The sequence below is a fragment of the Coregonus clupeaformis genome, chromosome 19 (genome assembly GCF_020615455.1).
Source record: "Coregonus clupeaformis isolate EN_2021a chromosome 19, ASM2061545v1, whole genome shotgun sequence".
Classification (NCBI taxonomy): Eukaryota; Metazoa; Chordata; class Actinopteri; order Salmoniformes; family Salmonidae; genus Coregonus; species Coregonus clupeaformis.
The window spans coordinates 4,462,088-4,606,266 of NC_059210.1; the positions used below are offsets into that span (position 1 = coordinate 4,462,088).

Sequence of the window (144,179 nt, forward strand, 5' to 3'; positions counted from 1 at the left end):
ACAACTGTAGCTACATTTCATGTTTCCACATATCAGTTTGTAACATTTTGTTTTAAAGGATCAGATTGTAAGCAGTTGAATTGGATCTTTAGATGGAGTCTGCATATCGGAACAAGCACCCTGGAGGCCTTATCTAGATAATAATACCCAACTTCCCTCAGACCCTACCAGCTTCCCTCCCATACAGAACTGGAATGTATTGGTGTTGCGTACTACTCGACTATTACTACACAACAAAATGTAAGAATACAAATACAATAATTATTGTTTATAATATGACCAGTGGCGACCCGTAATTCGGGGCAGGTGGGGCAGAGCCACATTTTTAGCAAAAAATTATAATAATTGGCCAGCAGAAAATAGGAGCGTTGCGTTGTGATTGGCTCAGTGTTCTGTCACTCATGGGGAGACTACGTCACCGCCAAGTCTAAGTCCTTAGTAAGGGTAGACATAAAAAATTGAAGCCCTTTGGGTCCTGCCATAGAGTTACATTAGAAGTGACCTTCCAAGAAGGCTCAAGGGCATTGGCCACAGATAAAATGACGTCAAATCACGTTATATGTACAGTAGCTTTGATTGGACTGATCATGTCAACATTTTACTTTCAAAATCTTAGCTAGCAGTCATCATCATGAATCAAGTCGACAATCTACTGGCAAATCATGTTTAATCCTTGTCATATGAAGAGAAATAATGAAGAGAAATTATAGATAAAACGTATCGGTGCTCATCGGCCATTGTACATAAACATTACACAAATTCAACAATGAGTGGTTTGGAAGGAATCGGTGACAGTGGCTAACTGCAAGCATTGCAACTGGACGTCGGGAATAAACGAGCTCTGACTGGGAAAATACATTTTGAACGGTCATGCAACTCGGAATTGTAAATCCGGCCTCTTTCTCTTTCTTTGATGACAAAATTTGCCCACGAAGGACCGCCGCACCACCTTCCTGTTCAAGTGAGCACATCACAACAAGATGAGTCCAAAAATGTCTTATATGGTGCTGCATAAATGATGTAACATGCCAGGGAGACATGTATACTGTAGCTAAGAAAGTAATACTAAGTGTATGTTGTGTAGTAAGCTGTTAGTAGCCCATGTGCCTCACCCTAATAATTTGATCTATTTTCACCTCTTAATTTCGCCCACTATTCTGACTCGGTGGTGCACATGTAGCCTATAACCTGCTTTTGAGAAATGTAATCATCAAATATTTAATTGTAAGAGCTTTCATTGTCTGCTTATATACCCCCTTTATTTATCCTACGGTTCTGACTTAGTGTACAGGGAGAACACTGTAAGAACGGCTCCCATGTTCTGAATTCTGTCGCTGTACATTTCAAAAGTGCTGAAAAAAACTGTTATATTGACTACGTCCGTCCTGGCTTGCTCATTAATGTCTTAATCGAAATTATGGATTGACTCTTATCCGCTTGTCGTCCCCTTATGCCATAGTTTGTACATCTCAATTGTCAGTAGAAACCACATTTGTTTAAGCAAGTCGGCTATATCAGATACACTACCTGTCAATAGTTTAGAACACCTACTAATTCAAGGGTTTTTCTTTATTTTTACTATTTTCTACATTGTAGAACGATAGTGAAGACATCAAAACTATGACATAACACATATGGAGTCATATAGTAACAAAAAAAGTGTTAAACAAATCAAAATACATGTTATATTTGAGATTCAAATAGCCACCCTTTGCCGTGATGACAGCTTTGCATTCTCTCAACCAACTTCACCTGGAATGCTTTTCCAACAGAAGGAGTTCCCACATATGCTGAGCATTTGTTGGTTGCTTTTCCTTCACTCTGCGGTCCGACTCATCCCAAACCATCTCAATTTGGTTGAGGTCGGGGGATTGTGGAGGCCAGGTCATCTGATGCAGCACTCCATCACTCTCCTACTTGGTAAAATAGCCCTTACACAGCCTGAAGGTGTGTTGGGTCATTGTCCTGTTGAAAAACGAATGATAGTCCCACTAAGCCCAAACCAGATGGAATGGTGTATCGCTGCAGAATGCTGTGGTAGCTATGCTGGTTAAGTGTGCCTTGAATTCTAAATAAATCATAGACAGTGTCACCAGCAAAGCACCCCAAAACCATCACACCTCCTCCTCCAAGCTTTACGGTGGGAAATACACATGAAGAGATCATCCGTTCACCCACACCGCGTCTCACAAATTGGAACCAAAAATCTCCAATCTGGACTCCAGACCAAAGGACACATTGCCACCGGTCTAATGTCCATTGCTCATGTTTCTTGGCCCAAGTAAGTCTCTTCTTCTTATTGGTGTCCTTTAGTAGTGGTTTCTTTGCAGCAATTAGACCATGAAGGCCTGATTCACACAGTCTCTTCTGAACAGTTGATGTTGAGATGGGTTTGTTACTTGAACTCTGTGAAGCATTTATTTGGGCTGCAATTTCTGAGGCTGGTAACTGTAATTAACTTAACCTCTGCAGCAGAGGTAACTCTGGGTCTTCCATTCCTGTGGCGGTCCTCATGAAAGTCAGTTTCATCATAGCGCTTGATGGTTTTTGCAATTGCACTTGAAGAAACTTTCAAAGTTCTTGACATTTTCCATGTTGACTGACCTTCACATTTCTCTTTGCTTATTTGAGCTGTTCTTGCCATAATATGGACTTGGAATTTTACCAAATAGGACTATCTTCTGCATACACCCCCACCCTGTCACAACACAACTGATTGGCTCAAACGCATTAAGAAGGAAAGAAATTCCACAAATTAACTTTTAAGAAGGCACACCTGTTAATTGAAATGCATTCCAGGTGACTACCTCATGAAGCTGAGAGAATGCCAAGAGTTTGCAAAGCTGTCATCAAGGCAAAGGGTGGCTATTTGAAGAATCACAAATATAAAATATATTTTAATTTGTTTAACACTTTTTTGGTTACTACATGATTCCATATGTGTTATTTCATAGTTTTGATATCTTCACTATTATTCTACTATGTAGAAAACAGTAAAAATAAAGAAAAACCCTTGAATGAGTAGGTGTTCTAAAACTTTTGACCGGTAGTGTGTTTTTTGAAAGTTAGTAAATGAGGCTGAATGAACTGTTTCGCTGCCAGACAAGGCTCCGCTGATAGCCAGGTGTAGCATTGGTAAGGCGTTGGGACTGCTGTTGGGACTCTGCTGTTGGACAGCTTTATGTAGGCCCTAACAGTTTGTGGGCACTGTTTGTCACCGTTATAGTGCAATTAATGTATTGTTTAGTGTTGTGTTGTGTAGTGGCTTTTGCTGGCATGCATCCCACTTTTTTTTTTGGCCCCACCAAGATTTACATGCTAAAATCGCCACTGAATATGACATATGAGAAATACAATTCATCTTCCTTTAACACAAGGATAACATCTTGCAAAGGTACTAAGTGCTACATCCTATGAGGAGGAACCAGGGTAAAATGATGCTTTCTATTTCTTCATCACTTCTATACAGGCATGACATTTTCAATGTGCCATTCTTTCCATTCATCAATCTACACACAATACCCCATAATGACAAAGAAAAAACAGGTTTTTAGAATGTATTGATGAATGCCTTATTTACATAAGTATTCAGACCCTTTGCTATGAGACTCGAAATTGAGCTCAGGTGCATCCTGTTTCCATTGATCATCCTTGAGATGCTTCTACAACTTGATTGGACTCCACCTGTGGTAAATTCAATTGATTGGACATGATTTGGAAAGTGACTAGTCAGAATCGAGGGAAAGATGAACAGAGCAAAGTACAGAGAGATTCTTGATGAAAACCTGCTCCAGAGCACTCAGGACCTCAGACTGGGGCAAAGGTTCAACTTCCAACAGGACAACGACCCTAAGCACACAGCCAAGACAAAGCAGGAGTGGCTTCGGGACAAGTCTCTGAATGTCCTAGACTTGCCCAGCTAGAGCTTGAACCCGATCTAACATCTCTGGAGAGACCTGAAAATAGCTGTGCAGCAACACTCCCCATCCAACCTGAAAGAGCTTGAGATGATCTGCAGAGAAAAATGTGAGGAACTCCCATAATACAGGTGTGCCAAGCTTGTAGTGTCATACCCAAGAAGGCTCGTGGCTGTAATCGCTGCCAAAGGTGCTTCAACAAAGTACTGAGTAAAGGGTCTGAATACTTATGTAAAGTGATATTTCCGTTTTTATACATTTGCAAAACTGTATAAAACCTGTTTTTGCTTTGTCATTATGGGGTATTGTGTGTAGATTGATGAGGGAAAAAATATATGTAATTTTTTAGAATAAGGCTGTAACGTAACAAAATATGAAAAAAGTCAAGAGGTCTGAACACTTTCCGAATGCACTGTACTATTTGACACACATGACTACATGTCCTTACCTGGGATTTGAACTCAGATCTTGGTTCACAGCATTCCTAGCTTCCTGCTACACTACCATGTCTGTGTCAGTAAGTGATTTCACCTGTATTCATACTTTGGACTTCAAAGTACATTTTCACCTTTGTTGAAAATACACTCAAGAAAAACTATTATATGTATCATAGTGATTCAGGAGTAACATTAAAACAGAATAATATGCTCCACCAACATTAGATAACTATGCAGAAAACTGCTGAAATAAGTAAATGAAATCTATGATCAGAGAATAGTAAAATAACTGATAACTAAAATAGCAATGCAAATGGAACTCTTTTGCTAAGTGCAGAGATGCAAGCCCAAACCAGATGGGATGGCGTATCGTAATGCTGTGGTAGCCATGCTTGTTAAGTGTGCCTTGAATTCTAAATAAATCACAGAGTGTCACCAGCAAAGCACCATCACACCTCCTCCTCCATGCTTCACAGTGGGAACCACACATGCAGAGATAATCCGTTCACCTACTCTGCGTCTAAAAAAGACACGGCGGTTGGAACCAAAAATCTCAAATTTGGACTCATCAGACCAAAGGACGGATTTCCACCGGTATAATGTCTATAGCTCGTGTTTCTTGGCCCAAGCAAGTCTCTTCTTATTATTGGTGTCCTTTAGTAGTCGTTTCTTTGCAGTAATTCGACCATGAAGGCCTGATTCACGCGGTCTCCTCTGAACATTTGATGCTGAGATGTCTGTTACTTGAATTCCGTGAAGCATTTATTAATATTTCTGAGGCTGGTAACTTTAATGAACTTATCCTCTGGAGCAGAGGTAACTCTGGGTCTTCCTTTCCTGTGGCAGTCCTCATCAGAGCCAGTTTCATCATAGCGCTTGATGGTTTTTGCGACTGCACTTGAAGAAACGTTCAAAGTTCTTAATTTTCCGTATTGACTGACCTTCATGTCTTAAAGTAATGATGGACTGTCGTTTCTCTTTGAGCTGTTCTTGCCATAATATGGACTTGGTCTTTTACCAAATAGGGCTATCTTCTGTATACATCACAACTGATTGGCTCAAACGCATTAAGGAGGAAAGATATTCCACAAATTAACTGTTAAGAAGGCACACCTGTGGGTAACCTGGTTTGTGTCCTTCTAGCTGCCCTGGGTGCCTCTGCTGATCCTGCAGCTGTTGTGTGCAGTGATCATGTGCCTAGGAACCAGATTTATACTGTTAGCACTGAGCCATTGTGCCCGAGGACGCAGTCCACTGTGTGCAGCTAACCCTGCACTAACATAAAGAACATGAGCACATATACTGCTGCTAAGCTTCCCAGTAAAGCAATAAAAACAAGTAAGCATCCCAAAAGTGCTCAAAATAGCCCACGTTAACATATGTTGCTTAAGAAACAAGGTTCATGACATCAATAATTTGCTAGTAACAGATGACATTCATATTCTGACTATCTCTGAAACTCACTTAGATAATACCTTTGATGATAGAGTGGTAGCAATACAAGGTTATAACATTTACAGAAAAGATAGAAATGCCAGTGGTGGAGGTGTTGCTATTTATATTCAAAACCACATTCCTGTGAAGATTAGAGAGGATCTCATGTTAAATACTGTTGAAGTAATATGGCTACAGGTTCATCTGCCTCACGTAAAGCCAATTCTGGTGGGAAGCTGCTATAGACCACCAAGTGCTAACAGTCAGTACCTGGATAACATGTGTGAAATGCTTGATAATGTATGTGATATCAATAGAGAGGTATACTTTCTGGGTGGTTTAAATATTGACTGGCTTTCATCAAGCTGCCCACTCAAGAGAAAGATTCAAACTGTAACCAGTGCCTGCAACCTGGTTCAGGTTATTAGTCAACCTACCAGGGTGGTTAAAAACAGTACAGGAATGAAATCATCAACATGTATTACATTTACATTTACATTTTAGTCATTTAGCAGACTCTCTTATCCAGAGCGATTTACAGTTAGATTTGATATATTTTGTGTATTGGTCATACCTTTACTAATGCTGCAGAGATTTGTTTGAAAGCAGTATCCAAATCCATTGGCTGTAGTGATCACAATATAGTAGCCATATCTAGGAAAACTAAAGTTCCAAAGGCTGGGCCTAATATTGTGTATAAGAGGTCATACAATACGTTTTGTAGTGATTCCTATGTTGTTGATGTAAAGAATATATGTTGGTCCGTGGTGTGTAATGAGGAGCAAACAGACACTGCACTTAACATTTATGAAATTGCTAATTCCAGTTACTAATAAGCATGCACCCATTAAGAAAATAACTGTAAAAACGGTTAAATCCCTGTGGATTGATGAGGAATTGAAAAATTATATGGTTGAGGGGGATGAGGCAAAGGGAATGGCAAATAAGTCTGGCTGCACAACCGATTGGCAAATGTATTGCAAATTGAGAAATCATGTGACTCAACTGAATAAAAAGAAGAAGAAACAACACTATGAAACAAGGATAAATGACATAAAGAATGATAGTAAAAAGCTTTGGAGCACCTTAAATGAAATGTTGGGAAAAAAGGCAAACTCAGCTCCATCTTTCATTGATTCAGATGGCTCATTCATCACAAAACCAACTGATATTGCCAACTACTTTAATAATTTTTGTTCATTGGCAAGATTAGCAAACGTAGGCATGATATGCCAGCAACAATTGCTGGCACTACACATCCAAGTATATCTGACCAAATTTTGAAAGACAAGCATTGTAATTTTGAATTCCGTAAAGTGAGTTTGGAAGAGGTGAACAAATTATTGTTGTCTATTAACAGTGACAAGCCACCGGGGTCTGACAACTTGGATGGAAAATTGCTGAGGATAATAGCGGACGATATTGCCACTCCTATTTGCCATATTTTCTATTTAAGCCTACTAGAATGTGTGTGCCCCCAGGATTGGAGGGAAGCAAAAGTCATTCCGCTACCTAAGAATAGTAAAGCCCCCTTTACTGGCTCAAACAGCCAACCAATTAGCCTGTTAGCAACCCTTACTAAACTATTGGAAAGAATAGTATTTGACCAGATACATTGCAATTTTACTGTAAACAAATTGACAACAAACTTTCAGCATGCTTATGGAGAACGACATTCAACAAGCACTTACACAAATGACTGATGATTGGCTGAGAGAAATTGACGATGAAAAGATTGTGGGGGCTGTTTTGTTAGACTTCAGTGTGGCTTTTGACATTATCAATCATAGTCTGCTGCTGGAAAAACGTATGTGTTATGGCTTTACACCCCCTGCTATAATGTGGATAAAGAGTTACCTATCTAACAGAACACAGAGGGTGTTCTTTAATGGAAGCCTCTCAAACATAATCCAGGTAGAATCTGGAATTTCCCAGGGCAGCTGTCTAGGCCCTTGCTTTTTTCCATCTTTACTAATGACATGCCAAAGCCAGTGTGTCTATGTATGCGGATGACTCAACACTATACACGTCAGCTACTACAGCAACTGAAATAACTGCAACACTTAACAAAGAGTTGCAGTTAGATTTGGAATGGGTGGCAAGGAATAAGTTAGTCCTGAATATTTCCTAAACTAAAAGCATTGTATTTGGGTCAAATCATTCACTAAACCCTAAACTTCAACTACATCTCAAAATGAATAATGTGGAAATTGAGCAAGTTGAGGTGACTAAACTGCTTGGAGTAACCCTGGATTGTAGACTGTCATGGTCAAAGCATATTGATACAACAGTAGCTAAGACGGGGAGAAGTATGTCTATAATTAAGCGCTGCTCTGCCTTCTTAACAACACTATCAACAAGGCAGGTCCTACAGGCCCTAGTTTTGTCGCACCTAGACTACTGTTCAGTAGTGTGGTCAGGTGCCACAAAGAGGGACTTGGGAAAATTGCTCAGAACAGGGCAGCACAGCTGGCCCTTAAAAGTCCACGGAGAGCTAACATTAATGACATGCATGTCAGTCTCTCCTGGCTCAGAGTGGAAGAGAGATTGACTTCATCACTGCTTGTTTTTGTAAGAGGTGTCGACAAGCTGAATGTACCGAGCTGTCTGTTTGGAATACTGGCACACAACTCGGACACCCATGCATACCCCACAAGACAAGCCACCAGAGGTCTCTTCACAGTCCCCAAGTCCAGAACAGACTATGGGAGGCGCACAGTACTACATAGAGCCATGACTACATGGAACTCTATTCCACATCAGGTAACTGATGCAAGCAGTAGAATCAGATTTTTTAAAAACTGGTAAAAATACACCTTATGGAACAGCAGGGACTGTGAAGCAACACAAACATAGACACATGCATACAAACACACGATAACATACGCACTATACACGCATGTACACATGGATTTTGTGTTATAGATATGTGGTAGTAGAGTAGAGGCCTGAGGGCATACACTTAATGTTGTGAAATATGTTATGAATGTATTGTAATGTTTTTAAAATGTATAACTGCCTTATTTTGCTGGACCCCAGAAAGAGTAGCTGCTGCCTTGGCAGCAGCTAATGGGGATCCATAATAAATACAAATGTAATAATGGTACAAGTACAGCCGCGTAACCATACCTTTGGAGGTCTGTCACTTTAAAGAGTACGGCAAGCTGTATAGTGTGTAAGGCTGATTGATATTTACTGGGTCGATTGGCAAGGACCCAGTATACTGATGATAGTTTGTGCATTTTTCTGGACGTGCCAAGTGGGTTAGCAATTTCTAAATAATCAATATACAACTGCATTAAAAAAATAAAGCTACATTTTGTTTCAGCTGATTCCTCAATTTACCAGTGTCAATGTTTGAAGCATCATCTGTTTCTGTGCTCTGGCTGGGACAGAATGTCATCACGAAAATCTGACCTAACACTCACTTGGTGTGTCCTACTCTTCTGTGAATTAAATGACGAGTACACATTTGTGCGGTAATCACAACTCTTAAATAGGCATGCCACCATCTCATGTTTCTTTAAAGAGTACAGATTCAAAGACAGGTTGCTTGAATGTACACAGAGGTCAGTCAATAGATGCATGCTCCTGACCTGCCCTATTCCTGACCTCTGCAGTGTGGTATTGCGATAGATGAGTTTTAAGTTCATTGAGCGACTGAAATGTGCAAACACAATCTTCATAGAGACATGGCAGTGGACTCACTCTTGATTAATGACTGTGCTTTAGACGATAGTGTTTTAGTAAATGTGTTCTAGAGTGAAATGGGGTTGCACACAACTGACATTTCCAAGCCATTCTATTATCATCAGCAACCTGGAAGCAGAAGAAATGGTGTTCACTAATTTGTTATGACTAATTGGCTACATAAACAGAATAATCCAAATTGTTGTTCTTGAAGTCATAGGTAAAACTCTGGGGGCCTATAATTTTTTAAACTAAGAACATTTAGTAAGTTTGTCTTAGAAAAATACTGTTGTACTAACAATATTTAATCATGTTTCTATTTCAAGAAGTCACAAAATGCTATTATGATGTCCATCTCAGGTAATTTCAACCTAAGCTTACCTTTAACTACTAGCCTTCTGTCTTGTCTTCTGCACCAACATCCTTCAGTCAGGCCTGTAGACAGAAAGTATCAATAAATAATTAGTATCACAATTTGTAGTGTTAACATTCATAAGGTTGGAAACTAGTCTTTATGTCAAAGTATGTAGGCCTACTACTGTTCATTCAGAGAATTACAGAAAATGATATTCATAACTTTAGATTTATGTTTCACACCCAAGCCAAATATCAATGTCAGAAAATAAGCATATGTCATTTGAATAGTACATAACTACTGTAATTCAGAATTCATTTTAACTTTCAACAATCAAAGTACTGCATTGTAATTAGGCAGCATGCCATTGAATCAAGCTTAGGCTGCGCCATGTTGTGCACCTGTCACGTTGCTCTCAGCAATTGCAGACATGCGCCAAATGAGGTAGCTAGCTAGCTACCTCAGCTAGCAAGCTAGACAAGTAGCGTAGCTAACAAGCCAAGATAGTTGCACATAACCAGGAAACATGGCATAGCTAATAAACACATTTTATAAAATATGTTTCAGAAAAAAAAACGAATGACACCAAAATCCTTATGTTTAAGCAACTACGTTAGCTAGTTAACGTTATCCATCAACGCTTGTTTACAGTGCGTGGGTGAGTTAGCTAGCTAGCTAATGTGTTTGGCGCGTTGTACTATTCGGATAGGGATAGAGATCTTGACAATGGATATATTCTCCAAAGAAACACAAATAATTTCCAAACTTTTAAATGTATAGCTACTGCTATCTATCGAAGCAAAGTCATTAACTTACCGCGTGAACGCTCAGGCGACAGTGCGCATTTGTATTCGTTTGTAGCTCGTGTATTCATTTGTAGCTGGTGAAGTCCACTCCAGCAGAGACAAATCTGACTCCAGTCAACTTCATACGTCACGCGCGCTCCCAGAGCTTGGCTTGCCTGCATTTAATTTCCAGCTTTCATTAATTACTTTAAACTGATTATGTATCATCAACGCTACCTAACGTTACTTCCCCTTCACCGGCATTTTCAAATCATACTATCTAGCTCTAGCCAGCTAACCTACCTGGCGCATAGCTAACTAGCTAACGTTAGCCCTGCCTGGCACTTGCCAGTTATTATTATTATTATTATTACTTGCCAGTTAACCAGATTGCTAGCTTGACTGATATCCATTTGAAGTTCGACAAATCAGACACACACGACACAGTTAATAATCTTTCATACATTTTTACCATTAAGAAAGTATCCACTGTCGAGGGGACCGTCCGCCATGTTGGAAAGATTTTGAAATGTCACATGCGTTCCTTTGAACATCGACGTATATGATGTCAGACGTAATAAAGGTCAAACTTGACAGATATGTGTACCTATCAATCTATCATCAGAAGTCCTGTTTACATAAACTCACTGATACATTTCATCTGAATAAAAAAAAAACTGTCTCACGAAATCAAAGTGATGTGCATGTTATGGGAACCTAAATTGTTATGTTACTACAACGTTTTCACATATATTATGTTTACAGAAATTAATCCAATTATTGAATAGGACTGTTCGGCTTTACAGTGCATGTAGGCTACTTTACAGCATAAATGGAAACCTGGTTAATGTCAAACCATTTGAGGATGCTGGAATTATATTTTTGATTAATGTGCAAATGCCTACAAGAGACTTTTGAAGTAGCCTAATCAGATTAAAACATTGTGACTGGTTGTGTTTATGCCACATATAAAAGGTAATACTTTTAAAAAGTTAAATGATAAATATTTAGGCTATATTGAAGCGTTAGGGTCTAGGTGTGCGAGGAATAGCCACTCGAATTGGAGCGGAGGCAGAGCGCATGTTAACTTTCCTGAATAACTGGGCCTGCCTGGAGGCAGCATATGTGGCCACATCATTATAGGATGACTTGGAAGAATGATGATCTGAAGCAGACAGCGCATTCAGTATCAAATCTAATCTAATCTAATTGTATTGGTCGCATACACATATTTAGCAGATGTTATTGCGGGTGTAGCGAAATGCTTGTGTTCCTAGCGACAACAGTGCAGTAATATAGTGCAGTAATATCTAACAATATGCACAAATCTAAAATTAAAAGAATGTAATTAAGAAATATATAAATATTAGGAAGAGCAATGTATATACAGTAAGAGACCACTGCAAAATTATTAGTTTCTCTGGTTGTACTATTTATAGGTATGTGTTTGGGTAAAAATTACATTTTTGTTTTATTCTATAAACTACTGACAACATTTCTCCCAAATTCCAAATAAAAATATTGTCATTTAGAGCATTTATTTGCAGAAAATGACAACTGGTCAAAAAGAACAAAAAATATGCAGTGTTGTCAGACCTCGAATAATGCAAAGAATATAAGTTCATGTTCATTTTTAAACAACACAATACTAATGTTTTAACTTAGGAAGAGTTCAGAAATCAATATTTGGTGGAATAACCCTGATTTTCAATCACAGCTTTCATGCAACTTGGCATGCTCTCCACCAGTCTTTCACATTGATGTTGGGTGACTTTATGCCTCTCCTGGCACAAAAATTCAAGCAGCTCAGCTTTGTTTGATGGCTTGTGACCATCCATCTTCCTCTTGATCACATTCCAGAAGTTTTCAATGGGGTTCAGGTCTGGAGATTGGGCTGGCCATGACAGGGTCTTGATCTTGTTGTCCTCTATCCACACCTTGATTGACCTGGCTGTGTGGCATGGCACATTGTCCTGCTGGAAAAACCAATCCTCAGAGTTGGGGAACAATACAAGTTTTCTTCCAGGACAACCTTGTACGTGGCTTGATTCATGCGTCCTTCACAAAGACAAATCTGCCCGATTCCAGCCTTGCTGAAGCACCCCTAGATCATCACCGATCCTCCACCAAATTTCACAGTGGGTGCGAGACACATTTACATTTTAGTCATTTAGCAGACGCTCTTATCCAGAGCGACTTACAGTTTTTTAGTAAGTGCATACATTTTCATACTGGCCCCCTGTGGGAATCGAACCCACAACCCTGGTGTTGCAAACGCCATGCTCTACCAGGTGTTGGGCAAAGCTGAAAATTGGACTCATCAGAGAAGATTACCTTACTCCAGACCTCTACGGTCCAATCCTTATGGTCTTTTGCAAACCTCAGCCTGGCTCTTCTTTGCTTCTCATTGATGAAGGGCTTTTTTCTAGCTTTGCACGACTTCAACCCTGCCCCTAAGAGCCTGTTTCGAACCGTCCTCGCCGTGCACTTCACCACAGCTGACGTTTGCCATTATTTTTGTAGGTCACTTGATGTCATCCTACAGTTGTTGAGTGACATTCGAATGAGTTGGCGGTCATCCCGGTCAGTAGAGAGTCTTTTTCGCCCTCTGCCGGTCTGTAGCTTTGTTGTCCCCAATGTCTGCTGCTTGACCTTGTTCTTATGAACCGCCGTCTTTGACATTTTAAGGATGGAAGCAACCTGACGCTCACTGTATCCCTCTGCCAGTAAAGCCAGAATTGAACCCTTCTTTTCCTCACTCAAAACTTACCTCAACTCTTTTGGCATGGTCAATAGTTATTTTTTGATTAATATTACTTTTGAGGTACTATTAGCACTGTTTTTGCCATCCAGCTGATCCTATTGCAAGAGGATAGTGATGACCACAGCAGTGGTTTTTATACTTTTCCTCGTTAAATAAGATTTGGTTCAGGTGATCACCTAATCAGTACCTAATTCAGTAGAATGAGGTGTGCCTGTGTTGTAATTCTTAATTTTCTCTTAATTTTTTCCACAGCTGTATATATATATATATATATATACAGTGCCTTGCAAAAGTATTCATCCCCCTTGGCGTTTTTCCTATTTTGTTGCATTACAACCTGTAATTAAATGGATTTTTATTTGGATTTCATGTAATGGACATACACAAAATAGTTCAAATTGGTGAAGTGAAATGAAAAAAATAACTTGTTTAAAAAAATTCTAAAAAATAAATATCGGAAAAGTGGTGCATGAATATGTATTCACCCCCTTTGCTATGAAGCCCCTAAATAAGATCTGGTGCAACCAATTACCTTCAGAAGTCACATAATTAGTTAAATAAAGTCCACCTGTGTGCAATCTAAGTGTCACATGATCTGTCACATGATCTCAGTATATATACACCTGTTCTGAAAGGCCCCAGAGTCTGCAACACTGTGACACTCTGGCTCTATGGACTTTTATTTTGAGCCAGGGTTGTTATTTTTCACTTGGGTGTATTTCTATGTTGGTTAGTCTAGGTATTTGTTTTCTATGTTTGGTCATTGACTCCCAATCGGAGGTAACGAGTGTCAGCTGTCGGCTCGTTATCTCTGATTGGGAGCCATATTTATACTGTGTGTTTTCACCTTGGGGTTGTGGGTTTTTGTTCCATGTTTCTGTCAGTGTTACAGAGGACTTCACTATCGTCATTTGTTGTTTTTTCGTGGTTGCTTTATTAAATAAAGTCATTATGTTCACTCCACGCGCTGCGTATTGGTCCGCTTCTTCAGACGATCGTGACAGAAAAACCCACCATAGAAGGACCAAGCAGCGTGTCCAGGAGCAAGACAGCTGGACATGGGAGGAAGCGCCTGGTAAGGAGATCGAGAGGCTGGCGATGGCCCAGGTGGGCAAATCGTGGTCCTGGGAGGACATGCTCGGGGGCAAGGGACCTTGGGGGAAGATCAAGGCCCTGGCGAGAGAGGAGCAACGGCGTCAGCAGGGCCATCATCGTTGGAAGGACGAGAGGCAACCCCAAAAAGTTTTTTGGGGGGGCACATGGCTTGGGCGGCTGGGCAGCAGGAGGCTGCCACAGGGAGACGTGGAGAGAAGGCTATCGGATTACGGGAGCCATTGGCGAGTAGAGGAAGGGAAGTTGTTGCGGCACGGCGTGAGAGACTGATGTGTGTTACCAGTCCGGTCCGGCCCGTTCCTGATCCCCAGTTAAAGCCAGTGGTGTGTGTTCCCAGTACGGACCGGCCTGTTCCTACTCACGCATCAAGCCCACGGTGTGCGTCGCCAGCCCAGCCCGGCCTGTTCCTGCTCCACGCACAGAGGATACGGTGTGCGTCGACAGCCCTGCCCGGCCTGTTCCTGCTCCACGCACCAAGGATACGGTGTGCGTCGACAGCCCTGCCCGGCCTGTTCCTGCTCCACGCACCAAGGATACGGTGTGCGTCGACAGCCCTGCCCGGCCTGTTCCTGCTCCACGCACCAAGGATACGGTGTGCGTCGACAGCCCGGCCCGGCCTGTTCCGGCCACTCGCACCAGGGATACGGTGCGCGTCGCCAGCCCGGTCCGGCCTGTTCCTGCCACCCGCACCAAGTCTACGGTGCGCGTCGCCAGCCCGACCCGGCCTGTTCCTGCCACCCGCACCAAGTCTACGGTGCGCGTCGCCAGCCCGACCTGTTCCTGCCACTCGCACCAAACTGACGGTGCGCGTCGCCAGCCCGGTCCGGCCTGTTCCTGCCACCCGCACCAAGTCTACGGTGCGCGTCGCCAGCCCGGTCCGGCCTGTTCCTGCTCCCCGCACTAGCCCTGAGATGCGTGTCCTCAGCCTGGGACCACCAGTTCCGGCACCACGCATCAGGCCTACGGTGCGTCCCCAGGGCCCAGCATGCCCTGTTCCTTCTCCCCGCACTAGCCCTGAGATGCGTGTCCTCAGCCCGGTACCTCCAGTTCCGGCACCACGCACCAGGCCTACGGTGCGCCTCAGACGGCCAGAATCTGCCGTCTGCCCAACGGGCCTGAACTGCCCGTCTGCCCAACGGGCGCCTGAACTGCCCGTCTGCCCAACGGCGCCTGAACTGCCCGTCTGCCCAACGGCGCTTGAACTACCCGTCTGCCCTACGGCGCTAAAGCCGCCCGTCTGTACTGAGCCGGCAAAGCCGCCCGTCTGCCATGAGCCTTCAGAGCCGTCCGCCAGATCGGAGCCGCTAGAGCCTTCCGCCAGACAGGAGCCGCTAGAGCCTTCCGCCAGACAGGAGCCAGAGCCGTCCGCCAGACAGGATCAGCCAGAGCCTTCCGCCAGACAGGATCAGCCAGAGCCTTCCGCCAGACAGGATCAGCCAGAGCCTTCCGCCAGACAGGATCAGCCAGATCCGTCAGCCAGCCATGAGCAGCCAGATCCTTCAGCCAGCCATGAGCAGCCAGATCCGTCAGCCAGCCATGAGCAGCCAGATCCGTCAGACAGCCATGAGCCGTCCAGCCAGAATCCGCCAGAGCCGTCCAGCCAGGATCCGCCAGAGCCGTCCAGCCAGGATCCGCCAGCCAGCCAGGATCCGCCAGAGCCAGCCAGCCAGGATCCGCCATTTATCCTGGTGCTGTCCCTTATCCTGTTGCTGCCCCTTATCCTGGTGCTGTCCCTTAGTCCGGTGCTGCCCCTTAGTCCGGTGCTGCCCCTTAGTCCGGTGCTGCCCCTTAGTCCGGTGCTGCCCCTGAGTCCGGTGCTGCCCCTTAGGCCGGTGCTGCCCCTTAGCCCGGTACTGCCCCTTAGCCCGGTGCTGCCCCTTAGTCCGGTGCTGCCCCTGAGTCCGGTGCTGCCCCTTAGCCCGGTGCTGCCCCGTAGTCCGGTGCTGCCCCTTAGTCCGGTGCTGCCCCTGAGTCCGGTGCTGCCTCTTAGTCCAGTGCTGCCCCTTAATCCTGTGGGGTTTAGTTGGGGGGTGGTCATGTGGAGGAGGTTACTAAAGCGGGTAGTGACTATGGTGGGGTGGGGACCACGACCAGTGCCTGAGCCGCCACCATGGACAGACGCCCACCCAGACCCTCCCCTAGACTGTATGCTGGTGCGCCCGGAGTTCGCACCTTTAGGGGGGGGTACTGTGACACTCTGGCTCTATGGACTTTTATTTTGAGCCAGGGTTGTTATTTTTCACTTGGGTGTATTTCTATGTTGGTTAGTCTAGGTATTTGTTTTCTATGTTTGGTCATTGACTCCCAATCGGAGGTAACGAGTGTCAGCTGTCGGCTCGTTATCTCTGATTGGGAGCCATATTTATACTGTGTGTTTTCACCTTGGGGTTGTGGGTTTTTGTTCCATGTTTCTGTCAGTGTTACAGAGGACTTCACTATCGTCATTTGTTGTTTTTTCGTGGTTGCTTTATTAAATAAAGTCATTATGTTCACTCCACGCGCTGCGTATTGGTCCGCTTCTTCAGACGATCGTGACAAACACCACCAAGCAAGCGGCACCATGAAGACCAAGGAGCTCTCCAATCAGGTCAGGGACAAAGTTGTGGAGAAGTACAGATCAGGGTTGGGTTATAAAAAAATATCAGAAACTTTGAACATCCCATGGAGCACCATTAAATCCATTATTAAAAAATTTAAAGAATATGGCACCACAAAAAAGATACCAAGAGAGGGCCGCCCACCAAAAATTCACGGACCAGGCAAGGAGGTCATTAATCAGAGAGGCAACAAAGAGCCGTTTTCCGGTGCCCCCGCACATTGACTCTGTACCGGTACCCCCTGTATATACAGTGGGGGAAAAAAGTATTTAGTCAGCCACCAATTGTGCAAGTTCTCCCACTTAAAAAGATGAGAGAGGCCTGTAATGTTCGTCATAGGTACACGTCAACTATGACAGACAAAATCCAGAAAATCACATTGTAGGATTTTTAATGAATTTATTTGCAAATTATGGTGGAAAATAAGTATTTGGTCAATAACAAAAGTTTCTCAATACTTTGTTATATACCCTTTGTTGGCAATGACACAGGTCAAACGTTTTCTGTAAGTCTTCACAAGGTTTTCACACACTGTTGCTGGTATTTTGGCCCATTCCTCCATGCAGATCTCCTCTAGAGCAGTGATGTTTTGGGTCTGTCGCTGGGCAACACGGACTTTCAACTCCCTCCAAAGATTTTCTATGGGGTTGAGATCTGGAGACTGGCTAGGCCACTCCAGGACCTTGAAATGCTTCTTACGAAGCCACTCCTTCGTTGCCCGGGCGGTGTGTTTGGGATCATTGTCATGCTGAAAGACCCAGCCACGTTTCATCTTCAATGCCCTTGCTGATGGAAGGAGGTTTTCACTCAAAATCTCACGATACATGGCCCCATTCATTCTTTCCTTTACACGGATCAGTCGTCCTGGTCCTTTTGCAGAAAAACAGCCCCAAAGCATGATGTTTCCACCCCCATGCTTCACAGTAGGTATGGTGTTCTTTGGATGCAACTCAGCATTCTTTGTCCTCCAAACACGACGAGTTGAGTTTTTACCAAAAAGTTCTATTTTGGTTTCATCTGACCATATGACATTCTCCCAATCCTCTTCTGGATCATCCAAATGCACTCTGGCAAACTTCAGACGGGCCTGGACATGTACTGGCTTAAGCAGGGGGGACACGTCTTGCACTGCAGGATTTGAGTCCCTGGCGGCGTAGTGTGTTACTGATGGTAGGCTTTGTTACTTTGGTCCCAGCTCTCTGCAGGTCATTCACTAGGTCCCCCGTGTGGTTCTGGGATTTTTGCTCACCGTTCTTGTGATCATTTTGACCCCACGGGGTGAGATCTTGCGTGGAGCCCCAGATCGAAGGAGATTATCAGTGGTCTTGTATGTCTTCCATTTCCTAATAATTGCTCCCACAGTTGATTTCTTCAAACCAAGCTGCTTACCTATTGCAGATTCAGTCTTCCCAGCCTGGTGCAGGTCTACAATTTTGTTTCTGGTGTCCTTTGACAGCTCTTTGGTCTTGGCCATAGTGGAGTTTGGAGTGTGACTGTTTGAGGTTGTGGACAGGTGTCTTTTATACTGATAACAAGTTCAAACAGGTGCCCTTACTACAGGTAACGAGTGGAGGACAGAGGAGCCTATTAAAGAAGAAGTTACAGGTCTGTGAGAGCCAGAAATCTTGCTTGTTTGTAGGTGACTAAATACTTATTTTCCACCATAATTTGCAAATAAATTCATTAAAAATCCTACAATGTGATTTTCTGGATTTTTTTTCTCAATTTGTCTGTCATAGTTGACGTGTACCTATGATGAAAATTACAGGCCTCTCTCATCTTTTTAAGTGGGAGAACTTGCACAATTGGTGGCTGACTAAATACTTTTTTTCCCCACTGTATACAGCAACAGCTGAATAGGATGGCATTGACTAGAATACAGTATATTCATATGAAATTAGTAAAACAGTATGTAAACATTATTAAAGTGACCAATTTTACATTATTAAAGTGACGAGTGATTCTGTGTCTATGTACATAGGGCAGCAGCCTCTGAGGTGCAGGGTTGTGTAACTGGGTGGTAGCCGACTAGTGACAGTGACTAAGTTCAGGGCAGGGTACGCTGTGGAGGCTGGCTAGTGATGGCTATTTAACAGTCTGATGGCCTTGAGATAGAAGCTGGTTTTCAGTCTCTCGGTCCCAGCTTTGATTCACCTGAACTGACCTCGCCTTCTGGATGGTAGCGAGGTGCACAGGCCGTGGCTCGTGTGGTTGATGTCCTTGATGATCTTTTTGGCCTTCCTGTGATATCGGGTGCTGTAAAAATACAGCCAGACTGGCCAGCTACTGTGCCTTTCTAGACCTTATAAACTAGACCCACAACAGAGTAGACCCACAATGGATCCACATTGAATTAAACATTCAAATCACAGGGCTTTTGAGCTGTTATTCAAATTCATTTTCACTGCAGCCTAGAGTAGAATTTTGTACTCAGTTGAAAATAATAACGCAATTATTCATTGCATTGTGGTGTTGTAGGCTATTATAGTCTAGGTAGGATAATTTTGTTGTAACTAAACAAGACCAATAGGGGAGATTTCTGATTCATGTCTTCACTGTTATTTCATGCACAATGATGCACCTGGCCTGTCCGCTGCCCATCAGCTATTCCTATTTGTTCTTGTTGATTCATATTGAAGATTTATACTGCTTTGAATGCTTTTATATGTGGTATGTGTTAGCCTATTGCAGATCTGGACGAACTATCCACCTACCACTATTGTCACTATGAATGGTGGATAGAGGACAAGATAGACTGTTAGACTGGTAGTCTAAACTGACCTGTTAGCACATGGAAAAGCGTAGTGCATAAGGGGAGGCGCATGCAAGCAGATGAGGAAATTTGGCTAGGATGGAAGAAATGATATACTTCAACCTGCAAAAGAGCAAATGTTAACCAGGAACAAAATGCACTACCCTCCCCTGTGCCTAATAAAGAACCACACAACCCTCCCCAAAGCAAAAACTTTGACAACCCTCCCCGGTTTTGGACCACCCCTCCCACAATAAATTGCAATCTGGCCCTAAGATAATATCATGTTACCATTGGTGTATTAAAATGTGAGTTAAGATGATGTCATGTCCCCTTAATAATGAATCCAAGTGTTTGACATGGGGGAGGGGACCTGTAACTTTATGATCAAACTTTATATACAGTGCCTTCAGAAAGTATTCAGACCCCTTGACTTTTTCCACATTTTCTTATGTTACAGCCTTATTCTAAAATTGATTAAATATTTAATACCCCATAATGACAAAGTGAAACAGGTTAAAAAAAAACAGAAACCTTATTTACATAAGTATTCAGACCCTTTGCTATGAGACTCGAAATTGAGCTCAGGTGCATCCTGTTTCCATTGATCATTCTTGAGATGTTTCTACAACTTGATTGGAGTCCACCTGTGGAAAATTCAATTGATTGGACATGATTTGAAAAGGCGCACCCCTGTCTATATAAGGTTGCACAGTTGACAGTGCATGTCAGAGAAAAAACCCAGCCATTAGGTTGAAGGAATTTTCCATAGAGCTCCAAGACAGGATTGTGTCGAGGCACAGATCTGGGGAAGGGTACCAAAAACTTTCTGCAGCATTGAAGGTCCCTAAGAACACAGCGGCCTTCAATGGAAGAAGTTTGGAACCACCAAGACTCTTCCTAGAGCTGGCCTCATGGCCAAACTGAGCAATTGGGGGAGAAGGGCCTTGGTCAGGGAGGTGACCAAGAACACGATGGTCACTCTGACAGAGTTCTAGAGTTCCTCTGTGGAGATGGGAAAACCTTCCAGAAGGACAACCATCTCTGCAGCACTCCACCAATCAGGCCTTTATGGTAGAGTGGCAGATGGAAGCCACTCCTCAGTAAAAGGCACATGACAGCCCACTTGGAGTTTGCCAAAAGGCACCTAAAGACTCTCAGACCATGAGAAACAAGATTCTCTGGTCTGGTGAAAACAAGATTGAACTCTTTGGCCTGAATGCCAAGCGTCACATCTGGAGGAAACCTGGCACCATCCCTACGGTGAAGCATGATGTGGCAGCATCATGCTGTGGGGATGTTTTCAGCGGCAGGGACTGGGAGACTAGTCAGGATCGAGGCAAAGATGAATGGGGCACAGTACAGAGAGATCCTTGAAAAAAACCTGCTCCAAAGCACTCAGGACCTCAGACTGGGACAAATGTTCATGTTCTAACAGGACAACGACCCTAAGCGCACAGCCAAGACAATGCAGGAGTGGCTTTGGGATAAGTCTCTGAATGTCCTTGAGTGGCCCAGCCAGAGCCCGGACTTGAACCCGATCGAACATCTCTGGAGAGACCTGAAAATATCTGTGCAGCGACGCTCCCGATCCAACCTGACAGATCTTGAGAGGATCTGCAGAGAGCAATGGGAGAAACTCCCCGAATGCAGGTGTGCCAAGCTTGTTGCATTATACCCAAGAATACTTGAGGCTGTAATCTCTTCCAAAGGTGATTCAACAAAGTACTGATTAAAGGGTCTGAATACTTATGTAAATGTGATATTTCAGTTTTGTATTTTTAATACATTTACAAAAAATTCTAAAAAAACGTTTTTTGCTTTGTCATTATAGGGTATTGTCTGTAGATTGATGAGGGAAAAAAACAATTTAATCAATTTTAGAATGAGGTTGTAACGTATCAAAATGTGTAAAAAGTCAAGGGGTCTGAATACTTTCCAAATGCACTGTATGTAGAAACAACAGTCATTTTTCATACTTTGGTAATCATACTTTGATCTGGTATCCTTCAAATATCATCCAATTTCATGATAAACATGATTTTGACTGTTCGTGACCCTTAAATCCTTCACCATAGCAGTGCAGGATGTGGGTGATAAATTATTCAAATTCTTGGATATCCTCCCTCTGGCTGGATTCCAATAGGAATTACTAATCAATTTAGCTGGACCCCAGGAAGAGTAGCTGCTGAGTAGCAAACCAGAATAATGTGACTTGCAGATCTTATATGGCCCATGAGCCAGGATTTTCAAACCACACTGTTGAGACTAACTAGGCCATAACTAAATGCCTTATGAAATGTATAATATGTGGTCATAAAGGGTTTACTTTTAATTGAAACACAATCACTTAGGCAGTCAATTGGTGAAGGCTTCAGGAATATAAATTATTGAATGCAACAACCATGTCTTTGTCACTAACACACACAGTCATGTGTGGGAATCTCTCACGTTCACTCGAAAGGCATGCTGGGAAATATGCAAATACAGCTGTACACCCTACAGCGTTAAAACAACATCCCCAGTGTTTAGTGTGTAAAACCTAAACACCTTGTGCTTAATAAATGTTTAAAAAGTGTTACAGTGAAGAAACATGTTCTGGTGTTCACAATCTAAAGACTGTGACGCGTTTTCATTGAAATTGTAAATGCCTTGACATGCAGAAAAGTGTTTAGTTATGTGTTCAGATCCTAAACACTTGGTTTTACAGTGTATGATGAGAAACATTTGAGTGAAACACTTTTAGTCATTTTTCATATCGTGATAACCTTTGTATTTTGCTGTAGAAAATGCCAGAGAATCAGGAGACCATGAAGACACCAATAAATCTGTCCATTATGATTTATGATTTGTGTCCAAGCAGAGCCCCTGCTACAAGAGCCCCGCTGAGTTTGTCTCAGACATCCGACAAATCTTCAGGAACTGTGCAGCGTTCAATCAGCTAGCAATACAGCACTAACTTGCCCCAGAAGAGTCCTCTTGCCTAAGGTTACACAAACATGTAAATTGCTCTGTTATTGTGAGTGGACTAACTGTTTTACAGTGTTTCTGTCATTTACATTTTAGTTTTAGCAGACGCTCTTATCCAGAGATAAGTGTCCTCTCCTCTCTCCCATGTCAGGCTGACACTGAGGTTGCCACTGCAGGGAGAAACCTGGAGAGGTTCTTTGAGGAGCAGCTAAAGAGCCTATACCCTAAATGAATGTTTCCAGAGGTCAAGTCTGAGGTCATCAGTCCTGTGACCCTTCCCATCTCTCCTCCCCCTCCCACAGCCCATGATGAGGAATGCTCCCAGAATGCAAAGTGTTAGAGCAGGTGCTTCGAGACCCAGGATGTGTATACTCCTACTCCTGCTCCGCTAAACTCACCAAAGGGTCAGTCAATAACACTCCCAGTACTAGCCTATACTAGTAATTAATCTCATCCTATGAGAAAGTCAGATTTTCTTAGATGTGCCAAAATACTCTGTCCATATTCTGTGATTGAATCGTTTTCCACAAAAGAACTGTGAAGCAGGGTACGAAAACAATTTCCTCCTACTATACCCGGACGCTACTGGACTAGACTGGTTTACCCGGACGCTACTGGACTAGACTGGTTTACATTAATTATGTAGTAATACACTGTAGCTTTGACTAAAGATCCCGAGTATCAAATGAAAACAGAGAAACAGAAAGTGTTAGAAAATCCAGCAGCCTGTGTGGGAATGCAACTCAATATTAAAAAGGTGTCCTGAATGTTTTGTACACTCAGTGCATATCATAAGGCCTTTCTTTGAGGGCCTGGTTATACCCTAACACGGTGGTGTTAGGAAACTCCTGGTTTACAGGCCACATTAGGACTGCAAGTCACATTATGCTGGCTTGCAAAGTGAGGTGTAATTCCAATTGGAATCCAGCCAGAGTGAGAATATCCAACAATTGGAACTTTTAATCAACCGCAACCTGCATTCAAAATGACTGCCGTGGTAGGGAAGATTGATTAGTGAGACTACCTAAATCATCTAAACTGGAACAATCATCTCAGTAACGAGTGAAATAAGTCCAACTACTAACAGATTTGATTAGTTTTGAAAAATATATGTTATTTATCTTTGTGTAGCATAACATTTAGCAACCAATCAATGTACATGCAAAAACACATATTGAAATTTTAAACAATTCTGAAAATCAACATGCAATAGAGCATGCTGGGGATATGATAATGATGGGCGTGGTTTTGAGTGTTTTACTCTACACAGAGTAAAAATAACACAATCACAGTCAACTCTACTGAGGTTCTTTTACACCACTGAGTGTTAATTAATGTAACTCCTGAATCAACATTATAAATATTACACTGAAAAATCAACACTAGGTAAAACTGGCCAATTTGCTGTGTCCCATAAAATACACTGCTGATTCACTCATACTCTCTTCTACTATTTGATTTGATTTGACATACTCTCTGCTCAATAAAATCACAGAAAATACTCATTTGAAAGAGAGAAATTGTCACATTTGTTGAATGACGGGACAGACCAAGGCGCAGCGTGATATACGTACATGTTTATTAAACTTTAAACACACGACAAAACAACAACAGAAACGTGAAGTCCAAGGTAGACCACACAACATACCTTACAAGGAACAAGATCCCACAACTAGACAGTGCCAATAGGCTGCCTAAGTATGGTCCCCAATCAGAGACAACGAGCGACAGCTGCCTCTGATTGGGAACCACACCGGCCAACATAGAACTATACATACTAGACAAGCCACATAGAAAAAGCACAACAAGGAATATACACACCCTGACTCAACATATAAGCGTCCCCTGAGTCGGGGCGTGACAGAAATCATGGCAAAGATATCGACTATGCCAGTACTATATATATAAAATGATTAAGGGAATAGGGGAAAGGGGAAAGGGGGATATGAATACCAGATAAATGCACAAATATTCCCATATAGATACAGTTTTAAACATTCTCACACTTTTTAAACTCATCAGATAACTCAAACTCCTGATGTTAATTTGTCAATGAGCCATTCAATGTCATTTATTTATTTATATTTTACATTGTCGTAGTGATTTTTATGCAGTATATATAAATACTTACGATTATCATATATATTGATCATTTATGTGTGTCACACCCTGGCTCTGGGACTCTATTTGTTGAGCCAGGGTGTGTTCATTCTATGTGGTTATTTCTATGTTGGGGGTTCTAGTTTGTTGTTTTCTATGTTTGCCTGAGTGACTCCCAATCAGAGGCAACAAGTGTCAGCTGTTGGCTGGTTGTCTCTGATTGGGAGCCATATTTAAACTGTCTGTTTTTCACTTTGTGTTTGTGGGTTTTTGTTCCGTGTTCGGTCATTGTCACCGTGGACGTTACGAGTCGTTTGTTGTTTTGTTCGTGCTTTAATTTAATAAAGTAAACATGTTCATTCATCACGCTGCGCATTGGTCTCTCCCTGACGATCGTGACAATGTGACCTAATTTAAGCCAGACATATCAAGATTCAACAATATGTGTTTTGTTTCTCATGAATTCCCAAATGACCTCTCATTTGCTGTTTTCTTATGACTTCATACTATAGCTACTTCTGAAAACCAAAATATTGTATTCATAAGAAATACTTGCAAGTAAGTTGACTTGCAGCTGTTTACAGGGTGTATGCGTGTGTGTGTGTGTGTGTTTTGTGTGTGTGTGTGAAAATGGTGTGGATAGTTTGGGGAAAGGGTAGCCCTCAGATCTTCCTGGGGCTTAGGTTTGAGTCTGTTCCTCATCACAGAGCATCCTCTGGGGCCTTATAAGGCTGTAGCTGTACACTGGTCCTGCGTTCCCAACCCCCCCTTCCACATTAAACCAGAGAGGAGATAAGACAAGGATAAATACCAGCAGTAAAACTGTGGCCTTTTGGTTGTTCTCTAAAGATGAAGTGAGTTTGTGCTCTCCTTTCCTTTGATGCCACAGCCAAGTGATGTGAATGATGAGGTGGTCTGTGGAAACGTGATAGACTCTTATTGTGTAACAGTAAACTTGCCTCTATATTTTGACACTAATGTTTCTAAGATAATTATTTAGATGTAATTGTTTTACAAGGTGAATACAGAACTGGTTTCTTTTTCACTAAACAGTTGCTAGGACACTTGGTTGAAACTTGTAATGCCGCTCTCCTACCTTCAGGAAGGGTACAGAGCATCTTTATTGTAACTAGCTGTAGCAGTAGAGTAGAGTCCCATACAGTAGAGCGGTTTGCTAGTATTAGCCATGCATGGCTATTTGAAGATGTTTCTAGAGGAGCTGTGTGATGTGGTGTGGTTGTGGTGGTCCGTGGTCGGGGGAGGGGTGAGGGGGACACACACATGGCTCTGATTAGATTATCGTTTACTTTTGGCTCTGTCACCATGCATGTCCAAAGCCAGAGGACTGATTGAGTTTGCAGAGGGCCTTTGTTTGCTATAAAAGGTTTATAATGCCATATAGCTATTATTTATCTCCTTGCCAATCTTGGCACATGGCAGAGAGAGTGTAGGGCCTGTGTGTGTGTCTGTGTGTGTACGGTGTGTGTGTGTGTGTAGCTTTCAAAAGGATGTCTGATTGTGCCCTAAACAGTTTGAGAAACCTGATGAGTGGTTAATAAAGTGCCCACTCCGATTCGCGGCAGTACTTTGGGTATGGAAGGGAATGTGGAGAATGGAGTTCACAAGTGCCCGATGAAGCCCTGAACAAGCTGCAGGAAACCTTTCCAGTTGAAAGAGAGCCCAGTGCCCTGAGGAGAGAAATAAAGAGATAAGCACACTAGGCTACATAAAGCGATGCCCAAGAGACAATATTATTTCCCCCTCCCCACAATACAATCGAGACTCTATTGTCCCCAAGTAACTGTTCTTCTCTAGGAAGTAACGATAGAATTAGCCGATGCCAATGAGATACAGTGGCTTGTGAAAGTATTCATCCCCCATGGCATTTTTCCTATTTTGTTGCCTTACAACCTGGAATTAAAATTGATTTTGTGGGGGTTTGTATCATTTGATTTACACAACATGCCTGCCACTTTGAAGATGCAAAATAAAAAAATGTCTGAAACAAACATGAAATAAGACCAAAAAAAACAGAAAACTTGAGCGTGCATAACTATTAGCCACCTTTTGCAGCAATTACAGCTGCAAGTCTCTTGGGGTATGTCTCTATAAGCTTGGCACATCTAGCCACTGGGATTTTTGCCCATTCTTCAAGGCAAAACTGCTCCAGCTCCTTCAAGTTGGATGGGTTCCGCTGGTGTACAGCAATCTTTAAGTCATACCACAGATTCTCAATTGGATTGAGGTCTGGGCTTTGACTAGGCCATTCCAAGACATTTAAATGTTTCCCCTTAAACCACTCGAGTGTTGCTTTAACAGTACGCTTAGGGCCATTGTCCTGCTGGAAGGTGAACCTCCGTCCCAGTCTCAAATCTCTGGAGGACTGAAACAGGTTTCCCTCAAGAATTTCCCTGTATTTAGCGCCATCCATCATTCCTTCAATTCTGACCAGTTTCCCAGTCCCTGCCGATGAAAAAACAAACATCCCCAGAGCATGATGCTGCCACCACCATGCTTATTGGTGGTTATTGGTGAGAATGGAGAGGGGCTATATCCAGGGGATGGGGATGGGGTGACTGGTAGGGCATCACAGACTTCTCTGAGGTGTGCGTGGGGCCTCCACTCATCCCATTTTAGTCTCTTGGAGGACCCACTCACCCCAAGTAGACCCCCATCAGCCACTATACTTCAATTGATAAGGTAATACAAACCAACCACAGTATTTAAGTAGCAGTCTTTCTTCAAAGGTATGTACAATGTATGTATCCACATTGGCTTTTTTGGTACATTAGGAGAGGAGTCGGAGCTAAAAAGCCCTAAAAAGGCATAGCGCCCCAAGTATAAAGACATACTTTGCTTGATGTTTTTAAAATGTTTTTCGTGTGTTTTTTGTTTAATGTCTGCCCAGCCCATATGCCCTCAATCTCTATATATGTAATGTATACAATAACTATGTACAGTATTTATACTATGATCCTCCCATTCTATGAAATGCCTACCGCCCTCATACTGTATGTCATGTCTGCTTAAATGTTTTACCTGGTTCTTCAATAACAGACAGATTCTATACAAGTAACGACCAACAAAATCAAACTTATCACATGGAATGTCCACGGGCTCCATGATGGGACGAAAAAGCATATGGTTCTCGAACACCTAAAGAGATTGTCAGCAGATGTGTTTTTTATGCAAGTTAAATTGAATTTGAAATTGAACATTAAAAGAGGAGCTGGGTTGGAGAGGCCTATGCTGCCACCTACTGTAGTAACAGCAGAGGTGTAGGCATCCTTATGAATAAGAATACACAATTTCCCCTTATATCCCAGCATATGGACCAAGAAGGTTGTTTTGAATGTTGAATTGTACCTTACATAGTGAAAAATACACATTGATTTAATTGTATATCCCACCAAGGGCAAATCCTGTGTTTTTAGATATAATTGAAGCTATATTAGATCAAATCCAGACTGGGGGAATATATTTCTCCCATGGGCAAAGAAAATCAAAAGTGATGATATTAATTAACAATAATTTGGATCCGAATGTGAAAACTGTTCAAGCAGATCGGCAAGGAAGGTGGATCCTTTTAAATATGCTATTGGACCATAAACAGATTTGGCTCATTAATCTACACTACCAGTCAAAAGTTTTAGGACGCCTAATCATTCAAGGGTTTTTCTTTATTTTTACTATTTTCTACATTGTAGAATAATAGTGAAGACATCAAAACTATGAAATAACACATATGGAAACATGTAGTAAACAAAAAAGTGTTAATCAAATCAAATTATATTTAATTTTTGAGATTCTTCAAATCGCCACCCTTTGCCGTGATGACAGCTTTGCACACTCTTGACATTCTCTCAACCAGCTTCACCTGGAATGCTTTTCCATCATTCTTGAATGAGTTCCCACCTATGCTGAGCACTTGTTGGCTGCTTTTCCTTCACTCTGCAGTCCGACTCATCCCAAACCATCTCAATTGGGTTGAGGTCGGGGGATTGTGGACGCCAGGTCATCTGATGCAGCACTCCATCACTCTCCTTCTTGGTAAAATAGCTTACACAGTGTGTTGGGTCATTGTCCTGTTGAAAAAACGAATGATAGTCCCACTAAGCCCAAACCAGATGGGATGGCGTATCGCAGCAGAACGCTGTGGTAGCCATGCTGGTTAAGTGTGCCTTGAATTCTAAATAAATCACAGACAGTGTCACCAGCAAAGCACCCCCACACCTCCTCCATGCTTCACGGTGGGAAATATACATGCAGAGATCATCCGTTCACCCACACCACGTCTCACAAAGACACGGCGGTCGGAACCAAAAATCTCCAATTTGGACTCCAGACCAAAGGACAAATATCCACCAGTCTAATGTCCATTGCTCATGTTTCTTGGCCCATGCAAGTCTCTTCTTATTATTGGTGTCCTTTAGTAGTGGTTTCTTTGCAGCAATTAGACCATGAAGGCCTGATTCACACAGTCTCCTCTAAACAGTTGATGTTGAGATGTGTCTGTTACTTGAACTCTGTGAAGCATTTATTTGGGCTGCAATTTCTGAGGCTGGTAACTCTAATGAACTTATCGTCTGCAGCAGAGGTAACTCTGGGTCTTCCATTCCTGTGGTGGTCCTCATGAGAGCCAGTTTCATCATAGCGCTTGATGGTTTTTGTGACTGCACTTGAAGAAACGTTCAAAGTTCTTGAAATGTTCCGCATTGACTGACCTTGTCTTAAAGTAATGATGGACTGTCGTTTCTCTTTGCTTATTTCAGCTGTTCTTGCCATAATATGGACTTTGTCTTTTACCAAATAGGGCTATCTTCTGTATACCACCCCCCCCCAGGGGATGTAGCTCATGATCTACATCAATCCTTTAAGTGGACCACACAAAATATTAAATACTTAGGATGCTTAATAAGTGACAACAAACAACAAATAAATAATGATAACTATTCCATTAGTCAACAATATGAAAGCAGATCTAATTAAATTCAATAATCTTCCCATAAAATTAAAGGTAGAATAAACCTCTTTAAAATGTCATGGCTGCCAAAGTTTTTGTGTTTATTTTCGGTAATACCAATTACTCACCCTTGACATTAGTTTAAAAAGTATCCTCGGTGTCACGGAATCTGCCGAGGCTGCTGCTCCTCCTTGCTCGGGCAGGTTTCGGCGGTCGTCGTCCCCGGAGTACTAGCTACCACCGTTGTATGTTTCTATGTTCGTTTGCTTTTGTCTGATTGTTGTACACCTGTGGTTAGTTAGCGTTGATTATGTGTCCTATAAGTTCTCGTTTTGTTAGTCATGTGTTGTGTGTTATTGAGCTTCCTGTCTTCGTGTCTGTTTTGGTTTTCCCTCCTTGTGTTTTAGGAGAGGTTTTCGCACTTGTTGTGCGCGTTAGTATTTTTCCTGTTCGTTTACGCCTGTGTGCGTATCGCTCGTCTCCGGGCACTTTTGCTCGTATTGATTCACTAAAGACTGTTGAACGAAGCTTCTGTGTCCTGCGCCTGATTCCCCGCACCTTCCACATACAGCACTCCTGACAGAATAACACACCAAGATGGAATCAGCAGGAGCAGCACTAGCATCCGAGTCCCTGGAGGAGCGCGTCCGCGAGCAGAACGACCAGATCAACCGCATCGGGACCGCCCTTCAGGACGTAATAAACACTCTGCACCGATGGGAGAACAGAGGGGCACCCACATCTCCCCCTACCTTGCCATCACCATCGGCCAGTCCGCCCATCCAAGCTCCGGAACCCAGAGGGATTCGGCTCTCGCTCCCGAGGGCGTATGATGGTACCGCTGCCGGGTGTTAGGGGTTCCTCCTGCAGGTGTAACTATACCTGGCCACCGTACACACGGCGCCCTCATCTCCTGTCTCACCGGCAAGGCATTGGAGTGGGCCAACGCCGAATGGAGGAGGATAGACGCCGCCACGATCACATACGCGGAGTTCTCCCGCCGCTTCAGGGCTGTGTTCGACCATCCACCTGAGGGGAAAGCGGCGGGGGAGCGTCTATTCTACCTCCGGCAGGGGAGGAGGAGCGCCCAGGAATTTGCACTGGAGTTCCGGACTCTAGCGGCTGACGCAGGGTGGAATGAGCGGGCCCTCATCGATCATTATCGTTGTCCCTGGTTGAGTACCCATGATCCTTCTATTTCGTGGCAAGAGAGGGCTCTTAAGGAGTGGTCTGCCCAGTGTGAGAGGAGATGTTTGGGTGTTTCCGTGGGGGCGACCTCGGTGGAGAGTCCAAACCAGGTGTCCTCACTGCGCATTCCCACTGAGTATGAGGATTTGGCACTTGTGTTTAGTAAATCGAGGGCGACGCGTTTGCCTCCTCATAGACAGGGGGATTGTGCGATAGACCTCCAGGCAGGAGCAGCGCTTCCGCGGAGCCATGTGTATCCTCTGTCCCAAGAGGAGAAGAGGGCTATGGAAACTTACATAGCCGAATCTCTAAGACAAGGATACATACGGCCCTCCACTTCTCCTGCGTCCTCGAGCTTCTTTTTTGTGAAGAAAAAGGATGGAGGGTTGCGCCCGTGCATAGATTACCGTAGTCTCAATCAGATCACTGTGAAGTACAGTTATCCACTCCCTCTGATTGAGACTATGACTGAGTCTTTGCACGGAGCCCGTTTCTTCACGAAACTGGATCTCAGGAGCGCATATAACTTGGTGCGCATTAGGGAGGGCGATGAATGGAAAACGGCATTTAGTACCACCTCGGGTCATTATGAGTATCTCGTCATGCCATACGGGTTGATGAATGCTCCTTCAGTCTTCCAATCCTTCGTGGATGAGATTTTCAGGGACATGCAGGGTGTGGTCGTGTACATAGATGACATCCTGGTTTACTCGCCTACCCGAGACGAGCATGTAGCCCTGGTGCGTCGTGTGTTGGGTAGGCTGTTGGAGCACGACCTGTATGTCAAGGCAGAGAAATGTCTGTTTTCCAGGAGTCGGTCTCCTTTCTGGGTTATCAGTTATCCTCGTCAGGGGTGAAGATGGAGGTTGACCGGGTGTCAGCCGTGCGTAATTGGCAAACCCCAACCACCGTGAAAGAGGTGCAGCAGTTCTTGGGTTTTGCGAATTACTACCGGAGGTTTATCCGGGGTTTTGGACAGGTGGCAGCTCCCATAACGTCTCTTCTGAAGGGGGGTCCGGTGCGATTGCAGTGGTCAGCGGAGGCGGACGGGGCATTTGGGAGACTAAAGGCCCTGTTTACCTCGGCTCCAGTGCTTGTGCATCCGGATCTCGCCTCACCATTTCAGGTAGAGGTGGATGCGTCTGAGGCCGGTATAGGGGCCGTGCTATCACAACGGTCCGGCACGCCACCTAAACTCCGCCCTTGTGCTTTCTACTCTAAAAAGCTCAGCCCGGCGGAGCGTAATTATGACGTAGGAGACAGGGAGCTGTTAGCCGTGGTTCAAGCCCTAAAGGTGTGGAGACATTGGCTTGAGGGGGCTCAACACCCTTTTCTCATTTTGACTGACCACCGTAACCTGGAGTACATTCGGGCAGCTAGGAGACTGAACCCTCGCCAGGCTCGGTGGAACATGTTTCTAACCCGGTTTGTATTTAAAATCACGTACATCCCTGGGTCCCAGAACGGTAAGGCAGACGCCCTGTCCCGGCGGTATGACACAGAGGAGAGGTCCGTTGAGCCCACTTTCATACTGCCGGAGTCTTGTCTAGTGGCACCGGTAGTGTGGGAGGTCGATGCTGAAATCGAGCAGGCGTTGCGTACCGACCCTAGCCCTCCACAGTGTCCGGTGGGTCGGACGTACGTTCCGCTCGAGGTTCGGGATCGACTTATTTATTGGGCTCACACGTCACCCTCCTCTGGACATCCAGGTATTGGCCGGACTGTGCACTGCCTTAGCGCTAAGTACTGGTGGCCAACGTTAGCCAGGGATGTGAGGGTTTATGTCTCCTCCTGTTCGGTGTGCGCCCAGTGTAAGGCGCCCAGACATCTGCCCAGGGGTAAGTTACAACCCCTGCCCGTTCCACAACGACCCTGGTCTCACCTCTCGGTGGACTTTGTTACAGACCTTCCCCCCTCTCAAGGGAATACCACTATACTGGTCGTTGTGGATCGGTTCTCTAAAGCCTGTCGTCTTCTCCCAATGCCAGGTCTTCCCACTGCCTTGCAGACCACTGAGGCACTATTCACCCATGTCTTCCGGCATTACGGGGTACCCGAGGGTATAGTGTCTGATCGAGGTCCCCAGTTCACCTCCCGAGTCTGGAGAGCGTTCATGGAGCGCCTGGGGGTCTCGGTGAGCCTTACCTCGGGGTACCACCCGGAGAGTAATGGGCAGGTAGAACGTGTGAACCAGGATGTGGGTAGGTTTCTGCGGTCGTATTGCCAGGGCCGGCCGGAGGAGTGGGCGAGGTATATTCCCTGGGCAGAGATGGCCCAGAATTCTCTTCGCCACTCCTCCACCAACCTAACCCCTTTCCAATGTGTGTTAGGTTACCAGCCGGTTCTGGCACCGTGGCATCAGAGCCAGATCGAGGCCCCTGCGGTGGATGAGTGGGTAGGGTGCTCGGAGGAGACGTGGAACGCTGCACACGTCCATCTGCAGCGGGCCATCCGTCGACAAAAAGCGAGCGCCGATCTCCACCGCAGTGAGGGGCCGGTGTACGCACCTGGAGATCGAGTCTGGCTCTCGACCAGAAACCTACCCCTCCGCCTGCCCTGCCGGAAGCTGGGTCGGCGGTTTGTAGGGCCCTTTAAAGTCCTGAGGAGATTGAACGAGGTGTGTTACAGGTTACTACTACCTATTGAGTGTTAGAATATTAACCCCTCATTCCATGTGTCTCTTCTCAGGCCGGTGGTAGCTGGTCCACTCCAGGAAGGTGAGATAGCAGAGACTCCTCCGCCCCCATTGGACATCGAGGGGGCTCCGGCGTACACAGTTCAGTCCATCTTGGATTCGAGATGTCGGATGGGGGGTCTCCAATATCTTGTGGAGTGTGAGGGGTACGGCCCGGAGGAGCGGTGCTGGGTGCCGAGGAGGGACATTCTAGACCTGTCTCTCCTGACTGAGTTCCACCGTAGTCACCCTACACGCCCTGCACCGCGTCCTCCTGGTCGTCCCCGAGGCCGGGGTCGGCGCACGGCTGGGGCCGCGCATCAAGGGGGGGGTACTGTCACGGAATCTGCCGAGGCTGCTCCTCCTCCTTGCTCGGGCAGGTTTCGGCGGTCGTCGTCCCCGGAGTACTAGCTACCACCGTTGTATGTTTCTATGTTCGTTTGCTTTTGTCTGATTGTTGTACACCTGTGGTTAGTTAGCGTTGATTATGTGTCCTATAAGTTCTCGTTTTGTTAATCATGTGTTGTGTGTTATTGAGCTTCCTGTCTTCGTGTCTGTTTTGGTTTTCCCTCCTTGTGTTTTAGGAGAGGTTTTCGCACTTGTTGTGCGCGTTAGTATTTTTCCTGTTCGTTTACGCCTGTGTGCGTATCGCTCGTCTCCGGGCACTTTTGCTCGTATTGATTCACTAAAGACTGTTGAACGAAGCTTCTGTGTCCTGCGCCTGATTCCCGCACCTTCCACATACAGCACTCCTGACAGAATAACACACCAAGATGGAATCAGCAGGAGCAGCACTAGCATCCGAGTCCCTGGAGGAGCGCGTCCGCGAGCAGAACGACCAGATCAACCGCATCGGGACCGCCCTTCAGGACGTAATAAACAATCTGCACCGATGGGAGAACAGAGGGGCACCCACATCTCCCCCTACCTTGCCATCACCATCGGCCAGTCCGCCCATCCAAGCTCCGGAACCCAGAGGGATTCGGCTCTCGCTCCCGAGGGCGTATGATGGTACCGCTGCCGGGTGTCAGGGGTTCCTCCTGCAGGTGGAACTATACCTGGCCACCGTACACCCGGCGCCCTCGGGACACGAGAGCGTTTCCGCCCTCATCTCCTGTCTCACCGGCAAGGCGTTGGAGTGGGCCAACACCGAATGGAGGAGGATAGACGCCGCCACGATCACATACGCGGAGTTCTCCCGCCGCTTCAAGGCTGTGTTCGACCATCCACCTGAGGGGAAAGCGGCGGGGGAGCGTCTATTCTACCTCCGGCATGGGAGGAGGAGCGCCCATGAATTTGCACTGGAGTTCTGGACTCTAGCGGCTGACGCAGGGTGGAATGAGCGGTCCCTCATCGATCATTATCGTTGTAGTCTTCGGGAGGACGTCCGTCGAGAGCTGGCCTGCAGGGATACCAGTCTCACGTTCGACCAGTTGGTGGACATGTCCATCCGGCTGGACACCCTGCTGGCCACCCGCGGACGTTCCGAGTGGGGTTCGTCCATTCCACCCTCCAGCACCTCCGAGCCGAGCCCTATGGATCTCGGGGGTGCTGGCGCTAGAGAGAAGAGGGGAAGGAGCACGAGGGGGGCCATCACCTGCACCAACTGTGGCCGTGGAGGACACACCGCGGCCAGGTGTTGGGGAGGGTCTCCTAGGGGAGAGGACGGCAGGCCCTGCACTGGGGAGTCCTTCCAGGTGAGTAGGCGTCCCACTTACCCAGAGCTCTCTGTTGTGCACTTCTGTATGCCTGTGCGATTTCCACAGGTTGCACCTCATTCCCAGCATAAGGCGCTAGTAGATTCAGGCGCAGCTGGGAATTTTGTTGATGGTAAATTTTGTTTAGAATTAGGGATTCCCCTACTTCCTGTTGACATCCCGTTTCCTGTTCATGCCCTAGATAGCCGTCCGTTGGGATCGGGGTTGATCAGGGAAGTCACAGCGCCACTTAGGATGTGTACGCATGGGGGTCATGAGGAGACTATCCAGCTATATCTTATCGACTCTCCTGCGTATCCGGTGGTGCTGGGAATTCCCTGGTTGAGTACCCATGATCCTTCTATTTCGTGGCAAGAGAGGGCTCTTAAGGAGTGGTCTGCCCAGTGTGAGAGGAGATGTTTGGGTGTTTCCGTGGGGGCGACCTCGGTGGAGAGTCCAAACCAGGTGTCCTCACTGCGCATTCCCACTGAGTATGAGGATTTGGCACTTGTGTTTAGTAAATCGAGGGCGACGCGTTTGCCTCCTCATAGACAGGGGGATTGTGCGATAGACCTCCAGGCAGGAGCAGCGCTTCCGCGGAGCCATGTGTATCCTCTGTCCCAAGAGGAGAAGAGGGCTATGGAAACTTACATAGCCGAATCTCTAAGACAAGGATACATATGGCCCTCCACTTCTCCTGCGTCCTCAAGCTTATTTTTTGTGAAGAAAAAGGATGGAGGGTTGCGCCCGTGCATAGATTACCGTAGTCTCAATCAGATCACTGTGAAGTACAGTTATCCACTCCCTCTGATTGAGACTATGACTGAGTCTTTGCACGGAGCCCGTTTCTTCACGAAACTGGATCTCAGGAGCGCATATAACTTGGTGCGCATTAGGGAGGGCGATGAATGGAAAACGGCATTTAGTACCACCTCGGGTCATTACGAGTTTCTCGTCATGCCATACGGGTTGATGAATGCTCCTTCAGTCTTCCAATCCTTCGTGGATGAGATTTTCAGGGACATGCAGGGGCAGGGTGTGGTCGTGTACATAGATTACATCCTGGTTTACTCGCCTACCCGAGACGAGCATGTAGCCCTGGTGCGTCGTGTGTTGGGTAGGCTGTTGGAGCACGACCTGTATGTCAAGGCAGAGAAATGTCTGTTTTTCCAGGAGTCGGTCTCCTTTCTGGGTTATCAGTTATCCGCGTCAGGGGTGAAGATGGAGGTTGACCGGGTGTCAGCCGTGCGTAATTGGCAAACCCCAACCACCGTGAAAGAGGTGCAGCAGTTCTTGGGTTTTGCGAATTACTACCGGAGGTTTATCCGGGGTTTTGGACAGGTGGCAGCTCCCATAACGTCTCTTCTGAAGGGGGGTCCGGTGCGATTGCAGTGGTCAGCGGAGGCGGACGGGGCATTTGGGAGACTGAAGGCCCTGTTTACCTCGGCTCCAGTGCTTGCGCATCCGGATCCCGCCTCACCATTTCAGGTAGAGGTGGACGCGTCTGAGGCCGGTATAGGGGCCGTGCTATCACAACGGTCCGGCACGCCACCTAAACTCCGCCCCTGTGCTTTCTACTCTAAAAAGCTCAGCCCGGCGGAGCGTAATTATGACGTAGGAGACAGGGAGCTGTTAGCCGTGGTTCAAGCCCTAAAGGTGTGGAGACATTGGCTTGAGGGGGCTCAACACCCTTTTCTCATTTTGACTGACCACCGTAACCTGGAGTACATTCGGGCAGCTAGGAGACTGAACCCTCGCCAGGCTCGGTGGAACATGTTTCTAACCCGGTTTGTATTTAAAATCACGTACATCCCTGTGTCCCAGAACGGTAAGGCAGACGCCCTGTCCCGGCGGTATGACACAGAGGAGAGGTCCGTTGAGCCCACTTCCATACTGCCGGAGTCTTGTCTAGTGGCACCGGTAGTGTGGGAGGTCGATGCTGAAATCGAGCGGGCGTTGCGTACCGACCCTAGCCCTCCACAGTGTCCGGTGGGTCGGACGTACGTTCCGCTCGAGGTTCGGGATCGACTTATTTATTGGGCTCACACGTCACCCTCCTCTGGACATCCAGGTATTGGCCGGACTGTGCACTGCCTTAGCGCTAAGTACTGGTGGCCAACCCCTGCCCGTTCCACAATGACCCTGGTCTCACCTCTCGGTGGACTTTGTTACAGACCTTCCCCCCTCTCAGGGGAATACCACTATACTGGTCGTTGTGGATCGGTTCTCTAAAGCCTGTCGTCTTCTCCCAATGCCAGGTCTTCCCACTGCCTTGCAGACCGCTGAGGCACTATTCACCCACGTCTTCCAGCATTACGGGGTACCCGAGGGTATAGTGTCTGATCGAGGTCCCCAGTTCACCTCCCGAGTCTGGAGAGCGTTCATGGAGCGCCTGGGGGTCTCGGTGAGCCTTACCTCGGGGTACCACCCGGAGAGTAATGGGCAGGTAGAACGTGTGAACCAGGATGTGGGTAGGTTTCTGAGGTCGTATTGCCAGGGCCGGCCGGAGGAGTGGGCGAGGTATATTCCCTGGGCAGAGATGGCCCAGAATTCTCTTCGCCACTCCTCCACCAATCTAACCCCTTTCCAATGTGTGTTAGGTTACCAGCCGGTTCTGGCACCGTGGCATCAGAGCCAGATCGAGGCCCCTGCGGTGGATGAGTGGGTAGGGTGCTCGGAGGAGACGTGGAACGCTGCACACGTCCATCTGCAGCGGGCCATCCGTCGACAAAAAGCGAGCGCCGATCTCCACCACAGTGAGGGGCCGGTGTACGCACCTGGAGATCGAGTCTGGCTCTCGACCAGAAACCTACCCCTCCGCCTGCCCTGCCGGAAGCTGGGTCGGCGGTTTGTAGGGCCCTTTAAAGTCCTGAGGAGATTGAACGAGGTGTGTTACAGGTTACTACTACCTATTGAGTGTAAGAATATTAACCCCTCGTTCCATGTGTCTCTTCTCAGGCCGGTGGTAGCTGGTCCACTCCAGGAAGGTGACATAGCAGAGACTCCTCCGCCCCCATTGGACATCGAGGGGGCTCCGGCGTACACAGTTCGGTCCATCTTGGATTCGAGACCTCGGATGGGGGGTCTCCAATATCTTGTGGAGTGGGAGGGGTACGGCCCGGAGGAGCGGTGCGGGGTGCCGAGGAGGGACATCCTAGACCCGTCTCTCCTGACTGAGTTCCACCGTAGTCACCCTACGCGCCCTGCACCGCGTCCTCCTGGTTGTCCCCGAGGCCGGGGTCGGCGCAAGGCTGGAGCCGCGCGTCAAGGGGGGGGGTACTGTCACGGAATCTGCCGAGGCTGCTCCTCCTCCTTGCTCGGGCAGGTTTCGGCGGTCGTCGTCCCCAGAGTACTAGCTACCACCGTTGTATGTTTCTATGTTCGTTTGCTTTTGTCTGATTGTTGTACACCTGTGGTTAGTTAGCGTTGATTATGTGTCCTATACGTTCTTGTTTTGTTAGGCATGTGTTGTGTGTTATTGAGCTTCCTGTCTTCGTGTCTGTTTTGGTTTTCCCTCCTTGTGTTTTAGGAGAGGTTTTCGCACTTGTTGTGCGCGTTAGTATTTTTCCTGTTCGTTTACGCCTGTGTGCGTATCGCTCGTCTCCGGGCACTTTTGCTCGTATTGATTCACTAAAGCCTGTTGAACGAAGCTTCTGTGTCCTGCGCCTGATTCCCGCACCTTCCACATACAGCACTCCTGACACTCAGTTATAACAGACATTCTATGGGCAAATAAAATTCACATAAAAAAGGAACGTTTTACATCCTCCTATGTCTGTGGGTGGTTTTAACCTTCCAGACTTGGAATTGTATCAACTCTCTAACCAGGGCTTTTACTTGCGACATATAGTTAAACGCACTCAAGAAGAACAATGGGTACATATTGAAGATGGGAATGCTCATCCCCAGAATCTTTTTATGGGTTTATTTTCAAAGGATAAAGCTAAGAACATTAACAACTTCATAGTTAAGAAAAAAATTAAACGTATTCTACAAGAACCAATATCACTCCCTAAAAACACAACCTTATGGAACAATCCTTGGATTGCTTTTCAGAAATTGTTCCACATGGAGAACTAAAGGCATAGAAACCGTAAATGACTTGGTAACAGGAAATAAATGTATTTCCATGACAGAATTAAAAAGTTATTTAGACTGACCAATATAGATAGTTTCAAATACACCATTTCGATTTGGACATCAGGGAAGATACACCAAACCTTGCAGAGAGCATATTCAACTAACAATTTCTTAGAAAAAAAAACAAAAAACAATTGGGAGCAAGAACTGATGTTGGCACAAGATGGAGGGAAAGTTGGAGCATAACTAACAAAATTACAGTTAACGAAAATGCATGCTTAATCCAGTATAAACTAATGTATAGAATGTATTACATAAGAAACAAAATTCACTAATTACATAGCATAACGGCAGAGTCATGTCTCAATTGTAAAACTAATAATGACTCAATAATCCATGCTTTCTGGGAACGCTGTAAAATCCAGAAGTTGTGGGCAGAGCTAGAAAGTTGGTTGTCAGAAGTATTACACTGTAAAATACTTTTAATCCGCCTGTCTGCATATTTCAAGACATGGAATATGGGAGTGTAGTGAGATACCCAATGGGCTGGACGATTCTCTTCTCATCACTCATCTTGAAAAAACGTATACTAAAAACTTGGAAGTCAATCCGCCAACATTGACACAATGGAAAATCTAATGATTTATTATATACATCTCGACAAACCATTTCTGTATGGACCTTGCTTTGTGCAGGGGGCATTGTCATGCTGAAACAGGAAAGGACCTTCCCCAAACTGTTGCCACAATGTTGGAAGCACAGAATCGTCTAGAATGTCATTGTATGCTGTAGGTTAAGATTTCCCTTCACTGGAACTAAGGGGCCTAGCACGAACCATGAAAAACAGCCCCAGACCATTATTGCTCCTCCAACAAAACGTACAGTTGGCACTATGCATTGGGGCAGGTAGCGTTCTCCTGGCATCCGCCAAACCCAGATTCGTCCATCGGACTGCCAGATGGTGAAGCGTGATTCATCACTGCAGAGAACGCATTTCCACTGCTCCAGAGTCCAATGGGGCCGAGCTTTACACCACTCCATGCGACGCTTAGAATTGCCTATGGTGATCTTAGGCTTGTTTGCGACTGTTGGGCCATGGAAACCCATTTCACGAAGCTCCCGACTACCCGACGAACAGTTATTGTGCTGACGTTGCTTCCAGAGGCAGTTTGGAACTCGGTAGTGAGTGTTGCAACCAATGGTACAATTTCAGGCTATGTGGCAAAAGTGATGGGTCGCTAGAGAAGGGGGTGTGTGCTAGTGGGTCTGGGCAGGTGTGATGTAGTTAATGTTTGTATGATGTTTTCCTTTGTATGTGTATGTTTTGTATTGTTTATAAAAGGTAAAATAAAATAGTTATTTTTTTTAAATACAGTGCCCATGGCAAGCTGTCCACAGGCATTTTGGGGTAAATGAAATAATTCTTAATCCATATACGTGTGATGAACACAGCTTCTATCGCTTTTAAATTGTATGATCTTTAGCTTGCAAACTAATCAACCAACCCTTTAAAACGCATGATTTACCCAATAAGCCAATTGGCAACCTATGCTGTTGAGGTAACCACTTTTACACAACACCTGGCTGTTATCGAACAGCACCTTGATCAGACCGACAGCGTCATTGTGTTTTGATACACCAGAAGTACCTTCATTTCCAATTGATCATTGGGTTTGCCTTGCTGCATTGCATTGCAGAGGTAGTTGCAGTGCGTTCTGTGTGTTGCAGAGGCAGTTGCAGTGCGTTCTGTGTAATGCATACATCGAATATAATCAACATATGCATCAAATTGTATCATATATCAGACAGACAGCGTCATTGCATCAATGCTATGTAATAAATTCTGCAGTCAAACCTTTTTCATTATGCAATCCAAATTTTTTTGTGGATAGGGTGAGTATTGGTTAAGTGGGACACCTAGCAAAGTGGGACACTTAAGCTTTGTAATGGATATCTTTAAATGTGTACAATAACATAACCAACAATAAATGCCTGTGTGTTAGAGAGGAAGTATGTGACGATGAAAAATGCGTTCAATTGGTATGACGTCATCATTGTGGACGTGGCATCCCCTGTAATGACATGTGTCTCTAGAGTCATAATGGTAAGTAAAATGATATAGCCTTCTGAGGTAAATAATGTTAAGGTTATAAAAAACTAAGAAAGGATATATAGTGTTTCATTACAACATATTTTGTAATGGGATGTAATTGTAAATCAAAATGACTGTAAATGGTTTTCTTACTACTCTCACCTTTTTAGAATATTGCCGTTTTGACAAGTGTCCTAGCATGCCAATCGCCTACTGTCAAACTGGGACACCCTGATACTGTCAAACTGGGACACTCCTCTAGGCCATTTTAATGCAGAAAAATATTTATGGGGATTATAGGGCATTTATAGGTCCCGTGTAGCTCAGTTGGTAGAGCATGGAGCTTGCAACGCCAGGGTTGTGTGTTTGATTCCCACGGGGGGGCAGTATGAAAATGTATGCACTCACTAACTGTAAGTCGCTCTGGATAAGAGCGTCTGCTAAATTACTAAAATGTAAAATTATGAAATACATATTTTCTTAACAGAAATCTATTTTCTAAATAGGACCAAATGTTCATTACATTTTCCTCAAATCCATTATCAGCTAGCTTGCTAGCAAAAGCTAGCATGGCTGCATTTTACTTACTCACCAACATAAAATATCCTTGCTAGCTATATTCATAACCATACAGGTATATGGTAGCAACTAAATACAATATCATTTTAGCCAGCTACATTAGTTCGCAGCGACGCCGTTTTAAAAAAGTCAACACCGCAGCCATTGCTAGCTAGCCAACACCACCAGCTAGCAGTACTGTAGCAACTAAATACAATATCAAAGCTACACTTTCTGAACATTCAAGATGTGTAGTCCACTTGTGTAGCTAGCATGACTGACTTTGTGCTAGCTAATGTTTAATTATTTATGCGTTATGAAAAGAACTAGACACGGACACAAATTATCTGTTTAGTGTGTTAACACACTATTGGTAATTTGTTGTAACCAAGTATTGGTGCTAAACCGTGTGTTATTGGATGCTAGCATGCTAGTTAGCTATGGCGTCATAGGATACGGTGCTCAGGGCGGTTTTCACAGAATAATATTGTACCAAGTTAGCTAGCTGAATAAACTAAGTTAGAGTCTATTCCTAGAAAACATTGAACCGCTGTAGTTTACAACAATTATAATTTCTAAAGTGGAAGTTGAGAGAGTTATATTTGAGTGTTTCAGTGAAAGGTAAGTGAGGGAGGCCCCGCTCTCTCGCTTCCCCAGATGTTTAGTTCATTTTATTCTGATCTCTTTTGCATTATTGTAGCCTTTTCTGTAGCCTGTCAACTATGTGTCTGTCTATCCCTGTTCTCTCCTCTCTGCACAGGCCATACAAACGCTTCACACCGCGTGGCTGCTGCCACTCTAATCTGGTGGTCCCTGCGCGCACGACCCACGTGGAGTTCCAGGTCTCCGGAAGCCTCTGGAACTGCCGTTCTGCGGCCAACAAGGCAGAGTTCATCTCAGCCTATGCTACCCTCCAGTCCCTCGACTTCTTGGCGCTGACGGAAACATGGATTACCACAGAAAACACTGCTACTCCTACTGCTCTTTCCTCGTCTGATCATGTGTTCTCACATTCCCAGAGAGCATCTGGTCAGCGCGGCGGTGGCACAGGAGTCCTCATCTCTCCCAAGTGGACATTCTCTATTTTCCCCCTGACCCATCTATCTATCTCCTCATTTGAATTCCATGCTGTCACAGTCACTAGCCCATTCAAGCTTAACATCATTATAATTTATATTTATTTATTTGGCCGGCTCGGTCCTCCCCTCCTGCTCCGTGGCTTGACGACTCATTGCGAGCTCACAGAACAGGGCTCCGGGCAGCCGAGCGGAAATGGAGGAAAACTAGACTCCCTGCGGACCTGTCATTTTTTCACTCCCTCTTCTCTACATTTTCTTCCTCTGCTTCTGCTGCTAAAGCCACTTTCTACCACTCAAAATGTCAAGCCTCTGCCTCTAACCCTAGGAAGCTCTTTGCCACTTTCTCCTCCCTGCTGAATCCTCCTCCTCCTCCTCCTTCCTCCTCCCTCTCTGTGGATGACTTCGTCAACCATTTTGAAAAGAAGGTTGACGACATCTGATCCTCATTTATTAAGTCAAATGACACAGCTGGTCCTGCTCACACTGCCCTACCCTATGCTTTGACTTCTTTCTCCCCTCTCTCTCCAGATGAAATCTTGCGTCTCGTGACGGCCGGCCGCCCAACAACCTGCCCGCTTGACCCTATCCCCTCCTCTCTTCTCCAGACCATTTCCGGAGACCTTCTCCCTTACCTCACCTCGCTCATCAACTCATCCTTGACCGCTGACTATGTCCCTTCCTTCTTCAAGAGAGCGAGAGTTGCACCCCTCCTCAAAAACCCTACACTCGATCCCTCCGATGTCAACAACTACAGACCAGTATCCCTTCTTTCTTTTCTTTCCAAAACTCTTGAGCGTGCCGTCTCTAGCCAGCTCTCCTGCTATTTCTCTCAGAATGACCTTCTTGATCCAAACCAGTCAGGTTTCAAGACTGGTCATTCAACTGAGACTGCTCACATCTACTACAAAACCATGGTGCTTGCCTATAGAGCTGTGAGGGGAACGGCACCTCCTTACCTTCAGGCTCTGATCATCAGACCCTACACCCAAACGAGGGCACTACGTTCATCCACCTCTGGCCTGCTAGCCCCCCTACCTCTACGGAAGCACAGTTCCCGCTCAGCCTAGTCAAAGCTATTCGCTGCTCTGGCACCCCAATGGTGGAACAAGCTCCCCCACGACGCCAGGACAGCGGAGTCACTGACCACCTTCCGGAGACACTTGAAACCCTACCTCTTTAAGGAATACCTGTAATAGTATAACAGTAATCCTTCTACCCCCCTCCCCCACCCCCCATTTAAAAAAAAGGGGGGGGGGAAGCGTGGTTGTCCCACTGGCTATCCTAAGTTGAATGCACCAATTTGTAAGTCGCTCTGGATAAGAGCATCTGCTAAATGACTTAAATGTTAAATGATGACTTAAAACGTTTATTTAGCTCTATTTCACAATAAAACAGTCATTTAAATTGTTGAGGGGTGAGGTCTTTCTGGTTTCATTCTACAAAATGTCCACTAGAGTATAGTGTTGAGAATCACTCCAAGATGGCGTAGCAGTGCGGTCGTGTTCTTGGTTGTGTGTCCATGTAAATAGCCTGTTTTTTGTATTTTTGTGTATTTTTCGTACTTATTTCCTTATCACACTTTTCATCCTTCTACAAAATATACTTTCCTGCAGCCCGCCTCACTCAATGTGGAACGGATTCTATTACTGACTTACCTTTTATCTAGAATCTCTAGTTGAAACTAGCTAGCCAGCTAGCCAGCTAACTAGCTACTTACTATTAGCTACCGTTAGCGGTTTTCACCCAGAACATCGGATTTTCTGCCGGAATAACTGAATCACTGGACATTAACACCGGATCGCAACTAGCTAGCCGCAACCGGATGGATGTTGCTGTAGGCTAATCACCACTGCCCCTGAAGCTAGCACCAGTTAGCCTTGAGCTAGCCTCGAGCCAGGCCCATATCCCGGCTATCTACCTCTCTGTCTACCGGACAGGAGTAGCCAGCTAATTAGCTACTTGCTATTAGCCACAGTTAGCGGTTTTTCACCATTATCCGTTGCCTGCACTACCTACCAGCCAGCTCTAGCCTGGACTATTATCGGCCAGTCTGCACTGTCTGGAATCACTGAATCACTGGACCTTTAATACCGGATCATCTCAACTAGCTAGCTGCAACCAAATGGATGTAGTTGTTGGCTAATCAGCCCTGAGCTAGCATTGAGCCAGGCCCATCTCCCGGCTATCTACCTCTCTGTCAACCGGACGGGACCTCCTATTGTTGACACGGAGCCCCGCCGATCCAACACGACTGGTCTGCCGACGTAATCGTCTGATGTGGTTTCAACAGGCTTCCCGTTACAACGTCGACCACGAAGATCCATCTGCTAGCCCCGGCCCGCTAGCACACGCAAGCCGTGGCCTCTTGCTCGCCAGTGCTGTAGGAGCCCCCGAACTACCTCCGAACTCTCCTATTGCTGTTCACCGGATCTTATGATAACTCAGCTATACAGCTGATGCCTGCTGGACTGTTCCTTTATACGGTACCGCATCCTGTTTATGTTTAGCCTCAGCCCAAACTTTGTCGCCATTACCAGCTGTTGTCTTAGCTCTCTCGAATAACACCTGTGATTGCTTTATGCCTCTCTCCCATGTCAATATGCTTTGCTTATTGCTGTTTCGGTTATTTCTTATTGTACTATTTCACTGTAGATCCCCCAGCCCAGCTCAACCTGCCTTAGATAGCTCCTTTGTCCCACCCCCCATACACGCGGAGACCGACTCAATCGGTGCCTCCGGTGATGCTACCTCTTTCATCGTTACCCAACGCTTAGGTTTACCTTCACTGTACTCATATCCTTCCATATCCTTGTCTGTACATAATGCCCTGAATCTATTCTATAACGCCCGGAAATCTGCCACTTTTTTTCTCTGTATCCAACGCACTAGAAGACCGGTACTTAAAGCCTTTAGCCGTATCCTTATTCTACTCCTCCTTTGTTCCTCTGGTGATGTAGAGGTTAACCCAGGCCCTGTAGCCCCCTGTATAACTCCTACTCCCCAGGCGTTATCATTTGTTGACTTCTGTAATCGTAACAGCCTTGGTTTCTTACACGTTAACATCCGAAGCCTCCTCTCTAAGTTTGAGTTATTCACTGCGTTAGCACACTCCGCCAACCCTGATGTTCTTGCAGTGTCTGAATCCTGGCTTAGGAAGGCCACCAAAAATTCCGAAATGTCCATCCCCAACTACAACATTTTCCGTCTCGATAGAACTGCCAAAAGGGGTGGGGTTGCAATTTACTGTAGAGATAGCCTGCAGAGCTCTATCGTACTATCCAGGTCTGTGCCCAAACAGTTTGAACTTCTACTTCTAAAAATCCACCTTTCAAAAAATAAGTATCTCACTGTTGCCGCTTGCTACAGACCCCCCTCAGCCCCGAGCTGTGCCCTGGACACCATATGTGAACTGATTGCCCCCCATCTATCCTCAGAGTTCGTACTGCTTCGTGACCTAAACTGGGATATGCTTAACACCCCGGCCAACCTACAATCTAAACTAGATGCCCTCAATCTCACACAAATTATCAACGAACCTACCAGGTACAACCCTAAATCTGTAAACATGGGCACCCTCATAGATATCATCCTGACAAATGTACCCTCTAAATACACCTCCGCTGTCTTCAACCAGGATCTCAGCGACCACTGCCTTATTGCCTGCGTCCGTAATGGGTCCGCAGACAAACGACCACCCCTCATCACTGTCAAACGCTCCCTAAAACACTTTAGCGAGCAGGCCTTTCTAATTGACCTGGCCCGGGTATCCTGAATGGATATTGACCTCATTCCGTCAGTAGAGGATGTCTGGTTGTTCTTTAAAAGTGCTTTCCTCTCAATCTTAAATAAGCATGCCCCATTCAAAAAAAACAGAATTAAGAACAGATATAGCCCCTGGTTCTCCTCAGACTTGACTGCCCTTGACCAGCACAAAAACATCCTATGGCGTACTGCATTAGCATCGAACAGCCCCCACGATATGCTTTTCAGGGAAGTCAGGAACCAATATACACAATCAGCTAGGAAAGCAAAGGCTATCTTTTTCCAACAGAAATGTGTATCCTGTAGCACTAACTCCAAAAAGTTTTGGGACACTGTAAAGTCCATGGAAAATAAGAGCACCTCCTCCCACCTGCCCACTGCACTGAGGCTATGAAACACTGTCACCACCGATAAATCTACAATAATCGAGAATTTCAACAAGCATTTTGCTACGGCTGGCCATGCTTTCCACCTGGCTACCACTACCCCGGCCACCAGCTCTGCACCCTCCGCTGCAACTTACCCATGCCCCCCCCCCGCTTCTCCTTCACACAAATTCAGACAGCTGATGTTCTGAAAGAGCTGAAAAATCTGGACCCCTACAAATTAGCTGGGCTAGACAATCTGGATCCTTTCTTTTTTAAATTAGCCGCCGAAATTGTCGCAACCCCTATTACTAGCCTGTTCAACCTCTCTTTCGTAACGACTGAGATCCCCAGAGATTGGAAAGCTGCCGCGGTCATCCCCCTCTTCAAAGTGGGTGACACTCTAGATCCAAACTGTTACAGACCTATATCCATCCTGCCCTGCCTTTCGAAAGTATTTGAAAGCCAAGTTAACAAACAGATCACCGACCATTTCAAATCCCACCGTACCTTCTCCGCTATGCAATCCGGTTTCTGAGCTGGTCATGGGTGCACCTCAGCCACGCTCAAGGTCCTAAACGATATTATAACCGCGATCGATAAAAGACAGTACTGCGCAGCCGTCTTCATCGACCTGGCCAAGGCTTTCGACTCTGTCAACCACTGCATTCTTATTGGCAGACTAAATAGCCTTCGTTTCTCTAATGACTGCCTAGCCTGGTTCACCAACTACTTCTCAGATAGAGTTCAATGTGGCAAATCGGAGGGCCTGTTGTCTGGACCTCTGGCCGTCTCTGTGGTGGTGCCACAGGGTTAAATTCTCGGGCCGACTCCATTCTCTGTGTATATCAATGATGTCGCTCTTGCTGCTGGTGACGCTCGGATCCACCTCTATGCGGACGACACCATTTTGTATACATCTGGCCCTTCATTGGACACGAGCTTCAACGCCATACAACACTCCTTCCGTAGTCTCCAACTGCTCTTAAACATTAGTAAAACTAAATGCATGCTCTTCAGCCGAACGCTGCTTGCACCCGCCCACCCGACTAGAATCACTACTCTCGGCGGGTCTGACCTAGAGTATGTGGACAACTACAAATACCTAGGTGTCTGGTTAGACTGTAAACTCTCCTTCCAGACTCACATTAAGCATCTCCAATCAAAAGTTAGATCTAGAATCTGCTTCCTATTTCGCAACAAAGCCTCCTTCACTCATGCTGCCAAACATGCCCTCGTAAAACTGACTATCCTACCGATCCTTGACTTTGGCGATGTCATTTACAAAATAGCCTCCAACACTCTACTCAGAAAATTGGATGTAGTCTATCACAGTGCCATCCGTTTTGTCACCAAAGCCCCATATACTACCCACCATTGTGACCTGTACGCTCTTGTTGGCTGGCCCTCACTACATATTCGTTGCCAAACCCACTGGCTCCAGGCCATCTATAAATCACTGCTAGGCAAATCCCCGTCTTATCTTAGCTCACTGGTCACCATAGCAACACCCACCCGTAGTCTGCGCTCCAGCAGGTATATCTCACTGGTCATCCCCAAAGCCAACACCTCCTTTGGCCGCCATTCCTTCCAGTTCTCTGCTGCCAATGACTGGAACGAACTGCAAAAATCTCTGAAGCTGGAGACTCTTATCTCCCTCACTAACTTTAATCATCAGTTGTCAGAGCACCTTACCGATCACTGCACCTGTACACAGCCATTCTGAAATTAGCCCACCCAACTACCTCATCCCCATATTGTTATTTATTTAGCTAATTTGCACCCCAGTATCTCTATTTGCACATCATCTTTTGCACATCTATCATTCCAGTGTTAATTACGAAATTGTAACTATTTTTGCACTATGGCCTATTTATTTATTGCCTTACCTCCATAACTTACTACATTTGCACACACTGTATATATATTTTCTGTTGTATTTTTGACTTTATGTTTTGTTTAACCCATATGTAACTCTGTGTTGTTTTTATCGCACTGCTTTGCTTTATCTTGGCCAGGTCGCAGTTGTAAATGAGAACTTGTTCTCAACTAGCTTACCTGGTTAAATAAAGGTGAAATAAAATAAGACTGGCTAGGCCACTCCAGGACCTTGAAATGCTTCTTACGAAGCCACTCCTTCGTTGCCCGGGCGGTGTGTTTGGGATCATTGTCATTCTGAAAGACCCAGCCACGTTTCATCTTCAATGCCCTTGCTGATGGAAGGAGGTTTTCACTCAAAATCTCATGATACATGGCCCCATTCATTCTTTCCTTTACATGGATCAGTCATCCTGGTCCCTTTGCAGAAAAACAGCCCCAAAGCATGATGTTTCCACCCCCATGCTTCACAGTAGGTATGGTGTTCTTTGGATGCAACTCAGCATTCTTTGTCCTCCAAACACGACGAGTTGAGTTTTTACCAAAAAGTTCTATTTTGGTTTCATCTGACCATATGACATTCTCCCAATCCTCTTCTGGATCATCCAAATGCACTCTAGCAAACTTCAGACGGGCCTGGACATGTACTGGCTTAAGCAGGGGGACACGTCTGGCACTGCAGGATTTAAGTCCCTGGCGGCGTAGTGTGTTACTGATGGTGGGCTTTGTTACTTTGGTCCCAGCTCTCTGCAGGTCATTCACTAGGTCCCCCCTGTGTGGTTCTGGGATTTTTGCTCACCGTTCTTGTGATCATTTTGACCCCACGGGGTGAGATCTTGCGTGGAGCCCCAGATCGAGGGAGATTATCAGTGGTCTTGTATGTCTTCCATTTCCTAATAATTGCTCCCACAGTTGATTTCTTCAAACCAAGCTGCTTACCTATTGCAGATTCAGTCTTCCCAGCCTGGTGCAGGTCTACAATTTTGTTTCTGGTGTCCTTTGACAGCTCTTTGGTCCTGGCCATAGTGGAGTTTGGAGTGTGACTGTTTGAGGTTGTGGACAGGTGTATTTTATACTGATAACAAGTTCAAACAGGTGCCATTAATACAGGTAACGAGTGGAGGACAGAGGAGCCTATTAAAGAAGAAGTTACAGGTCTGTGAGAGCCAGAAATCTTGCTTGTTTGTGGGTGACCAAATACTTATTTTCCACCATAATTTGCAAATAAATTCATAAAAAAATCCTACAATGTGATTTTCTGGATTTTTTTTCTCAATTTGTCTGTCATAGTTGACGTGTACCTATGATGAAAATTACAGGCCTCTCTCGTCTTTTTAAGTGGGAGAACTTGCACAATTGGTGGCTGACTAAATAATTATTTTCCCCACTGTACATTCATTCAGTAGTGGGTAGCTATGCACAGGCAGTTCGGATTGAGAGGAAATGGTCCATAGGCCTATATCTCTCCCACATCGGAATGTGCTTTGTTTTACCATTTGGTGAAAAACTCCAAGTCTGTCACAGTCTGAGAGGATGAAATAACCAGACAGACAGACCAAATAACACATGCTTCAATTAAATCAATCATTTTCCTGAAGGGCAATTTTGTCAACCTCAAATATCGTGGTGGCGAAACATTACCCAAGTCTGTCTATGGAGGAGGATGGTCGTAAATGTTGCAAAATATGGAATATGCATTACATTTTCAAACATTTGTCCTAACCGACAAATTTTAAGGATTTTATGTATTGAAGTCTGGCTATGGCCACAACAGATTTTAATAACCACATAACCCCTCCGGAGTGGAGTCGAGATGTTATTCAGTTAAAACAGTGGGATCATTCTGTCACAGACAGAGATGTCTGGATGAAAGTAATCGAAATTGGAGGACAGTGTCAATTAATGTCCTCATTACACATGATTCAGTCAAAATAATACATTTATATTTTAGGCTACTTATTTATCTGTCATAATTGGAAGTCAATTAAACGACGTGAATTAAATTAGTGTGTCCTATAAGACATTGGATGTATACTACTGTAACGTGGAAATCAAGACACTCCAGTTGGGATTTCTGGAGTTTAGATTTTTTTACAGCCCCTCGGAGCAAGCTAGAAGCTCGTTCCGAGGTTGCGTTTCGAGACAGACACGCTGACGCTGCGATTCACTAGCCCCATAACACACACACTCGTATAGGCTACTCCTGTCCAGCGTGAGCTCACAGTTTTTCTATCTTTCGCTTGAAAATCTGAGTGTCCGTGAGAAACTGTCCTGTTGGTTCACACACTTAGTGCAGAATATTACAGTTCTGACTGTTTGACACTTTTTTTTGGTGTGCAAGAATCTCTTCTTTATCCAATGGGTCCCGGGATAGTTATATTTTTCTCTCTGTTCGGAGTTCTCAACGGACAAGGTCAGTTACCTTTTTGCTTCAGGATAGTAGCCTACTGTCTCAAGATTGAATTCTTCCCATGAGAATCAATCCATGCCCATGCGTGATGTACTGCATACGGTAGACTACCCCTATAAGTGCACACAGGCATGTTAGATATTTCAAACGTATCACCTTAAGTAGGCTACTGCATTATCACTGTATGGGCAGAGATGAGGTCGGGTAGCGCTGGAGTTAACCAAAGTTCCCATAAAGTGTTACATGTGATTTCGTGAACACTTTATGCCAGTTATATTACAGTAGTAATGTGTAACCTACTGTATTACATGCTGTCAGTGTGTGTCATTAGATTTTTGGTTTGCTTTGATTTGTGAGTGTGTGTATGTGTGTCTTGTTGCCAGTAAAACATCTACCCATGATTACCAGTTTAAAGTAAGATTTCAACATTCCCAACTTGTCCTAAATTGATTTGACTGGAATGAAATGCATTTTGCGTCTTGTAAAATATGGACTAATTTCACTGGTAGAAATGTGTCAGACTACTGGAAATTATTTTCCATCTGAAACAGTAACAAGGTTTTAAAGTTTAGAGTACAGAGATGTGCTCAAAATGATTGCTGCTCAGCCAGCCAACCAGATACAGGTCAGGTCTCTCCTTAAAGCTCAAACACACCAGTAGGATTGTCAAACATTTGCCTGCCGACAGTCCTTAGCTCTTCTGAACAGAGTGTCAGCAGTCAATCTCTTTAGTGTTCACACACCAAAGGTCTTGGAAGTCGTCAACCACTCAGCCTTGTTAATATACTCCAAACCAGAAGGTGGCAGTAGCGTTGTTTGGCAATGCATATCAGTGCGTATTGCTTATGGTGTAGATTCCAAGCTATCTGCACTAATGTTGCTATTTTGTAGAAATCCCTTGTTGATACTAGCCAGATGGCCACAGCTAGATAACTACCTAGCAAAATGACAAAGAAACCATTTAATTCACTCTCCATAATCCCATACTGCCAGTGCCAGCCCATAGCCAAATGTTTAGCTAGCTAGCTAACATTATCATATTCGCTAGCTAGCTAGCTAGCTAAGGACACTGCATTTACATTTTACATTTACGTCATTTAGCAGACGCTCTTATCCAGAGCGACTTACAAATTGGTGCATTCACCTTATAGCCAGTGGGATAACCACTTTACTATATGTTTTTTTTTTTCGTTTTTTTTTCTTTGGGGTGGGGTAAGGGTGGTAGAAGGATGACTTTATCCTATCCCAGGTATTCCTTAAAGAGGTGGGGTTTCAAGTGTCTCCGGAAGGTGGTGAGTGACTCCGCTGTCCTGGCGTCGTAGGCAGGGGGGCCAGCAGGCCAGAGTTGGATGAACGCAATGCCCTCGTTTGGGTGTAGGGACTGATGAGAGCCTGAAGGTACGGAGGTGCCGTTCCCCTCACAGCTCCGTAGGCAAGCACCATGGTCTTGTAGCAGATACGAGCTTCAACTGGAAGCCAGTGGAGTGTGCGGAGGAGCGGGGTGACGTGAGAGAACTTGGGAAGGTTGAACACCAGATGGGCTGCGGCTTTCTGGATGAGTTGTAGGGGTTTAATGACACAGGCAGGGAGCCCAGCCAACAGCGAGTTGCAGTAATCCAGACGGGAGATGACAAGTGCCTGGATTAGGACCTGTGCCGCTTCCTGTGTAAGGCAGGGTCGTACTCTCCGAATGTTGTAGAGCATGAACCTACAGGATCGGGTCACCGCCTTGATGTTAGCGGAGAACGACAGGGTGTTGTCCAGGGTCACACCAAGGCTCTTTGCACTCTGGGAGGAGGACACAACAGAGTTGTCAACCGTGATGGCGAGATCATGGGATGGGCAGTCCTTCCCCGGGAGGAAGAGCAGCTCCGTCTTGCCGAGGTTCAGCTTGAGGTGGTGATCCGTCATCCACACTGATATGTCTGCCAGACATGCAGAGATGCGATTCGCCACCTGGTTATCAGAAGGGGGAAAGGAGAAGATTAGTTGTGTGTCGTCTGCGTAGCACTAACTCGGCAGCTAACACAGGCAGCTGTTTCATGGAAACTACTTCAAACTAGCTAATCCATTGTGATTTAATTATCATGTCAATACTAGCTACAGTGGTTAGCTAGCTTGGAGGCAGTATTTAGTGTTGTGTGCATTGTGTCTGTGCACTTAGCTCGCTACCTTCCCATAGCCTACATTGCATATGAAGTCTGACTGGCTCATCCGTGGATGTACGAACAAAATGCCCTCTTTTTTCCTTTTTTGTTGTTGTTGGCTCCCCCACGTGGGGGTTTATGCTCTCTGATCGGCTCAAAGTCAAGTTGTTGGCCACCGATGAGCATTGCGATTCTACAAGTAGAATAGATAGGTTCGGCACTCCGGGCCGGCACACAGCAGGTACCGCTTTTGTTCTAGCAAGAGAAGGAACGGCCTCCCACAATGATAAGTACCTATTGGAAGTGAGATTCTCGGTGTGTTTCACGCTTTACACTATGAGGGTGTATACATTGAGTCTGGAGGCGCTGAGGTAGTAACCACTGAGCGGTGGCTGGTCTGGAGGGGGAGGAGTCCTGATTTACACCTTTAAGGGCCCATCCATGGGTCACAGAGGCGTGGGACGACCTATATACCCCAGAACAGGGTCCCCTGGACACACATGGGGCCACTTTCACAGTCTGCGGGGCTCCTGTCGGTGGTGTGCTTAGGAATTCTGGCCCTAGGACAGAATTTGACATCACCCCACCTCCATTGACTTCAATGTAATTGGGCCCAAGGAAAGAATTTGACATCACCCCTCCTGCATTGAATTCAATGTTATTGGGCATGTCGCACAGGGGCCATACCCCCCCAACAACTATCAGCGCTCCTTTTTTCAGCTTCCATGCTACACGGGAGAGGGTCAAGGGTCAGGGTGAGGTATCACTCCATTAGGTATGGGTCGGGGTGGACTGACTGAAGATCTGAAGATGGTCCCATAGGATCAGGTTATAAACCGTCCATGTACATTAATCACTTATTCACACATTTGTTTCAACTCAACCTCAGTCAGCTAAATACGTACCTGCAAATCGAATGTTATAATATAGGCAACAAATGCATTGCTACAGGCTATTCAGACCGTTAGTCAAATTAGAAATAATCACATTTTTAAGCACTTACAGTATAAGGTAATTTGATGACAATAGGGTAAACTGACTGAAATGTGTTAGATAAAGGATGTGACCCATGGAAGTGGACTGTGCTGCTGCGATGTCTGGGTCTGTCTCTGAGAGGCCTTTGCTGTGGGCTGAGGGACTAGAGCTCCACTGGGCTCATTAAGCAGTGTTTACATGAGGAGTCTAGACATGGGCCAGCCATGTTCTCTCTTTCTCTCTCTCTCTCTCTCTCTCTCTCTCTCTCTCTCTCTCTCTCTCTCTCTCTCTCTCTCTCTCTCTCTCTCTCTCTCTCTCTCTCCATTAAATTCAATGGGGCTCTATTTGCATGGGAAACATATGTATACATTGCCAAAGCAATGAACAATAACAATAAGCAAAAGTGAGAAGAAATACATTTAACATCAACAAAAAACTATTAGAAATTAACAGTAAACATTTCACTCAAAAATGTTTCAAAAAGATAAAGACATTTGAAGTGTTATATTATCAGCTACAGTGCATTTGGAAAGTATTCAGAGCCCTTGACTTTTTCCACATCTTGTTACGTTACAGCCTTATTCTAAAATTGATTAAATTGTTTTTTCACTCATCAATTGACACACAATACCCCATAATGACAAAGTACAACAGGTTTTTAGAAATTTTAGCAAAGTTATTAAAAACAAAAAACGGAAATATCACATGCAGACCCTTTACTCAGTACTTTGCTAAAGCACCTTTGGCAGCAATTACAGCCTCGAGTCTTCGTGGGTATGACGCTACAAGCTTGGCACACCTGTATTTGGGGAGTTTCTCCCATTCTTCTCTGCAGATCCTCTCAAGCTGTCAGGTTGGATGGGGAGCGTCGCTGCACAGCTATTTTCAGGTCTCTCCAGAGATGTTAGATCGGGTTCAAGTCCGGGCTCTGGCTGGGCCACTCAAGGACATTCAGAGACTTGTCCCGAAGCCACTCCTGCGTTGTCTTGACTGTGTGCTTAGGGTCGTTGTCCTGTTGGAAGGTGAACCTTCGCCCCAGTCTGAGTTCCTGAGCGCTCTGGAGCAGGTTTTCATCAAGGATCTCTCTGTACTTTGCTCCGTTCATCTTTCCCTCGATCCTGACTAGTCTCCTAGTCCCTGCCGCTGAAAAACATCCCCACAGCATGATGCTGCCACCACCACGCTTCACCTTAGGGATGGTGCCAGGTTTCCTCCAGACATGATGCTTGTCATTCAGGCCAAAGAGTTCAATCTTGGTTTCATCAGACCATTGAATCTTGTTTCTCATGGTCTGAGAGTCCTTTAGGTGCCTTTTGGCAAACTCCAAGCGGGCTGTCATGTGCCTTTTACTGAGGATTGGCTTCTGTCTGGCCACTCTACCATTAAGACCTGATTGGTGGAGTGCTGCAGAGATAGTTGTTCTTCTGTAAGGTTCTCCCATCTCCACAGAGGAACTCTGGAGCTCTGACCATCGTGTTCTTGGTCACCTCCCTGACCAAGGCCCTTCTCCACCGATTGCTCAGTTTGGCCGGGCGGCCAGCTCTAGGAAGAGTTTTTGTGGTTCCAAACTTCTTCCATTTAAGAATGATGGAGGCCACTGTGTTCTTGTGGACCTTTAATGCTGCAGACATGTTTTTGGACCCTTCCCCAGATCTGTGCCTCAACACAACCCTGTCTAGAAGCTCTACGGACAATTCCTTCGACCTCATGGCTTGGTTTTGCTCTGACATGCACTGTCAACTGTGGGACCTTATATAGACAGGTGATCAATGGAAACCTGATGTACCTGAGCTCAATTTTGAGTCTCATAGCAAAGGGTCTGAATTCTAATGTAAATAAGGTATTTCTGTTTTTTATTTTTAATACATTTGCTAAAATTTCAACAAAAAAACTGTTTTCGCTTTGTCATTATGGGTTATTGTGTGTAGATTGATGAGAAAAAATACATATTTAATGTAGTACGAATAGTGAGGGAAGATAAATAAACATATATGTATTGCCGGTATTTACTGTATAATGTTGTTTGTGCACCACTGGTGATCTGTGGGAAATATGTGTTTCTAATGTGGTCATACTTTTGGCAGGAGGTTAGGAAGTGCAGCTCAGTTTCTACCTCATTTTGTGGACAGTGGGCACATATCCTGTCTTCTCTAGAGAGCCAGGTCTGCCTATGGTCAAGGAATATCTTAATTTTGGGTCAGTCACAGTGGTGAGGTATTCTGCCACTGTGTACTCTCTGTTTAGGGCCAGATAGCATTCCAATTTGCTCAGTTTTTTTGTTAATTCTGTGTGAAATCTTTTTGCTTTCTCATAATTTGGTTGGTTGTAATTGTGTTGCTGTCCTGGGGCTCTGTGGGGTCTGTTTTTGTGAACAGAGCCCCAGAACCAGCTGGCTGAGGGGACTCTTCTCTAGGTTCATCTCTCTGTAGGTGAGGGCTTCCTGGGGGAATGTGTGGGCATCGCTTCCTTTTAAGTGGTTGAAAAATTAAACACATTTTTCTGGATTTTGATAACTAGCGCGTATAGTCCTAATTCTGCTCTGCATGCATTTTTTTAGGTTTTGTGTTGTATACAAAGTATTTTTTTGCAGAATTCTGCATGCAGAATCTCAATTGGGTGTTTGTCCCATTTTGTGAATTCTTGGTTGGTGAGTGGACCCCAGACCTCACAACCATAGAGGACAATGGGTTCTATAACTGGGTTCAATCTCTCTCTCTCTCTCTCTCTCTCTCTCTCTCTCTCTCTCTCTCTCTCTCTCTCTCTCTCTCTCTCTCTCTCTCTCTCTCTCTCTCAAATCAATTCAATTCAATTTAAGGGCTTTATTGGCATGGGAAACATATGTTTACATTGCCAAAGCAAGTGAAATAGATAATAAACATAAGTGAAATTAACAATAAAAAATGTACAGTAAACATTACACTCACAAAAGTTCCAAAATAATAAAGACATTTCAAATGTCATATTATGTCTATATACAGTGTTATAACGATGTGCAAATAGTTAAAGTACAAAAAGGAAAATAAATAAACATGTAGGATGTAGGTTGTATTTACAAACTCTCTCTCTCTCTCTCTCTCTCTCTCTCTCTCTCTCTCTCTCTCTCTCTCTCTCTCTCTCTCTCTCTCTCTCTCTCTCTCTCTCTCTCTCTCTCTCTCTCTCTCTCTCTCTCTCTCTCTCTCTCTCTCCCTCTCGCTCTCTCTATGTCTCTGTCTCTCTCTCTCTGTCTCTCTGCCCAGACAGGAGTCAGGACAGCCCTCACAACCAGCAACATGTTCCAAGATGGTAAACTGTCCTTTCTGCAGACATACAATGCATCACACGGACAGGCAGGCGGGTAGACTTTTAGGTCTTCTGCTCTGCAACCGCTGCATTTGCCTCGTTTGATTAAATAACAGAGGCTAGATTTAAGACATACTGCTCTTTCAATTAGTTGGGGAAGGGGGCGGACTGCGGTGTCTGAGGAATGGTCCTGCCATGCACAATGGGTGTGGATTAGTTAGAGAGAGAGAGAGAGAGAGAGAGAGAGAGAGAGAGAGAGAGAGAGAGAGAGAGAGAGAGAGAGAGAGAGAGAGAGAGAGAGAGAGAGAGAGAGAGAGAGAGAGAGAGAGAGAGAGAGAGAGAGAGAGAGAGAGAGAGAGAGAGAGAGAGAGAGAAGAGAGAGAGAGAGAGAGAGAGAGAGAGAGAGAGAGAGAGAGAGAGAGAGAGAGAGAGAGAGAGAGAGAGAGAGAGAGAGAGAGCACACCAGAACACACCAGGGAGTGAGTCATGTGACCACCTCTTTCCGTCAGTTGAGACTGAAAGTGAGACATTGTATGACATTCTCATTCTATGCCTCCTCTGAGCTTGGAAGGGAACATTATAGAGATTTGTGCTCTGGGGGTTTGTCTGATATTTCTAAAGACATACTGAGGCTTCCAGATTCTAGGGTGTTTTGGCAAGGAGATGTCAGTTAATGGCAGTGGTAATGGTCAAGAAATAGAAAAGGCCAAAATGGCCTGGGGGGCAGCCAAGCAAGGATAATTGTTCACCACAGGAGGTGTTAACCATTCCGACCATTCCCTGCTCTTCCAGCAAATGTATTTTCTTTACTTTTTTACGTGCGTAACTGTTCTCTCTCTGAGCAACACTTTTGCCACTCTCCAAGAGCATCCTGGTGTTGGTTTCTTCCCTCAGATGAAAGCAGAGATAGACCTTATCACTGTTGAAGAGAGTGGCTCTAGTCAGACTGAGGCCCAATGAAGGGTGGTTATGGGGCCTGTTAAAATGCCCTCTCATCTCCCCCTGTTGCTAAGAGCTTTATTACTCAGTTCACGGGGGACAAGGAGTTCGACTGTTGCAGTTGTTATTCTGGCTGGCCACAACAGGCTTGTTCAGTGAGTCAGCAAAATAGTGTTTCTTGGCTTGGTAATGCATCTATTAGACAACCTATTATGTTGTTGTTTGATGATACACTCTGCTGTTGATTTGCAATCAGAATGACTTTAACTTTCAAGAAAAGTTTATCTGTTAATGTTAATTTTAATGTTCACAGTTCTATGATTTGCTTTGGATAAATTATCATATTATTTTTATATTCAGTTAATTTCTTCACACCTTTGGCCCCTGCCTACAGTTACCATATTCAAGGATATACAGTGTATTCCTGAAAGTATTCAGACCCCTTGACTTTTTCCACATTTTGTTACATTACAGCCTTATTCTAAAATTGATTAAATAATTTTTTTCCCCTCATCAATCTACACACAATAACCCACAAAGACAAAGCAAAAACTATTTTTAGATTTATTTGCTAAAACCCCCAGAAATATCAAATTTCCATAAGTATTCAGACCCTTTACTCAGTACTTTGTTTGTTGAAGCATTTTTGGCAGTGATTACAGCCTTGAGTCGTCTTGGGTATGACGCTACAAGCTTGGCACACCTGTATTTGGGGAGTTTCTCCCATTATTTTCTGCAGATCCTCAAAAGCTCTGTCAGGTTGGATGGGGAGCGACTCTAGGAAGAGTGTTGGCGGTTCCAAACTTCTATACAGTAAATAGTTCAATCTTGGTTTCATCAGACCAGAGAATCTTGTTTCTCATGCTCTGATCGTCCTTTGGGTGCCTTTTGGCAAACTCCAAGTGGGTTGTCATGTGCTTTTTACTGAGGAGTGGGTTCCGTCTGGCCACTCTACCATAAAGGCCTGATTGGTGGAGTGCTGCAGAGATGGTTGTCCTTCTGGAAGATTCTCCCATCTCCACAGAGGAACTCTGGAGCTCTGTCAGAGTGACCATCGGGTTCTTGGCCACCTCCCTGACCAAGGCCCTTCTCCCCCGATTGCTCAGTTTGGCCCAGGCGGCCAGCTCTAGGAAGAGTCTTGGTAGTTCCAAACTTCTTCCATTTAAGATTGATGGAGGCCACTGTGTTCTTGGGGACCTTCAATGCTGCAGAAATGTTTTTTACCCTTCCCCGGATCTGCCTCGACACAATCCTGTCTCGGAGCTCTACGGACAATTCCTTCGACCTCATGGCTTGGTTTTTGCTCTGCCATGCCCTGTCAACTGTGTGACCTTATATAGACAGGTGTGTGCCTTTCCAAATCATGTCCAATCAATAGAATTTACCACAGGTGGACTCCAATGAAGTTGTAGAAACATCTCAAGCATAATCCATGGAAACAGGATGCACGTGAGCTACATTTCGAGTCTCATAGCAAAGGGTCTGAAAAGTATGAATTTAATCAATTTTAGAATAAGGCTGTAATGTAACAAAATGTGGAAAAAGTAAAGGGGTCTGAATACTTTCCGAATGCACTGTAAACCAAGTTCCCTCCTCTGGCAGAAATAATTGGAACAAAAAAAAAACTTTATGGAACTATAAATTGAAGATGACACCTCCAGACACTTGTCCTAGTTTTCGACTAGGCTGAGAATCAACAACAGGGTTATTAGATGTACATATATGATTTTACTGTGAGTGTTCTATAATAATAATATATGCCATTTAGCAGACGCTTTTATCCAAAGCAACTTACAGTCACGCATGCATAAATGTTTATGTATGGGTGGTCCTGGAAAGCAGACCGAGCGCCACAGAGTTGGTCCAACTCCAGTCCTAGCCTCTTATTTCTACACAACATATCCATCATTCAGTATCGCTGGCAAAATGCTTGCAGGCATTTAGAAACATTCCAAACAGCTTTGAATGAGTTTTTCAATCACTTGGAAGACAAATTGTTAGTAGTGTGAAAGTGTGAGTGGTATTGGGTAACAACAATATACTTTTGTTTTGGTAAGATTTTGCACATTTTGTAAACATACTTTGCATAATCATTCTAAACATGTCAATCATTATGTATTATTCACCCAACAGAATAGACTCCATTGTATGCAAAACATGGCTTGAAACCTCTATTTATTTTGTTCTAACAATTTAGTTTCTAATTAATGTTAGAGTGTTTCTTATCCCTTGGCGTTGACTGTCACCTTATGTAACATAGAAGGTGGTTCTGTGCATTATGAGTAACCTGAGCCCTGAAGTCTAGCGTTAGCTCTCGGAGCTAATGCCTGGGCTTTAGCTCAGCAGGCTAACACCCTTATCATGGGAGATTTTATGCAGATGTGAACAGTTCTCATGGGTCTCTAACTGTTTTAGAGGAGGGATGTCACACTCCATTTGGGGTCTCTAGATGTCCCACACCGACACTGTAGGAATCTCTTCATTAGGCCAAGCCACAGCATAAGCATAAGTATAACACACACTGTTTGTTTGTGGTTTTGTCCATCCACAGGTGGAAAACAGATCTCAATAGATGAGTGCTGTAAGGATGGTCGGGTTCGGGGCATTGATAACCAGGACTGCACAGTCATCCCTCTCATCTCTGAGTCCACCACATGCAGGTGAGTGGGGCCTTACTACAGTACTTAATGTACTCTCTGACTGTACAGCCTTATTTCTATGGTCTTACCTCTGTGCCCATAGGGGGAACTGCTTACCTCAGTATTAGTCCCATGGGGTTAACTGTAAGCTGTATAGACTATGGGGCAATATGTGTGGTGGTAGGCCATAGTGTGTGATGACTTTACCTTACGTCCGGTCATAAATCCCCAGCCACATTCTTGACTTGACGTGAGAGCAGGAGACATTACACTAGTATTAATGACAGTGTAATAACAGCTCTGGTAGTAATAGTAGAAGGTGTCCTGCCACAGGTTCAAGGCCAATAATGAGGAGATATGTTGCTCAATCTGCTCTCTGATGGCAAATGTATTGACCTTGGCTACCCAAGTGATCCAGAATTAGGTTTTTGGTTGAGTGCGGGATTGGGTATAGGGTTTAGAGAGAGGGGGTATTGTCAAATCCAGGAAATACCACTAAGGTGAAACTATAGAGAGGACTGGAGAGGACTGGAGAGGACTGGAGAGGGGGAAGAACAGGAAATTGGATCATTTCAGACACCAAAAAAAAAGACAAGAAGAGAAAAGAAAGACAGGAGCACTGCTGTGCCCTTAAAAGGTTCTGCGGAGGTGACGTGAGTGCAGTTGTCGTGGGGAGAGATCTAGTTTAAATGGAAAGAGATAATTTCTGGTAAGAGGGTTGATAAAGACATATGCTTGTTGGTAGCGGAGTGGAGTGGAGAGGGGATCTAAGTACTGTACTGTACTCAATCTCGTAAAACAGACAATGGGTTTCACTCCCTCCCTTTAGACAGACAGACAGAAACGGGCAGACAGACAGACACAAGCACCCCTTAACTTATTGTACTTCCTCAGAGTAGCAGACCATTGGAGGTAAAGCACAGCAACCCAAGTCTCAGTTGATGATATGATAAAGCTTGACTGTGTACAGTAAAGAGGTGTACTGCCTGCTCTCACTCTCATTTTAGATCAGATTATTTACAGCAGACTCATACAGCTCTTTCTCTACCTCCGTTTTCTCCTTTGAAGTCTTACAGTACGGTAACCATTTCTGGTTTTACTGTAAAAAGATTAATGAAGCCACTCCAGCTGGAGAGACAGGTCAGGTAGGTGGATATCACTGGTCATCCAGCTGTGTCAGGAAGTTCTCTCAGGCTTCCTAAATAATCTGGTCCAGACTCAGAGAGGGATGTAATTCCAGTAATGTTGTCCAGGAAATAGGGTTACAAAATCCAAGCAGGATTTCTGGAAAACCTGGGAATTTTGGGAAGGTTAACGGAATTTTGCAACTCTATCTAGGAAGTGTTGCAGCCCTGCAGCCCTCTGTGTCCGTCAGGGGAGGGTTAAAATAGTGACTGTAAATAAGGGATTCTTAAGTTAGTTTCACTGTACCCATAACAGTTAGTTTGGTAAGCCAAATGGAGGCAGTGGTGCATTGACCCAACTCTGATAAAGTGAAGATTATAAACAAAGTTTTAATCCACCTTGAGTTTACACAGGGCCTTCCTTCTTCACTCAACCCACTTACAGCAGCTGTACCAATCAGGACTATGAGCACATCCCTATTAGGCATGCCCGTGGCTCTTTTTAATAGGAAGCACATTGAGACAGCGCTCTATTCCACTAAGGAGCCTAGTGATAGAGTTAAGAACAACTGTATTCCCTGTGTCTTTCCTGTTCCTGTCTGACAGGATAGTGCAGGAGCAGTGCTGCACGGCAGTTCTGGAGGACACTATCTGCACCAATGGCATCAACATGGCCAAAGACCAGGGGGCCTGCGACACACAGTTCACTGGAAGCACCTGCGAGACCAAGACTGCCAAGGTGTGTGTGTGTGTGTGTGTCTGTGAGATTGTGTGTGAGAGACTGTGTGTGTGTGTGCATATGTGCATACATAGCCAAATACTTGTGTTTACATGCATGTGTATGTGTGTGTATAAAAAGTGTGTCGGGAAGTAATCATTGTCTGCTTCAAGAACCTCATGCTGATCATCGTACATCACTACACTGGACGTGCAATTTCTGCAGGAGAGTGAATGAGATTGAATGTCGGTGTGTGTGTGCGTGTGTGTGTGTGCATGCGTCCGTGTGTGTGTGTGCCTGGTGAGCAGGATGAATGAAACATGTCACTCTGGGCAGGAGTGAGGAATGGAGCTTGTTGCTGTCAGGTAGATGATCAATTCACCTCAGATACTCTCTGCCAATGTGGGCTCTCTATACCTGGCTGTCCTCTTCCTCAGGATCCTACACTACACTGTATGCCCCCATCCAGCTGCACACCATGGTATCAGTCAAGGCCCTTGAAGAGCTTTGCCAAGTGAGCCACAGTACATTTGCCCAGGAGAATGAGGTCGTTGTTAGTGCAGCCAGCAACATGTCTTTACTTGATCCACCCATGAATTGCAGGTGTCGGGTGATTGCATTGAGGTGTGCTGCATTTGATGAATGGGAGAAAGGAGGTACAAAATGAGTTTAGAATGGGGGAAGAACAATAGTATACCATGGTCATTTTTAAGCTCCCCCTAAAATCTCTCAGTACACTACCAGACTCCCACTTTTTTTTTTTTTTGCGTTTAGCAGATGCTCTTATCCAGAGTGACTTACAGGAGCAATTACGGGGTTAAGTGCCTTGCCCAAGGGCACATAGACAGATTTCTTACCGAGTCAGCTTGGGGATTCGAACCAGCGACCGTTCGGTTACTGGCCCAATGCTCTTAACCGCTAGGCTAGCTGCCACAACCGCACCACTCAATACACATATTATGACATCCTCAAGGACAGAGAAGATAGACAGACCAGACAGATACACTCAAACTAGACTCCTCCCCCTAGACAAGCCCAGACGGATTCCCTTCAGATAATGGTGATTGATGATAGTGGTGAAGTGGTGGTGATGATGATGTAATTTCCCCCTCTCCGTCCGTCCGTCTGTCATTCTGGTCAAATTATGCATAGAAAAACATTGAGTAATCATATATCTCTGGTCTGACCCCTCCAGATGTGCTGTGACTGTTGTCTGCTGGGCCAGGCTGTTCAGGAGCAGGGTCTGACCTGTGACCACAGCCTGTCTCTGGGCTATCAGTGTGGCCTGGTGTCCCGGGGCTGCTGCAATGACGGAGCCCCTGATGTGGAGACCAAAAACTCCCTGGGTAAGAGAATCTACTCTAATGCGAGGGAAGGACTAATGGTGGAGGGTGAAGAGAAGGTGGAGTGATGGAGGGAAGAGAGGTGGAGAAGTAAAGTGAGTGGAGAGGTGGGAGGAGGGGAACGGTGGAGTAGAGAGGTGGAGAGAGTGGAGAGAGTGGAAGGATATATGGAACGCTATTCTTTCTAGTATACATCCAATACTACTCTGTCCTCTGGTGGCCATTAGGAGACAGGGCTCTTACTGTAGTTTCAGTAAAGACCTCCATTGTCATGATGCATTGGTTTCAACACTTTGTTTGCAAACTTAGTTTTTGCCTGTACTGGTCAATCTTCTATTTTCTTTCCCCACAGTTTCTGACAAAGACAACGAGACCCTCACTGATAAGGATAATCCCTTACCGAATAACATGTGCAGTAACGGTAACAAGCCCTCCACACATGACATTGACATGTTAGTAACAGACTGTGTCCTCACAGAGAAAGTCAGAAACATAGGTCATTTACTAGTCTATGTTTGTTTATAATGTGCACATTTTCTGTTCTCAACAGGATTAGCGAAGTGTGCACAGGAATGTGTGGGCAACTTCACCTGTGCCTGCTTCAAAGGTTACAAACTCAAACCAGATGGGAAGAACTGTGAGGGTGAGTAGACTGGAGGCACCAGCCATATCTTGTTGAAAAGTTAGTGAGCTGGAATAAAACCCTGTACATCTAGTAGCTCCCCAGGACTAAGATTTCTTACCTCTTAGATACGGCTTCGAAACTATCCTCCCCAGGACTAGGATTTCTTACCTCTTAGATACGGCTTCGAAACTATCCTCCCCAGGACTAGGATTTCTTACCTCTTAGATACGGCTTCGAAACTATCCTCCCCAGGACTAGGATTTCTTACCTCTTAGATACGGCTTCGAACCTATCCTCCCCAGGACTAGGATTTCTTACCTCTTAGATACGGCTTCGAAACTATCCTCCCCTCTTCCTCCCTTCATCTCTCAGATATAAACGAGTGCCTGCTGGGGGCCAGTAACTGCAGAGGAGGCGAGCACTGCATCAACACAGTGGGGTCATTCCGTTGCCAGAGAGAGGTCAGCTGTGGTACCGGCTACGAGCTCACGGACAGCAACAACTGCAAAGGTCAGAGGTCACAACACAATGCCTCCTACAGGGGCGAGGGAATAATGAAAGATCAATATGTCTGATTCATGATTTATACATCCATGATCAACTGGATCTATCTATCTATCGATCTATCGATCGATCGATCTGTCTGTCTGTCTGTCTGTCTGTCTGTCTGTCTGTCTGTCTGTCTCTCTGTCTCTCTGTCTCTCTGTCTCTCTCTCTCTGTCTCTCTCTCTCTCTCTCTCTCTCTCTCTCTCTCTCTCTCTCTCTCTCTCTCTCTCTCTCTCTCTCTCTCTCTCTCTCTCTCTGTCTCTCTCTCTCTCTATTCCCAAGAGCTGGTAAAATTTACAGTAAGTCTGATTTTGACTTGCAATTAAGCTATTGTTGAATATTTATAAGAATACATTTTAATCACAAACAGTTTGATTCTCTCTTACAACATGTCTTCTTTCCCTCAGACATTGACGAGTGTGAGTCGGGCACCCACAACTGCACCCCGGACTTTGAGTGTCAGAACACTCAGGGGTCGTTCCGCTGTCTGCCCAAGAACCAGTGTGGTGACGGATACATCCAGGACGCCATGGGCAGCTGCATCGGTGAGCATCAGGACCCTGACAGATGTTACCCTGGCAACCTATCACCATGGCAAAACATAACCCCATCCATCCCACATGTACCCCCAAACCCAGTATCTTCAAAGTATAGTTCCAAGTGTTCTCTGACATACATTACATATTTTAGGAACTCATCATGGTAGTGGTGGCGGGGAGGAAGGGGCACAAGGGGTTCAGTGATATGACCCTGTGGTGCCCTATGTGACCCATATCAGAGATGAAGAGGCGAAGCGAGAGGGCTGACTGGCCCCAAAATCTGCCCTCGCGAGAATAACGTGTAAAGCAGACCAAGTGGGGTCCAGTCAGCCCTCTCGCTTCGCCTCTTCATCTCTGATATGGGTCACATAGGGCACCACAGGGTCATATCACTGAACCCCTTGTGCCCCTTCCTCCCCGCCACCACTACCATGATGAGTAGTCAAATCAAATCAAATCAAATTGTATTGGCCACATGCGCCGAATACAACAGGTGCAGACATTACAGTGAAATGCTTACTTACAGCCCTTAACCAACAGTGCATTTATTTTTAATAAAAAAGTAAAATAAAACAACAACAAAAAAGTGTTGAGAAAAAAAGAGCAGAAGTAAAATAAAATAACAGTAGGGAGGCTATATATACAGGGGGGTACCGGTGCAGGGTCAATGTGCGGGGGCACCGGCTAGTTGAGGTAGTTGAAGTAATATGTACATGTGGGTAGAGTTAAAGTGACTATGCATAAATAATTAACAGAGTAGCAGCAGCGTAAAAAGATGGGGTGGGGGGCAGTGCAAATAGTCCGGGTAGCCATGATTAGCTGTTCAGGAGTCTTATGGCTTGGGGGTAGAAGCTGTTGAGAAGTCTTTTGGACCTAGACTTGGCACTCCGGTACCGCTTGCCGTGCGGTAGCAGAGAGAACAGTGTATGACTAGGGTGGCTGGAGTCTTTGACAATTTTGAGGGCCTTCCTCTGACACCGCCTGGTATAGAGGTCCTGGATGGCAGGAAGCTTGGCCCCAGTGATGTACTGGGCCGTACGCACTACCCTCTGTAGTGCCTTGCGGTCGGAGGCCAAGCAGTTGCCATACCAGGTGGTGATGCAACCAGTCAGGATGCTCTCGATGGTGCAGCTGTAGAATTTTCTGAGGACCCATGCCAAATCTTTTCAGTCTCCTGAGGGGGAATAGGCTTTGTCGTGCCCTCTTCACGACTGTCTTGGTGTGTTTGGACCATGATAGTTCGTTGGTGATGTGGACACCAAGGAACTTGAAGCTCTCAACCTGTTCCACTACAGCCCCGTCGATGAGAATGGGGGCGTGCTCAGTCCTCTTTTTTTTCCTGTAGTCCACAATCATCTCCTTTGTCTTGGTCACGTTGAGGGAGAGGTTGTTATCCTGGCACCACACGGCCAAGGTCTCTGACCTCCTCCCTATAGGCTGTCTCATCGTTGTCGGTGATCAGGCCTACCACTGTTGTGTCGTCGGCAAACTTAATGATGGTGTTGGAGTCGTGCCTGGCCATGCAGTCATGGGTGAACAGGGAGTACAGGAGGGGACTGAGCACGCATCCCTGAGGGGCCCCCGTGTTGAGGATCAGTGTGGCAGATGTGTTGTTACCTATCCTTACCACCTGGGGGCGGCCTGTCAGGAAGTCCAGGATCCAGTTGCAGAGGGAGGTGTTTAGTCCCAGGATCCTTAGCTTAGTGATGAGCTTTGAGGGCACTATGGTGTTGAATGCTGAGCTGTAGTCAATGAATAGCATTCTCACGTAGGTGTTCCTCTTGTCCAGGTGGGAAAGGGCAGTGTGGAGTGCAATCGAGATTGCATCATCTGTGGATCTGTTGGAGCGGTATGCAAATTGGAGTGGGTCTAGGGTTTCTGGGATAATGGTGTTGATGTGAGCCATGACCAGCCTTTCAAAGCACTTCATGGCTACAGACGTCAGTGCTACGAGTCGGTAGTCATTTAGGCAGGTTATCTTAGTGTCCTTGGGCACGGGGACTATGGTGGTCTGCTTGAAACATGTTGGTATTACAGACTCAGTCAGGGACATGTTGAAAATGTCAGTGAAGACACTTTCCAGTTGGTCAGCACATGCTCGGAGTACACGTCCTGGTAATCCGTCTGGCCCTGTGGCCTTGTGCATGTTGACCTGCTTAAAAGTCTTACTCACATCGGCTACGGAGAGCGTGATCACATAGTCATCTGGAACAGCTGGTGCTCTCATGCATGCTTCAGTGTTGCTTGCCTCGAAGCGTGCATAGAAGTTGTTTAGCTCGTCTGGTAGGCTTGTGTCACTGGGAAGCTCGTGAGACGAGAGAGTGTTGAATTTGGTCAACATAAAATTTAATTGAACATTTTCTATATGAGGCTTATTTTATCAAATAGAAGTTTCATAATTTTTAGGTTGTTACGAATGTACTGATATAAGTGGACTCAAGTGGCAATTTTGAAAGAACAATTTTATATCAGAGTTGGGCATGTTGTTCACATGTGTATCTGCCCTCTCCTTGTCTAGAATGTTCCCACCTACTCTGCCTCCTCCCGCCTGCCTTCCGCATTTGTGAACATTTATTCCCATTGTTAGAGCAGACAGTCCAATGTCTTGTCAATATATAGATTATATCTTTGCCCGTATGTATAACCTCTGACCTCTATCCCAGACATCAATGAGTGTCTGGCCCAGACAGAGCCGTGCCACCCTGGCCAGTCGTGTATGAACACGGTGGGCTCCTTCACCTGCCAGAGGAACTCTATCAACTGTGGCCGGGGATACCACCTCAACGACGACGGCAACCGCTGCGTGGGTACGTACAGCTGCCTCACTTGCATACTTAGGCCTCATCGTGCCAGTTGGGGATAAGGCCTCCATAAGGTCCCTCTCCTGGGTTATATTAGACACCTCTTTCCAGGGGAGCCTCAACATCCCATGTATACACTGCAGCGCTGATAGACATGGATCTCTACCACGTTCACCTCCATTGATTAACATTAGCAACCTGATACTGTAGCCTACATTTCCATGTATTTCCTGTGTCCTCACTATCCTTTGTAATGCATTCTTTTGCATAAGAATGTGCTTGTTTCTTCCTGTAATATCCTGGTGCAGATATTGATGAGTGTAAGGGTCCTGATGGAGCGTGTGCAGGCCACAGCTGTATCAACCTGGTAGGATCGTTCCGTTGTGAGTGTAAGGCTGGCTTCATCTTCAACAGCATCAGCCGCCTCTGCGAAGGTATGCACTGACTTAATCCTCCTAGTAGTTACATGACAGTGTAATGTCAGTTGACATAAGCAGGACGCCAACAGTCGTGACTGTTTATGACATTTGTTATGTCATTGTTATCACAGTGTTATGTAGGTCTTATGACAAAGGGTTCAAGTTAAATGTCACCCAAGACTGGGTGGCTGTTATACTATAATATATTTAAGCCATAAGGCACGAGGGGGTGTGGTATATGGCTAAAATACCACGGCTAAGGGATGTTCTTATTCACGATGCAACGTGGAGTGCCTGGACACAGCCCTTAGCCGTGGAATATTGGCCATATACCACAAACCCCAGATGTGCCTTATTGCTATTATAAACTAGTTACCAACGTAATTAGAGCAGTAAAAATAAATGTTGTCATACCCGTGGTATACGGTCTGATATACCACGGCTGTCAGCCAATCAGCATTCAGGGCTCGAACCACCCAGTTTATAAAATATAATAATATATGCCATTTAGCAAATGCTTATATCCAAAGCAACTGACAAACATGCGTGCATATATTTTTTAACGTATTGGTGGCCTCCGGAATCGAACCCACAATCCTGCCGTTGCAAGCGCCATACTCTACCAACTGAGTCATACAAGACCAGGATACTGGATACAGTCATCTGTGCTTGGTTCTGTAGATGTGTCATACAGGACAAGGATACTGGAAACTGCTCAAACTGTAGATGTTCAACTTAGTGTCGTTTTTTTCTGTGTCTTAGATATCAACGAGTGCAGGCACTACCCTGGGCGCCTCTGTGCCCACAAGTGTGAGAATGCCCTGGGGTCCTACAAGTGCATCTGCACCCAAGGCTTCAAGCTGGCCAGCGACGGCAGGAACTGTGACGGTAAGGCAGCCTTCCAAAGATAACAGAGGTATTTAAATATGGGCTTCTCTCATTGGCCATCTCTTGTTTTGCCTTACTGAAGTTTGTGGTCATGTCTCTCTCTCTCTCTCTCTCTCTCACTCACTCTCTCTCTCTCTCAAGATCATGTGCAGCATTTTTTATTTTATTTCTTTATTTAGCCTTTATTTTGACAGGTCTCTTTTTAAAAGATATACACATCAATACACTACGAAAAGCAGAACAAAGATACAAAACACTTTGTTAGCATATGTCAGCATTTTTTTTAATGTTTGGAAAGAAATAGCACCTCTTGTGTGCACTGCCGGTAATACCGTATACTCCAAGACAGGAACGGTATGAAGATATGGAAAGGCACCAAAACATCACAGTTTTTGAGATTATTCCACAAGTAAGGTGCAAAAAAACTAAAAGCAGATTTACCTAACTCAGTGGAAATCGAAGGGATCTCCAGAGTTAGCCATCCCTGAGACTGGGTCTGGTAGCTCGTACATCTGTAGGTTAACAATGAAGTAAGGTACGGTGGAAGTTTGTGTAAGAGGGCTTTATAAACAGAAAGAGTGCAATGCGTCAATCTACGAGACCTCAAAGAGGGCCAGCCTACTTTCTGATACAGAAAGCAGTGATGTGTACTGAACTTGTCGCCCTTAATAAAGCATAGTGCGCTATGATAAACTGTGTACAATGGCTTCAATACAGTGGCAGCTGCATTCATATAGACGATATCACCATAATCTATAACCGGTATGAATGTCGACTGAATTATTAGTTTTCTGTTATTTAACAAAAGGCATGCCATATTGCTATAAAGAAAGACCATTTTAATTCTTAACTTCTTAACTAACTCATCAATATGCTTTTTGAAAGTAAGCTTTTCGTCAATCCAGATACCCAGATATTTATAAGCGGGGACACGATCTATGTGGGCCTAGAGAAGGTTTACACTCCCTTTGCACAGTTTTCACATTTTGCTGTCTTAAAATTAAATCTAAAAATGGATTAATTTTCTACCGGTGTACACAACCTACACATTTTCAAAGTGCAAGAAAAATTATAGAACATTTTCCAAATTAATAAGAAATACAAAACAAAGATTTCTTGATTGCATACAGTGAGGGAAAAAAGTATTTGATCCCCTGCTGATTTGCAAGATCTCACCTCGTGGAGTTGCAATGATCATGAGAACGGTGAGGAATCAGCCCAGAACTACACGGGAGGATCTTGTCAATGATCTCAAGGCAGCTGGGACCATAGTCACCAAGAAAACAATTGGTAACACACTATGCCGTGAAGGACTAAAATCCTGCAGCACCCGCAAGGTCCCCCTGCTCAAGAAAGCACATATACAGGCCCGTCTGAAGTTTGCCAATGAACATCTGAATGATTCAGAGGAGAACTGGGTGAAAGTGTTGTGGTCAGATGAGACCAAAATCGAGCTCTTTGGCATCAACTCAACTCGCCGTGTTTGGAGGAGGAGGAATGCTGCCTATGACCCCAAGAACACCATCCCCACCGTCAAACATGGAGGTGGAAACATTATGCTTTGGGGGTGTTTTTCTGCTAAGGGGACAGGACAACTTCACCACATCAAAAGGGACGATGGACGGGGCCATGTACCGTGAAATCCAAATCTTGGGTGAGAACCTCCTTCCCTCAGCCAGGTCATTGAAAATGGGTAGTGGATGGGTATTCCAGCATGACAATGACCCAAAACACACGGCCAAGGCAACAAAGGAGTGGCTCAAGAAGAAGCACATTAAGGTCCTGGAGTGGCCTAGCCAGTCTCCAGACCTTAATCCCATAGGAAATCTGTGGAGGGAGCTGAAGGTTCGAGTTGCCAAACGTCAGGCTCGAAACCTTAATGACTTGGAGAAGATCTGCAAAGAGGAGTGGGACAAAATCCCTCCTGAGATGTGTGCAAACCTGGTGCCAACTACAAGAAACGTCTGACCTCTGTGATTGCCAACAAGGGTTTTGCCACCAATTACTAAGTCATGTTTTGCAGAGGGGTCAAATACTTATTTCCCTCATTAAAATGCAAATCAATTTATAACATTTTCGACATGCGTTTTTCTGGATTTTTGTTGTTGTTATTCTGTCTCACTGTTCAAATAAACCTACCATTAAAATTATAGACTGATCATATCTTTGTCAGTGGGCAAACGTACAAAATCAGTAGGGGATCAAATACTTTTTTCCCTCACTGTATATCTTTACACCCCAGAGTTAATACTCTGTGGAAACACCTTTGGCAGCCATTACAATCATTTTTAATAAGAATCTACCAATTTTGCACAACTCAAAGGGCAACGTATATCTATTGTTTTTGTCAAAATTGCTCAAACTCAATAAATTTGGTTGGGAGTCATCGATGGACAACAATATTCAAACCTTGTCTCTTGATTTTCAAGCAGATTTAAGTCAGGACAGGCTTTCCAAGAGGTATTGAGTGTTCCTGAGTGGTCCAGTCTCATTCCTGACTTAAATGTGCTTGAAAATCAGAGACAAGGTTTGAATATTGTGGTCCATCAATGACTCCCAACCAAATTTACTGAGCTTGTGCAATTTGACAAAAACAATGTATACATGTTGCCCCAAGAGTTGTGCAAAGTTGGTAGAATTGTATTCAAAATTAGTCACAACTGTAATGGCTGCCAAACATGCTTCCACCAAGTATTAAAGAAGACATACGCAATCAAGACATTTTCGTTTCTTTATTTGTAATTAATTAGGAAAATGTTCGATAATTTTTCTTTCACTTTGAAAATGTGGAGTAGGTTGTGTAGATCGGTGGGAAAATAATCCAATTAATTCCCTTTTAAGGCAGCAAATGTGAAGTCTGTGCAAGGGGTGTGTAGACTTTCACTATGACTGTCCATATGCATAAATCATCAGATACATTGTGTATAGATCACTAGTATTATCTCTAATTGAGTTATATTGTTGGGTGTAGATCTAAATGAATGTGAGAGCAGCCCCTGCAGTCAAGAGTGTTCCAACGTGTACGGCTCCTACCAGTGCTACTGTCGCCGTGGCTACCAGCTCAGTGACATAGATGGCATCAACTGTGAAGGTAGGAGATGCTAAAACGGTATCCGATGAGCCATAGCCTACTGTCAAACCTAATCAGGAGCCCCATTAGTGAGGTATTTATTGTCTTTACTTCCTGTATCCTTTACATCCTCCATGTTTGACCTCTGATCTTTAACCTCTGACCTTTCCAGACATTGATGAGTGTGCCCTGCCCACCCGGGGTCACATCTGCTCCTACCACTGCCACAACACCCCTGGGAGCTTCCACTGCATCTGCCCCGCCACCGGCTACATCCTGGCTCCCAACGGACGCAGCTGCCAGGGTAAGGCCTTGCTCCTCAGGGGGGTGCAGGGATCCACAGCATGGGGGTCATGGTCATACTTCAGATCAGAAGAAATATAGTAACAGTGATAATTCGGTGAACACACTCGCGTAACGAGTGACCTTGCCTGAGATTTGAAAACGTAAAGTGCCTTCGGAAAGTATTCAGACCCCTTGTTCTAAAATGTATTAAATACATTTTCTTCCTCATCAATCTACACACAATACCCCATAATGACAAAGCCCAAACAGATTTTTAGAAATGTTGCTACTTTATAAAAAATACAAAAACAAAAAATCACATTTACATAAGTATTCAGACCCTTTACTCAGTACTTTGTTGAAGACCTTTGGCAGCGATTACAGCATTACAGTCTTCTTGGTTATGACGCTACAAGCTTGGCACATCTGTATTTGGGGAGTTTCACCCATTCTTCTCTGCAGATCCTCTCAAGCTCTGTCAGGTTGGATGGGGAGCGTTGCTGCACAGCTATTTTCAGGTCTCTCCAGAGATGTTCGATCGGGTTCAAGTCCGGGCTCTGGCTGAGCCACTCAAGGACATTCAGAGACTTGTCCTGAAGCCACTCCTGCATTGTCTTGGCTGTGTGCTTAGGGTCGTTGTCCTGTTGGAAGGTGAACCTTCGCCCCAGTCTGAGGTCCTGATCGCTCTGGAGCAGGTGTTCATCAAGGATCTCTCTGTACTTTGATCCGTTCATCTTTGCCTCGATTCTGACTAGTCTCCCAGTCCCTGCCGCTGAAAAACATCCCCACAGCATGATGCTGCCACCCCCATGCTTCACCGTAGGGATGGTGCCAGGTTTCCTTCAGACATGACGCTTGTCATTCAGGCCAAAGAGTTCAATCTAGGTTTCATCAGACCAGAGAATCTTGTTTCTCATGCTCTGAACGTCCTTTGGGTGCCTTTTGGCAAACTCCAAGTGGGTTGTCATGTGCTTTTTACTGAGGAGTGGCTTCTGTCTGGCCACTCTACCATAAAGGCCTGATTGGTGGAGTGCTGCAGAGATGGTTGTCCTTCTGGAAGGTTCTCCCATCTCTACAGAGGAACTCTAGAGCTTTGTCAGAGTGACCATCGAGTTCTTGGTCACCTCCCTGACCAAGGCCCTTCTCCCCAGATTGCTCAGTTTGGCTGGGCGGCCAGCTTTAGGAACAGTTATGGTTGATCCAAACTTCTTCCATTTAAAAGAATGATGGAGGCCACTATGTTCTTGGGAACTTCAATGCTGCAGAAATGTTTTGGTACCCTTTGCCAGATCTGTGCCTCGACACAATCCTTTCTCTGAGCTCTACGGTTAATTCCTTCGACCTCATGGCTTGGTTTTTGCTCTGACATGCACTGTCAACTATGGGACCTTATATAGACAGGTGTGTGCCTTTCCAAATCATGTCCAATCAATTGAATTTACCACAGGTGGACTCCAATCAAGTTGTAGAAACATCTCAAGGAAGATCAATGGAAACAGGATGCACCTGAGCTCAGTTTCGAGTCTCAAATCAAAGGGTCTGAATACTTATGTACATTTGCAAACATTTCTAAAAAACTGTTTTTGCTTTGTCATTATGGGGTGTTGTGTGTAGATTGCTGAGGATTTTTAAAAATATGTAATACATTTTAGAATAAGGCTGTAACGTAACAAAATGTGGAAAAAGTCAAGGGGTCTGAATACTTTCTGAATGCACTGTATGTTAGCTCCCTGAGCTAATGCCTAGGCTTTAGATTAGCGGTCTAACACATTCTCTTGGCACGCAGGAGACTGAGGTTTGAACCCAGGTTTTATGTTTGATATAAAGGATTTTCTATTTTTATGGTTCTGAGTTCATTTGTTTCTCTTCCTGTACAGATGTTGATGAGTGTGTGACAGGGACACACACATGCTCTGAGACAGAGAGCTGCTTCAACGTGCAGGGTGGATTCAGATGCCTGTCATTCGAGTGTCCACCCAACTACCGCCAAACAGGGGAGACGTGAGTACCTACCTACCTGAGGTCACTTTCTCAAATACTGGGGGTATATATATCTGTTTTAAGTTCACATACCCATACTTGGGTCCTAAATAGTATCGAAATTCTAGTATATTTTAAATGCCCGGATGTCATACTCATTTCGGTTTTGACAACAGCTGATCAATTAGATATGGGGATGCGCTACCGAAATCAACGAATAGTGGGAAACAACGCAATCGTGCATGATGCAGGCTCAGTATGCGAAAATAGAATGAGTTATAGTATGTACATTTTTGAAAATCGAGTATGGTATAAATGCCAGGATGTTATACTAATTTCGGCTCTTCATCTAGTAGAATTCGATGCACACTTTCCCACAAGGTGGGCTGCGAGTGATAGGCCCTAGTTCTCTTCAAGTAGCCAGACAACAAAACTAGGCTACTTAATTGGGAAGATGCCGAATAGCGAAGCTTCTGCGGTGGTGTTCAAATGTAGGCAAAGTAGTTTTTGTTCTCCTTAAAATGATCACGAGTATTGCATCTTAAGTTACAGCTTTGAAAACAGAAGTAAATATATTTTTTTAACCGAAAGTGGATTTCTGTTTTCTAATTAAAAAATGTTTATTGTTCTCTTGGCCTTCATCCGAGCTTTAAAACTAAATTCTAAACCATCTTTTGTTTTCTGAATGCGTCGGCACCGGGGACTCGGGATGTGGCTGCAGTATTGATTTCATGTTAATCTTTTGATTTGAACATATGGATTGTTTTAGTTTTGTAGGCAAATGTATTATTTAATTTATGGATCAAGCCTTAGCAGTCATTCTGATCTCGTTCCCAATGATCAGTGCTTTAGTTTATTATGTTGCTGTTCAACTGTTCTGGATTTGCAATGCACCCAACTGCCCACGTTTTTCTGTCCAATAGCCTTTTGATTTGAACATCTGAAATGTTTTGGTGTGTGTACTAGACTATTTAATTGAATTTTTATACAGTACCAGTCAAAAGTTTGGACACCTACTATTTCGAGGGTGTTTCTTTATTTTGACTATTTTCTACATTGTAGAATAATAGTGAAGAAATCAAAACTATGAAATAACACATATGGAATCATGTAGTAACCAAAAGAGTGTTAAACAAATCAAAATATATTTTATATTTGAGATTCTTCTAAGTAGCCACCCTTTGCCTTGATGACAGCGGCGTCTCCAGTCACGCCTGCGACATCGCTGGAACCTCGCCTACCACCTCCAGAGAGGTATGACGGACGTCCAGAGGGCTGCAGGGAATTCCTCACCCAGTGTTCCCTGGTATTCAGCCTACAACCCTCCTCCTTCCCGACGGAGCAGGGCCGGGTGGCCTACATCATCACTCTGTTGACGGGTCGGGCCCTTTCCTGGGCTACCGCGGAGTGGGAGAGCCAAACTCTGGCATGCTCCGACTCCTACCAATTCACCCGGGAGCTACGCAAGGTGTTCGACACCTCTCGAGTGGTGTCAGGGCACGAGGCGGCTCACGGCCTGTCGGCAGGGTGACCGTTCGGTGGCGGACTACTCCGTGGAGTTCTGGACCCGGGCTCGAGAGGCAGGATGGGAGGAGGCCGCCCTGGTCGTCCTTTATGCACAGGGGCTATCGGAGAGGATGAAGGACGAACTCTCCTTCCTCGGGCACCCCTGGCTGGTCGCCCACAAACCCTGGATAGACTGGTCCACAGGGTAGCTCATCCTGGAGGGAGGCTCCGCCCCCGTCCTGTTCCGGTCTCCACCGACCACTCATCAGCCCAAACCACCGTTCCAGACCACCTACCAGTCCTCACCTCTTCCCCAGATCCCGTACTCCGAACCGCCTACCGTCCTAGCAGCGGTTGCCACCGGGAGGACGGCGGCTACAGACTCCGTCACCGGCCCAGACCTGGCAGGCATTCCCCGGGAGTATTGGGATCTGGGGGAGGTGTTTAGTAAGAGGTGTGCCAAGGGCCTACCTCCTCACTGGCCATACGACTGCGCTATCAATCTCCTGCCGGGCGCCATATCCACACGAGGGCGATTGTTTTCCTTGTCCCAGCCAGAGACGCTGGCCATGAGGGAGTACAGTGAGGAAAAAAAGTATTTAGTCAGCCACCAATTGTGCAAGTTCTCCCACTTAAAAAGATGAGAGAGGCCTGTAATTTTCATCATAGGTACACGTCAACTATGACAGACAAAATGAGGAAAAAAAATCCAGAAAATCACATTGTAGGATTTTTTATGAATTTATTTGCAAATTATGGTGGAAAATAAGTATTTGGTCAATAACAAAAGTTTCTCAATACTTTGTTATATACCCTTTGTTGGCAATGACACAGGTCAAACGTTTTCTGTAAGTCTTCACAAGGTTTTCACACACTGTTGCTAGGGTATTTTGGCCCATTCCTCCATGCAGATCTCCTCTAGAGCAGTGATGTTTTGGGGCTGTCGCTGGGCAACACAGACTTTCAACTCCCTCCAAAGATATTCTATGGGGTTGAGATCTGGAGACTGGCTAGCCCACTCCAGGACCTTGAAATGCTTCTTACGAAGCCACTCCTTCGTTGCCCGGGCGGTGTGTTTGGGATCATTGTCATGCTGAAGGACCCAGCCACGTTTCATCTTCAATGCCCTTGCTGATGGAAGGAGGTTTTCACTCAAGATCTCACGATACATGGCCCCATTCATTCTTTCCTTTACACGGATCAGTCGTCCTGGTCCCTTTGCAGAAAAACAGCCCCAAAGCATGATGTTTCCACCCCCATGCTTCACAGTAGGTATGGTGTTCTTTGGATGCAACTCAGAATTATTTATCCTCCAAACACGACGAGTTGAGTTTTTACCAAAAAGTTATATTTTGGTTTCATCTGACCATATGACATTCTCCCAATCCTCTTCTGGATCATCCAAATGCACTCTAGCAAACTTCAGACGGGCCTGGACATGTACTGGCTTAAGCAGGGGGACACGTCTGGCACTGCAGGATTTGAGTCCCTGGCGGCGTAGTGTGTTACTGATGGTAGGCTTTGTTACTTTGGTCCCAGCTCTCTGCAGGTCATTCACTAGGTCCCCCCGTGTGGTTCTGGGATTTTTGCTCACCATTCTTGTGATCATTTTGACCCCACGGGGTGAGATCTTGCGTGGAGCCCCAGATCGAGGGAGATTATCAGTGGTCTTGTATGTCTTCCATTTCCTAATAATTGCTCCCACAGTTGATTTCTTCAAACCAAGCTGCTTACCTATTGCAGATTCAGTCTTCCCAGCCTGGTGCAGGTCTACAATTTTGTTTCTGGTGTCCTTTGACAGCTCTTTGGTCTTGGCCATAGTGGAGTATGGAGTGTGACTGTTTGAGGTTGTGGACAGGTGTCTTTTATACTGATAACAAGTTCAGACAGGTGCCATTAATACAGGTAACGAGTGGAGGACAGAGGAGCCTCTTAAAGAAGAAGTTACAGGTCTGTGAGAGCCAGAAATCTTGCTTGTTTGTAGGTGACCAAATACTTATTTTCCACCATAATTTGCAAATAAATTCATTAAAAATCCTACAATGTGATTTTCTGGGTTTTTTTCTCAATTTGTCTGTCATAGTTGACGTGTACCTATGATGAAAATTACAGGCCTCTCTCATCTTTTTAAGTGGGAGAACTTGCACAATTGGTGGCTGACTAAATACTTTTTTCCCCCACTGTATATCGACGAGGCACTCGTCGAGGGTCACATCCATCCCTCTACCTCACCCGCGGGCGCAGGCTTCTTCTTTGTGGGGAAAAAGGACGGTGGGCAGCGGCCGTGCATTGATTACTGGGCGCTCAACGACATCATGGTTAAGAACCGCTACCCACTCCCCCTGATGACGACTGCATTCGAGTAGTTGCAGGGAGCCTGGGTCTTCACCAAGCTGGACTTATGCATGCCTAAAACCTGGTGTGGATTCGGGAGGGGGACGAGTGGAAGACGGCTTTTAACACACCCAGTGGGCGTTACGAGTACCAAGTCATGCCGTTCAGTCTAGCCAACATGCCTGCAGTGTTCCAGGCGTTGGTCAATGACGTGCTCCGGGACCTCCTCGACTACAGCGTCTTCGTGTATTTGGATGACATCCTAATATTTTCAAAGGACATGAGTGAACACCAGCAGCACGTTCGGCAGGTCCTCCAACGCCTTCTCTGTAACCAGCTCTACGTCAAGGTGGAGAAGTGCGTGTTCCACACAGAGACAGTCTCCTTCCTGGGGTTCATCGTCAACCAAGGGGACCTACGGATGGACCCAACCAAGGACAGCGCGGTACTGGATTGGCCTCATCCCTCAAGCATCTACAACGTTCTTTAGGGTTCACAAATTTTTATAGCCGATTTATTCGCAAGTTTAGCTTCCTAGCTGCTCCCCTGACAGCCCTCACCCAGACAAGCGTGCACTCCTTCGCCTGGACCCGGGAAGCGGGGAACGCATTTGATGCGCTTAAGCGGCGCTTTACATCGGCCCCAGTCCTAGGTCATCCTGATCCGTCCCTGCCATTCATTGTGGAGGTGGATGCGTCAGACGTTGCGGTGGGAGCAATCCTGTCCCAGCGGTTCCTCATGGATGGTAAGATTCACCCCTGTGCGTTTACTCCCGTTGGATGTCCCCGGCGGAGCAGAATTACAACGTGGGGAACAGTGAGTTGCTAGCGGTTAAGCTCGCCCTGGGGAGTGGAGGCATTGGCTAGAGGGGGCCGCCCATCCATTCGTCGTATGGACGGACCATAAGAACTTACATTCAGGGTGCCAAGAGGCTCAACTTGGGCCAGGCCAGGTGGGCGTTGTTCTTCACCAGGTTCCGGTTTACCATCTCATACCGTCCGGGGTCGAAGAACACCAAGCCTGAGTCGCTCACCTGGCAGTTCGACCCCATTGTCCCCAACGCCCTGATTGCTGCCCCAATTTCGTGGGGAATCGATAGGCTGGTCAGAGCAGCGCTACGGCGGGAGCCCAATCCGGGTGGAGGTCCATCGGGGAGGATGTACGTACCCAAGGCTGCGCGCTCGCGACTGCTTCAGTGGGCGCACACGTCCGACCTCATCAGCCATCCGGGGGGCGCCAGGACGTTGGAGTTCCTGCGTAGGAGGTTCTGGTGGCCATCTGCTGAGGGGGATACGCGCGCCTTCAGGGTCGGCCCTATAGTGTGGATAAGCCACAAGTTATTTTACAGCCACTGCTCTACAGTGTATAGACAACCCCAACCTCATCTCCAACCCCTACCTCTGTATTGAAGCTGTGCATGCCCAATGTTGATGCATACTGACTTCAGTTAGGATTCAGTTAAAGCATGTTCTGTTATATGCAGTGTTAATGCAGGCAGTTGAATGAGGAAATGTAATACTATGCTTTGATATGTTCTTGCATGACCCTACAGTGGGCAGAGTGACACATGTCGTTCCACAGAAACACATGAGGCTCTTGATTCTGATGTGACTTTGTCCCTACCCACCTAGCCCCACCCAGCTAGCAGCATGCCATGCACGGCAAATCAAACTTATACCTCTCTATTTTCTCTGTTTCTCTGTTTGTTCTATCTGTTCGTCTTTGTCTTGTCTTGTTCTGTCCTGTCTCTGGCCCCTCTCTTTCCTTACTGTCCTTGTGAACGCTTGCTTTGCAATCAGACTAGTGAATGCCTGGCCTCGCCTCTGAGAATAACCTATTACCAACTCACCTTCCCCACCAACATCCCTGTGCCAACCAACGTCTTTCGCATGGGCCCATCCAACACCGTGTCCGGAGACCATGTCCAGATTGCCATCGTCGGTGGCAACAAGGGCAGCTTCTTCAGCGCTCAAAGAGTGCCTTCTGGTAGCGTGATGGCTGTGGCGGCCCATCACTGAGCCGCAGGACTTTAAGCTGTCTCTGGAGATGAGACTGCTGCGTTACGGCACCACCAGCACCTACCTAGCCAAAGTCCTGGTGTTTGTTGTCCAGGAGCACCCTATAACACAATTCCAGAGTAGAGAGATTATGCAATCTCTATTGCACTCCACACTGCCCTTTCCCACCTGGACAAGACGAACACCTACGTGAGAATGCTATTCATTGACTACAGCTCAGCGTTCAACACCATAGTGCTCTCAAAGCTCATCACTAAGCTAAGGATCCTGGGACTAAACAACTCCCTCTGCAACTGGATCCTGGACTTCCTGACAGGCCGCCCCCAGGTGGTAAGGGTAGGTAACAACACATCTGCCACGCTGATCCTCAACACGGGGGCCCCTCAGGGATGCGTGCTCAGTCCCCTCCTGTACTCCCTGTTCACCCATGACTGCATGGCCAGGCACGACTCCAACACCATCATTAAGTTTGCCGACGACACAACAGTGGTAGGCCTGATCACCGACAACGATGAGACAGCCTATAGGGAGGAGATCAGAGACCTGGCCGTGTGGTGCCAGGATAACAACCTCTCCCTCAACGTGACCAAGACAAAGGAGATGATTGTGGACTACAGGAAAAAAAAGAGGACTGAGCACGCCCCCATTCTCATCGACGGGGCTGTAGTGGAACAGGTTGAGAGCTTCAAGTTCCTTGGTGTCCACATCACCAACGAACTATCATGGTCCAAACACACCAAGACAGTCGTGAAGAGGGCACAACAAAGCCTATTCCCTCTCAGGCGACTGAAAAGATTTGGCATGGGTCCTCAGATCCTCAAAAAGTTATACAGCTGCACCATCGAGAGCATCCTGACTGGTTGCATCACCACCTGGTATGGCAACTGCTCGGCCTCCGACCGCAAGGTACTACAGAGGGTAGTGCATACGGCCCAGTACATCACTGGGGCCAAGCTTCCTGCCATCCAGGACCTCTATACCAGGCGGTGTCAGAGGAAGGCCCTCAAAATTGTCAAAGACTCCAGCCACCCTAGTCATAGACTGTTCTCTCTGCTACCGGACGGCAAGCGGTACCGGAGCGCCAAGTCTAGGTCCAAAAGGCTTCTCAACAGCTTCTACCCCCAAGCCATAAGACTCCTGAACAGCTAATCATGGCTACCCGGACTATTTGCACTGCCCCCCCACCCCCCACCCCACCCCATTGTTTTACGCTGCTGCTACTCTGTTAGTTATTTATGCATATTCACTTTAACTCTACCCACATGTACAGTGAGGGAAAAAAGTATTTGATCCCCTGCTGATTTTGTACATTTGCCCACTGACAAAGAAATTATCAGTCTATAATTTTAATGGTAGGTTTATTTGAACAGTGAGAGACAGAATAACAACAAAAAAGTCCAGAAAAACGCATGTCAAAAATGTTATAAATTGATTTGCATTTTTATGAGGGAAATAAGTATTTGACCCCCTCTCAATCAGAAAGATTTCTGGCTGCCAGGTGTCTTTTATACAGGTAACGAGCTGAGATTAGGAGCACACTCTTAAAGGGAATGCTCCTAATCTCAGCGTGTTACCTGTATAAAAGACACCTGTCCACAGAAGCAATCAATCAATCAGATTCCAAACTCTCCACCATGGCCAAGACCAAAGAGCTCTCCAAGGATGTCAGGGGCAAGATTGTAGACGTACACAAGGCTGGAATGGGCTACAAGACCATTGCCAAGCAGCTTGGTGAGAAGGTGACAACAGTTGGTGCGATTATTCGCAAATGGAAGAAACACAAAAGACCTGTCAATCTCCCTCGGCCTGGGGCTCCATGCAAGATCTCACCTCGTGGAGTTGCAATGATCATGCGAACGGTGAGGAATCAGCCCAGAACTACAAGGGAGGATCTTGCCAATGATCTCAAGGCAGCTGGGACCATAGTCACCAAGAAAACAATTGGTAACACACTACACCGTGAAGGACTGAAATCCTGCAGCGCCCGCAAGGTCCCCCTGCTCAAGAAAGCACATATACAGGGCCGTCTGAAGTTTGCCAATGAACATCTGAATGATTCAGAGGAGAACTGGGTGAAAGTGTTGTGGTCAGATGAGACCAAAATCGAGCTCTTTGGCATCAACTCAACTCGCCGTGTTTGGAGGAGGAGGAATGCTGCCTATGACCCCAAGAACACCATCCCCACCGTCAAACATGGAGGTGGAAACATTATGCTTTGGGGGTGTTTTTCTGCTAAGGGGACAGGACAACTTCACCGCATCAAAGGGACGATGGACGGGCCATGTACCGTCAAATCTTGGGTGAGAACCTCCTTCCCTCAGCCAGGGCATTGAAAATGGGTCGTGGATGGGTATTCCAGCATGACAATGACCCAAAACACATGGCCAAGGCAACAAAGGAGTGGCTTAAGAAGAAGCACATTAAGGTCATGGAGTGGCCTAGCCAGTCTCCAGACCTTAATCCCATAGAAAATCTGTGGAGGGAGCTGAAGGTTCGAGTTGCCAAACGTCAGGCTCGAAACCTTAATGACTTGGAGAAGATCTGCAAAGAGGAGTGGGACAAAATCCCTCCTGAGTTGTGTGCAAACCTGGTGCCAACTACAAGAAACGTCTGACCTCTGTGATTGCCAACAAGGGTTTTGCCACCAATTACTAAATCATGTTTTGCAGAGGGGTCAAATACTTATTTCCCTCATTAAAATGCTAATCAATTTATAACATTTTTGACATGCGTTTTTCTGGATTTTTTTGTTGTTATTCTGTCTCTCACTGTTCAAATAAACCTACCATTACAATTATAGACTGATCATGTCTTTGTGAGTGGGCAAACGAACAAAATCAGCAGGGGATCAAATAATTTTTACCTCACTGTACATATTACCTCAACTACCTCAACTAGCCGGTGCCCCCGCACATTGACTCTGCACCGGTACCCCCCTGTATATAGCCTCCCTACTGTTATTTTATTTTACTTCTTCTCTTTTTTTCTCCACAGTTTTTTGTTTTCGTTGTTTAATTTTTTTATAAAAAAATAAATGCATTGTTAGTTAAGGGCTGTTAGTAAACATTTCACGGTAATGTCTACACCTGTTGTATTCGGCGCATGTGGCAAATAAAAATTGATTTGATTTGATTTGAGAGTAGTAGCATAGCAACAAAAATAGGTCTGTAATGACCACGATAAGCAAACACTAACATAGCTGACATAGACCTGAAGCCAAACACTAACACAGCTGACATAGACCTGAAGCCAAACACTAACACAGCTGACATAGACCTGAAGCCGGATTGTTCTGTGCCATTTGTCTCCTTGTTTTTGTTCCTATTGTGGTTTTTGTGATTACTGTAGCTATTCCATGTATTTCCCAGCAAGATAGGCCAAATGTAATGTACCCTGTTGGAGGTATGGCGTTTGAATAGCCGCTAGGTGGCACTATAGGGCAGGGTATTGAGGTAGTTGCCTGGGGATGCCTGTTGATTACTGTGTGTATTATCATTTACATGGTGTAGTCCATAGTCCTAATATCTTATGGTTGATTTGTTTAATAAATTGGTTTGTAATAAAATTGAATTAGATATTCAATCCGGATCTATTTTTTAACATACAGTATGTTTTGTGAACAGCATCAGATATCTAATTTTGAATAGGAGAATTACATAGCTGGGGGCACTATGACCTGTAAGTATGCAGTTAATGTTTGGGGTTAGAGTATGTGGTTTGTAAAACACATCTGTTTAATAGAACTGTGATATTCTAGGAGGTGATTATCAATGTTTTAAATAGCATATTGCCACTGTCAAGTCATGGTTGATTTGGTGGAAGCAGTCGTGGAAGACAAGGAAATATGCACAGCACAAAGTATAAATAGTCTGACGTGCCGTTTGGCCACCAGTCAGAGCCTGCCTGGGCTGTGGCTTAAAATAACTGTAAATTCATATGTAGATACCAGGTTCCTCCTAACTTGTCAGAGCAGTAAGGATGCACCTCTCTATTGGGGATATAAAAAACATGGCGGTCGGTGCACAGCTACAGCGCACTAGGTTTTTTTCTCTACTCTGACACTGAGTTATGGGGATCTGAGTTCTGGCCGGTGGTCTGAACAATTTGTGGCAGAGCAACATCACCGCTCGGAGAATGAATGATGCCCTGCTGTGTTTGTGTTGGGACGTTATCAATGCGCAGACTATAAATAATAATTACCCAAAAAACTTTGCAGTGCTTGACCAGAGGACTTCCATCCCATCCAACAGTCTGTTTTCCTTTCTGGTCTTAAAGTAGTGGGGTTTTTCTGTAGGGCTGGGTCTCTCCGGGCCACGTGAGCTGTAGAGAGAGATGGGAGGATGGGGACACAAGGGCCTTCCTGTGGCACACACACACACCATAATTAGCACTCCTCTCCACTTGCTGTCTTGTCTTTGATGTACCCCGCTCTGTGCGAGGGGCAGTTCACCCTGGGTCATTATAATCTCGTCAATTTACTCTGTGGCCCAGCGAAGCAGAGCGTTCGCCCCCGTCCTCCAGGGCCTGCTTTCTCCTCTCGTTGCTGCAGGCCGAAGTATTATAAACTTGGAGAACATTTTGTGGCTTTGGCCTGGACCAAAGCAAAACTTGGACCCAGCCGCTAATTGCTAATTACAAGCCCCTACCCAGTGGCGGCTTGAGTTTTTGTCAGGGGCTTCTCCCCTCTCTCCATGAAAGGAGCCGTGCAACCCGAGCCAGGTTCTGGCCTGGTGTTGAGCTGCAGCCTATAGGTCCCACGAGAAAAGACAGAGAGGCATGGATAATGAACCACTATGTAGCTATATTATATATTATACTATATTATATATTATATTATACTGGAGCAGTGGTGGACGTTCACTGGACCTATACATGTTACTCTTGGAAACCAGAGCGAAATCATGTATGCACTGGCCAGCTACTTTCAGTGTGACTTGTCTGTTGGCATTACATTGCATAACCTTCCGTTTGAAGCCCATCCACACGAGACATTATCAACAATATAAGCGGCATATAGGGTATTTTGGCTGTTTAGACTAGGCTCATGGAATTGGGAAGAGCATGGTACATCCTCACACTCCACCAAGCTGAGGAGATAACAGCTGACGTTGAGTTGTAGAATTTGTTTTGATATGTTTCGTAACCAGGACATCTCTCGTCATCCCCAGGGCATTGATGATTTAAAGACAGGGCTCTGTCCCTGGTGCTTGGTGGTGAAGAAGCAGTTCCTCTCAGATTCCAGTACAGGCTCCTGGCAGCGTAGTGGCCCTGTATATGTAGGTATGCTGGTGGGTGGCGTTTGTTTCAGCGGGGTCTCCCCTTGAGCTGCCACTGATTAGACTGTGAAATAAACAGAGTCTTAAATAATGGGATGAGAGCAGCTTGGAGCGCTCGGGAGTTGTCTAGTCATGTTCTTCACAATTTAGGAGACTTTTAGAACCCCCCTCGTCCCATAAATTCTCCTCAAGAGATTATCAGATACGAAGCCGTGGACACATGCGCAACAAATCCAAATATTTTCCTGCGAGCAGGTCGTGCATCATTCTCCCAGCTCCTCTTAGTATTTCATATTTCACTCCTCTCCACTTCTCCCCACAGAACACAACCAGTGCATCAGAAACAAAACCATCAATGGCTACCAGAGCCTCCACCAGGCAGCTACAATCTGCAATCTTTGGCAATCATTGTTTTATTATTCTTGCTAGCCACATACAGTACCATTGTTTTTGATGTCGAACACTATAACCAGCATCCCCGCAGTAGTTGGACAGATCGTGTTTGTGTAGCGGCCGTTTCACAGGCCCTGCTGAACTCTTGATTGTGCGGTGTACTTCTCCCTTTGAATAGGATGCCCTGTCATTGTGATCACCAGGGGAGGAACTGAAGGCGGATTGTGCCTAAGGCTTTTTATAGTCTCACTCTAAAGGTCAGAGGCTGTGGTGTTTTTCTTATCTTAGCAGGGCGAGGGTTGAGCGCTCAGACACTATCCGCTGTGTGAAGTCATGCCAGCCCAACAACATCAGCTGTGTCCTGGACCCCGTACACTCCGTCTCCCACACCGTCATCTCCCTGCCCACCTTCAGGGAGTTCACCAAGCCAGAAGGTAGGGGCGCCATCTCAGACACTTATTTGTATTACAGCTAACTTTTTTTCACTGCATGTTATGTAAAAAAATACTTGCAAGTATAGTCCTTTTTATGTGACCTCTTGCCCAAAATCAGCCAATGCTTAAGAGTGTTATTTATTTATTTTTGTGGGTAGATCAGCTTTAATATTGCAGATAGATTGTAACTTCCATCAATGTAATTGTCTGCATCACTTCCAATCCCCCATATGTAGTTTTTTCTATATATATATATATACACATACATACATATATACATACATACATATACAGTTGAAGTCGGAAGTTTACATACACCTTAGCCAAATACATTTAAACTCAGTTTTTCACAATTCCTGAGATTTAATCCTAGTAAAAATTCCCTGTCTTAGGTCAGTTATGATTACCACTTTATTTTAAGAATGTGAAATGTCAGAATAATAGTAGAGAGAATGATTTATTTCAGCTTTTATTTCTTTCATCACATTCCGAGTGGGTCAGAAGTTTACATGCACTCAATTAATATTTGGTAGCATTGCCTTTAAATTGTTTAACTTGGTTCAAACGTTTCGGGTAGCCTTCCACAAGCTTCCCACAATAAGTTGGGTGAATTTGGCCCATTCCTCCTGACAGAGCTGGTGTAACTGAGTCAGGTTTGTAGGCCTCCTTGCTCGCACACGCTTTTTCAGTTCTGCCCACACATTTTCTATAGGATTGAGGTCAGGGCTTTGTGATGGCCACTCCAATACCTTGACTTTGTTGTCCTTAAGCCATTTTTCCACAACTTTGGAAGTATGCTTGGGGTCATTGTCCATTTGGAAGACCCATTTGCGACCAAGCTTTAACTTCCTGACTGATGTCTTGAGATGTTGCTTCAATATATCCACATCATTTTCCTTCCTCATGATGCCATCTATTTTGTGAAGTGCACCAGGCCCTCCTGCAGCAAAGCACCCCCACAGCATGATGCTGCCACCCCTGTGCTTTTCCTCCAACCCTAACGATGGTCATTATGGCCAAACAGTTCTATTTTTGTTTAATCAGACCAGAGGACATTTCTCCAAAAAGTACGATCTTTGTCCCCATGTGCAGTTGCAAACCATAGTCTGGCTTTTTTATGACGGTTTTGGAGCAGTGGCTTCTTCGTTGCTGAGCGGCCTTTCAGGTTATGTCAATATAGGACTCGTTTTACTGTGGATATAGATACTTTTGTACCTGTTTCCTCCAGCATCTTCACAAGTTCCTTTGCTGTTGTTCTGGGATTGATTTGCACTTTTCGCACCAAAGTACGTTCATCTCTAGGAGACAGAACGCGTCTCCTGCCTGAGCGGTATGACAGCTGCGTGGTCCCATGGTGTTTATACTTGCGTACAGATGAGTGTGGTACCTTCAGGCGTTTGGAAATTGTTCCCAAGAATGAACCAGACTTGTGGAGGTCTACAATTTTTTTTCTGAGGTCTTGACTGATTTCTTTTGATTTTCCCATGATGTCAAGCAAAGAGGCACTGCGTTTGAAGGTAGGCCTTGAAATACATGCACAGGAACACCTCCAATTGACTCAAATGATGTCAATTAGCCTAACAGAAGCTTCTAAAGCCTTGACATCATTGTCTGGAATTTTCCAAGCTGTTTAAAGGCACAGTCAACTTAGGGTATGTAAACTTCTGACCACTGGAGTGGTTGAAAAACGAGTTTTAATGACTCCAACCTAAGTGTATGTAAACTTCCGACTTCAACTGTATATATATATATATATATATATATACATACACACACATACATACAGATATACATATCCTTTAAAAATATATATTTCCCTTTATTTCTTTCCAACCCCACCACCCCTTCCCTAATTGGAGGAAACTAGTGAACAACAATGATTAGGCCTCTACTTCCAGCTTATACATACTATATACATTTTATGGACAATTTTACAATAATTCTATTTTGTTTGTTTTTACTCTTGAACTTCCTCTACCCTCAACCTCTCCGATTATTTTCATGATGTCCATACGGTTTGCTTCTATATGCCATATCTTTCTAACTGCTCTTTCACAAAAGCTCTCAACCTATAACCTATATACAGTGGGGAGAACAAGTATTTGATACACTGCCGATTTTGCAGGTTTTCCTACTTACAAAGCATGTAGAGGTCTGTAATTTTTATCATAGGTACACTTAAACTGTGCGAGAATCTAAAACAAAAATCCAGAAAATCACATTGTATGATTTTTAAGTAATTAATGTGCATTCTATTGCATGAAATAAGTATTTGATACATCAGAAAAGCAGAACTTAATATTTGGTACAGAAACCTTTGTTTGCAATTACAGATATCATACGTTTCCTGTAGGTCTTGACCAGGTTTGCACACACTGCAGCAGGGATTTTGGCCCACTCCTCCATACAGACCTTCTCCAGATCCTTCAGGTTTCGGGGCTGTTGCTGGGCAATACGGACTTTCAGCTCCCTCCAAAGATGTTCTATTGGGTTCAGGTCTGGAGACTGGCTAGGCCACTCCAGGACCTTGAGATGCTTCTTACGGAGCCACTCCTTAGTTGCCCTGGCTGTGTGTTTCGGGTCGTTGTCATGCTGGAAGACCCAGCCACGACCCATCTTCAATGCTCTTACTGAGGGAAGGAGGTTGTTTGCCAAGATCTCGCGATACATGGCCCCATCCATCCTCCCCTCAATACGGTGCAGTCGTCCTGTCCCCTTTGCAGAAAAGCATCCCCAAAGAATGATGTTTCCACCTCCATGCTTCACGGTTGGGATGGTGTTCTTGGGGTTGTACTCATCCTTCTTCTTCCTCCAAACACGGCAAGTGGAGTTTAGACCAAAAAGCTCTATTTTTGTCTCATCAGACCACATGACCTTCTGTACATCATCCAGATGGTCATTGGCAAACTTCAGACGGGCCTGGACATGCGCTGGCTTGAGCAGGGGGACCTTGCGTGCGCTGCAGGATTTCAATCCATGATGGCGTAGTGTGTTACTAATGGTTTTCTTTGAGACTGTGGTCCCAGCTCTCTTCAGGTCATTGACCAGGTCCTGCCGTGTAGTTCTGGGCTGATCCCTCACCTTCCTCATGATCATTGATGCCCCATGAGGTGAGATCTTGCATGGAGCCCCAGACCGAGGGTGATTGACCGTCATCTTGAACTTCTTCCATTTTCTAATAATTGCGCCAACAGTTGTTGCCTTCTCACCAAGCTGCTTGCCTATTGTCCTATAGCCCATCCCAGCCTTGTGCGGGTCTACAATTTTATCCCTGATGTCCTTACACAGCTCTCTGGTCTTGGCCATTGTGGAGAGGTTGGAGTCTGTTTGATTGAGTGTGTGGACAGGTGTCTTTTATACAGGTAACGATTTCAAACAGGTGCAGTTAATACAGGTAATGAGTGGAGAACAGGAGGGCTTCTTAAAGAAAAACGAACAGGTCTGTGAGAGCTGGAATTCTTACTGGTTGGTAGGTGATCAAATACTTATGTCATGCAATAAAATGCAAATTAATTACTTAAAAATCATACAATGTGATTTTCTGGATTTTTGTTTTAGATTCTGTCTCTCACAGTTGAAGTGTACCTATGATAAAAAATACAGACCTCTACATGCTTTGTAAGTAGGAAAACCTGCAAAATCGTCAGTGTATCAAATACTTGTTCTCCCCACTGTACTTATTATGGACACAGTATGCTTTACATTATTAGTTATCTTGTTGTTATTAGTTGTTGTTAGTTGTTATTAGTCCCATCCTTCAACTTCATTCAACACCACCCATCTATCTCTTAATGCTTAAGAGTGTTGTTGACAGTGTCCTGGTAATGTCGTGCACCAGACAAGTCCTCTCAAACTCAGAATATATATGAGCTGTGTGCATTCAAAGCCTGGGGATGAGGTTAATATACTGGTAACACTATCAAGTATTGGCTAGTCGCTAGCCCAAAACCAATGACTAAGTGTCACTTAGGATGGATCTGACTGACTGACCACTGTAATCGCACACAGACAAACCGAGACAACCATATTCCTACATGTGGTGCACGTTTCAGACGCACTCATCCTCAACTTCATGGGAAGTTAAGTCCTTGTCGTTTCTCATGAGCTCCTTGTCGGGGTGTTTAGGAATTGCAGGCCTCCAACTGAACAACAGTACTGAACACCCATTTGCTCCGTCATAACCCCCTCTGCACACAATAAACCCAGAGCTCAACCGCCTCCCATTTAATTGTCTTCCCCCGAGGAGAAGTTGGCACGAGCCTGGCTGTTTCAATCCAAGCCTGATTATGAGGGTTTAAAGCTCTGTAAAGCTATTTTGTCTCTAATTGTTATCTTCTTCCAACAGAGATCGTTTTCCTGAGAACCATGTCGCCGGCACACTCCTCCCCCCACATCAGCTCCGACATTGTCTTTGACATCCTGGAGGGGAACGTCCAGAACTCCTTCGACATCGTCAAGCGCCAGGAGCATGGCATGATTGTGGGTGAGTGGAAAGAAAGAAGGAGGGAAGGGAAGGTGACACAGGTCGTTAGTGAGTGGAGGGTAGGAGGGTAGCTAGGCCCCGGCATGATGGAGGGTGAGTGGAGCGAAGGGACGCACCTAGCTAGGCCATACGTCGCTTGACTTGGGTATTAAGGTCTAAGTAACTCCTGAAATGACTAGGGACAAATAACAATAGCAGGAGACCACTATGGGTCCTCCCTAGTCCCGAGGATATTTAATTTACTCGAAGACAAAAGAAATAGTGGTTTTCTGACCTAATTTCGCATTACGAAAAGGCTTCTTTTTTTTTATTAACCAAACGCATATGTGTCTCCATGTGAGAGCAGAGAGGGGAGAAGAAGAAAGAGAAGCCTTGGATTGAAAAGCATGAAATTCTCCATCATAAGGATGCTCCCGTGACATAAGTACATCTGACACACACTTCTAATGCCATTTGCACTCTGGTGGCATTTGGGAGCTGTCAGCGTCTTCTGTGGCCCTTCATGTCTCCCTCCTCTAGGGAGCTGTCCTTTGGGTTGTCCTCGGAGAGCAATGAAGGACGGCTTTCTCTTCTTTCTCCACCAAACATTTGGCGTCAGTTTGTCCCACTCTTGTGGGAAAGCACCATTTAATGAACTTATTGACCGCCATGTTTTTTCCACTCCTCTTAAGCAACAAAGCCCTTCTTCTCACCTACAGATTATTGTGGCTACGATGTACAGAGATGGCTTATACTTTAGCATATCAAGCAGTCTGGATGTGCATCATATATTTCCAGGTGCGTATGTAAATGTCTATGACTAATATGAGTCTTTATACAGGCCTTGAGACAGTCATGGACACTAGCGGCAATCAAGGATCAGTCTGTTTATGTAGAACAGAGAGGAGAGGAGCCTTGATGGGTGTGACTGCATGTGGAGCCTCTGTAGTTTAGGAGCCCATCCCTCTACTGTGGCCTCCACTGGTCTGGTGAAGATCCAGCTTTGCTCACTGTCTCTGGGGGAGATGAACCGAAGCCTGGCCCCAAGAGGATGGGGGTGTACCGGTGACACATAGTTGGGCCTTCTTGGATGTTTTGACGATGGGAGGATGGAGGGATGGGGACAGTGGAAGAGAGAGTGAGAGATACACACTGTGCTGATGGATGAAGGGATGGCCTGTCACTACATACATCTGTCTCTTCCCAGAACGGAGAGGGGAAAAATTGGAGAGAGTGTGCCAAGCAGTCATCAGCTCATAGGCTATGGGCACATGCAAGGTCTCACATTGCACACATACATACAGTGGGGAAAAAAAGTATTTAGTCAGCCACCAATTGTGCAAGTTCTCCCACTTAAAATGATGAGAGAGGCCTGTAATTTTCATCATAGGTACACGTCAACTATGACAGACAAATTGAGATTTTTTTTTCCAGAAAATCACATTGTAGGATTTTTAATGAATTTATTTGCAAATTATGGTGGAAAATAAGTATTTGGTCACCTACAAACAAGCAAGATTTCTAGCTCTCACAGACCTGTAACTTCTTCTTTAAGAGGCTCCTCTGTCCTCCACTCGTTACCTGTATTAATGGCACCTGTTTGAACTTGTAATCAGTATAAAAGACACCTGTCCACAACCTCAAACAGTCACAGTCCAAACTCCACTATGGCCAAGACCAAAGAGCTGTCAAAGGACACCAGAAACAAAATTGTAGACCTGCACCAGGCTGGGAAGACTGAATCTGCAATAGGTAAGCAGCTTGGTTTGAAGAAATCAACTGTGGGAGCAATTATTAGGAAATGGAAGACATACAAGACCACTGATAATCTCCCTCGATCTGGGGCTCCACGCAAGATCTCACCCCGTGGGGTCAAAATGATCACAAGAACGGTGATAAAAAATCCCAGAACCACACGGGGGGACCTAGTGAATGACCTGCAGAGAGCTGGGACCAAAGTAACAAAGCCTACCATCAGTAACACACTACGCCGCCAGGGAGTCAAATCCTGCAGTGCCAGACGTGTCCCCCTGCTTAAGCCAGTACATGTCCAGGCCCGTCTGAAGTTTGCTAGAGTGCATTTGGATGATCCAGAAGAGGATTGGGAGAATGTCATATGGTCAGATGAAACCAAAATAGAACTTTTTGGTAAAAACTCAACTCGTCGTGTTTGGAGGACAAAGAATGCTGAGTTGCATCCAAAGAACACCATACCTACTGTGAAGCATGGGGGTGGAAGCATCATGCTTTGGGGCTGTTTTTCTGCAAAAGGACCAGGACGACTGATCCGTGAAAAGGAAAGAATGAATGGGGCCATGTATCGTGAGATTTTGAGTGAAAACCTCCTTCCATCAGCAAGGGCATTGAAGATGAAACGTGGCTGGGTCTTTCAGCATGACAATGATCCCAAACACACCGCCCGGGCAACGAAGGAGTGGCTTCGTAAGAAGCATTTCAAGGTCCTGGTGTGGCCTAGCCAGTCTCCAGATCTCAACCCCATAGAAAATCTTTGGAGGGAGTTGAAAGTCCGTGTTGCCCAGCGACAGCCCCAAAACATCACTGCTCTAGAGGAGATCTGCATGGAGGAATGGGCCAAAATACCAGCAACAGTGTGTGAAAACCTTGTGAAGACTTACAGAAAACGTTTGACCTGTGTCATTGCCAACAAAAGGTATATAACAAAGTATTGAGAAACTTTTGTTATTGACCAAATACTTATTTTCCACCATAATTTGCAAATAAATTCATTAAAAATCCTACATTGTGATTTTCTGGATTATCTTTTCTCATTTTGTCTGTCATAGTTGACGTGTACCCATGATTAAAATTACAGGCCCCTCTCATCTTTTTAAGTGGGAGAACTTGCACAATTGGTGGCTGACTAAATACTTTTTTCCCCCACTGTATGTGTAAACTCACACAGACACACAGGTGCCCACACACAAGTGTACACAAACATTACTCTAACAACCACACAATAGAGTACAGATACCATCTATTGAGTTCAGTGGTTATCGTGTCATTACTTTTGGGGGTATAAATGAACTATCCTTTGGTACTTGGGACTTACTTCACCCCTCCTCAGAAGTTAAACTGGGTGCATGTATGCGAGAGAATGTGTGTGACTTGCGAATGTGTGAGTCTGTCTGTGTATGTGCATGCGTGTTTGCAAATGTGTGCGGAAGTAATCCTAGGCCCCGTGATTCATGTGGTTAAATGTATTGTTCCATTTCCCCCACCAGCCCTCAGTGTCTCGCGGAACATTAGAGTGCTTTAACTGGCTACCACATGAAAGGCCTCGCTGCCCTGTTTGTGAGGAGCCACTTCTCTCCCAAACCCTAGGATACTTATTGGATGCCGCTCTCGCATGTTAGCCTTAGTCGGCCATTTTGAGGTGCTCCGCTGACAAGCCTTCGGTCAGTGACTGTCTGCTTTGAAGTGTGGTGTCCATGTCCGTGATCAGCTATATGGTTTGGTTTATTCAACTCAGGGGTGGTGCTCTGCTCTGGTTTGTTTGGCTGTTGACTGTGGCTTAGCTCTGTAGCTAGCTGACGAGCTGACGTGTAAATTATCTGTAAGAGTTGTGTATAAATCTACTTTGTGAACAAGAGGAAAATCCTCCTTTGTATTCACCAATAGTGATTTTAATAGACTGACCACTTTGACCAGGGTAAACCATTTAAGTTTGGTACACTGCTACTTTGGGAGAATGATTCTGAGTTGGGGCTCTGTTTCACACACTGATGCAAAATCTCACCCACTCACACACACACTGGCCATACAGTGAGCCACACACTGCGAGAGAGCCACACCACTCTTCTCCGGTCATCCATCAGTGTCATAGGAGAGGTTTTCCCAGCTCTGTCACGTCTGGGTGACAGCCTTGACAGCCAGCCTCATCTGTGCAAACACAACAACCCCCAATGCTCGGAAAACATGATCACAACCAATCAAACACTCACGGAATCCAATGTCCTGGAGCCCAGTGACTAGCCTAGCACCACGTACTGCCACGACCACACAACAGACGTCTTACGGAATCTTACGCCCCTACAGGTAGAGCTAAAGTAGATCCAGCTTGATGGTATGTAATGACTAAGACATAATCTCTGGCAGATGATGGATATTCGGAATGACAAACAGTGAAGGAAAAGGTATACATTACTCAGACTCTCTTGTACTGTCAACCGTGCACTTCTGATTTGGGCAGATTGTTTGAGGACGACGTTGGTTTGAAGGGACATGATAGGATGATTGATTCTGGCAGCCAGCAGGTGGACTGCAGAGCTACTCCCTTTAAAAACAAGGGTTCTGCGGTTCTGTGGTCTGCAACACGGGGAGCAGGTGGTGGTCCACAATCAGGGGCTTTCCTGTGCTGCAGCTTGTAGTGGTGGTAGTGGTGTGTGTGCCTATGTGTTTATATGTGTGTGTGTGGCGTGCTACAGATTGGTGGTGGTCTCGCCAATCGTCTTCCATGTTGTTGGTGGTTCCTCCTGTTTGACTTCCTCTCCCAGGCCATGCTTTCACAGTGGGACTAATATTGTCTTAACACCACTCACAGTGAACGCATGGTGTGGATGGACTGAGCTCACGGCATGCTCCTGTTAGCAGGCAGAGGTAGCTATGGCTTGGCTGGGGCTGGTACTGAGGGTGGGAATGAAGATGAGCATAGGGATGGGGCTGGGCTGGCGCAGCAACATTGGAGAAGAACGAGGGTGGGAGTAGCATCTCCAGATTCTCCACAGAAGGATTCAAAGCTTTCCTTCTGGCCACCGTGAGTGGGGAAGTGAGCAAACCATCACAGGGTAGTTCCTAAACCTCATCCTTTGGTGACGCTAGTATCTTCCGACAGTAAATCAAAACCACCAACAATGGTCCATATAAAGCAGCCCTGGACTGGCCAGAGGGCCCAGACGCCACAGCAGGATTCCAACCATTCTAGAGAGCAGGTAGAAATATGCTTGTGGTTAAATTCTTCCCAAACAATATGGAAGGCCTATTTTTGATGTAATTGGCATGGAGATGGCAGGCTGTGAAGGGAACCGCAGCGTGCCCGTTCTGTCTATGCATGAGTGGAGTAAGTAACCTGTCTGTGTCTGGCCAGGTAGCCTACTATATGTGCCCATGGCTCAGGATGTCAATGGAGTCTTCCACAGTAGCTGGTGTAATTTGGGCATGGTGTGTCAAATATTAGCAGTGTTACTGTGGAAGAGTGGGGCTTGAGGCTTAAGTCTAGGAATGAGTCTGAAATCGCACCTTATACTGTATAGTACACTAGGGTGATTACTCATGAAACTAGAACAAAAAACGACCATGATTTTCTCAATTTTCATGAAGTCCTTTGCAGGAAGGGTTGTTGACATATATTTGACATTTGTATCTTAAAGCATAATTGAGAAATAGTTTATTGAAGTGACATTTTGGCCTTGGCCATGCCTGCTTTAACACTCCATAATGTTTCATCTGTAGGTGCTTCAAAGCTGTTGGTGTCATATGATGCTTTAGCACTTGCTCTGTAATATGAGTATTATTTTTATTTCAACAACACATTTCTTACATATATTTATGGATATTGCAAAATATAGACATGAAAATAGAAAAAATACCATTTCAGATTTGGTAAATGTATCAAATATAGTGTTGAAATGAATATAATCTACATGTATATCAGAGTTCCAGAGTGGGATCTACAGTGGCTTGCGAAAATATTCACTCCCCTTGGCATTTTTCCTATTTTGTTGCCTTACGACTTGGAATTAAAATGGATTTTGGGGGGATTTGTATCATTTGATTTACACAACATGCCTACCACTTTGAAGATGCAAAATATTTTTTATTGTGAAACAAACAAGAAATAAGCTTGAGCGTACATAACTATTCACCCACCCCCAAAGTCAATACTGTAGAGCCTCCTTTTGCAGCAATTACAGCTGCAAGTCTCTTGGGGTATCTCTATAAGCTTGGCACATCTAGCCACAGGGATTTTTGCCCATATTCAAGGCAAAACTGCTCCAGCTCCTTCAAGTTGGATGGGTTCCGCTGGTGTACAGCAATCTTTAAGTCATATCACAGATTCTCAATTTGATAGAGGTCTGGGCTTTGACTAGGCCATTTAAGACATTTAAATGTTTCTCCTTAAACCACTCGAGTGTTGCTTTAGCAGTATGCTTAGGGTCAATGTCATGCTGGAAGGTGAACCTCCGTCCCAGTTTCAAATCTCTGGAAGACTGAAACAGCTTTCCCTCAAGAATTTCCCTGTATTTAGCGCCATCCATCATTCCTTCAAATCTGACCAGTTTCCCAGACCCTGCCGATGAAAAACATCCCCACAGCATGATGCTGCCACCACCATGCTTCACTGTGGGGATGGTGTTCTTGGGGTGATGAGAGGTGTTGGGTTTGCGCCAGACATAGCGTTTTCCTTGATGGCCAAAAAGCTCAATTTTAGTCTCATCTGACCAGAGTACCTTCTTCCATATGTTTGGGGAGTCTCCCACATGCATTTTGGCGAAAACCAAACGTGTTTGCTTATATTTTTCTTTAAGCAATGGCTTATTTCTCCCCACTCCTCCGTAAATCCCAGCTCTGTGGAGTGTACGGCTTAAGGTGGTCCTATGGACAGATACTCCAATCTCCGCTGTGGAACTTTGCAGCTCCTTCAGGGTTATCTTTGGTCTCTTTGTTGCCTCTCTGATTAATGCCCTCCATGCCTGGTCCGTGAGTTTTGGTGGGCGGCCCTCTCTTGGCAGGTTTGTTGTGGTGCCATATTCTTTTCCAATTTTTTATAATGGATTTAATGGTGCTCCGTGGGATGTTCCAAGTTTCTGATATTTTTTTATAACCCAACCCTGATCTGTACTTCTCCACAACTTTGTCCCTGACCTGTTTGGAAAGCTCCTTGGTCTTCATGGTGCCGCTTGCTTGGTGGTGCCCTTTGCTTAGTGGTGTTGCAGACTCTGGGGCCTTTCAGAACAGGTGTATATATACTGAGATCATGGGACACTTAGATTGCTCACAGGTGGACTTTATTTAACTAATTATATGACTTGCACCAGATCTTATTTAGGGGCTTCATAGCAAAGGGGGTGAATACATATGCATGCACCACTTTTCCACTATTTATTTTTTAGAATTTTTTGAAACAAGTAATTTTTTTCATTTCACTTCACCAATTTTGACTATTTTGTGTATGTCCATTACATGAAATCCAAAAAAAAATCTATTTAAATTACAGGTTGTAATGCAACAAAATAGGAAAAACGCCAAGGGGATGATTACTTTTGCAAGACTCTGTATGCTAGTTTTAAAGTTATGGCCCATTTTATACAGAGAAATTGGCATAGTAGGCAATGTAACCAATCACAGTGCTCCTTTTATTTGTATCATTGCACATCCATCATCGACCAATTTGAATCCATTTTCACATTCACTCTGTTGGTAATGGATCATAAAAGTACCAGAGATCCCACTCTGGAACTTTGATAGGCTCGTAGAGTATATTATGTCCAACAGTATATTAAAACATTTGCCAAATTTTCAATTTTCTATATTCATGTTTACATTTTTCAATATTCATAGATGTATGTAAGATTTTTATTATTGAAATCCAAATACTACTCATATTACAGAACAAGCATAAAAGCTTCATCTGACACTAACAATTGCTTTTTTAGCACCTACAGATGAAACATTATGGAGTGTTAAAGGAGGCCTGTGTAAGACCAAAATGTCACAAATATTCCAAAATCTATTAATTATTTCTCAATTATGCTTTAAGATACACATGTCATCAATCCTTCCTTCAAAGGACCCTTCTAAGGATACAATTCCCCCCAAAATCATGGTCTTTTTTTTGTTATTCTAGCTTCGTGAGGAATCATACTAGGCAATTTCAGGCGCAATCTAGTTTATAGCTAAGTGTTGTCTTTGCGTGGTTCGTGTGGAGCTGAGGACAGAACTGTGAAGGGTAGGGTGATAAGCAGAGAGAGAGAAAGGAGAGCAATAGAGAGAGGGAGAGAAAGAGAAAGAGAGAGTGAACGAGAGAAAAAGAGAGATAGAGGCTCTCTGTCTGTCAGGGGATGATCATGAATCATGACATGGCATCAGCAGGCCCCACCAGAGCGGGCCAAGCCCATGAAGAATCCCTGCCTGCTTGCCTGCCTGTCACTGAGGGGATTAGTACAGCTAATCAAAACAGTGTCTTCTCCACCCGACAACCTCACAGTACAGCCAAACACACAACGCCTTCTCTTCCCCGGGTTGGTCTACACTGATGCTAGATATTGTCACACACACATGCGCCCACAGAATGTATGTATGCCTGCATGTAATCTTGCACTCTTCTGCATATGCCTGCACATAGGCCTACACACACCCTCATTCTTACTGTAAGTGTATTACAATAATTTGTGCCAGACATAGCTAGCTAAGTACTTGTCTCCCTCTCCTTTGCACTCCACTTGATTTGTATTCAGTTGTTCATCATCACTCCCTACTAGTATCTCCACAGCCACGCAGCTGTTTATTTCAGCTTTATTTTGATTATTTATATTTTACTAATTTATTACCACTTTATGTACAGTACCAGTCAAAAGTTTGGACACACCTACTCATTCAAGGGTTTTTCTTTATTTTTACTATTTTCTACATTGTAGAATAATAGTGAAGACATCAAACTATGAAATAACACATATGGAATCATGTAGTAACCAAAAAAGTGTTAAACAAATCAAATTATATTTTATGTTTAAGATTCTTCAAATAGCCACCCTTCGCCTTGATGACAGCTTTGCACACTCTTGGCATTCTCGCAACCAGCTTCACCTGGAATGCTTTTCCAACAGTCTTGAAGGAGTTCCCACATATGCTGAGCACTTGTTGGCTGATTTTCCTTCACTCTGAGGTCCAACTCATCCCACGTCACTTCCTATTGAACGCGGAAAGAGGAAGAGCTCGGATTTATTGTTTTGAAAAGTTTGTTGTTTTGAAAGTGTATTGGGAAGTTCTTTGTAGCTAGCTAACTTTTTAGTTTGGATCCCACGACACAGTTGGCATCAGTTGCTGGGATTGCTATTCTCTGTCCAGTGATCCTGCCGACCAAGGACGGGTCTGAGGAGCTATTTGGCGTTGCAGCTAACCTAGCTGCTAGCTAGCAGCATTTCAAGCTAGTGGGGTTTTCTTGAGGGCTTGAATGCAGCCCGCGACTTGGTTAGCCATTGTGGCAGGGAGCGCAGATTGTCCCAGGTTTGTGGATGTCTAGATCCCTGCTGTTTGTTGTTTTCAATCTTCCCTGTGACCTGCCCCGTCTGGAACTGTGAGGAGTAACAGTGTAACCTACGTTGCTAGCTACCATGACAAAGACCAAAGCTGGCTGGAATACCGTTTTTGAGGACAGTGGTGTCTCTCTATCACACGTGAAGGATCTTTTAAACAAACAAAAATAGTTCTACAAGCAGTTGTTACAACAACAAGACAATAGCTTCAAGTGCTTTGTCCAAATACTGGTGGATTTGACTAATAAAAGAATGGACGACCTGACCAGAGAGGTCCAGGACCTAAAGAACAGTTTGCAGTTTGCATCACACGCTTTTTCAGTTCTGCCCACACATTTTCTATAGGATCAGGTCTTTGTGTTGTCCTTAAGCCATTTTGACACAAGTATGCTTGGGGTCATTGTCCATTTGGAAGACCCATTTGCGACCAAGCTTTAACTTCCTGACTGATGTCTTGAGATATTTCTTCAATATATCCACATAAAAATCTATTTTGTGAAGTGCACCAGTCCCTCCTGCAGCAAAGCACCCGCACAGCATGATGCTGCCACCCCCGTGCTTCACGGTTGGGATGGTGTTCTTCGGCTTGCAAGCGACCCCCTTTTTCCTCCAAACATAACGATGGTCATTATGGCCAAACTGTTCTATTTTTGTTTAATCAGACCAGAGGACATTTCTCCAAAAAGTACAATCTTTGTCCCCATGTGTAGTTGCAAACCGTAGCCTGGTTTTTTTATGGTGGTTTTGTAGTCCCCTGTAGCTCAGTTGGTAGAGCATGGCGCTTGTAATGCCAGGGTTGTGGGTTCGTTTCCCACGGGGGGCCAGTATGAAAATGTATGCACTCACTAACTGTAAGTCGCTCTGGATAAGAACGTCTGCTAAATGACTAAAATGTAAATGTTTTGGAGCAGTGGCTTCTTCCTTGCTGAGCGGCCTTTCAGGTTATGTCGATATAGGACTTGTTTTACTGTGGATATAGATACTTTTGTACCTGTTTCCTCCAGCATCTTCACAAGGTCCTTTGCTGTTATTCTGGGATTGATTTGCACTTTTCGCACCAAAGTACGTTCATCTCTAAGAGACAGAACGCGTCTCCTTCCTGAGCGGTATGATGGCTTTGTGCTCCCATGGTGTTTATACTTGCATACTATTGTTTGTACAGCTGAACATGGTACCTTCAGGCGTTTGGAAAATGCTCCCAAGGATGAACCAGACTTGTGGAGGTCTACAATTATTTTTCTGAGGTCTTGGCTGATTTCTTTTGATATTCCCATGATGTCAAGCAAAGAGGCACTGAGTTTGAAGGTAGGCCTTGAAATACATCCACAGGTACACCTCCAATTGACTCAAATTATGTCAATTAGCCTATCAGAACCTTCTAAAGCCATGACATCATTTTCTGGAATTTTCCAAGCTGTTTAAAGGCACAGTCAACTTAGTGTATGTAAACTTCTGACCCACTGGAATTGTGATACAGTGAATTATAAGTGAAATAATCTGTCTGTAAACAATTGTTGGAAAAATTACTTGTGTCATGCACAAAGTAGATGTCCTAACCGACTTGCCAAAACTATCGTTTGTTAACAAGAAATTTGTGGAGTGGTTGAAAAACAAGTTTTAATGACTCCAACCTAAGTGTATGTAAACTTCCGACTTCAACTGTATGTAGCCTTAGAAATAAGGTTCATGAAATCAATAACTTGCTAACATCAGATAACATTCATATATTAGCCATTTCTGAGACTCACTAAGATAATTCATTTGATGATACAGCAGTAGCAATACAAGAATATAACATCTATAGAAGAGACAGAAATGCTTATGGGGGAAGTGTTGCTGTATATATTCAGAGCCATATCCCTGTAATGCTTAGAGAAGATTTTATGTCAAGTGTTATTGAAGTGTTGTGGGTGCAGGTTCACTTGCCACATCTAAAGCCTTTTCTTTTGGGGTGTTGGTATAAGCCACCAAGTGCGAACAGTCAGTATCTAAATAATATGTGTGAAATGCTTGATAGTTTATGTGATGTAAACAGAGAGGTCTGAATATTGACTGGTTTTCATCAAGCTGTCCGCTCAAGAGGAAGCTTCTTACTGTAACCAGTGCCTGTAATCTGGTTCAGGTTATTAATCAACCTACCAGGGTGTTTACAAACACTACAGGAACAAGATCATCCACATGTATCGATCACATTTTTACTAATACTGTAGAACTTTGTTCTAAAGCTGTATCCGTACCCATTGGATGCAGTGATCACAATATAGTGGCTTTATCCAGGAAAGCCAAAGTTCGAACAGCTGGGCCTAAAATAGTGTATAAGAGATCATACAAAAGATTTTGCTGTGACTCATATGTGGATGATGTAAAAAATATTTGTTGGTCTGATGTGATTAATAAGGAGCATCCAGATGCTGCACTTGATGAATTTATGAAATTGCTTCTTCCAATTATTGATAAACATGCACCTGTTAGGAAACTGATTGTTAGAAATGTTAAGGCTCCATGGATTGATGAGGAATTGAAAAACTGTATGGTTGAAAGAGATGGGGCAAAAGGAGTGGCAATAAGTCTGGCTGCACATCTGACTGGTTGACTTACTGCAAATTGAGAAATTATGTGACTAAACTCAACAAAAAGAAGAAGAAACTGTATTATGAAGCCAAGATCAATGATAGAAAGAATGATTTTAAAAAACTTTGGAGTCTTTAAATGAAATTATGGGTAGAAAGACAAATTCAACCCAATCTTTCATCGAATCAGATGGCTTTCATCACAAAACCATTTGATGTTGCCAATTATTTTAATAATTACTTAATTGGCAAAGTGGACAAACTTAGGCAGGAAATGCCAACAATGAACAGTGAGACATCATATTCATGCATAAAAAAACAAATAATGAAAGAAAAGCATTGCAAGTTTGAATTTTGTAAAGTAAAGCGGCCTTTACTGGTTCTAACAGTAGACCTATAAGCTTGCTGCCAGCTCTTAGCAAACTGTTGGAAAAAATTGTTTGACCAAATACAATGCTATTTCTCTGTAAACAAATTAACAACAGACTTTCAACATGCTTATAGGGAAGGGCACTCAACATGTACTGCACTGACACAAATGACTGATGATTGGTTGAAAGAAATTGATAATACGAAGATTGTGGGAGCTGTACTGTTAGATTTCAGTGCAGCCTTTGACATTATTGACCATAAACTGTTGTTGAAAAAACGTATGTGTTATGGCTTTTCAACCTCTGCCATATCGGGGATTCAGAGCTATCTATCTAATAGAACTCAAAGAGTTTTCTTTAATGGAAGCTTCTCTAATGTCAAACATGTATAGTGTGGTGTACCACATGGCAGCTCTCTAGGCTCTCTACTCTTTTCTATTTTTACCCAATGACCTGCCACTGACATTAAACAAAGCATCTGTGTCCATGTATGCTGAGGATTCAACCATATACGCATTAGCAACCACAGCTAATGAAGTCACTGAAACCCTTAACAAAGAGTTGTAGTCTGTTTTGGAATGGGTGGCCACTAATTAACTGGTCCTGAACATCTCTAAAACTAAGAGCATTGTATTTGGTACAAATTATTCCCAAAGTTCTAGACCTTAGCTGAATCTGGTAATGAATGGTGTGGCTGTTGAACAAGTTGAGGAGACTCAATTACTTGGCGTTACCTTAGATTGTAAACTATCATGGTCAAAACATATAGATTCAATGGTTGTAAAGATGGGGAGAGGTCTGTCCGTAATAAAGAGATGCTCTGCTTTTTTGACACCACACTCCAAAAAGCAAGTTCTGCAGGCTCTAGTTTTGTCTAATCTTGATTATTGTCCAGTCGTGTGGTCCAGTGCTGCAAGGAAAGACCTAGTTAAGCTGCAGCTGGCCCAAAACAGAGCGGCACGTCTTGCTCTTCATTGTAATCAGAGGGCTGATATAAATACTATGCATGCCAGTCTCTCTTGGCTAAGAGTTGAGGAGAGACTGACTGCATCACTTCTTATTTTTATAAGAAACATTAATGTGTTGAAAATCCCAAATTGTTTGCATAGTCAACTTACACACAGCTCTGACACACACACTTACCCCACCAGACATGCCACCAGGGTTTTTTTCACAGTCCCCAAATCCAGAACAAATTCAAGAAAGCGTACAGTATTAAATAGAGCCATTATTGCATAGAACTCCATTCCATCTCATATTGCTCAAATAAACAGCAAACCTGGTTTCAAAAAACAGATAAAACAACACCTCACGGCACAATGCCTCTCCCCTATTTGACCTAGATAGTTTGTATGTATGTATTGATATGTAGGCTACGTGTGCCTTTTAATTTTTTTTATGTAGTTCTGTCCTTGAGCTATTCTTGTCTATTAATGTTCTGTATTATGTCATGTTTCATGTTTTGTGTGGACCCCAGGAAGAGTAGCTGCTGCTTTTGCAACAGCTAATGGGGATCCTAATAAAATACAACAATTCCAAAATAATAAACCATCTCAATTGGGTTGAGGTCGGGGGATTTTGGAGGCCAGGTCATCTGATGCAGCACTCCATCACTCTCCTTCTTGGTCAAATAGCCCTTACACAGCCTGGAGGTGTGTTGGGTCATTGTCCTGTTGAAAAACAAATGATAGTCCCACTAAGCGCAAACCAGATGGGATGGCGTATCGCTGCAGAATGCTGTGGTAGCCATGCAGGTTAAGTGTGTCTTGAATTGTAAATAAATCACAGACAGTGTCACCAGCAAAGCACCCCCACACCATCACACCTCCTCCTCCATGCTTCACGGTGGGAACTACACAATCAGATATCATCCGTTCGCCTACTCTGCGTCTCACAAAGACACAGCGGTTGGAACCAAAAATCTCAGACCAAAGGACAGATTTCTACCGGTCTAATGTCCATTGCTCTTGTTTCTTGGACCAAGCAAGTCTCTTCTTCTTATTGGTGTCCTTTAGTAGTGGTTTCTTTGCAGCAATTCGACCATGAAGGCCTGATTCATGCAGTCTCTTCTGAACAATTGATGTTGAGATGTGTCTGTAACTTGAACTCTGTGTAGCATTTATTTGGGCTGCAATTTCTGAGGCTGGTAACTGTAATGAACTAATCCTCTGCAGCAGAGGTAACTCTGGGTCTTCCATTCCTGTGGCAGTCCTCATGAGAGCCAGTTTCATCATAGCGCTTGATAAGTTTTGCGACTGCACTTTCAAAGTTCTTGAAATTTTCCGGATTGACTGACCTTCATGTCTTAAAGGCATGATGGACTGTCGTTTCTCTTGGCTTATTTGAGCTGTTCTTGCATAATATGGACTTGGTCTTTTACCAAATAGGACTGTCTGTATACTTCCCCTACCTTGTCACAACACAACTGATTGGCTCAAATGCATTAAGAAAGAAATAAATTCCACAAATTAACTTTTAACACGGTACACTTGTTAACTGAAATGCGTTCCAGGTGACTACCTCATGAAGCTGGTTGAGAGAATGCAAAGAGTGTGCAAAGGTGTCATCAAGGCAAAGGGTGGCTATTTGAAATATATTTTGATTTGTTTAACACTTTTTTGGTTACTACATGATTCCATATGTGTTATTTGATAGTTTTGATGTCTTCACTATTATTCGAAAATATAGAAAATAGTAAAAATATAGAAAAACCCTGGAATGAGTAGGTGTGTCCAAACTTTTTCCAGGAAGTCCACCAAATCCAGCATCAACTTCTGTTGTATGTTTTAATGCCATGTTTCTAGATATAGAGTGCTTTTGTCTAATCTGTCCTCTGCTCCTCAGCTGTAGTTTAGGTTACTGTATAAGGTCACTTTTACTACGATGTGAAGGTCACTGTAAGGATAATGCTACATGTTACTATATCATCAATGCTACTCATCCATTAAACAACCACTGAAAGTCCAAGAAAAGCAGCAACCTTTTCCTTCCAGCTAGCTACTTTTTCAATGATGTCACAACAGTGGAGAGCAACTGCATGCCTCCAACGGTTCATTTTATCTGTAACTATGACTCATTGCTAAATGACCATGAAATACCAAACCACACGAGCTGGCCTTTCAGACTGGGGGTGTTCAGTGCTCACGTCCCCTTTGGAGTGGTCAAGGGACTGTTTAGACAGCCTGGCTGGACTGCCCAACCATCGGTCAGTTGGTTGCGATCAGGAGCTATACCAAACACACAAGAAAGGCCAGTCAGGCCCGTGCCCTATGGTCTGGTCCCCAAGGGGTTTTATGCTAATCTTATGCATCTCTCGGAGCGGACTGGGCCTGGGCCATAGCGTGCTCTGCCTGGCCTTTGTCCAATGGTTTTACAGCACTGAGTATGCAATGCACCACGGCCAGCGTGTCATTATACAATACTGTGGTGAGGCCGACGCATACTTTTCATTTGTTTCTGGTGTTAAACCCGTTCATTTTGGATTTTGTCATACTTCATCGCCGAGTTGTAGAAACCAGAAAACCCCGAAATTGTACTGTTTACGTGTAACCCTTTAATATTGTATCCCTCGCAGCCATAGAGGATGACAAATGCCTGCTGGCATTTGCTTCACTTTGTTTTGTGGCAGTGTCTCCTCTACTACCATGCATTTAACACTGAAACTGCCGGGCCTCGCTACCCCCCTTACTATGTCAATGAGCAGCCATTTTGACTGCAACATACTAACAGTCTAATAAATACATTTCACATATGCAATCAGAAAAAAATATCCTTTGGTTGTGTTCATGAAGGTCTTGGGTAACATTAGAATTCGATATTTTTTTTTTTCAAAGAACACAATAGCATTTTTATTAGTTGATGTTACTGTATGTGATCTGCTCACATGTGGAGCGCAAAGGAACACCGGTTATTCTTGGAAAAAGTGAAATTTTGAAATAGATTTAATCTCTTTAATTTTGTTTTGGAAACCTAGGAATCTGCTCTTTCTGATACTATATAGAAATTAGAGGAGGCTGGTGGGAATGGGTATATGAGGACAGGCTCATTGTAATGGCTGCCGAGTGGCGCAGTGGTCTAAGGCACTGCATCGCAGTGCTAGCTGTGCCACTAGAGATCCTGGTTCGAGTCCAGGCTCTGTCGCAGCCGGCTGCAACCGGGAGACCTATGGGCGGCGCACAATGTCGTCCAAGGTAGGGGAGGGTTTGGCCGGCAGGGATGTGGGTTCGTTTCCCACGGGGGGCTAGTATGAAAATAAACACACACAAAAAAAAAACGTATGCATTCACTAACTGTAAGTCGCTCTGGATAAGAGCGTCTGCTAAATGACTAAAATATAAATGTAAAAAATGGAATATAAACCACATGTTTGATTCCATTCCAGCTATTACGATGAGCCCGTCCTCCTATAGCTCCTCCCACCAGGCTTCTCTGATATTAATCAAAACCTCTTACCTGCATGTGACTCTGTAGGATAATTAGAAAAAGTCACTTTTTGACAATCCAGGGAAAGAAATGACATGTCCTCTTAAAACTGCTTTTAACACAAATGTTTGTGATGTCTAAATTCTAACAACATATCTGTGTTAAATAGACTTATTTAGGAAAATTCAAGGACAGAGGGGGGCATGACTTAAAAAATTACAGAGATATTTCAATTTTAAATTCAAATGCAGTCAAAATGACTGCCTCTGCGCTTCTAGTGTTAACGCTATTTTCTACTTACAGGCTATTTTATGGTGTGGCGGAATGTTCTGGGGAACAGGGGGTTTGTGCAGCTGTGTGTTTGATGGAGGGTGGAACATGGTGGGGTCACCTCTGCACCCTGCGGCAGATATACTACCTCAGAGGAAAATAACGACGCACTCCCCCAGGGATAGCAGAGCAGAGCACTTTCAGCCATACTGTAGGCCTACAATCATATCCTGGAATGTGCTAGATACACAAAGTAGAGGAGAGACGATATCAGTGAGAGATCTGGTCTTTTCATTGTTTATGTGTAAAGGCCTACACCTCAGGTAATGACGATATGATTGCATCAAAGTAAAACCTGGTAGCTTTGAGGTAAGGCTTTCACCTCACCACAGCTCGTGACCGAGTGAAATGTTTGCAGTGATTATGTGGTTGTGGTGGTTTGGTTTCACCTCAGGTTCTTAGCTAGTATGTTGAGCTCCAGCTGTCACTGTAGATGCCTTGTCTTCATGAAGGATACAGTACTCTGTGTGCTGTGGATGTGAAACATGCTGAAGCACAGAGCCCTTATAAGGCTTCATACGAGCCTCTTCAGGTGTAAAATCTGACTGCTCTGACTGCGCAATTAAAACATGGGATGATTGCTCTGGATAAGAGCGTCTGCTAAATGACTAAAATGTAAATGTAAATGATTAAGGAACATGCACTACATCACTCTGCCACTTAGCTGTGTTGAGCCAATCAAGGGACTCAGATAGCTGCTGCACCTCACTGATCAGTGACGACATGTAAGCTGCTGACAGTAGAACTGAGCACAGTACCTGAGAATCCATGAGAGGCATACAAATGTAATATTCTGTGCAATGTCATTTAGATATTGAGGAGTTTTGACTGTGGATGTTCATGGCAACATTTACATTTAGTTCACTCCTACATTGTCTTGTGTATTTTTTATCAATTTAAAATAATGTAACATTTCGCTTGTTTGTCCCTCTGATTTTCGTTGAAATGTTTGTCCTTGAGAGACTTTGTTTGCGGCAGCGAACTTGGACCCAGCTGACCCCTGTAATGGAAAACATCTAGAGCCTCCATTGGATTCGGGTCACATTTATGATCTGAAACCATCGCTCTATTCCCAATAAAACAGGGCTATTGTGAAAGTGAAATCCATGCCGTATTGTGGTGTTCCATACTGTATTTATAATGAATGATATGTTTCATTGTGCTCGTCTCGCTCTCGCTTGTTTTGATTGGGTCTTCTGGTTCATCCAATATTGAACCCTGTGAACTGATTGACTTCAAAGTTACATGAGCAAATTTGAACTTTATGAACTCTGTTTCTTCGCATGCATTGCACGCAGTGCACATATTGCATTGGTAGTATATCTTGTTGTATGTCAACTACTTACATGCAGAGGATCAACTCCCAAACTCAGTCAACTTTATATCTACATTATCTCTCCGTATTGCGGGAATATATGGCACTCGTATAACCGAACAGCATGCCACCTCCATTCGCTAGTGATGATAATAATTGTTTCATACGCAAAGCCCCAATCTGTTTTTCCATGTCCTTAATTTTTTCGGAACATTACTGCCGCAGCACTGTCGTTGAGTTTACACAGAGGTTCCTTCTCTCTGATGACGCTGACGGTTTGGAAACAATAAAACCCCCGTCCCGCTCCCTTTAGCCCCTCAGCCCTGTGTCACTACGCAACAGAGTCCCAAAACACCAAAACAATGGGGCAACCCTGGTAAGAAGGGCCCCATTCCACACTCTTCAGGCGCTTATCGCTGGAATCTTCTGGAATCTTCTGTGTGGCCGCAGGGATCCAGACTGACTGGGAGAAGGGTGAGGGAAGATGGGACGAGAGGGGAGGCTCAGTAAGACTGACTCTGGTTGAGCTTCTCTAGCTGCTGCCTAAAGATGGATCCCTGAAGGAATGCCTGCCTGCCTTCATGGCTGTATCGCGTGACAGACCAGTCCGCTTTCCGTCGTCCAACACATGGGACTCATTTACCCTCGCGGGCCACAATGATGGTGCCACAAACATCAGGCAGGCACCCTTAGGAAGAGGAGAAGATGAGACAGGGAGAAGGCAAGAGAGGAGAAGAGAAAATAATGTTAGAGTTTTAGAGAGGGTCTAGATTCTAGCCTCACACCATGCCAGTGTCCACCCCAGAGGACATTTGCAGCAACCAGCTCACTGTTGATCTTCATCGTTTGCCCTGTGGTGAACAAAACTAAATATAAAATGTTGATATTAATTGTCAGGGGTCTTTACTAATACCTTTTAAGACTGTTTCTGTTTTCTAAGACCCCTTTTCCATCTGTTTGACCAGAAGTCAATGCCTTCGCTTATTCCAAATGTTCAGGATGGAAATGGTTGAAAAATGTATATATGCCTTAATTTCTCTAGCTTTCATTTGATGTGCTCATATGAACTTCATATGTTAGTGCTCATGGGGCTTTTAACATGGAAATGCCCATGACCAAATGTCTCTCACTGGTTTATGACAATTGTGGTACAAAGGCTTTTCATGAGTCACATTGAATGATGGCATGACATCTTGTTAATTTGATTTAAGATGATTCATCGTTCTGTACTTTTGATAGACTTTATCGCATTGAATTCAATATATTTTAGTATAATAAGACCAATACCTATTTCATCTAATACCTGTCTCTCTGTGTGAGAAACCGTTGAGAGAGAACAAGAGAGATGGATAGATAGAGAGAAAGACAACAGTGAAAGGACAGTGCAGTGATTGTGCTGCCTGGCTGCACGCTGGGCGATGGCTGTTCAAACAGGACTGAGCTGAAATGTCACCAGCCCTCCACAGAGAAAGGGCCTGCTGACAGCCTGGATAAACACTGCCGTTTTTTCGCCCTGTAATCGCATGTTCACTTAAAAAGAGCTTCCAACAAATTCCATGTGCATTCGGTCATTCTTGGGTCTCGGTCTAAAGCGGTGGTGGTGTGTTTATCCCACGTTGTTACCGTGATAGGAGAGTGTCTCTTTTGATTGTTCTCCGGGTGGTTGGCGGTTGGAGGGAGGAAGATGGGGACGGGTGGATGGATGGAGGGAGGGAGCGAGGGATGAAGGAGAGAAATAAAAGCCAGATTCACATGAATAGGTTTGACATTCCTCTCATCATATGAGGTCAGCACGTCACCAGGCTCCAGTAATAGTACTGCTGCACGTGATGAGAAGAAAACAACATCTATCCATCCCTGCTAACACTATTCATTCTAGAATGTCCCGAGATATAGAACTAGAATGGGCCTACAACTTTCATACAGTATGTTACGAGTAGGAATGCAAAAACATAGAGAAAGGTTTCCTACCCCCTGTAAGGACGACTGCTAACTAAATACAGTTTTAATAAAGCTAACCTGATGGTCAGTCATAACACCCCCCTTACACAGTATGTTTGGTACCCTTCGCTCTCTGACTATCCCTCTGTGTCTCCCTTAGGTGTGGTCCGACAGGTGAAGCCCCTGATTGGCTCGCTAAACATGGTGTTGAAGCTGGCTATGAACTATGTCACCTCTGGGGTGGTGTCTCATCGGAACATCGTCAATGTCCATATCTTCGTTTCCGAGTTCTGGTTCTGAGTTCAGGACACACACCACCACCACCACCACACATAGCCACACAGTTCTACCACAGTACTGCCAACACCGTCACATAATAGCCACAAAGTACTACCAATTACACATTACTACCACACAGTACTACCACAGTACTATAACTTTACCCTCCTAACATGAAGAGAAATGAGAATGCTGAGTGCATGGAGGAGAAAAGGAAGATTATTTAGGCGTATAACTATAAGGATGTGCATGCACACCATTGGGAGGTATAGTAAAGATAATTCCTGATAAACCCAACACAACACATTGTAACTAACTTTTGTTAACTTTCATTCCGTTCCGATTAAGATAAACAGACCACTAGCTGCTTAGTCGCTTTTTTATTGTATGAAACTAAGGCACTTCCCAGTCAGTTTACCTGTAATATAAGTTGATGTAACAAGCCAAGCCATGAGTTGATGCATGCATCTGGCCTACAGAGCTTGATGTGAAGACTCGTATACTGTATCATGCAATGGAAGCATGCTATCATACTGAAGACAATAGAATGTGATTGTGAATTGAAAGTGCATGCGTACACATGGATATGTGAAAAACAACTGAAGGATTTAACAGTTGAATGTAACACTAACCCATAGGTTAATGGTGTTTATTACATTTCCTTTTCTTACTGTATACAATGCGAAAGGTGTTGCGGTACTAAATAAACCATCTTGTTTTTACTTGTGAAGCCATTTCTTTGTGTGCGGGTGAGTGAAAGCTTCAGATTGGTTGATGAATTTAACTTGTGTACATTTGGAGGAAAAGTGGGACAGAAGTCGTTTTTGCTACAGTGGTTGAGTGGAGAAAAAGGGGGAGTCAGGGGAGAGAGGAAGGGTACATAGGCACTAGGAACCAGGAACCACAGCCCTAATTAGGTTAGTCACTGAACCAGAACGGTTCTCTCTACTCCCTCTAAGTCAGCCTAATGGACATAAGACGTTGTGAGTGGAGCAGATGTCAGTAATGGTCTAACGATGGGGCTGTAATCATCACTGTAGTTGAGGCCCAGGCAGAGCTTTCCAATGCTTCAAAGACAATGGAGGAAGGAGAGACATCCATCAGGATCCCAGCCTGTCTACACTGACAGCTCTAAAGGTACTGAGGAAGGGGGAGATACTTCCCTGGATTATGTGGTATTGTTATTTTTTTAATTTACTAGGTATTACTGCACTGTTGGCGCTAGAAACACAAGCATTTCTCTGCACCTGCGATAACATCTGCAAATCTGTGTACGAGACCAATAAACGTTGATTTGATTTGAGGAAATAGAGGCCAAGAGGTCAGACCTGTGGTCAGACGTGAAAAGGAAACTAGGAATATTTGGAGTGTTTGTGTGTGTGTATGTGTGTGTGCAAACATAAGAAAATAAATGACAATAATATGATGGTTGGCCCAGCATCTGTAAAGACATACCCACAGAGGTAAAGGCAATTAGCCAATCTGGAAGGACATTACAAACCATCTGACATGGGGATTATTTGAAGGACCATAGGACAGACACATTGGGTAGATGTGTGAGAGTAGCTAAGTATAGCTGAACATGGACAGTATGACAGCCTGTACAGACTGTACTGGGCAGAGTATAGTGTGTAGGAGGACAGGACAGATTCCAACAAGCTGAATAATATGGACAGTCAAGAAAGGCTGGGGCAGCAGTCCCTACTCCCTGCACTGCTGCACTACAAAACCACATACATGTGTGGGGACAAATGAGCAAACATCTCTTGCCAGATTCCCTCTGAAAAGCCAATACAAGCTGCTTGCCTTACACTGGGAGCTGCTATGACTAAGCAGCTAGCGTGGGCCTGATGAGTCGACATAATGGTAGAACAGAGCAGCAGAGAAGACCTGTGTGGACTGGACTGGTTTGGCCTGTTTGTTTATGTACTCTACTGTGGCACTGTGGTGGTTAGGGCTCTCTGTGTGAGTTGTCATGGTGGTGTCTGGCTATGGGGTATGGGGGCTGAGGTGACCTGATCCCCTGCCTGGAGGGCTCAGTGGAGGAGGAGAGGCTGTGGCAGGAGCCAGGACAGACACCAGGGCCCACGGAGGCACGTGCTGGGGCTGAATGCACTCGCCTGCTCCTGCTTTTTCCTGGCGGCCTACCATGGCTACCACCGCAACACATGTTATAGGATATAAGTGAGTTCTTTTAATAAATGTTGGGGTATTTTTTTTTTTTTTAAGGTTACAAACCACTGTTTCTCATTACAGAAAACACAAAAATGTTGCTGTTAGATGGATACTACTAGAATGCCAATGTCCTACCCTCATCTATATATACAAAAGTATGTGGACACCCCTTCAAATGAATGGATTCGGCTATTTCAACCACACCCGTTGCTGACAGGTGTATAAAATCAAGCACACAGCCATGCAATCTCCATAGACAAACATTGGCAGTAGAATGGCCTTACTGAAGAGCTCAGTGACTTTCAACGTGGCACCGTCGTAGGATGCCACCTTTCCAACAAATTTCGGCCCTGCTAGAGCTGCCCCGGGCAACTAAAGGTGCTGTTATTGTGAAGTGGAAACATCTTGGAGCAACAACGGCTCAGCCAAGAAGTAGTAGGCCACACAAGCTCACAGAACGGGACCACCGAGTGCTGAAGTGTGTAGCGCGTAAAAATCGTCTGTCCTCGGTTGCAACACTCACTACCGAGTTCCAAACTGCCTCTGGAAGCAACGTCGGCACAAGAACTGTTCGTCGGGACCTTCATGAAATGGATTTCCATGGCCAACCAGCCGCACACCAGCCTAAAATCACCATGCGCAATGCCAAGTGTCAGCTGGAGTGGTATAAAGCTTGCAGCCATTGGACTCTGGAGTAGTGGAAACTCTTTCTCTGGAGTGATGAATCACGCTTCACCATCTGGCAGTCCAACAGATGAATCTGGGTTTGTCGGATGCCAGGAGAACGCTACCTGCCCCAATGCATAGTGCCAACTGTAAAGTTTGGTGCAGGAGGAATAATGGTATGGGGCTGTTTTTCATGGTTCGGGCTAGGCCCCTTAGTTCCAGTGAAGGGAAATCTTAACGCTAGAGCATACAATGACATTCTAGACGATTCTGTGCTTCCAACTTTGTGGCATCAGTTTGGGGAAGGCTCTTTCTTGTTTCAGCATGACAATGCCCCCATGCACAAAGCGAGGTCCATACAGAAATGGTTTGTCGAGATCGGTGTGGAAGAAGAGTGGAGGCTGTTATAGCTGCGAAGGGGGGACCAACTCCATATTAATGCCCATGATTTTGGAATGAGATGTTTGACGAGCAGGTGTCAATAAACTTTTGGTCATGTAGTATATACAGTGGCTTGCGAAAGTATTCACCCCCCTTGGCATTTTTCCTATTTTGTTGCCTTACAACCTCAAATTAAAATGGATTTTGGGGGGGTTTGTATCATTTGATTTACACAACATGCCTACCACTTTGAAGATACAAAATATTTTTTTTTGTGAAATAAGACAAAAAAACAGAAAACTTGAGCTTGAATAACTATTCACCCTCCCCAAAGTCAATACTTTGTAGAGCCATCTTTTGTAGCAATTACAGCTGCAAGTCTCTTGGGGTATGTCTCTATAATCTTGGCACATCTAGCCACTGGAATTTTTGCCCATTCTTCAAGGCAAAACTGCTCCAGCTCCTTCAAGTTCCGCTGGTGTACAGCAATCTTTAAGTCAAACCACAGATTCTCAATTGGATTGAGGTCTGGGCATTGACTAGGCCATTCCAAGACATTTAAATGTTTCTCCTTAAATCACTCGAGTGTTGCTTTAGTAGTATGCTTAGGGTCAATGTCATGCTGGAAGGTGAACCTCCGTCCCAGTCTCAAATCTCTGGAAGACTGAAACATGTTTACCTCAAGAATTTCCCTGTATTTAGCGCCATCCATCATTCCTTCAATTCTGACCAGTTTCCCAGTCCCTGCCGCTGAAAAACATCCCCACAGCATGATGCTACCACCCCCATGCTTCACTGTGTGTTCTCGGGGTGATGAGAGGTGTTGGGTTTGCGCCAGACATAGCGTTTTCCTTGATGGCCAAAAAGCTCTTCCATATGTTGGGGAGTCTCCCACATGCATTTTGGTGAACACCAAATGTGTTTGCTTATTTTTTTCTTTAAGCAATGGCTTTTTTCTGGCCACTCTTCCGTAAAGCCCAGCTATGTGCAGTGTATGGTTTAAAGTAGTCCAATGGACAGATACTCCAATCTCCACTGTGGAACTTTGCAGCTCCTTCAGGGTTATCTTTGGTCTCTTTGTTGCCTCTCTGATTAATGCCCTTCTTGCCTGGTCCGTGAGTTTTGGTGGGCGGCCCTCTCTTGGCAGGTTTGTTGTGGTGCCATATTCTTTCCTTTTTTAAATAATGGATTTAATGGTGCTCCGTGGGATGTTCAAAGTTTCAGATATTTTTTTATATCCCAACCCTGACCTGTTTGGAGAGCTCCTTGGTCTTCATGGTGCCGCTTGCTTGGTGGTGCCCCTTGCTTAGTGGTGTTGTAGACTCTGGGGCCTTTCAGAACAGGTGTATATATACTGACATCATGTGACAGATATGTGACACTTAAATTTCACACAGGTCGACTTTATTTAACAAGATATGTGACTTCTGAAGGTAATTGGTTGCACCAGATCTTATTTAGCGCCTTCACAGCAAAGGGGGTGAATACATACAGTTGAAGTCGGAATTTTACATACACCTTAGCCAAATACATTTAAACTCAGTTTTTCACAATTCCTGACATTTAATCCTAGTAAAAATTCCCTGTCTTACGTCAGTTAGGATCACCACTTTATTTTAAGAATGTGAAATGTCAGAATAATAGAAGAGAGAATTATTTCTTTCAGCTTTTATTTCTTTCATCAGATTCCCAGTGGGTCAGAAGTTTACATACACTCAATTAGTATTTGGTATCATCTTTAAATTGTTTAACTTGGGTCAAACGTTTCGGGTAGCCTTCCACAAGCTTCCCACAATAAGTTGGGGGAATGTTGGCCCATTCTTCCTGACAGAGCTGGTGTAACTGAGTCAGGTTTGTAGGCCTCCTTGCTCGCACACGCTTTTTCAGTTCTGCCAACAGATTTTCTATAGGATTGAGGTCAGGGCTTTGTGATGGCCACTCCAATAACTTGACTTTGTTGTCCTTAAGCCATTTTGCCACAACTTTGGAAGTATGCTTGGGGTCATTGTCCATTTGGAAGACCCATTTGCGACCAAGCTTTAACTTCCTGACTGATGTCTTGAGATGTTGCTTCAATATATCCACATAATTTTTCTTCCTCATGATGCCATCTATGTTGTAAAGTGCACCAGTCCCTCCTGCAGCAAAGCACCCCCACAGCATGATGCTGCCACCCCCGTACTTCACGGTTGGGATGGTGTTCTTCGGCTTGCAAGCATTCCCCTTTTTCCTCCGAACATAACGATAGTCATTATGGCCAAACAGTTCTATTTTTGTTTAATCAGACCAGAGGACATTTATCCAAAAAGTACGATCTTTGTCCTCATGGGGAATTGCAAACCATAGTCTGGCTTTTTTATGGTGGTTTTGGAGCAGTGGCTTCTTCGTTGCTGAGCGGCCTTTCAGGTTATGTCGATATAGGACTCGTTTTACTGTGGATATAGATACTTTTGTACCTGTTTCCTCCAGCATCTTCACAAGGTCCTTTGCTGTTGTTCTGGGATTGATTTGCACTTTTCACACCAAAGTACGTTAATCTCTAGGAGACAGAATGCGTCTCCTTCCTGAGCGGTATGACTGCTGCGTGGTCCCATGGTGTTTATGCTTGTGTACTATTCTTTGTACAGATGAACTTGGTACCTTCAGGCATTTGGAAATTGCTCCCAAGGATGAACCAGACTTGTGGAGGTCTACAATTTTTTTTCTGAGGTCTTGGCTGATTTCTTTTGACTTTCCCATGATGTCAAGCAAAGAGGCACTGAGTTTGAAGGTAGGACTTGAAATGCATCCACAGGTACACCTCCAATTGACTCAAATTATGTCAATTAGCCTATCAGAACCTTCTAAAGCCATGACATCATTTTTTGGAATTTTCCAAGCTGTTTAAAGGCACAGTCAACTTAGTGTATGTAAACTTCTGACGCACTGGAATTGTGATACAGTGAGTTACAATGGGGAGAACAAGTATTTGATACACTGCCGATTGTGCAGGTTTTCCTACTTACAAAGCATGTAGAGGTCTGTAATTTTTATCATAGGTACACTTCAACTGCGAGAGAAGGAATCTAAAACAAAAATCCAGAAAATCACATTGTATAATTTTTAAGTAATTAATTTGCATTTTATTGCATGACATAAGTATTTGATACATCAGAGATGCAGAACTTAATATTTGGTACAGAAACCTTTGTTTGCAATTACAGAGATCATATGTTTCCTGTAGGTCTTGACCAGGTTTGCACACACTGCAGCAGGGATTTTGGCCCACTCCTCCATACAGACCTTCTCCAGATCCTTCAGGTTTCGGGGATGTCGCTGGGCAATACGGACTTTCAGCTCCCTCCAAAGATTTTCTATTGGGTTCAGGTCTGGAGACTGGCTAGGAAACTCCAGGACCTTGAGATGCTTCTTACGGAGCCACTCCTTAGTTGCCCTGGCTGTGTGTTTTGGGTCGTTGTCATGCTGGAAGACCCAGCCACGACCCATCTTCAATGCTCTTACTGAGGAAAGGAGGTTGTTGGCCAAGATCTCGCGATACATGGCCCCATCCATCCTCCCCTCAATACGGTGCAGTCATCCTGTCCCCTTTGCAGAAAAGCATCCCCAAAGAATGATGTTTCCACCTCCATGCTTCACGGTTGGGATGGTGTTCTTGGAGTTGTACTCATCCTTCTTCTTCCTCCAAACACAGCGAGTGGAGTTTAGACCAAAAAGCTATATTTCTGTCTCATCAGACCACATGACCTTCTCCCATTCCTCCTCTGGATCATCCAGATGGTCATTGGCAAACTTCAGATGGGCCTGGACATGCGCTGGCTTGAGCAGGGGGACCTTGCGTGCGCTGCAGGATTTTAATCCATGACGGCGTAGTGTGTTACTAATGGTTTTCTTTGAGACTGTGGTCCCAGCTCTCTTCAGGTCATTGACCAGGTCCTGCCGTGTAGTTCTGGGCTGATCCCTCACCTTCCTCATGATCATTGATGCCCCACGAGGTGAGATCTTGCATGGAGCCCCAGACCGTGTTTGATTGACCGTCATCTTGAACTTCTTCCATTTTCTAATAATTGCGCCAACAGTTGTTGCCTTCTCACCAAGATGCTTGCCTATTGTCCTGTAGCCCATCCCAGCCTTGTGCAGGTCTACAATTTTATCCCTGATGTCCTTACACAGCTCTCTGGTCTTGGCCATTGTGGAGAGGTTGGAGTCTGTTTGATTGAGTGTGTGGACAGGTGTCTTTTATACAGGTAACGAGTTCAAACAGGTGCAGTTAATACAGGTAATGAGTGGAGAACAGTAGGGCTTCTTAAAGAAAAACTAACAGGTCTGTGAGAGCCGGAATTCTTACTGGTTGTTAGGTGATCAAATACTTGCATGTCATGCAATAAAATGCAAATTAATTACTTAAAAATCATTTCACAGTTGAAATGTACCTATGATAAAAATTACAGACCTCTACATGCTTTGTAAGTAGGAAAACCTGCAAAATCGGCAGTGTATCAAATACTTGTTCTCCCCACTGTACATGACCTTACAATAGTTTTTCATCCATTCTGAAGATAACAGGTTAATTGTAACATGAAGAAATTTGGTTGACGCCTTATTGATATTTATTCCTTGCAACTTTTGTGTAGTGACTGACACCGACTGATATGATCCCCTAATTCATAATAATTGACTCAGAAATGTATGTAAACCTACAATAATGTATGTAACATACAGTAAATATAAGACCTGAGTTGATTGAGTGGAGTAAATATCATCCAACACATTTCAATTACATTCTTAACTAAACTTACATTACAGCACATGCACTACGCTCATCTTCTCATGGGTTTTCTACTTGGTGTTTCACAGTAGTCCAATAGATGGCAGACACATACAACACAACACTTCCTTTACACAACACACTGTCTACTGCGACTGCTTTAACCAGGACTGAACTGCTTCACCATGGTGGAAAACCAACCCAACACAAATTGAGCTAATTCCTTTCTTTAGGCCTTTATGGAACCTGGCCATGGCACTCCCAATATCCCTTCTTATATGATCAATGAAACTCTCTGTGGTTTTGAGGGATAGAGAGTGGACCAATTACCCAGCGGGCTCCACCTTGACCCCAAAGAACAACTCAAAACACCCGAGTTGTGACCTTCCATAACTTACTGCTCCAGACTTAACCACCCTATGACCAGTGCTGAACTCACCCTGATGCCAGAGTACACACTGGATCAATCACATTGGGGAGTAGGGAGTCGGGCCGTACTCATTCAAATTCAGAGCACAGTCTCTCTGTTGTAGCTCCTGAAAAGAACACCATACCGCCTCTCCTTATTTTGGGAGGAGAGATGCATGGTGACGTCCGCGGAGCTTAACTAGATGCATATCATATGGAGGGAAGGATGGATAGGAGATTGTCGGAGTACCTCATAGTGTTTGCGAACAACCCTAAAATAGATAGTGACATCAGGTTGTAAAGTGACCCTTTTCATATGGGATAATGGGATGAATGGCTTTAGCATGACTCTATTTATTACAGACACATATTTATTATTATTTTATTGCTCGGGGTGATATTTAAAACAAATGTGTTCTTCATAAGAATAAAAGCACATTTTTTATTAAAGAAAATAACCATGTGCCAAATGACATACTGGCTGCAAGGTTTGTAAATTGGCAATAATAGGAATTCAAAAGCGCTGTCTGGTCAAAATTATAAAAATGTGAAAGGCATTTATTTTTGGGGGGGTGGGGGTATCAACACTATGCAGGCAAGCATGCAACCTCCATTCTGAGGTTGACAGTCAAACAGGTCACATTGTATATTTGTAATAATTAATATAAATGAAATTGACTATAGATCTTTGGTTCAATTGATCTGTGACACAAAAACCATTTACAATTTGAGAACTGTAGAGTTATCACAAGTCGTAACCTTACAAGTCTGCTGAGTTAAAGGGAAGCACAGCCGCGAGCTGCCCAGTGACACAAGCCTACCAGACGAGCTAAATCACTTCTATGCTCGCTTCGAGGCAAGCAACACTGAAGCATGCATGAGAGCATCAGCTGTTCCGGATCAGCTGTTCGCGATGTGAGTAAGACTTTTAAGCAGGTCAACATTCACAAGGCCGCAGGGCCAGACAGATTACCAGGACGTGTACTCCGAGAATGCGCTGACCAACTGGCAAGTGTCTTCACTGACATTTTCAACATGTCCCTGACTGAGTCTGTAATTCCAACATATTTCAAGGAGACCACCATTGTCCCTGTGCCCAAGAACACTAAGATAACCTACCTAAATGACTAGTGCTTTGAAAGGCTGGTCATGGCTCACATCAACACCATTATCCCAGAAACCCTAGACCCACTCCAATTTGCATACCGCCCCAACAGACCCACAGAGAATGCAATCTCTATTGCACTCCACACTGCCCTTTCCCACCTGGACAAGAGGAACACCTACGTGAGAATGCTATTCATTGACTACAGCTCAGCGTTCAACACCATAGTGCCCTCAAAGCTCATCACTAAGCTAAGGACCCTGGGACTAAACACCTCCCTCTGCAACTGGATCCTGGACTTCCTGATGGGCCGCCCCCAGGTAGTAAGGGTAGGTAACAACACATCTGCCACGCTGATCCTCAACACAGGGGCCTCTCAGGGGTGCGTGCTCAGTCCCCTCCTGTACTCCCTGTTCACCCATGATTGTATGGCCAGGCACGAATCCAACACCATCATTAAGTTTGCCGATGACACAACAGTGATAGGCCTGATCACCGACAACGATGAGACAGCCTATAGGAAGTAGGTCAGAGACCTGGCCGTGTGGTGCCAGGATAACAACCTCTTCCGCAACGTGATCAAGACAAAGGAGATGATTGTGGACTACAGGAAAAAAATAACAGGACTGAGCACGCCCCCATTCTCATCGACGGGGCTGTAGTGGAACAGGTTGAGAGCTTCAAGTTCCTTGGTGTCCACATCACCAACAAACTATCATGGTCCAAACACACCAAGACAGTCGTGAAGAGGGCACGACAAAGCCTATTGCCCCTCAGGAGACTGAAAAGATTTGGCATGGGTCCTCAGATCCTCAAAAGGTTCTACAGCTGCACCATCGAGAGCATCCTGACTGGTTGCATCACCGCCTGGTATGGCAACTGCTCGGCCTCTGACCGGAAGGCACTACAGAGGGTAGTGCATACGGCCCAGTACATCACTAAGGCCAAGCTTCCTGCCATCCAGGACCTCTATACCAGGCGGTGTCAGAGGAAGGCCCTAAAAATTGTCAAAGACTCCCTAGTCATAGACTGTTCTCTCTGCTGTCGCATGGCAAGCGGGACCAGAGCGCCAAGTCTAGGTCCAAAAGGCTTCTTAACAGCTTCTATCCCCAAGCCATAAGACTCCTGAACAGCTAATCATGGCTACCCGGACTATTTGCATTATTATCTATGCATAGTCACTTTAACTCTACCCACATATTACATATTACCTCAATTACCTCAACTAACCGGTGCCCCCGCACATTGACTCTGTACCGGTACCCACTGTATATAGCCTCACTACTGTTATTTTACTGCTGCTCTTTAATAATTATTTTTAACTATTTTTTTGTTATCTATTTTTTACTTAAGACTTTTTTTTTCTTTTCTTAAAACTGCATTGTTGGTTAAGGGCTTGTAAGTAAGCATTTCACTGTAAGGTCTACACCTGTTGTATTCGGCGCATGTGGCAAATAAAATTTGATTTGATTTGATTTAATGGTCAAGGCTCAATATATTGAATAGGTCTTGATCAACTGTAATCTTTTGAGAGGAAACTACAGCATTTTTGCACTTTGCCCATTGAGTAATCTTATGGGAATAGGGTTTATAAACCCTGGCGCATTAGCGACTGTCCCACCATGCCTCTACTAAGACTCCTCTGACATCACAAACCTTTTGACCCTAAACATTTACATTTTTCTTGTAGTGAAAACAACTTGAGAGTTTGCTATGTCTGTCAGTGTGATGTTTTGTCTGCGGCTGCGTATACACACCCTACTGTCCTCCCACTGCGGACCCACTGCGCTGTCTCACATGTCCTCACACCTCAGAAAGTCTGCCACAAAGGTATGGGACCCTCGACGTCAACCTTTGACCTTGGAAACACTGGGGATGTGTCTGAAATGACACCATGTCCCCTATATAGTTCACCATAGGTCTCTGGTCAAAAGTAGTGGACAATATAGAGAGAAGGGTGCCATTTCGGACACAACCTGGGAGTCATCATGCTGTTTTGGCATCTGGTTACAAGGAAACCAGTACACTGTATGTTTTGATAAGTGGTGTCAGCTGTGTAATTGTTTTGAACTTGTACAGTTTACGGCACCTGCCCACAGAGCCTGACACTGGCAATCACCACTTTACACTGACTGACAAGAGTCACACCCAGTAATTAATTACCAAATCACTCACCAGACCTATGGTAATAATAACCTGAACTTGAACTGACGAGGGAGAACGAAATAAGAGGGAAGACTTAATATCAGCCAAGCTCCAAACTTATCCACACACTCTGCTTCTACACAAGTTCACCCAGCAGGGGTGTCATTTCAGCTAAAGTTAGGGGATGGCTGTCACGAGTTGCTAAGCCAGAACCCAGAAGCAGACCAGGACAAGGTAAGTTGAAACGAAGGTGAGTGTTTATTACAAATTCAAGAGTGATGCTGAATAATCCGGGGAACAGAGCGGGCGGCGTTGATTAGTTGTTGGGGGTGCAGTGGTTGATCCCATCCTGGGTCGGCAGCCGCCGACCACCAGGCAGAGGTTGGATGAAGGTTCCGGACGGGTGACTGCAGATGGAACAAAACGGGGGTAAGTAAGCAACAAACCAACACGGTGCAAAAACAACAAAACTAACGCTAGGCTCAAAGACTGATACTCTGGTAAACCTACTGTTCATGGCTAACGATCCGGCAGGAACTGGATGTTAGGCCAGAGCCTAAGAAGGGTGATGATCAGGACCAGGTGTGCAGATTGCTGATGGGATGCAGGTGCGGAAATCAAGAGAGCTCCCCGGAGCGTTCCCGAACCCTCGGGAAACTGGAGATCACGAACAGAAAAACTAGTCACCAGACAGGACCCGACTCAGACTGCCGGGATCGTTTCAGTACCCCCCCTCCGGAACGCCACCGGGCGGACTCCCGGAGCGCCAGGATGGAGGCGGTAGAAGTCACTGATGAGGTCAGCATCTAGGACCTGTCGCCGCGGAATCCAACTCCTCTCTTCAGGACCATACCCCTCCCAGTCCACGAGATACTGGAAACCCCGGCCCCGCCGTCTGGAATCCATGATCGACGCACCGTGTAGGCAGGACCACCTCCGATCATCCGAGGAGGAGGAGGAGGAGGCGGAGGAGGCAACAGAGGACTGAGGAAGACAGGCTTGAGGCAGGAGACATGAAAGGTGGGATGGACTCTGAGCGTCCTCGGTAGTTTGAGTCGAACTGCCACTGGATTGATCACCTTCTCCACCACAAACGGACCAATGAACTTCGGTAACAACTTCCTAGACTCAGTCCGTAACGGAAGATCCCGTGTGGCCAACCAAACCCTATCTCCGATGGTATAGGTGGGAGCGGGGATCCGGCGACGATTCGCCTGGAGCTGATACCGGTCCGAAACTCTAAGGAGTGCCTTTCTGGCCCGATGCCAGGTCCGGTGGCAACGACGAATATGGGCCTGAACAGAAGGCACTGAGAGCTCCTTCTCCTGAGAAGGGAACAGGGGAGGTTGGTAGCCATACAGGCACTGGAAGGGAGACATCCCAGTGGCAGATGTAGGGAGAGTATTGTGGGCATACTCAACCCAAGGCAACTGAGAGACCCAGGAGGTGGGGTTGGAAGAGACCAGACAGCGTAGCGTGGATTCCATCTTCTGGTTGGCTCTCTCCGCCTGACCATTGGATTGGGGGTGAAAACCAGATGTGAGACTGACTGTAGCTCCAATGGCCAAACAGAAGGACTTCCAGACAGCAGAGGTAAACTGAGGGCCACGGTCGGAAACGATATCACTGGGCAAACCGTGGACCCTGAAAACCTCCCTAACCAGGATCTCGGACGTCTCCGAGGCAGAGGGAAGCTTGGCAATTGGCACAAAGTGGGCGAACTTGCTGAATCTGTCCACGATAGTCAGAACGACCGTGTTCCCCTCAGAAGCGGGCAACCCAGTGACGAAGTCCAGGGCCAGATGCGACCATGGTCGCCGGGGAATAGGAAGGGGGTGAAGTAGTCCAGAGCTGGACCGATTGGTACTCTTATTCTGCGCACACACTGGACAGGCAGCAACAAAACCCCGAGTATCCTCGGCCATGGCAGGCCACCAAAAACGTCTGCGAAGAAACGCCATTGTCCGAGCCACGCCAGGGTGACAAGCCATCTTGCTGGCGTGGGACCATTTGAGGACAGCAGGACGAACCGACTCAGGCACAAACAACCGACCGGGTGGACCGTTACCGGGACCGGGCTGAGTCCGAAGGGCCGCCAGCACCTCCTCCTCAATCTTCCACATAACTGCTCCCACGACGCAGTTCCGGGGGAGAATTGTCTCGGTCTTGGACCCACTCTCCTCCGTCTTGGAGAACATCCGGGACAAGGCGTCCGCCTTGCCGTTCTTAGATCCAGGTCGGAACGTCAGGGAAAACTTGAATCGTCCGAAAAACAACGCCCACCTGGCCTGACGGGAGTTGAGAACGTTTAGCCGATTGCACGTAAGCAAGATTCTTGTGGTCAGTCCAGACAATAAACGGTTGCTCCGCCCCCTCCAACCAGTGGCGCCACTCCTCCAAGGCAAGTTTCACCGCGAGAAGCTCCCGGTTACCCACATCGTAATTCCTCTCCGCAGGCGAAAGGCGACGAGTAGTAGGCGCAGGGATGGAGTTTACTGTCCGTGGAGCATCGCTGCGACAGGATGGCGCCAACTCCCACATCAGACGCGTCCACTTCAACGACGAACTGACGGGCCGTGTCCGGTTGAGAGAGAATCGGTGCGTTGGTGAATCGCCTCTTCAAATCCAGAAACGCTCGATCCGCCTCCGGATTCCACTTGAAGGTCCTGATACTGGAAGTCAAGGCAGTTAACGGAGCGGCCACACGGCTGTAATCCCGGATGAATCTGCGGTAGAAATTCGCAAACCCCAAAAATCTCTGGAGCTGCAATCTCGTACCGGGCTGGGCCCATTCCAGAACCGCTCTAACCTTCTCCTGGTCCATCCTAATCTCTCCCCTGGAGATGATGTACCCGAGAAAGGATGTCGTGTGGGCGTGAAACTCGCACTTCTCGGCCTTCACGAACAGGCGATTCTCCAACAATCGCTGCAGAACCTGCCGGACATGCTGGACGTGGTCGGAAGGTTCCTTCGAGAAGATCAGAATGTCATCCAGGTAAACAAACACAAAGAGACCGATCATATCTCTCAGGACATCGTTCACCATACTCTGGAATACCGCTGGAGCATTGGTCAGTCCAAACGGCATCACCTGATACTCGAAGTGATCCATCGGTGTATTGAAACCCGTCAACCACTCGTCCCCCTCTCTGATCCGGACCATGTGATACGCATTGCGTAGGTCTAGCTTGGTGAACACCGTAGCACCCTGTAAGGAGTCGAAGGCAGAACTCATCAAGGGCAGGGGATACTTGTTCTTGACCGTGATGTCATTCAACCCCCGATAATCAATACACGGTCGAAGAGAGCCATCCTTCTTACCCACAAAGAAGAATCCTGCCCCCCAGGGGTGATGACGAGGGACGAACGAGACCAGCAGCTAGGGACTCCTTGATGTAGGTCTCCAACGCCTCACGTTCAGGTCGGGAGATACTGTATAACCTTCCCTTGGGGTAGACAGCTCCAGGGAACAGGTTGATGGCACAATCATATGGTCGGTGGGGAGGGAGTGACAGAGCCTTCTGCTTACTGAAAACTTCCCCCAAATCGTGATATGTCTCGGGAACCAGGGACAAATCTGGGGGTTTAGCCTCAATCACCTGACTGGGAACCGAATGGGGGCAGGCAGTCTTGAGACAGTTAGCATGACAATCAAGGCTCCAACTCGTTACCTTGCCCGTCACCCAATCGAACGTGGGATTGTGTTCCTTCAGCCAGGGGTATCCAAGGACCAGAGGAACATGGGAAGACGGCAGAATGAAGAATGAAATCATCTCAGAATGATTCCCCGACAACCGCATCTTAACCGGTTCAGTCCTCATCGTGATACGTGCCAGACTACTGCCGTTCAGAGTGGTCGCTTCAATGGCTTCCGGCAATTGCTCCTTGGAAAGCCCCAGCTGTTCCACCAACTCGGCATCAAGAAAGCTTCCATCGGCACCTGAATCGATAAAAGCGTTAATCGCTAAGCTCTGATTCCTGTTCACAAGGGTAGCCGGGAAACGGGGTCTGACAGAGGTACTGAGAGGTTGAAACTGGCTCGCTAAAAGTCCTCCCAACTTTAGCGAGCCGGGCAGTTTGACGACCGCCGGGAACAAGTGGAGATGTAATGTCCCGAGCTACCACAGTAGAGGCAGCAGTTGGTCTTACGTCTATGTTGACGCTCCTCCTTGGTTAACCCGTGCCGCCCCACTTGCATGGGTTCAGAATCGGGAGAGAGGACCTCTCCACTAATCCTTTGTGGTGGAGAATGATCGACGTGTTCTGGTCCACCACCCGACCCGACTGGGAACTGAGAAGCTGATCGATTGGACGGACCCCATTGCTTCTCCCTCCTTCGCTCTCGGACTCGATTATCCACCCGAATAGACAAGGCTACCAAGCTGTCCAGGTCACTAGGCTCCGGATAGGAGATCAACTCATCCTTGAGCTGCTCCGACAGACCCTGGTAAAAGGCCGCTTGCAGAGACTCCTCGTTCCACCCACTCTCCACAGCCAACGTCTTGAACTCGATCACGAAGTCGGCCACGCTGCGAGTTCCTTGGTGAAGCGAAAACAGGCGCCTAGCTGCGTCCCTCCCTCGGACGGAATGGTCGAAGAGCTTCCTCATCTCGGCCGTGAACCCCTGGTATGAAGCCATGCAGGGGTCTTGTCGTTCCCAAACGGCTGAAGCCCACTCCAGCGCTCGACCACGCAGCAACGCAATCACAAAGGCTATCCTAGCCTTGTCTGTGGCATAAGAGTAGGGCTGTAGATCGAACACTAATCCACACTGCATAAGGAAGGAACGGCATCTTCCCAGCTCCCCTCATATCTATCCGGCGTCGGAACCTCGGGCTCACGGAAGGACACAGCTCCAGAAGCGGCAGGCGAGATGGGTGAAACCGGTAGTGGATCCTCCACCGGAAACTTGCGTTGGTTCTGGACCTCCGTCAGACCGGTAGAAAGGTTCCGAACTGACAACGCGATCTCCTGTAGTACCGTGCTATGATGGCCCAACATCTTCTCCTGATGGGTAATGGCATGGCGAACAGAGTCCAGGTCCGCTGGGTTCATTACTGGCCGGATCGTTCTGTCACGAGTTGCTAAGCCAGAACCCAGAAGCAGACCAGGACAAGGTAAGTTGAAACGAAGGTGAGTGTTTATTACAAATTCAAGAGTGATGCTGAATAATCCGGGGAACAGAGCGGGCGGCGTTGATTAGTTGTTGGGGGTGCAGTGGTTGATCCCATCCTGGGTCGGCAGCCGCCGACCACCAGGCAGAGGTTGGATGAAGGTTCGGACGGGTGACTGCAGATGGAACAAAACGGGGGTAAGTAAGCAACAAACCAACACGGTGCAAAAACAACAAAACTAACGCTAGGCTCAAAGACTGATACTCTGGTAAACCTACTGTTCATGGCTAACGATCCGGCAGGAACTGGATGTTAGGCCAGAGCCTAAGAAGGGTGATGATCAGGACCAGGTGTGCAGATTGCTGATGGGATGCAGGTGCGGAAATCAAGAGAGCTCCCCGGAGCGTTCCCGAACCCTCGGGAAACTGGAGATCACGAACAGAAAAACTAGTCACCAGACAGGACCCGACTCAGACTGCCGGGATCGTTACAATGGCAGAATGACCCCACCCCCACCAACACACACACACACAATACACATATAAAATAGGAGGAAATGGTTTCCTGAAAATCATAGCAGGTAAAGTTATGCCCAAAACAACACCCAATAACTAGCTACCAAGTGCAAATTGACCTACGTCTGTGCCTCTTGCACAAGTCCTCTGTTTTAGTGTCATTTATTTTCTCTCAGCAGGCTTTCTTAGCTAGCTTCGTCGTTCACTTGTAGGCTGCTAGCTATGCCAGATGGCTACCCAGTTACTTAACCAGACATTTAGTTGAGAAGCTTGCTTGAGCTACAATTACTGGAAGTCTTTTAAGGCAATCTAATCTAGAAATATTTCCTGAAAGAAATTCTAGCTAACTGTGTGTCAGTGTGTGGAGACATTGCTGGTGTTTGGAGCTGCGTCTACACACAACACTTAATTTGTCTTCACCATCTTTGGCTCCATGTGCCAGATAAATCTGCACAGGATTTTTTTAAAGAGGTATAGGCAAAGATTTGTATAACTAACCCAAGAAACACCACCACTGTCATTTCCAATGGGAGCAAATGAAGCATAGTGGGCAGAACAAGCAAGGAGGTGGGCAGAGCCAAGCACGAAATAGCGAGATCCTATTGGCTTGTTCTAGCATGTATTTAGATATTTCCATTAGGGAACACCTACTCTGTGAAGTGTGCATGTGCAATAACTCAATTTGCCCTTGAACTCCTAAACAATGCAATTTCTTGAAACTTTGGCGAAGGGTAAAGTCTGCAAAACTTCATCCACTCTGTTCATATCAGATTCTTGTTTTGGGAACATAAAACTGTATTGAGATCCAATGTTTCATCGATGAGAACATTTGCAGAATGTCAGCCCAGTTCCATCTTGCTCCATACTCTCCCACTGCCAGCCACTGGGCATCCTCTCCTCACCATATTTGTTGGGGAGTGGCAATACCAACCATTGACCAATCAGCTGTGAGGAATTGGTCTGGGGGCAGGGTGAAGGAAAATCATAAAGGAGGGGAAAAGAGCTAGTCCCACAGGCACGGGAAATCGAGCATGGCAAGATGTCTGTTTTCGCATACTGCAAAGCAGGGTTCTTCAATTCCGGTCCTGGAGGGCCGAAACACTTCTGTTTTTTATTTCTACCTGGTAGTTAATTGCACTCACCTCGTGTCCCAGGTCTGAATTAGCCCCTGATTAGAAGGAGAGGATGAAAAACAGAGGTGTTTCGGCCCTCCAGGACCGGAATTGAAGAACCCTGCTGTAAAGGTTTCAGTATAATAAAAACTTGCAGTGATTGGGTCTAAGTTTACTTTTGTCCGCGTTTTGTAAGCTACAATCAGTGAAGTAGGTTGAAAGCATCACCGCTGTGTAAATAATCTACCTCATTAGTGACGATTCCACAAAGAAACCAGATAGCACTCTTTTGACCGGCAAAGCCTTGAGTTCCTCTGGCAACGAAGGAGAAAGATCCCAGTGTAAAACTTTACCACGTTTATCTCGCTATCTAGTTTCAGTTCACTAGTGCTAGCCTGGGGATGAGGCCTATGCTGCTGCCTTGCATGTTCTATACAGAGAGAGGAGAACAAAGGTTGACGGTCGCCGGTGGACACACTGACTTTACACCAGTGGTTGTGAGTAAAGACATTGTCATGATTGATGATTTTATGATTTTATCACGTCTATCAAGGTTTTGTAATGTTATGACGAACTGTTGCGAGTTCTTTTTATAGAGGGGTTAACATATTAGGCCTAATTGTTGTGGGGAAGCACAAACTCAACCAGTCTAGGTTCTCTTTTAAATACTTGTGTTGATGTATTACATATGGGGATTCGCCGGTAGGCAGATCACTACTAAGAGACCATTCACACAACTTCTGTCGGAGACAGACAGGTCGAGTGGTGAATGAGGTGAGCCCCTCCCTCTTTATAAGGTACCACTCACCCATCCTCTGGTCATTCTCGCCTCTCTTCCTTGCGGAAGAATCACTATGACTCCTGAAGCTCTTCTCAGCACAACTAGAATCCTGTCTTACTACTTAACTGTTCTCAGGCGAACCGCTAGGTTAACGCTGCAGAACGTAGGACCTCAGCTCCTGTCGATAGTGTTGAGTATTTACAGAAAGGAACGTTTTGCTTCAAGTAGAATTTGTTTCCAACTTCTGAGTCTCCGGTGGTAGCTAGCGTCACACGGCTAGCTATCGAGACTTGGTTATCCAACGCTGCAAGGCTTAAGCTAACTTGGCAAGCTCGCTTTCCAGTGAGCTAGACACATTCAAAGTAGAACTCTGCCGCTACGCGGTTCCCTTCAGCTACACTTTTTCAACCTGGAAAGGTATAATTGCTAGCTCTCCTCTCATTGAAAGACAGGAAAAAAGCACATGCTTTCTAGCTCTAGCTTACAGCTAACTATCGACACTTGCTTAGCCCACCCTGCAAGGCTTAAGCTAACCTGGCTAGCTCGCTGGAAAGCAAACCAACCACACTTGCATTCAAATCAAATCAAATCAAATGTTATTTGTCACATACAGTGAGGGAAAGAAGTATTTGATCCCCTGCTGATTTTGTAAGTTTGCCCACTGACAAAGAAATGATCAGCCTATAATTTTAATGGTAGGTTTATTTGAACAGTGAGAGACAGAATAACAACAACAAAATTCAGAAAAACGCATGTCAAAAATGTTATAAATTGATTTGCATTTTAATGAGGGAAATAAGTATTTGACCCCCTCTCAATCAGAAAGATTTCTGGCTCCCAGGTGTCTTTTATACAGGTAACGAGCTGAGATTAGGAGCACACTCTTAAAGGGAGTGCTCCTAATCTCAGCTTGTTACCTGTATAAAATACACCTGTCCACAGAAGCAATCAATCAATCAGATTCCAAACTCTCCACCATGGCCAAGACCAAAGAGCTCTCCAAGGATGTCAGGGACAAGATTGTAGACCTACACAAGGCTGGAATGGGCTACAAGACCATCGCCAAGCAGCTTGGTGAGAAGGTGACAACAGTTGGTGCGACTATTCGCAAATGGAAGAAACACAAAATAACTATCATTCTCCCTCGGCCTGGGGCTCCATGCAAGATCTCACCTCGTGGAGTTGCAATGATCATGAGAACGGTGAGGAATCAGCCCAGAACTACACGTGAGGATCTTGTCAATGATCTCAAGGCAGCTGGGACCATAGTCACCAAGAAAACAATCGGTAACACATTACGCCGTGAAAGACTGCAGCGCCCGCAAGGTCCCCCTGCTCAAGAAAGCACATATACATTTAAATTTTAGTCATTTAGCAGATGCTCTTATCCAGAGTGACTTACAGTTAGTGAGTGAATACATCATTCTTTTTTTATATATATATATATTTTTTTTACTGGCCCCCCGTGGGAATTGAACCCACAACCCTGGCATTGCAAACACCATGCTCAACCAACTGAGCTACATCCCTGCCAGCCACATCCCTGAGCTACATCCCTCAACCAACTGAGCTACATCCCCTATCCTGGGCCAATTGTACACCGCCCCATGGGTCTCCCGGTCACGGCCGGCTACGACAGAGCCTGGATTCGAACCAGGATCTCTAGTGGCACAGCTAGCACTGCAATACAGTGCCTTAGACCACTGCGCCACTCGGGAGACCGAGGGCCATCTGAAGTTTGCCAATGAACATCTGAATGATTCAGAGGAGAACTGGGTGAAAGTGTTGTGGTCAGATGAGATAAAATGGAGCTCTTTGGCATCAACTCAACTCGCCGTGTTTGGAGGAGGAGGAATGCTGCCTATGACCCCAAGAACACCATCCCCACCATCAAACATGGAGGTGGAAACATTATGCTTTGGGGGTGTTTTTCTGCTAAGGGGACAGGACAACTTCACCGCATCAAAGGGACGATGGACGGGGGGCCATGTACCGTCAAATCTTGGGAGAGAACCTCCTTCCCTCAGCCAGGGCATTGAAAATGGGTCGTGGATGGGTATTCTAGCATGACAATGACCCAAAACACACGGACAAGGCAACAAAGGAGTGGCTCAAGAAGAAGCACATTAAGGTCCTGGAGTGGTCTAGCCAGTCTCCAGACCTTAATCCCATAGAAAATCTGTGGAGGGAGCTGAAGGTTTTTTTGTTGTTATTCTGTCTCTCACTGTTCAAATAAACCTACCATTAAAATTATAGACTGATCATTTCTTCGTCAGTGGGCAAACGTATAAAATCAGCAGGGGATCAAATACTTTTTTCCCTCACTGTAAACGTGTTTAGCAGATGTTATAGCGGGTGAAGCGAAATGCTTGTGCTTCTAGCTCCGACAGTGCAGTAATATCTAACAAGTAATATCTAACAATTTCACAACATATACCCAATACACACAAATCTAGTAAGGAATGGAATTTAAGAATATATCCATATATGGACAAGCAATGACAGAGCGGAATGGACTAAGATACAGTAGAATATTATAGAATAGAATACAGTATATACATATGAGATGAGTAGTGCAAGATATATAAACATTGTTAAAGTGACTAGTGTTCTATTTCTTAAAGGCTGAGCACGCATCCTTGTGGGGCCCCAGTGTTGAGGATCAGCAAAGTGGAGATGTTGTTTCCTACCTTCACCACCTGGGGGTGGCCCGTCAGGAAGTCCAGGACCCAGTTGCACAGGGCGGGATTCAGACCCAGGGCTTCGAGCTTAATGATGAGCTTGGAAGGTACCATGGTGTTGAATGCTGAGCTATAGTCAATGAACAGCATTCTTACATAGGTATTCCTCTTTTCCAAATGGGATAGGGCAGTGTGCAGTGTGATGGGGATTGCATCGTCTGTGGATCTATTAGGGCGGTAAGCGAATTGAAGTGTGTCTAGGGTGACAGGTAAGGTAGAGGTGATATGATCTTTGACTAGTCTCTCAAAGCACTTCATGATGACAGAGGTGAGTGCTACGGGGCGATAGTCATTTAGTTCAGTTACCTTTGCTTTCTTGGGTACAGGAACAATGGTGGCCATCTTGAAGCATGTGGGAAAAGCAGACTGGGAAAGGGAGATATTGAATATGTCCGTAAACACACCAGCCAGCTGGTCTGCGCATGCTCTGAGGACACGGCTAGGGATGCTGTAGCCACGGAGAAGGAGAGGCCACAGTCCTTGGTAGTGGGCCTCGTCTGTGGCACTGAGTTATCCTCAAAGCAGGCGAAGAAGGTGTTTAGCTTGTCTGGAAGCGAGACGTCGGTGTTGGCGACGTGGCTGGTTTTCCTTTTGTAGTCCTTGATTGTCTGTAGACCCTGCCATATACGTCTTGTGTCTGAGCTGTTGAAATGCGATTCCACTTTGTCTCTATACTGATGTTTTGCCTTTTTAATTGACTTGCGGAGTGAGTAGCTACACTGTTTGTATTCTGCCATATTCCCAGTCACCTTGCCATGGTTAAATGCGGTGGTTCGCGCTTTAGTTTTGCGCGAATGCTGCCATCTATCCACGGTTACTGGTTAGGGTAGGTTTTAATAGTCACAGTGGGCACTCATCACCTATACACTTCCTGATAAACTCAATCACCGTTTCAGTGTATTCATCTAAATTATTTTTGCAAGCTACCCTGAACATATCCCAGTCCGCGTGATCAAAACAATCTTGAAGCGTGGATTCTGATTGGTCAGACCAGCATTGAATAGTCCTTAGCACGGGTGCTTCCTGTTTGAGTTTCTGCCTATAGGAAGGGAGGAGCAAAATGGAGTCGTGGTCAGATTTGCCGAAAGGAGGGCGGGGGAGGGCCTTGTAACCATCCCGGAAGTTCGAATAGCAATGGTCGAGGATTTTAGCAGTACGAGTACAACAGTCGATATGTTGATAGAACTTCGGCAGCCTAGTCCTCAAATATGCTTCAGGAAAGTCATATTCCTGGTCGTAATGCTGGTGAGTTACCACCGCTCTGATATCCAATAGTTTTTCCCGGCTGTGTGTAATGATACAAAACACTTTCTGAGCTAATAATGTAAAGAATAATACATTAAAAAAAACAAAATACTGCAATGTTTCCTAAGAGCTAGTTGCGATGCCGCCATCTTCATCGGCGCCAGGATCTCTAACACACATCCAGGCTGTGTAAGGGCTATTTTACCAAGAAGGAGAGTGATGGAGTGCTGCATCAGATGACCTGGCCTCCACAATCCCCCGACCTCAACCAAATTGAGATGGTTTGGGATGAGTTGGACCGCAGAGTGAAGGAAAAGCAGCCAACAAGTGCTAGGCATATGTGTGAACTCCTTCAAGACTGTTGAAAAAGCATTCCAGGTGAAGCTGGTTGAGAGAATGCCAAGAGTGTGCAAAGCTGTCATTAAGTCAAAGGGTGGCTATTTGAAGAATCGCAAATATAAAATATATTTTGATTTGTTTAACACTTTTTTGGTTACTACATGATTCCATATGTGCTATTTCATAGTTTTGATGTCTTCACTATTATTCTACAATGTAGAAAATAGTAAAAACAAAGAAAAACCCTTGAATGAGTAGGTGTTCTAAAACTTTTGACTGGTAGTGTAAATAGTTGCATTCATGAGCTTTATTGACAAATGTCAATCAAAATAATAAATGTCTGCCATAGAAAAAAGCTGATCAAAATGAATGTATATGAATGCTGTAAGTACATAAATTGTTTGCTCACCGAGAAATGAATATCCAACTAGTCAGTGACAACTGTGTGGAGTTTGTGACTGCAACTATGTGAGCTTATTACAGTATTATAGACACTGTGCCTTGGGATTTCCTACGACCTTCTATGTAGAAGAACCCCTTATATTACATTCCCCTTACTTATATTCCCACGAGGGGCCAGTATGAAAATGTATGCACTCACTAACTGTAAGTCGCTCTGGATAAGAGCGTCTGCTAAATGACTAAAATGTAATGTAAATGTAATATTCTAATGACTCTTGTGTAGCTTGTGAGCATCATTGAGCAAAACATGTTCCATGTGTGTTCGTGAGAGTCTCAACTTTTCATAGATAGCCTAATGAAGCAGGATCCTACCACTGCATAGGAGAGACCATCCATCCACGGTAGGGATGTTACACACATCATAAGCAGCAATTTCTAACAATCTAATATCTTATATCCAGCAAAGCAACACGGACAAATCCATTGACTAGATGGATCCTAAGTTGAAGTTTCTGCATAACAAGACATCTGCATGCTTGTTCCAAACCACTGTCTCGGTACACACCCTAATACACCCTTATTTTCGGAATTAAGACTCAAAGGATTATTCAATAGTTCACAGGAATCAACAGTAATATCCCTGGGGGAAGGATTTAGGGCCGCAGAAACAAAACATTTAGCATTAATGACAGTCACAGTGTTCCCCTTGCTCTATCTCTTCTTTTGCCATTGTTAGAGCTTTGATTGCTCAACATTCAGTTTCACTCTGTGCATCACTCTGTGAATGTCTTTATTTAGCTCTCTACAGCAACCACACAGAGACAGAGGTTGTCTCTGATATTTATGAATGCAGGGCCTTTGAAGTTGTCAAATAGGCATGAGGAATTTCTGCACATAAACTTAAAAGAAAAACTTGGCCCACTATTGCTGCATAATAACTAATGCGTCACATTTGCTTTTGAAAACCATGCCTGCCTGTTCTTTGTTCATAATCGGTTCAAGGAGAATCCTTCAATATGTTTTTGTTTTGGTACCAGTTTGCACAAAGTGAGCGTTGTTAATGGTTAACCTTTAGAATTTACATTTTACATATTTAGCAGACGCTCTTATCCAGAGCGACTTACAGTTAGTGAGTGCATACATTTTTCATACTGGCACCCCGTGGGAAACGAACCCACAACACTAGCGTTGCAAGCACCATGCTCTACCAACTGAGCTACAGGGGACCTACAGTCAAGAGGTGGCCACCGGCCAAGGAACGGTGCAGTCCATGCCACTCAATCACCCATGATTTAGGGACTATTTTTTGAGCTGCCACACCCGGAACACCCAACACACCACCTTTCAACAAAATAACAAAGTTTCCTATCTCAAGTACGCAGTGGCCTCCATTGCTGATCTATGATTAACTATACAGTGCCTTGCAAAAGTATTCATCCCCCTGGCGTTTTTCCTATTTTGTTGCATTACAACCTGTAATTTAAATTGATTTTTATTTGGATTTCATGTAATGGACATACACAAAATAGTCCCAAATTGGTGAAGTGAAATTAAAAAAATTACTTTTACTAAACAATACTAGTCTAAAAAATAAATAACGGAAAAGTGGTGCGTGCATATGTATTCACCCCCTTTGCTATGAAGACCCTAAATAAGATCTGGTGCAACCAATTACCTTCAGAAGTCACATAATTAGTTAAATAACGTCCACCTGTGTGCAATCTAAGTGTCACATGATCTGTCACATGATCTCAGTATATATACACCTGTTCTGAAAGAAGCGACACCATGAAGACCAAGGAGCTAACAGGTCAGAAGCACAGATCAGGGTTGGGTTATAAAAAAATATCAGAAACTTTGAACATCCCACGGAGCACCATTAAATCCATTATTAAAAAATGGAAAGAATATGGCACCACAACAAACCTGCCAAGAGAGGGCTGCCCACCAAAACTCACGGACCAGGCAAGTAGGGTATTAATCAGAGAGGCAACAAAGAGACCAAAGATAACCCTGAAGGAGGTGCAAAGCTCCACAGCGGAGATTGGAGTATCTGTCCATAGGACCACTTTAAGCCGTACACTCCACAGAGCTGGGCTTTACGGAAGGGTGGCCAGAAAAAAGCCATTGCTTGAAGAAAAAAATAAGCAAACACGTTTGGTGTTCGGCAAAAAGCATGTGGGAGACTCCCCAAACATATGGAAGAAGGTACTCTGGTCAGATGAGACTAAAATTGGACTTTTTGGCCATCAAGGAAAACACTATGTCTGGCGCAAACACAACACCTCATGCTGTGGGGATGTTTTTTCGCGGCAGGGACTGGGAAACTGGTCAGAATTGAAGGAATGATGGATAGCGCTAAATACAGGGAAATTCTTGAGGGAAAGCTGTTTCAGTCTTCCAGAGATTTGAGACTGGGACGGAAGTTCACCTTCCAGCAGGACAATGACCCTAAGCATACTGCTAAAGCAACACTCGAGTGGTTTATATGTATGTATGTGTACATATATATGTGTATGTATGTGTATATGTATATATATATATATATATATATATATATACAGTGGGGAAAAAAGTATTTAGTCAGCCACCAATTGTGCAAGTTCTCCCACTTAAAAAGATGAGAGAGGCCTGTAATTTTCATCATAGGTACACGTCAACTATGACAGACAAAATGAGAAAGAAAATTCCAGAAAATCACATTGTAGGATTTTTAATGAATTTATTTGCAAATTATGGTGGAAAATAAGTATTTGGTCACCTACAAACAAGCAAGATTTCTGGCTCTCACAGACCTGTAACTTCTTCTTTAAGAGGCTCCTCTGTCCTCCACTCGTTACCTGTATTAATGGCACCTGTTTGAACTTGTTATCAGTATAAAAGACACACTGTTCACAACCTCAAACAGTCACACTCCAAACTCCACTATGGCCAAGACCAAAGAGCTGTCAAAGGACACCAGAAACAAAATTGTAGACCTGCACCAGGCTGGGAAGACTGAATCTGCAATAGGTAAGCAGCTTAGTTTGAAGAAATCAACTGTGGGAGCAATTATTAGGAAATGGAAGACATACAAGACCACTGATAATCTCCCTCGATCTGGGGCTCCACGCAAGATCTCACCCCGTGGGGTCAAAATGATCACAAGAACGGTGAGCAAAAATCCCAGAACCACACGGGGGGACCTAGTGAATGACCTGCAGAGAGCTGGGACCAAAGTAACAAAGCCTACCATCAGTAACACACTACGCTGCCAGGGACTCAAATCCTGCAGTGCCAGACGTGTCCCCCTGCTTAAGCCAGTACATGTCCAGGCCCGTCTGAAGTTTGCTAGAGTGCATTTGGATGATCCAGAAGAGGATTGGGAGAATGTCATATGGTCAGATGAAACCAAAATAGAACTTTTTGGTAAAAACTCAACTTGTCGTGTTTGGAGGACAAAGAATGCTGAGTTGCATCCAAAGAACACCATACCTACTGTGAAGCATGGGGTTGGAAACATCATGCTTTGGGGCTGTTTTTCTGCAAAGGGACCAGGACGACTGATCTGTGTAAAGGAAAGAATGAATGGGGCCATGTATCGTGATATTTTGAGTGAAAACCTCCTTCCATCAGCAAGGGCATTGAAGATGAAACGTGGCTGGGTCTTTCAGCATGACAATGATCCCAAACACACCGCCCGGGCAACGAAGGAGTGGCTTCGTAAGAAGCATTTCAAGGTCCTGGAGTGGCCTAGCCAGTCTCCAGATCTCAACCCCATAGAAAATCTTTGGAGGGAGTTGAAAGTCTGTGTTGCCCAGCGACAGCCCCAAAACATCCCTGCTCTAGAGGAGATCTGCATGGAGGAATGGGCCAAAATACCAGCAACACCTTGTGAAGACTTACAGAAAATGTTTGACCTGTGTCATTGCCATACAAAGGGTATATAACAAAGTATTGAGAAACTTTTGTTATTGACCAAATACTTATTTTCCACCATAATTTGCAAATAAATTCATTAAAAATCCTACAATGTGATTTTCTGGATTTGTTTTTCTTTGATCCCCTGCTGATTTTTTACGTTTGCCCACTGACAAAGAAATGATCAATCTATCATTTTAATGGTAGGTTTATTTGAACAGTGAGAGACAGAATAACAACAAAAAAATCCTGTCACGAGTTACAAAGCCAGAACCCAGAAGCAGACCAGGACAAGGTAAGTTGAAACGAAGGTGAGTGTTTATTTACAAATTCAAGAGTGATGCTGAATAATCCAGGGAACAGAGCGGGCGGCGTTGATTAGTTGTTGGGGGTGCAGTGGTTGATCCAATCATGGCTCGGCAGCCGCCGACCACCAGGCAGAGGTTGGATGAAGGTTCCGGACGAGTGATGTTCATGGCTAACGATCCGGCAGGGAATGGATGTTAGGCCAGAGCCTAAGAAGGGTGATGATCAGGACCAGGTGTGCAGATTGCTGATGGGATGCAGGTGCGGAAATCAAGAGAGCTCCCGCCTAGCAACGTTGCCCGGCAACCAGGCAGGGAGCGTTCCAGAACCCTCGGGAAACTGGAGATCACGAGCAGAAAAACTAGTACACAGACCGGACCCGACTCAGACTGCCGGGATCGTTACAGTACCCCCCCTCCGACGAACGCCACCGGGCGGACTCCCGGAGCGCCAGGATGGAGGCGGTAGAAGTCACGGATGAGGTCAGCATCTAGGATCTGTCGCCGCGAATCCAACTCCTCTCTTCAGGACCATACCCCTCCCAGTCCACGAGATACTGGAAACCCCGGCCCCGCCGTCTGGAATCCATGATGCGTCGCACCGTGTAGGCAGGACCACCTCCGATCATCCGAGGAGGAGGAGGAGGAGGCGGAGGAGGCAACAGAGGACTGAGGAAAACAGGCTTGAGGCAGGAGACATGAAAGGTGGGATGGACTCTGAGCGTCCTCGGGAGTTTGAGTCGAACTGCCACCGGATTGATCACCTTCTCCACCACAAACGGACCAATGAACTTCGGTAACAACTTCCTAGACTCAGTCCGTAAAAGGAAGATCCCGTGTGGCCAACCAGACCCTATCTCCGATGGTATAGGTGGGAGCGGGGATCCGGCGACGATTCGCCTGGAGCTGATACCGGTCCGAAACTCTAAGGAGTGCCTTTCTGGCCCGATGCCAGGTCCGGTGGCAACGACGAATATGGGCCTGAACAGAAGGCACTGAGAGCTCCTTCTCCTGAGAAGGGAACAAGGGAGGTTGGTAGCCATACAGGCACTGGAAGGGAGACATCCCAGTGGCAGATGTAGGGGAGAGTATTGTGGGCATACTCAACCCAAGGCAACTGAGAGACCCAGGAGGTGGGGTTGGAAGAGGCCAGGCAGCGTAGCGTGGATTCCATCTTCTGGTTGGCTCTCTCCGCCTGACCATTAGATTGGGGGTGAAAACCAGATGTGAGACTGACTGTAGCTCCAATGGCCAAACAGAAGGACTTCCAGACAGCAGAGGTAAACTGAGGGCCACGGTCGGAAACGATATCACTGGGCAAACCGTGGACCCTGAAAACCTCCCCTAACCAGGATCTCGGACGTCTCCGAGGCAGAGGGAAGCTTGGCAATTGGCACAAAGTGGGCGAACTTGCTGAATCTGTCCACGATAGTCAGAACGACCGTGTTCCCCTCAGAAGCCGGGCAACCCAGTGACAAAGTCCAGGGCCAGATGCGACCATGGTCGCGGGGAATAGGAAGGGGGTGAAGTAGTCCAGAGCTGGGCCGATTGGTACTCTTATTCTGCGCACACACTGGACAGGCAGCAACATAACCCCGAGTATCCTCGGCCATGGCAGGCCACCAAAAACGTCTGCGAAGAAACGCCATCGTCCGAGCCACGCCAGGGTGACAAGCCATCTTGCTGGCGTGGGACCATTTGAGGACCGCAGGACGAACCGACTCAGGCACAAACAACCGACCGGGTGGACCGTTACGGGACCGGGCTGCGTCCGAAGGGACGCCATCACCTCCTCCTCAATCTTCCACCTAACAGCTCCCACGACGCAGTTCCGGGGGAGAATTGTCTCGGTCTTGGACCCACTCTCCTCCGTCTTGGAGAACATCCGAGACAAGGCGTCCCGCCTTGCCGTTCTTAGATCCAGGTCGGAACGTCAGGGAAAAAATTGAATCGTCCGAAAAACAACGACCACCTGGCCTGACGGGAGTTGAGACGTCTAGCCGATTGCACGTAAGCAAGATTCTTGTGGTCAGTCCAGACAATAAACGGTTGCTCCGCCCCCTCCAACCAGTGGCGCCACTCCTCCAAGGCAAGTTTCACCGCGAGAAGCTCCCGGTTACCCACATCGTAATTCCTCTCCGCAGGCGAAAGGCGACGAGAGTAGTAGGCGCAGGGATGGAGTTTACTGTCCGTGGAGCATCGCTGCGACAGGATGGCGCCAACTCCCACATCAGACGCGTCCACTTCAACGACGAACTGACGGGCCGTGTCCGGTTGAGAGAGAATCGGTGCGTTGGTGAATCGCCTCTTCAAATCCAGAAACGCTCGATCCGCCTCCGGATTCCACTTGAAGCTCCTGATACTGGAAGTCAAGGCAGTTAACGGAGCGGCCACACGGCTGTAATCCCGGATGAATCTGCGGTAGAAATTCGCAAACCCCAAAAATCTCTGGAGCTGCAATCTCGTACCGGGCTGGGCCCATTCCAGAACCGCTCTAACCTTCTCCTGGTCCATCCTAATCTCTCCCCTGGAGATGATGTACCCGAGAAAGGATGTCGTGTGGGCGTGAAACTCGCACTTCTCGGCCTTCACGAACAGGCGATTCTCCAACAATCGCTGCAGAACCTGCCGGACATGCTGGACGTGGTCGGAAGGTTCCTTCGAGAAGATCAGAATGTCATCCAGGTAAACAAACACAAAGAGACCGATCATATCTCTCAGGACGTCGTTCACCATACTCTGGAATACCGCTGGAGCATTGGTCAGTCCAAACGGCATCACCTGATACTCGGTGACCCATCGGTGTATTGAAACCCGTCAACCACTCGTCTCCCTCTCTGATCCGGACCATGTGATACGCATTGCGTAGGTCTAGCTTGGTGAACACCGTAGCACCCTGTAAGGAGTCGAAGGCAGAACTCATCAAGGGCAGGGGATACTTGTTCTTGACCGTGATGTCATTCAACCCCCGATAATCAATACACGGTCGAAGAGAGCCATCCTTCTTACCCACAAAGAAGAATCCTGCCCCCAGGGGTGATGACGAGGGACGAACGAGACCAGCAGCTAGGGACTCCTTGATGTAGGTCTCCAAAGCCTCACGTTCAGGGCGGGAGATACTGTATAACCTTCCCTTGGGGTAGACAGCTCCAGGGAACAGGTTGATGGCACAATCATATG

The 144,179-nt window shown here is 45.2% G+C and overlaps 1 protein-coding gene and 1 long non-coding RNA gene across 4 annotated transcripts in view; one reads left to right on the forward strand and one right to left on the reverse strand.

The window, feature by feature from the left end:
* The window catches only part of LOC121531722, an 18,790-nt gene extending 7,614 nt beyond the window's left edge, over positions 1-11,176 (reverse strand). The window contains exons 1-3 of the long non-coding RNA XR_005994180.1: positions 11,091-11,176; positions 10,650-10,794; positions 9,860-9,913 (exon numbers count right to left, since the gene is read on the reverse strand). This is a non-coding gene — a long non-coding RNA (uncharacterized LOC121531722). The remainder of the gene's footprint in view (positions 1-9,859; positions 9,914-10,649; positions 10,795-11,090) is intronic.
* Positions 11,177-51,413: 40,237 nt separating this feature from the next.
* LOC121531723 (fibulin-1) lies at positions 51,414-113,622 on the forward strand. Of its 3 annotated transcripts, none has more exons than XM_041837125.1 (18): positions 51,414-51,663; positions 58,023-58,064; positions 61,552-61,660; positions 63,370-63,502; positions 64,677-64,827; positions 65,177-65,245; positions 65,375-65,467; positions 65,822-65,959; positions 66,403-66,540; positions 69,198-69,341; positions 69,644-69,769; positions 70,517-70,642; positions 73,614-73,733; positions 73,885-74,016; positions 75,875-75,998; positions 87,793-87,938; positions 92,284-92,421; positions 112,782-113,622. In XM_041837125.1, exons 1-18 carry the CDS (start codon positions 51,609-51,611, stop codon positions 112,919-112,921), a joined length of 2,124 nt encoding a protein of 707 aa, XP_041693059.1. In that variant the 5' UTR covers positions 51,414-51,608; the 3' UTR covers positions 112,922-113,622. The 3 variants fall into 3 exon arrangements, with proteins under 3 accessions (XP_041693059.1, XP_041693060.1, XP_041693061.1); XM_041837127.2 differs by having other exon boundaries at positions 51,628-51,663; positions 58,019-58,064; XM_041837126.1 differs by lacking the exon at positions 58,023-58,064.
* The last annotated feature ends 30,557 nt before the right edge of the window (positions 113,623-144,179 follow it).

Excerpts from the sequence above, each read along its gene's own strand:
- LOC121531723 (XM_041837125.1), top strand. The coding sequence starts at position 51,609 with ATGGGTCCCGGGATAGTTATATTTTTCTCTCTGTTCGGAGTTCTCAAC. Across the intron at positions 61,661-63,369 it reads TCTGAGTCCACCACATGCAG|GATAGTGCAGGAGCAGTGCT; the intron begins GTGAGTGGGGCC and ends CCTGTCTGACAG. Across the intron at positions 64,828-65,176 it reads GGAGACCAAAAACTCCCTGG|TTTCTGACAAAGACAACGAG; the intron begins GTAAGAGAATCT and ends CTTTCCCCACAG.